The 121,896-nt window shown below is 42.1% G+C and overlaps 4 protein-coding genes across 21 annotated transcripts; 2 read left to right on the forward strand and 2 right to left on the reverse strand.

Annotated features, from left to right (window-relative positions):
* Positions 1-11,733: 11,733 nt before the first annotated feature.
* Positions 11,734-89,689, forward strand: CCDC88A (coiled-coil domain containing 88A). Of its 16 annotated transcripts, none has more exons than XM_061989321.1 (35): positions 11,734-11,825; positions 12,419-12,784; positions 12,903-13,003; positions 30,485-30,593; positions 34,649-34,718; positions 39,172-39,230; positions 40,735-40,818; positions 41,367-41,507; positions 42,636-42,805; positions 46,055-46,136; positions 46,595-46,753; positions 47,199-47,345; positions 48,263-48,407; positions 49,100-49,284; positions 51,398-51,535; positions 53,983-55,053; positions 55,911-56,038; positions 59,887-60,028; positions 60,623-60,799; positions 61,319-61,480; positions 64,277-64,554; positions 64,748-64,891; positions 65,815-66,001; positions 66,359-66,504; positions 67,110-67,202; positions 67,393-67,607; positions 73,160-73,243; positions 74,301-74,504; positions 74,793-74,864; positions 75,368-75,454; positions 75,806-75,886; positions 77,307-77,569; positions 80,189-80,675; positions 85,278-85,377; positions 85,936-89,689. In XM_061989321.1, the coding sequence occupies exons 2-34, from the start codon at positions 12,722-12,724 to the stop codon at positions 85,340-85,342; spliced, it is 5,739 nt and encodes a 1,912-aa protein (XP_061845305.1). In that variant the 5' UTR covers positions 11,734-11,825; positions 12,419-12,721; the 3' UTR covers positions 85,343-85,377; positions 85,936-89,689. The 16 variants fall into 16 exon arrangements, with proteins under 16 accessions (XP_061845305.1, XP_061845306.1, XP_061845308.1 ...); XM_061989322.1 differs by having other exon boundaries at positions 86,703-89,689; XM_061989324.1 differs by lacking the exon at positions 75,368-75,454 and having other exon boundaries at positions 59,890-60,028.
* A 1,602-nt stretch (positions 89,690-91,291) lies between these two features.
* Positions 91,292-93,264, reverse strand: LOC104563863 (prolyl-tRNA synthetase associated domain-containing protein 1-like). The gene is given in 4 exon segments (XM_061989659.1): positions 91,292-91,981; positions 91,984-92,063; positions 92,065-92,246; positions 92,887-93,264. Coding segments are annotated over 4 exon segments (789 nt in total). The 3' UTR covers positions 91,292-91,832.
* Positions 93,265-95,686: 2,422 nt separating this feature from the next.
* Positions 95,687-107,259, forward strand: MTIF2 (mitochondrial translational initiation factor 2). 3 transcript variants are annotated; one of them, XM_061989328.1, is made up of 14 exons: positions 95,687-95,712; positions 97,115-97,388; positions 97,853-97,958; positions 99,179-99,350; positions 99,812-99,972; positions 100,319-100,495; positions 101,000-101,139; positions 102,246-102,370; positions 103,128-103,332; positions 104,156-104,408; positions 105,066-105,206; positions 105,983-106,147; positions 106,333-106,473; positions 106,847-107,259. In XM_061989328.1, the coding sequence occupies exons 2-14, from the start codon at positions 97,179-97,181 to the stop codon at positions 107,014-107,016; spliced, it is 2,166 nt and encodes a 721-aa protein (XP_061845312.1). In that variant the 5' UTR covers positions 95,687-95,712; positions 97,115-97,178; the 3' UTR covers positions 107,017-107,259. The 3 variants fall into 3 exon arrangements, with proteins under 3 accessions (XP_061845312.1, XP_061845310.1, XP_061845311.1); XM_061989326.1 differs by lacking the exon at positions 95,687-95,712 and adding an exon at positions 95,734-95,753; XM_061989327.1 differs by lacking the exon at positions 95,687-95,712 and adding an exon at positions 95,749-95,797.
* Positions 107,260-107,699: 440 nt separating this feature from the next.
* Positions 107,700-109,634, reverse strand: RPS27A (ribosomal protein S27a). Its single transcript, XM_061990519.1, has 5 exons — positions 109,484-109,634; positions 109,076-109,130; positions 108,880-108,965; positions 108,138-108,269; positions 107,700-107,882 (listed from the first exon to the last, which is right to left on the reverse strand). Exons 1-5 carry the CDS (start codon positions 109,529-109,531, stop codon positions 107,733-107,735), a joined length of 471 nt encoding a protein of 156 aa, XP_061846503.1. The 5' UTR covers positions 109,532-109,634; the 3' UTR covers positions 107,700-107,732.
* Positions 109,635-121,896: the final 12,262 nt, after the last annotated feature.

Genomic DNA, 121,896 nt, shown 5'->3' on the forward strand with positions numbered 1-121,896 from the left:
GCATTTTTATGCCAGAATAATTTATATGAGAAAAATCTGTCTTGAAAGCTTTTGTACAGATGAAACACAATACTTTTTACTTGGAAAATGCCTCCAAAAGGCCTCATGTGGGTTTCTGTGCTGTATAATAATCTATAATATGATAGAATGATTGAAACTGACCTCCACAAAATGGTTAGCTCCTTGCTATATTCCCAGTGAACACTTTCTGTGGTAGGGTTTTTATTTGTGAATCCAGGATATCAGAGGGAATAATGGATGGGAAAGAGAAGTACTTCCAGAGTGGCAAACTGAAGCTGAACCAACGTGAAGAGATGGGATGGTGGCTCACTAAGTCATTGAGCAAAAGGTACTGTTTAATCCTGAAGACTGTAGTGATGATGTTTTGTGCCAGGCCTTCGGTGCATTCACCACTGGCTACATGAGTGAGTAGGTTTGGCACTAAGAAGTCAGGACGGGGAGCTCAAAAAAGATAAGGTGATAGTTTGTGACAGGCTGAATGGTATTTTCCTTGGTTGGGAGCAGATCACTTGAGATATACAGGGCAGGACTGGTTCTAAACAGAACCCTTTGTAGTCACCACTTTGATGTGCCTGATCAGAGGAGGAAACCCAATATGCTGGTAGCTGATATGATTGGGTCTTTTAAGGTGCATATTGAGTCTGTGTCACGAAGTGTAATGCTGATGGCATACAACAGTGGCAGTTGTAATGAGTCACAAGATAAATGCCTGAAGCCAAGGTCTCAATTGCAGGACTGAATCTTTGGGTGTGCATATGAATTGATAACTAGCAGATGAAAGGGCTGAGAGATTTGTCATCAGGGTCTACTTCAGCTTGGCTCCTTTTTCAGGGCTCAGCCAGCCTCTTGCATAAGACTCTTTGAATGTAATGTGAGTCCTGTAAGTACAAAGGAGGGTGGTGCTCTAATCAAGACATATCAGCAAACTGCATGGTTTTGTGAGAAGGCAAATTGTGTGGTAAAGCACCTGGAGGACTGCAAAACAATGTATAGCACCAAGGCATTGATGTGGAAGTTAGTACCAACTTATTATGCCATCAACTAACTATTTTCTAAGAGAAGCATATGTGTAGTATCTTGCCAGTTGCTGCAAACCAAGACTTGCATCATGTGCATGCAGATTATTTCAGTAAGTAGTAACTGAGCTCAGCACAATTAATTTGTTCCATTCCCCTATGTGGGCACACCCTGGAACAGCAGCTACTTTTGATTTTAAAATCGGCAGTTCTCCCACTACATTTTACACACAACCATTGTGGAATTTCTCATATGCTGTTGCTCTTCTGTTTTTTCAGGGACATGGGACTCCTGGTGTGCTTTCTCCTTCTAATAATCTGGTGTATTGTAATACATCTTGGCTGCTCACTTTAGAAATCCCTTCTTACCTACCCAAACACGATTTTTTCCCCATTCACATCTTCTAAAGCAAAGCATTTTTGTGTTGAGCTTTACTACAAACTAGCATCATTATTTTTGTTGGAGTTTTGTCAAGGTTTTTTGTCCTGTTTTAGAGAGAACATTGCTTATGAGAGGCTGGCATTTTAGGATGCTTTTTAGTGTTGAAATGTGTTTTCAAAGTGTTTTTTTTTCTATCATCTTTTAGGTCTCATTTCACAGCATGGCAAACATTCCAGGTGAGGGGGGAAAAAGGCATTGTTCTCAATGATTGTTTCCTGTGTTCCTCTAATGCTCTCTGTACATAGTAGTTGGCAATGTGACAATAGCTTGTGTAGATGTGCTGAGATTGGTTTAAATGAGTCTGCTCAGATACTAGTGGAAATTTAGCTGTAATAACAGAAGCTGTGCAAACCCACTAGTGGCTCTCAGTAAACATAGAGCAGATGAATCCAGAGTTACTGTAGCTATGCTGCTAATATTTGAACTGGTTTGTTGGTTTCCAGTTTGGATGGAACTCTGAGCTGCAAGCACAGTTGAGCTTTGTAGACATGTATCCCAAGTCAAATGAGTGCCTCATCAGCATTAGCAGGTCAAAGCAGAAGGCATGTAAGATCTGTGATGTTGTTTTCTTGAAGTTGGCAAGGGTTGAATCTGCAAACTCTGTCCATTTGAATGATTCCACAATTATCATCCTCTAAACAAAATTACAGAATTTGTTCTATAGTTGGATACAGGTTTTTACAGAGATGCTTGGAAGCAACAAGGCTTGTTTGCACCCATATTAGCATAATCACTGAATCTTCAGGGTTGCAAGGGACTTTGAAAGACCTAGTCCAACCTCCTTGCCAGACCAGGAACATCTATAGAAGTAACATAAATGTATGCAACCTTCTGGGGCCCTATTTGTAGATGTTAGTACAATGTTTAGTTTACCTTGGAGCTAGCTGCACAGTCATCCTCAAGCTGTCTGTTCCTATGCTTATATAAAAGTAGATCCCCTCAAGGGGGCACCATTGGTTTAAGCACAATATAGAGTAGGTGCAGCTTCAGCTTGGTTTCCCTTTGTAGTATGCTGACCAAAAAAAAAAAAAAGGCTTAAGAAGCTCCTGAAATGACTTTCAAGTCACAGTTAAAATGAGCTAAAATAAGTGTTACATAAGGTAAAGGATCTTTGATTCTATAATTATGGTGTAAAGTAAATCTAGTTATATAATGTCTACAACCAGAATTTTTACTTTCACTTAAAATTGGATCATCCTAGGAATGAAGGCTTATTACTTGGAAGTTTGGTACTTACTTGACTTACCTGTTTCACTGTTTTTCTTTCTGCAGCTACTATTTTTTGTGTGTAAAAGCAGGGGGAAAATCAACTGTCACTGTGTGACATTGTGCATTTCCAGCCATTTCAGACTAGGATACAGAAATTGAGCAGATCCACAGTGATAGTGACAAGTGTAATATATCTGAGAATAATTTATTTAGTACTTTAGAGCAAGCTTCCTCCTTGGTGTCCATTTCCCATATCCATGGCAATTGAACTGCAATTTATTTCTCAACTTCTATGCTGTTAAGCTTCTTTTACTACCTCTTAACAGTTGGATTTCTCTTTGTTATCATTGTTATTTAGCACAGGGGTAATTATTAGCTCATGTGACAGACCTATGATATCTATCATAACAATGCCATCAAAAAACAGTCCAAGAAAAACTGGCATTAAGGAAAGAAAATTACATTAACCCCCCATTTTTGAAATCATTGTCTTGCTGCAAGAGCATCTAGTAGATAAAACTGAGCTATGTCTTGGGCCTTTGAGTGAGAAATTCCTTCGAAGAAACAAGCTTTGTATTCTTCACAAGAAGGATTAGCAGTTCCTAAATGCCTGACTAATTTCTAAAATGAAGTCTATGTTGCTATGAAGGAACCTACAGTTCATCCACTACTTCACTGTTACATGCTTCCATTTAACTGCATCGAGACAGGAGGACTAAAAGAATGAACTAGACAGAGCAAAAGCTCTGAGCTCAGAGCAGAACGGTTCTGAAGTCAATCAAGCTGAATCATTTGCAGGAGTGTCTTGTCTGTTCTGTGGGGAAGGATCAGCTTTAAAACACGTAAAAAGCCTTACAAGCTGGAGGCATATCAGTCATCTTTTTAACAGAACTGTGGGTGAATTGGGTAAAGCATCAAGGGTTCAGATGCCAATAATTTGAGTCAGAGGTTACTCGTTGGCTATTTCCACTATTAGTGCCCGTGCCCTCTGCAACAGCTTCTGCCTTTCTGCCAGCTGCTTCTGTTCTGCTGAGCTCCCCATGCATCACCCCAGAATGAAAGCTTCAGCTCCAGCAGAGATCTCATCAGAGTCAGAAGACCTCTTGACACTTACAGATAATGATTATTATTAGTGCCAACACCCTTTTTGGATGACTGTCAGCCTAAACTATAGCATAAAATTGGCTGTCCTCGTTTGTTAATTAATTTTGTTTGTAAAATACTCCTCTGAGGGAGAGGGAATAAATGTTACCATTAAGGACTTAAATAGGCTTTCAGATGAAATACCATAACCAGCTGCAGGTCAGCAACAAACCTTTCTTTGTTAAGGTGTTTTCCTTTTACAGAGATACAGACTTAACCAGCTGAATAATCTCATCTTTTTAAGGTAGGCTGTTAAGGTGGACTACTTCTGTGATCAAAAACATCCTATAGGTCATAGTAGCAGAAAGGAACGGTAAGGAATAAATTTGGGATGGATTGTTAGTTCAGTGTACCATTTCTGACAAACCCTGTGAAAATCACTGCAGTGTTCTCCTATTTGTGATTAGTAGTTACACATTTTTTTTGACCTTTTAACCAATATTTAAAATAAGCAAAAATAAAACCTTTGTGGCCTAAAGAAAAATTATCAAGCTGGAATCAAGACTGATATCTGTACAAGTTGGAGCTCTAATTTTATCCAGGTTATTGAAAAAATAAATGAAATCATTTCAGTAGATTGTTAATGAATATGAGCATTAAAAAAATCAGTAGTGTGTCAAATTGCTTCCTAAAATAGATTTAAAAGTGGCATCTCAGTATAAGCCTGGAATTACAGGGAAAAATTACTTACTTGCTAAACCATCCTTTGACCTTTAAGACACCAGCACACTATGCTACACCCTGAACTTAGGAGATGTCAGAATATTTGTTACAGAGCAGTATGCAAAAATCCTAAAGAATGTCAGTATGATATTATCTGTCACCTTAGGAAAAAAGACAGCATTTCTTAGGTATATAAAGCTGTCAAGAAGAATCCACACAAAGGAGGTATTTAAACACTGGGAAGGAATATACAGGAAACAGCTGTTGATACCAGTGGTTCAGAAAAGCCTAAATAAAATGACCAAATGCATCACTATAGGCTTTAGCAGAAAAAAATATCTGTCACAGAAAAATACTTGAACATTTTTTTAAACGGGTTAGATTTGTGTAAAAATAGCAGGGTAAAATGTCAGAAAACAAAAGAAAGGGAAATATCTAATGGGTTCAGATTTTGTTGGTGCATGATAGTGGTGACTATTTTTATTGCTTCCACTTAACATTTTTCTCTTTAGTATAACAGTAGCTATTACACTGTGATTGTACATGTAACAGGAACCCTGGAGTTCCTTCTCAAGATGATTTCTAATAGACTATGGAAAATAACCTGGGTATTGTCAGTCTACACCATTAGCTCATTCAGTAGATGTAATAGAAGTGAAGATGACATGAATGTGCCAGTAACTGTGTGCTACAGAAAACTGCGCTCGAGAGCTTACTGCAATTCACAAAACCTGCTTTGAATCAATGCTTTGGAATTTTGAGGTGCCTTTAACAAACCCCTATGGCATATTTTTCAGAGATGAGCAGGAATAGGTAAGAATTCCAATTTTGTGTTCATCTCACATTAAGCTGAAGCCACAATTAAACTGGTATCATGGTGAATTGAACTACCAAAAGCAAACAAAGAGGTCTTACAGTTTCCAGTGGTCTCTGAAAGAGGTGTGAATGAGTAGGCTGATCCCAGTTTTAGGTGGCTGATGATACACACTCTTGTGTAATCAGGATTGCTGTCTACTAAGTGTAATTACCATTTTTTATCCGGCATTCATTATTTCTTGTCACATTTCTTTTTTTCTATCAATTAGTTCAAGAGTTTAAAAATCAGTCTTTTTAATGTCATGATGTTAAAAATTACTTTTGCTTTCCTGCTCTACAAGCTTGTCAAAGGATTTTTCCCAAAGGCAAAATAGTGAATTCTTAACAGCTTTGAATTATTTTAATTGTATTTCCAATGCTTACTAATATTTCAGATGTTTACTAGTATTTCAGCTGTTTTCAGATGTAAATAATTTGACCAACAAGCAGGTAAATTCAGACATGAAAATTAGTAGATAATGCTCAGAACAAGAGTGGTTTGCACATAAATTTTAGTGATGTATATTATTCCTTCTTTTTGTTGGGATAACTAAGTCCATGTACACAAACTGAAGCCTCAGATGCAGACGCACTCCATCCAGATCATCACTTACTGACCATGGGAAGATCCTAAACACCATCTCCAGCTGGTGAGGAATGCCTCTCTAATGAGATATGCTAACATGAAAGGTGATGCAGGGCTCTATGTGAAATGGAAGCTAATAACCTCCGCTGAGCTGATAAATATGGGTTTCATGCTAGCATTGCCCAAACTACTGAGGTCAAGTGACATCAAGTCTACAAAAACGTGGATGAAAGTAGGGAGGCACCAGCAAGTGTCTGTGGCAAAGGATAAGGAGGCAATTACTAGTAACATGGTGCTGTGTGAAGCAAAGCAAATTTAGTGTCATAATAAAATGAAACCAAGGCAACTGGAGTTTGAAGAGGGAACAAAATCTTTCAGAGGGGATACAAAACCTCTTCTGTTTTGTTAAGCTGAAAGGCAAGAGCGCTCTACATGAGAGGGAAATGCTAGAGAAGAAAACAAGCTCAACATTTCTGTACATTAGGGATGCAAGATGGCATAGAGCTGTTGATACAATTACAGTGTCTTCTTGCTTTTATAGCCACCAATCTGCATATACACAGCTAGTTGTAATTGCTAACAGTTAGCAGAGTGGGCTGCACTTTGTTCTTGTCAGAGGAAATGCACAGTGTGCTCTTATGAACTGGGTCAGAAAGATGAGTTATAAGAAACACTACTCATACTGGCAGGAACTTGTTTGACAGAAGGCATGTCAGCAAGAGCTTTTGCTCAGTCTCACTCCACTGGCCACAGCAGAAGTTAGTACCAAAGCTATTGTCCTAAGTAACTGCTGTTCTTGCTGTCATGTTTAATGATTGCTTTAAAAAAGAGTCAATTTTCTTTTTTTATGCAGCAAATAACAAAAGGAAGTTCATAGACAACATCATTAGAGCCATGTAGTTCACATGTGAAAGTCAGGAACACAGATGCTTCATTGGTTAAGCAGGAAAATGATCTGAATTGTAACACAAAGTTCAATTTATTTTTTTATTGGAAGGCAGAATTTATCTGACATTCTCTTGGAAATCTAAGCCTATGGAAATATTTAGCAATGGCTATGAAATTTAGAAATCAAGATAAACACTTCATTGTTTATTTTTGATCACATCAGCTGATTTGCCACAGTAACATCCGTCCTGCCAATCCAACTGATTGAAAAGGAACAAAAAGCTGTAAGCACCTCCCTCTTCAGATGAATGGCAGCATTAAATATAATACTTTCACCAACTGTTTCACAGTTTAAGGACCCACTTAGATACTCATTTTCTTGAAGAACCAATGTGCAATTCAATAATATGGTAGGAGTTAGACCTTTGGCTCTAATGTTGCAGTTCTCCCCCTGTCAATATATTGCGCTGACTTCTCTTTGAGTTTAAGATGTAGTGCATTTAAAAACCATATAGTTAAGTACTTCAAGTTAGAACAGATTATAATTGAGTCATTGTTTCTTTTTAACAAGTTATTTTTGAAAGCCACTGCTAGATTTGTGTGAGTGTGCTAGATTGTAGTTTTAATTGTTTTTCTCTTGAAAGTGATGGATTCAATATCCACATGACTAAAAGGGAATCAAATTGAGATGAATATATTAGCTAGGCATGGCTGGAAAAGGTAGATATCTGTTGTTGCAACTAGCATTCTGCCTGACAGAAGAGGCTGATACATTTGCATTGCTGATGCAGAGAAATGTCCTGGATTGCAGACATCCATGCAGGATATTCCATGCATGCTGTCTCTATACTTATTTCTTGCTACTTGGTATAATTGAACATAAACTGAAAAGGTGTCTAGTATCTGTAAAATACTTTACATGGACAACTGCCACTTTCTGCAAACCCCTAGTGTTCTTAATTTTCCACCCAAAATGCTCTTATTCTGAGGTTACTTACAGTTCTCGCTCAGGAAGTTCCCTTAAAGTTGTTGGGGAATTTCGGTTGCATGAGAGCAGATGCAGTAGCAGGGAAGAAACATTCAAGAATTGGTGTGGAATTTCCACTTCATTATTCAGGTTACGGAGGGATTTCCCCTTCTTCCCACTCCTGTGGAACAAGATGTAACTTTTAGTCTACTGTATTTGTGAGACCTTTGGGAATTTCTAGCCATACTTAAAAAAAGTCCAAACCTCTCAGTGCCCTTACTCTTCCCTTTATTGTCCCCTCTATTGCCATAGCCTTGGTTTGGTAGGTAAACAGGTTTCTCTGGGAGGAAACACAGAACAAGGCAGGCAATTGTCCTTGTCATTAACTTGTAATTTTCACTAGCCACTGTCCTGTCAAGTCAGCCTGTAGCAAAATAGTTAGTTACAGTTTTGGTTGCACTTTCATAACCCTGCTGTGGATCCAGAGCATCCATACTTGGATCTCTTTCTGCCCTCTCTGAAGTTTCATCAGACCCTAGCAAGTCAGCAGTGCAGATCAGAAGGCAAATCTGCAGCAAAACCGTTCTGACACCTCTTTCCTTTGCTTACGTAGCAGAGGAAGAGAAAACCACTGCATCTTGTACCAGCTAAAGGTGGGTAGATTGTTTACACTCTTCTCCCTAAACAGTCTCCTCCCTTGGCTCACTGTGGGCAGGGCTGACCAAAATCTTTTGATAAACCCTGATGAGCTAAATGGGGCTGTATGCAGTTGTGCTTTCCTGCTGTCTGCAGCCTGAAGGCATCACTTTGTCTTCTAAGTAATGACTTTTCACTTCTTATTTTGCAACAACAGGCATAGGAACCGATGCCAGGAGAAGAACAAGTTCAAGTGAGATCATGAAGTAATGCTGCAATGTGCAGATCTGTGAACAATCATGCAGATTGTTTATAATTTTCATGTCTTCTCTGTAGGATCTTTGGTACCAAAGGAGATGCAATAACAATGAGATGGGGATGCTTCACTTGTACAACAAACACTCTAAATAACCAGGTAAATCTCCAAATCTTTTTTCAGAAGTAGTAGGCCACATGCTGTATTAAATTCTGATAAGTTTGTTCTAGAGGATGGAGATGTGAAAGAACAAGACTTTTTTCTGTGCATTTCTCCCAATTATTAAAAAGATAGGTTTTTAGTTCCTAAATATTCCTAAATATGCATTCCTAGAATAGTTAAAACTTCAGTTTAATGTTTCTGCCCTTTATGGTTCCAGTAAACATTGGAACTTTACTGGACACCTGACTAGACTGAGAATTCAAATGCTCCACCTTGGGGGTGAAGGAATGGAGGAAGGATCTCAGCCACCTCACAGTGAGACATAAGCAATCACCTGCCACCAGCCTTCTCTCTTTCTGAGTCAGTTAACTCAAGTTGCCAACTTCCTCGACTCATACTTTATTTCCATGATTTACCAGAATTAAGTGTAGTCATCAAACTTGCATTTAGGAGTCTCTCCAGGTAAAAAAGTGCTAAAACAATACAGCCAAATATATCACAAGCTACAGGTTCTAGTGATGTACCACTTGAAGTAGAACTGAGACTTTCAAATATTTCCTAAACCAATAGTCCTGAAAACTCCTGATAGCTACACTAAAAATGGAAACCTTCTGTATTTAGTTTGAGATCAGAAAAACACCTCGAAATACAAACATTTATTTTCACCTTTGAATTCATTTCAAGGGTGCACGTCAAACCAAGGGCTCAGCAACCAAAAGCAGACAGCTTCCTCTCCTATGGCAAGTTGTCTCACCTCTTAGATGGCTGCATTTTAAATAACTAGTTTACATCATTCTGCAGAAGTGAGTCAAGGAGAGTCAAAACTGTTCAGGCCTGTCTACACCACTGTGTACCACAACATCCTTACCATGTACAGTTGTCCTGGTAGTGCCTACATGACAAATACCAAAGAACAAGCTCTAGCTGCTCCAGTTTCTTCTGTTACTACATTGTAACAGCTACACTTTCAGCAGTTTGTTCTGATGTCTGTGTACACCAGAAAATGAGGTAAATATTCTTATGCTTGGTTTGACAAAGTGTAAGCTACAGAAACTGTAGCTTCTTCACAGGTTTTGAGGGCTTTTAGCCTAAAATTCAAACAAACCAAAACCAACACTAAACCTCATATGACTGTTTCTGGATACCTTTTCTGCTACTTTATCTTTTGCTAATCTCCAGTTCTAGTAAGGAACTGTAAATCATTTAAGATAAAGCAGGTTACAAAGCATTTCTTTGTGCAGTATTTATTCAGTTACTATTTTCAGTGTGCAGTATTTACTTAAAATATACCAGCCCTTCTGCAGGAACAGTGCCCAACAGCAATACTGAAAATGCATGCAAATTGGATGGTGTGGATGGAAGTAACATCTAAAACTGTTTAACCAAAGTCTTATATCTCAGTGTTACAAAATCTCAGTATAAATGTTTTTCAGGAACTCATGAGCCAGCTGGTGTTACTAACATGTGACCACTACATGGGCTAGCAACTTCTTCTAGCCAGTCTCCAATTCCTAGAGACTGTTTTATGCCATAGTCATTACTTCCTAATATAAAGCCCACAAGAAACAAACTGATGAGCCAAGGAAGTTCCACAGTATTACATTATCTACTGTGGGCAGATACAGGGATCTTAGTGGCTGGTTAGACAGGCTTTTATGAAAAAGCTGCTGTAGTGGCCTTTAAGGGCTAGTAGTCTATTGGCAGTTATTTCACCCATGGATCACCAGATTCTTATTCAGATCCAAGACTGCATATTTTTTGCTCTTTATTTCTTTTGTTTCACAGGAGTTCATTCTAAAGACTTGGTTTGGGAGGGAAAGATGTGGTTTTTTGCTCAAAATTTATAGTTGTGAGAATTAAAGACATTTAACTATGGAACTTTGTTTAAAAAAATCCCTGTAATACAAGTTACAGACTAATATTTCAAGGTCTGTAATTTATTTTTCTAGTCTTTTACTTATATATTCTCATTGGTTTTACATATGGGTAAAAGATTATGATTGGAATTCTTCCTAATCTTGGACCATTAGGACAAATGTTACATCCAGTATTTGGGTTTCAAAACCCTTCATGTTTAGCTGTTACTGCGATGCAATTCAAAAGGACTTAATTTCAGTCACTTTTATTGAGTTATTTTGTGGTGTTGGGTTTTTTTCTCCTGTGTGTAAAACTAAAGGCATCTGGAGAAATGCTGCTGCAATTAAATTTGCGTGGATGAGAATTTGGATTTAGTTTAAGTTGCTGTAAAATGGTTTGTCAATAAACTACATATGATCTATAAAGCAGATATGGTCCTGTCTGTTAATGCAGTTACTGGAGATTTGAAGCCCAAGTGGCAAGAGACAGCTTAAGGACAAGGTCTCAGGCAAACAAATTGCCTGTCATCATTTGCTTTTCTCTAACCAGGTCGCCCCTCTTTCCCTGCAAAATCTCTCCAGAAAGCTGGATTTTGTATTAACGGTGGGTGTGTTCAGATTTCACCTCCTCAGGAGAAAATCTACCCTCCGTCCCCGTCTCCCGAAAGGCGGGAGTGTACGTTTAGGATTAATCTCCCTCAGGGCGCCAGCAACTCCCCCTACTCTCCATTTTTCCCCTCCTTTCTTCCCTCATGGGTACCTTTTTCCTAGAGAGGGGAATCTAAGAGCATCTTCCTCGCTCGCCCTGCGTGTGCCAGGCCCCCTCCTCTGCTGCGGGCCAGAGGCCGCCGGTGCTCCCGGCTCGAGCCGCCTGAGGCGCCCCCTCCCGCGGCCGCCGCCGCAGCGCCCGGGCACGAGTCCTGCCGCGGTTCCCGCCCCTTTCGAACTGCGCCGCCATCCCCGAGCGCCGGGGAGGGGGAACAGGAAGGGACCCGGGCTGGCGGAGGGATAACCGGCTTCCGCACACACAGAGCGGAGCGGAGGGATCCATACGCTGGAACCGCCCGTGGCGGGGCGGGGAGGAGGGGGCGAGTGATGCGGCGCGGCCGGGCTGGCTGAGGCGAGGTGGCCGTTATTTGAGAGAAGGGGGTGGGAAGAGGAGCTGGTGCCCTGTGGGAGCCTGCGGCGAAGGGGTGGCGGGAGAGCGGCAGGCGAGCAGCTGGACCCGGGGTTTAGGGCTGGGGAGGGGGTCGGGGAGCTCCCGGAGGCGGCAAGGCGCCGGGGGGCTGAGGGGAGGCGACGAGGGGAGCGGCCAGCGCGGGGGAAGGGCGAGGTTGTGAGGCGAGGCGGCGTGTGCCGCTCATGTCCCCGTCTTGCGTCTTAGTTTAGTGGAAAAGGGAAGGGGTTAGAAAAGGGAAGCGATTTAAAATAGCCTCGCATCCCTGCCGAGGGCTGCTTCCCTCTCCGTGGGCTGCGTGTGCCATTGCAGGGGGCGGGCTGAGGGATTCTCTTGTGTGCAGCACCAGCCTGGGGGGCTTAGCTGTGAGTGGGGGTGGGGGTCTCAATCCCTCTTTGCCTCCCCTCGTCTGGATTTATTTTTTTGTGTGTGGGGAAGGGGCAGGATGAGCTTGCAGAGTTTTACTGGAACCTCTTCCTTTCTGAAGAGCTGCCGCTGCTGAAGCAGATTTTTCCTTCCTTTCTCTTTTTGTCTGATGCAGAATCCCAGTAGCTAGGCAGCCTCCCTCTTTTCTTTCCTTCCTTCCATGTAGGAAGGGAGAGACATCAATGGAAAGGCTGAAATACGTATAGATGGACTTTCAAATGCATTTTTTCTTGAAAGAGGACGATAAATCCCAGTTGCCGGTGCACTGACTTTTTTATTGCTGTTGCATTGCTTGGTAAAAATGGGGTTCGCTTACTCCAGCTAAATCCTCGGAGCATTTCAGAGTTGCTACAGTGGAGGACTTCTCCTGTTTTTTGCATCAGAGGACCTGCATTGATGTTAACCATCTTTTTGTAAAATGGAGAACGAAGTATTCACACCCCTTTTGGAGCAGTTCATGTCTAGCCCTCTTGTCACCTGGGTAAGCATTCATTTTACCTCACACGTTACTGATGTATTTGCTCGTTGTTTGAAGATAAACGCTTTGCAGCAGAGGATAAGATGGAGTTAGTGTCACGATTGTGATGGTTATGTTTTAGGTTAAGACGTTTGGACCGTTAGCTGGAGGAAATGGGACCAATCTGGATGAATATGTGGCGCTGGTGGATGGCGTGTTTCTGAACGAAGTCATGCTGCAAATGTAAGTGTATGCAAGTTGTGCCTTGGGTTCATTATTTTTTGCTGGGATCTCTCTTATATGCTTTGCTCCCTTATGAAAACTTTTTTTCCTTCTCCATATTGGCCATATTATATCTCTTTTGTACTTCGAGTAGTCATGTGGTCAGTTAAGAGGAGTCTTTGAAGCACAGCAGATACTCTTTACTGTTTAATGTCTGAGTGATGTATTTTCAGGGTGTATAGTGTAATACAGGCTGAATCATGATATATAGAACTTACTGGAAAATTGGATGACTCTAAATAGTTTCCCAGATTTCCACTGAGAAGCATAACGGTTCATTCTACTGTAAGTCATGCTCATAAACAAAATACTGAATAAACTTGCTCATCTAGTAAGAGTCTAATACATATCTTAGTTGACTTGACATACAAGAATTGTATGAGAGTCACATAATGTTGTTTACTGGGCAAACAGACATTACTTTAACTCTTCCTGCTTTATTTTTCACAGTTCCAAATTAGAGTAGGCAGCACTTGTGCAGTAAAGCTGATATTTTAATGGAAAGTATAGAATGTTTTAACGACAGAAGAAACATTTTCACATTGTTTTATAAACTGTTTATTGAAAACTCTGTTTGTTAGAAAAATGTCTTTATAACTAGAGTGACTTTCTGTTAATCATAGCTTTGACTGGAATGTTGCTGGCTCCTGTAGTGCTAGAGAGTAACACTTTTGTCAAGTGTCTAGTGATAATGAAAACACTACTAGTGGAAAAAATTTCTCCATGCCTTTTTTTTTCCTCGATATTTTAAGTCTTTACAGAAAAATGCTCTTTTGTTTGTATAGGTATGAAAAAAGTACAGGTTATGATTGGCTGAATAGATAGCTAGAGCGTGAGCAGCTTGTGTTGACAGCTGTTCCTCAGGAACATTGCTCAATGATGGGCCCTCTTTTACTCTGTTATGGTTTTAACTCATATTGAGTATTTTTAACGTTTTTACCATTGCTATTCAGCTTGTATAACTAATCTATGTGTATAACTAATCTATATTCATTTAAGTTTGAATTTGCATCCTTTTGAAACCACTGTTTTCTTTATTACCTACATTTGTGCAAATAAAATTCCTAGTATTTGCTTCTATACTTCTAATAGTGAGAAACTTGGTGGAGTTAAACTTGAAAAAAATAGAGAGTATTTCTGGCATATTTTAGTAAGAATTTTAAGTTACAAATTCACAGAAGCAACTATTTTAATGTTACAGTTTGGTTTTGGTTTTTTTTTTTTTCTTGGACTATGTATACATTAAGTAGCTTGTCAATTATGACCATGCATTTAACATGTAGAGCTTCTGTTTGGTAAAAATGTTTCACATGCAGAAGGCAAATTTCATACTCCAACTGGAACAAGGTGATTTTCAATAACATAGTAATGGAATGAAACTTTATCAGTAATTTCTTTGAGTCCTGAGAGTAGAAATTGATATCTGATACATATGCGGGGTACATGTATGTAAAATGGAAAACTGAGGAGAGGGAGCATTCCCATACTTGAGGCACTGTGTTGTGTGTTGAGCTTGGCTTTTGACTTTGTGTGTCTTTGACTCCATACAATGGTTACTGTACTTTACTTAGGAGGAGGGGGGGGTGTGTGTGTGTATATATATATATATATATATATATATATAAATGCACACTGGAAATGGTACATTTAAAATAAAATAGTCTGTTATCCAGAACAATTAAAAGCTGCCTTATTATAGAGGTGTATGTAAAAGGACTGATGTACAAATACAATTAGTTTTATAAGTAGGTAACTACACTGGAAGGCATTTTTTATTTAAAATACATTTTTGGGGGACTGAAGTGTATTGTGATTGTGTTCTAAAGAGATTTGAACTTTCCAGAACTACATTCTTCTTTGGGGGAGTTTAGTTGTTTTGGGTTTTTTGCCAGGATTGAAAGGTGGGGGGAAAAAATGTTTCATGTTTTGCAGACAGATTCCACCTCTGGTGAAGTCACCACTGAAACCTGTGTTAACTTCTGGTCCTATTCACTTTGAATATCCCCGTTATACACGTCTTCTTTTGCAGAAACATGTAAAAGATGCAGCTCTAGCTACTCAGAAATAAAAGTTGGGTTTAATATTTTCGATTTTATTAATAGTTCTCCTTCTTTCCTTTGTATCACGTGACTTCAAAAGCAAAATATTTTCCTTCAGAATGTTGTTGGTTTTCTTTGAAAGCTTTCAGTGTCTTACTTCACTTAACAACCTGAGATTGTGATTAAGGGCTTTGACTTTCTTAGATACTGTGGAGAAATGTTGTTCTTGCAGAAGTCAACAGGAGTGCCATTTGTAGAAATATGTGGAAAGCACCACTAGAAGTTGTTTTGTTTTGTTTTTTTTACATGAAGTGTGTTCCATGGTGCTTACTGGTTAAACTGTTTTTGAGATGTTAAAGGCTGTTAACGTTTTGCTGTGTGAATAGACCTGATGCCTACCTGTCAGCTGAGGGCTTTGTCATGTGCTGGTGTAGGTTGGTTCCTATGCCTGGAAAGCCATTGCAAGATTAGATGCTTTAAAAGCATGAAGAAGTGGAGGCTGTTAGAGGTGCTATGGTCTTGCTTTATAAATAACATAATAGTTATTAATACCAACTGTTGAAAAATTCTGTGACCATAAAAATGAGTGCTAACGTTGGATTAGATGTGGTTTGTGAACAGTTACTCAATCCAAAAAAGTGGCTTTGTTACTTAGAGAAGTTTTTTTGTTCAGTTAAAAGAGAGTTAATCCTGCCTTCCATGAACATCTACAAGTGAGAGTTTGTTAGTATGGTATTTGTTTCTTCTTGTGCTTGTCTAGACCAAATTTATTTCCAACAATTGTAATGGTTTAGACAGAGAAAATAGGTGTCAGCGTTGGAATAGTTGCAGGATAATGGTACTGAGATGGTTGGGTTTTAGCAACGTTGAGTTTATTGGTGCCTCTTACATGAGAGAGAGTAATATGTTAATGTTCTTTGTATGTCTTTTGCTTCTGACTTTTTGGGTGTTTTAGTATAAATGAAAATGCCACACATACCATTCAGTGCCCAGTTGCATCTGAAGAGCTCTTCCTTTGCTGGAGATACTACAGACCAATTTATTATTTTTAAACTTTGATTTATTTTTAATTAAGGTGAATTCTAGTGTTACAGTATTAGCTCCTAATTTGAGAGAATGTCTCTGATTTCCTGTTTAAATTTAGGGCCAGTTCTTCAAAAGTATTTGGTTACCTACCTTCTGCTGGGATCAGTCAATATCTGATACCTCTGGATAGAAACCCATCTGTCTCTCTAAATCTGAGCCTTTATCTTTGTTTTCTTTGATACAAAAAGGAGTCATGCTGCTTGGAAATAAATCAGAATGCAAGAGATCACTGCAGCGGTGTTCTATCGTGGCAGGGAGATGGAGGAACATACCAAGAATACATCATACCTTTACTGTACCTCTGTATCATAATCCTTCTGACATTATGAAGTGCTCATACACTTGAGTAAAATAGGTTGTGTATACTGCTAAAATAAATGAAACATTATAATTCAACAGATTAGTCATCTGTTGCACATCTAGGTGCAATTGCAGTAAAAGAATAATTGTCCTAGAGAGATGTTTTTTCAGAACTTGACTAACAGCACCTCTTTCTCCTTTTTTTTTTTCAATTTGTTCTTAGTATTGTACTAGTTACCTACCCTTCTCATCCAGAAAGATCAAGGCACTCTTACAGAAACATGGATTTTCTGGGTTGGTTTCTTTTTATTTCTGATAGGTCTTGTTCTCTTGTATTTGCTAATTGAATTCCAATAGGACTGTGTGAGAAATGCTGAAAGTCTTGTAGTAGAAACAGTTCCCAAACTGACAAGAGTCTTAGGAGTTCCTTTGAATAAAAATAGGCAACTGCAAGTGATGATGAGATTTGGACTTTTCGTTACATTTAGCACCACCGTTAGTATTTGGTCAATTATAAAAAGACTTGAAACTGCATTTTAGTATACTGTGCTTGATGTTTGTGGACATGGATCTGCTTTAAAGGAACTATTGGGCAAGCACCATATGTAGAATTGGTAACGTACAGAACCAGACTCGAAACTGAGTGAACTCAATCCACTGTCTGGAGAACTTTTCCGCTTTCATCACGGTGTTCCGTTAATAGCTTTGAACTGAATGTGTTAAGTGGTACTGTCCATGTCAGTTATTGCATCCAGACATGCTGAAAACTACTTGAAAGGGTGAAATATTTTATTATTCTCCTGGTTTTGCCCCTTTTGCCGTTCTCCCACTGTTTTTCACTGACTGGATCCACATACAGGCCATTCGCACCCATAGAATTTTCCAGGCGGACGGGCTGACTGTTTCCTTCCATCACTCTGGTGATGTGTGCCTAGAATGTGTAGACTGCTTCATTGACTCCTTTTCTGAGCTTTTAGTCTTCAGTTGCATGCTTTTTTCCAAACAGTTGAGCTTGCCAGCCCATACTTCTGGCTTGCCTATATCTTTCCCTGAAAACTGGACTCCATCTCTAGTGCTTGAGCCAGATGACTGGCTCTGTGAAAGAGTGCAGGAACATAACACCCCAATCCAATTAACTCTTTCTTGGGAAGAAGACCAAGCAGCAGGATCCAGCTTCAGCCACGTTCTGTCTGGGTGGGGAAGTGGAAACAAAGTTTTGGGGAAAATGAAATACATGAGTTTGTCAGTAAAAATATGGGCATGTATTTTGGAAATAAGTCTGCATCTTTCTTGCTTTCTTGAAGTGCATGGATTTGATTCATACTTTCCAGATGTGCTCTGTTGGGCTTGCACAGATGCAAGGTAGTTGTCACTATTGTAGTTGGTTGGAGTTACTGCACTTAAGAGTGGTTCTGCAGCAGTAAGGCCTAGGTTTTTCTTAAGGGAAGCTATGCTTGTAATACACATTTATTTTATAGTTTAATAATGATTATATTTAGACTTGAACATCTGCCTGCAGTGAGCTCAGTCAGAGGTGGACGTTGGCTGATACCTGTAGTTCTGATGTGCTTGGGTTTTTGATAGCTGAAAGAAAGAAAACCATGGCTTGAATTTGGAATGCTTGAAGTGTTTGCTCTTTGCTTATTTCTCCATTTAATTAGGTTTTTTATGGCTTTGTACCCATTTTAACAGTTGATGTTCACTCTCCATCTTGTCTAATCTGATTTATTTCTGTGCAGTAAACGATTCTGTGATTTGCTGTTGTTTCTTGGAGTATTTTGAAGATTATGGAGTAAGTAATCTAATCTTCCTCTGCCTATATACATCTGCTTCTTTACCCTCTTTTTCATGTGTTCACCTAAGTATTAGCCTTTGACTCTGTCTCCTTTTTTCTGCTGGTAGTGTACCACTTATCCCATCCTTAGCCTAGGCTGGTAGCTGGGGCCAGGGAATAAAAGCCAAGTTAAAAAACCCCATTTCTCAGTACATACAAAGGTGCTCTATTCAGTCTATTTACCTGTTCCATAAATAACAATTGTAGTTGAAAGATCTAAAATCGAAATAGCTCATTTCAGCATTGAAAATATTCTGGCAATGAAACAAGCCCAAGTTTATTCTGAAAATAAAACTGTATCTTGAATTTCACTCACATTCTAGCTACTGTTTCAAAGCACTCTGTGAAAATAATGAAGTAAAATCTACTTATATAAAGGTATTAAGAAGTTCATATGTTTCATGGTTGGGAAAGCTGAGAGTGTACTGACAAACTGTCTCCTCCTGTGGTGTGGCTCAGTTCAGGCTGTTCTATATGTAGGGACACATGTATACTACAGTGAAGGCTGCAGGGTAGAGATGCTTGAGCGAGGTAACAGAGGAAATACAGCCACAGGATATGGTGCAGCACTACTAAATAGAGCTGCCCCTCCACAGGGCAGAGTTGGCATTAACTGGAGTCACAAGACCGTGTGGGGAATGCCATGAGTGTGACTTGGAGCCAGAGGCAGGCACCTCCCAGTTTAACATCAGTGGCTGGGCTGCATGCTTTAGCGGTTCAGGAGTGATGGCTGAGTGGTTCATCTGAGCATCATTTGCCCTTAGCAGCACCTAATGTTGAGCTTGGGTGAACTTTGCAGTTGTGGCTGGCAGTAATATTTCTGTATACAGGGCTGACTTTGCTCTTTACCTACCTGTGCTTCAGTGATGCCGCCTATGTTGTAAGGAAAGGCAATACACAACTTGTTATGCTCTAATTTCTACACCAGGAAAGGTAGTTTACCCAAGTGGATAAGCTGCCTTAAGCCACCCTGCAGTGTTGCCATGTTTCTGGGTAGTATAAGCAGCAGTAAATTGTAGAGATTTAGATTAGCTGCAAATACCTTACCTGGGCTGATGAGCTCACATCTTTTACTGGCAGGGCTGTATTTCTTCAGGTTTTGGGATCTCTACACTGCAAACCTTTGCAGAGTATTGCTGAACTCTCATCTTTCTTTTAAAAAGTAGTCTAGTTAACTGACAAATTGGTTACTAAATCAAGCACATCTTAATCCTATGCTAAATTCGAGAAGCTTACTTCTAGATTTTTCTCATTTGTTTCTTCTGTAAGAAAGGGCTTTTTAGCTTTGTGTTCTTTCATATGTTCCTCTTGTTTTTTGGTTCCTCCTTCTTTTTCTCTGAACTATATACCCATTTGTTGCCCTCCCTTTCTTTCATACTGTACCACTTTTCTCTATGTAGTAATTATTTAGGGATCAAGACATTTTTTCAAAATGCTGCTTTGTTAGAGCACATGACCTCAGTGGTCAGAGATTACTTTGTAATAACTATGTGGGAGTCTGTTTATTTACTGTCTTTTAAGAGAGTCCTGTATTTATGCCTTAAGATGTTCTGAAGAGGCATGGCCTCGTAGGCAGTTGTTATTTAACAGTGTTTACTCACCCCACCGTTTCATTGAACTAATTGATGTTAAGGCATTGAATCGAAGCAGTGCCACTGCTTGACCCGAGCTCGGTTGGTGTGCTTTCCCATTGATGTGCTCTAAGGAAAAAGCAAAAATTATCTTACATTGTATTCTTGGATTGGGAAGTAGTAAGGGATGAACTTCTTTGTGGATTCTATTGTATTGCTGGCTGTGAACTGAATCTTTGAATCTATGTTGCATATTCACATACACTCAAGAGCTTACTTTCTTTTCTATGATAAGAGATAGAGTTCACTTAGGTTTATTACAGAATTTTATCTTATTTTAAGCTGCAAGGAAACGTTTGCTCTAGTTTTTGTTTGTATGGCATCTTTGTTTTTCTTAAATAAGCCCCTGAGCAACAAATGTCTGGTGTAATTTCCTGGTAGCTTCAGAATATACTTGTTGTGTATTCAGGGTATTGTGTGTGCCAAACAAAAATACAATACAGGTACTAGCTGATGGATGATAGAATGCAGACAAATGTAGTACTTACAAAGTGCAGGTTTGCATTGTAGCAAGGATATTAATGTTTTAAGATTAAAAGAATGCACTTATTTTACAGGCCCTTGTATGTATGCTTATCCTGCAGCTTTGTGTAGTTCACAGGGATAAGGTCCTTCATGTACTGCTCTATTTATATCTAAGTCAGTAGGGGCTTGTGCGAGTATTGGTGTGCATGCAAAATTTGCAACACATTTCAGTTGCTGTGCTGAAGCAATGAAGTTGCTCACGTGGATAACATTTTTAGAAGAAATGTAACTTGTTTTCTTTGGCAGTTCCCTGATATCCAGGAGCCTTGCATTTGAATTTGTCTTATTCTCTGCGATGACAAAGGGCTCAGACCCACCACGCTGTAGTCTAAAAATTGATATGGAAAAAGATGAAGATGTATATTTTACTGGTCCTAATGTACTTATAGAAGGTTTATTGTACTTCATATGAAAGAGAACTCTAGAGTCATAGTGTTCTAACTAAAAGTGTTTAACAGAAGTCTATGTGGCACTATTTTTACAACTTAAGAACTTTTTAGTCACTAAAAGTGCAATATTCAGGTGGCTTTGGTGTCTTCTCACTAGGCTGATCTTGTATCGGTATTTCATGCTTTTTTTAGTACTCAGTGGTCTGAGACATTTATGGTCGGCAGTTTTGAATCTGAACTAGTATTTTTGAGAATTTATAGCACAATTCAAAGTAAAGATTAAGTGTAAATCTTCCAAAGGAGAACTTATTTTTATTAGTGCTATGATTATCATATAAAGCAAAGTGCTTTGGTGTTAGAAGTTGGTTAGAGTAGAAGAGAAAAACTTGTATATACAAACGTAATGGTATCTTAAGAGGTTTTTTTCTCTCTTACATAAAGAAGTCTGCATAAATGGGTATTGCTTTTAAATCCTACACAAGTTATTTTCCCTTAAATGAATGTTTTAAATGTTTTAGCATATTAGCTTCACAAATGTCATTTGCTAAGGCAGGAAGTGTTTGTTTGTTTCCCTTTGGTACTGCTTGGTGCTCCCTATCTGATGACAACTTTCTGTCCCTCTTCTTTTATATCTGTTTCTGATGTTTCTTCTGAACTACTACCTGTTTGTTTGCAGAATGTTCTTTCCAAGGTAGACTGTAAAAGCGTTTTCTCACTTTAATGCCTTCTGTTGTTTGGTATCAAGTTATGCTGCAACTTGTGATCCAGATATGTGAGTGCTTTCTCACACAAAGCTGATCTTATTGTTGTCTCAGGATTATTATGGGTGTAAATGTTTGTGGTGTTTTACTAGTCAGTTACATTGAGAGGTTAACAAAGTCAGATTCTTCTCAGGTACTCTGTTAATTAATGTTGGACTAAATAAATCTTAAAATTTGAACTCATTTTTGAAGTAAAATATGTCCCTGAGAAGGAAAATAGCATACAGTACTTAAAGTAGGAAGCAAAACTTCAGTGGTCATTATCCTTAGTACTTTTTCTGTGGTATCTCCTTTCTTGCTTGTCCTTTTTAAGCAGTGCTCTTGCAGCCAGTGCTGCCCTTTTATTTTAGGTTAGTTTGGAAAGCAGTATCGTGCAAGTACTACAGCAGTCTAATTCTACCTTTTCAAACAGTATTCACTAGGAGACCTTTTGCAATTAATAAAAAGCCTAAAACAAAAAACCTCAACAATCCCACCCTTGTAAGATATTTGGATTTGTTGAAGTAGTGAATTACATGTGTCAGATTTTCTGATTCTTAGCTATTTTCTAAAAAAATCCCTTTTGCTTGTTAAATTGTTACTTCTAGGAATTCTCATTTAATAAACAGTGTGTTTATTTTGTATGACAATATGAAGTGTGCTGTGATGCTCTCAATCCTATGGATTTTCCTTTCCATTGGTGAAACTTTTTAATTTGCTGGAAGCCAGCTCTGCTTTTGCTATCTATGAAGCAGCGGCCAGTCTGTGTTTTCATTGATTGTTGTGGGGCACTGACCCAGGTTACTTGGTGCAGTGAGTAATGATTCATTATTTTCAATCTTTGTCAGAAAGCTTTTTCCCCTTTTTTATTTTTACATAATACATTTAATGTGATAGGAAGAGAGCACATCTCATAGTCAGGTTGAAACAATAGTAGTAAAGTTGTGTCATGCTACGTGATCCTAAAGACAGCTGGTGCTCTGTAAGCTTGGGGGTGTTAATTCAGTGATACAAATGTGTGCTTAGTATATGACAAGTAAACCGTTTTTTTCTCTCATTTTCTCCTACATTTTGCTCACCTGCATGCATCTTCCTTATTACTGTTAAAGAAAAGGAGGACAACAATTAAATCTGCTTTTTAAAACCCTGGGAGGAAGAAATGAAAGTTAAGTCACCAGACCTCTTGAGTATACTGTGACTTTTGTCTGTTTGCACATTGACATGTAAACCTGGGAGTGTACACATGTGAGGGGATGCCTCTTCATGTCAATAATGCCACTAGCAGTGGTTCCACCCAGCAGAGCAGTTACTGGTCAGAGCAGCCCTGAGGTCGTGAGGCACAGCAGGTCTGAACTGATGGAGAAGGGAGAGACAGGGTTACTTGGCACAAAAGGCTGGTGGCACTGCTTCAGATATAGCTATGCTAAGCACACTTCAACCATGAGTAATTAGGCAGCTTCTCTGCTGTGAGTGCCAGCCGGAGCTTAGGCATTGTGCAGCTACCCTGTGAGTACTTCAGCCCAGTCAGGTGCTGGAGAGCTAAGGCAGGGACTAGGGAAGCTGTCTGCATATGCTCAATATCCACTCATATGTTCTGGCAGCGTTCCCTGTGATCCTCAGCAGCCAGTCGATTTGTTGTAGACCACTTGGTCATGTTTTTTTTAAAGTAGGCACAGGGCTTCAGCCTCCTTATATTTATGATGTTGAGCATAATCCTAGGAAATGGTGTTTTGTGCAAGGACCAAAAGGCTTTTGATGTTAGACCTACTTCTGAAAATTCGTATGAGGCAAAAAACCTTTGCTGAAACTGTTGAACTTTAGTAGATACAGGCAATCTTTGTAGAATTAGCAAAGCATCCTTAAATTGAAATCTTAATATGTACCTTATTTTGTGGTAAAGGGTATCTCAGCATTTGTAATGACATCTTTAGATGTTTGAGAGGATGTTTGCAGAGCACTTGACCATTTTAACTGTGCACTGATTGCTGCTCAAGCAGAGTTGTCTCCGGGGTAGAAATACAGGTGTTCTACACGTAATAGGTAGATTGTCATAAATGCTTACTGGAAGGGTGAAGAAGAGTGATTAGTATAAATCACAACATTTGCTTGCTTACTGCAAGTTAGGATCAGGTCATCTGTGATCCTGTGTAGGTGAGCAAAGATACAGTGACTAAGCAGGATACCAAACTGAACAGTTGAGTAACTCCAGAATCTACATCTCTTGTGTCTGCAGCAAGTCAGACTGTGGCTCTCCAGCTGTGAGCATTGTGTAATATCACCAGGCCTTCATCTCGTTCGATATGATCAATACATTGCAGCCTCAGGACTTACATGTCTTAAATGATGCTCTTCAAGGAGTGGAAGGATTTTGTTGCCATCTGTTTTTCTGTGAAGAGTGTGCTGAGTTATTTCTCTGCACGCTTTGACAGTAGATAGTCTGTATCATGAATTGTTCTTTAGAGAAGTCATCCACTTAAATCCATTTCTGTCAACACAGAAATCCTGATGAATGTGTGCCAGAGGTAGAGAAGGATTGTAGAGTTTTTCTTTGTTTTTTGTAAGTGTAGTATGGAAATTCTCTTCAGCAGCAGAAATTGATTGTACTCATAGATGCAGGAGGAGGTTGCAGTCTGCCATCTTGTGCTAGTGTTTCTAGAACGTGCATGATCACAAAGTTCAGATACTGGCAATATTGTGTGTCAGAATCTGCCCCATTCTTTGGTACTGTGACTTCTACAGACTGACCCATTGACTATGATGATTTCAAAACTGATCAAACAGTAAACTGGGGAAAGGCCAGTGGTCCTTTTCTCCCGTATGCAGAGCTGCTTCTGATGACTTCATTGCCTCAGTGTACTGCTTTGGCTAGTATTGCTTCAAATGTTTGACGCAAATTAGAGATTATCAGCTATTCTCCAGTGAAGGCCTGATGTCTTTATTTAACTTTTGCAGTAAAACACATTTTGTACGTTGATAATTTTCTTGTGAGTAGTAAATAATGTAAATGCTGCTTTATTATTTGAAATCCATCAACAAAATCTGATATCAGTAATTATTGAAATACTGGGCAGAGAGCAAGATAATATTTCTATTAAAGGGACTTTTTAAAAGAATAGAACTTTGTTAGGCAAGCAACATTGACATGTAAAAGGGCATGCTGTGCTACTGCAAGCTAAAAACCAGAGTAAGTCAATATTTATTATCCTTTAAGGTGTATACTTGTGTAGAATTTTTTTCCAAAGTGCTTGTTTCAATTTTACTACAACAAATACATTCAAACAATGATATATTTAAAATTAGGGTGCCTTCTAATACTAGATGTAATCAGTAAGTACCATCAAGGAACAGATGGCAAGAGAGGACACAACTGGTTTGCAGTCTGCATAGATTTAAGCATGAAGCCATTAAGCTATCGTATTCCCATTTCTGATAGATTTTGGTCAATGAAAAATTAAAGACACATAATCCCTGATTATATGAAGTCTCAACCTGTAATACGTGACACTGGTAGTATTTCAAAATCACTGAAGTTCTCTTTGTAATCAGTAGTTTTAAACTAATGCATTATTGGGATAGATGCTCTTGTCTGGTTTTATTGCTATTGAAATTAATGTATCTTGTCATAAGTAGGTTGCTTTTAAATGTAAAATTGCTTAAGGGTATCTTTTACTGCTCTGCTTGCTATTGACTTCTAGACAGATTTGCCCTATTTTGCTAGGCTATTTGCCACTGAAGCAGCTCGACATCTCCACCTAATAAAAGGAGCAATTCAGAGTTGAGAGCATGTGTTGCCTTAAAAATGTTTATCATGTAACTAGCCACTGGAATCTTATGGTTTTAAAAAGCATAAGGCTTTTAAAGCTATCTTTTACAGAGATCTATTTAAGAACTGATTTATTTTCAGAATTATTCCATTTACATCTTACTGTGTTCTCAACAGTATGTGCCAGTTGATTTCAGTGGTATTGGACCAAGTGGGTTCTAATAAGGAGAACTGGTTAGTATTAATAAAAAATGTAATTATCATAAAAATTTTCTTGGTTGTAAAAATTGAGCAATTCAGCATATGGGATGCAAGGAATGCATTAAAATCTGTAATAAGTTGGTTGCCCAAGAATGGAAAGTGATTTAAAGAATGCTGTTCTGTATTGCTCTTACAAGCAATACAGATTTTGGCAATCCATGTTTCGAATGTTATCTTTCTATATGACAAATATTTGAACATTATATTTCACTAGTTTTTCTCCTTAGTTACTTGAGATGCTTGATATGAAAACTAGTACATCTGTTCCTGGCATGGACCAGTCTGACAAAGTAAAATTGTACAAACAAGATCTAATGGCAAATGTGTAGCTAATGTCATGCCTCTGAGGGGAATGAGTTAACACATTAGTACTTAAGAAGATGGACTGTATTGACTAAACAAAAATTACTTCAGTGGTGTTTTCTACTCTAAGTGGTCCTGCTCTGGTAGGGGTTTGGACTAGGTGATCTTTCCAGATCCCTTCCAGCCCTTGAGATTTTGTGATTCTGGTTGAAGGAGAGTACTGACCTTTAAAGTTGGAGGCTGTGAGAGAATGAGGCCTGGTTATGAGTATTGGGAATGAGGATGGGTTTCTTTTTTAAAAGGCTACATCTCCTGCTGAAGGACTCAATTCTTTTGGTGACAGTGCATGGTGCAGGAAGTGATCTCTTAGGCCTGTCCTCGGCTGTTCAATACACTTTGCAGGTCAAACCTGACAGTTCAAACATAATCTGTAATCTAGAAGTGGGTCACTGATTTACATTGTTAAATACAAGCACTGAAGCATTCTTTCACCAAGTGGCCTCTATTTTAAATGTTTGTCTTTCATCATGTGGGTTATTTTAGTAGGTACCCTGTTGGTGTTCTGTGTTTATAAAGTGAAATCGTTTAATAACATAATGTGATTAGAGAGATTTTAATTGCCATAATACAGAAGTTCCATTTGCACTGAAAGGTGTTGAGAGCAGGATTTCACCCAAGGAAGAATTAGAAACAGTTTTTCATCAAGTAAAAGTCACCCTAGTCACCGCTAACATGTCTTGATTGAGAGTGTCAAAGAGAAATTAGCTCTCTTGTTCGAAGAGTAAGGAGCCAATTTGACAGTCTCTACCAGAAAGTCACAAAATCAAAGAAATAAAACTTCTACTAGCTATAATGAGTTATTGAGGTGACGTTTAATTACATTAAAAATTATTGGTAAATGTTAGTAGTGTTAGCACTGATATTTAAGTTAATTTTATTGATCCTTGAGGTTAAACCTCTTGTTCCCATAACCTGCTTTAAAGTTCTGCTGGAGAAAAAATGTTAAGGGGACTTTAAAAGTTTTGCTCTTCTGTTGGACTTGTCACCATAATCCTTTGGAAAAATTTAACATTGATTTTTTTCTGTGTACTATGTTGTACTGAGGCTGACATTGTGGTTTTAATTGTTGATCCTCTGCACTAGCAGGGAATCACGTAACTGGACTGTTGAGTTTTTTTCAAGTGGTAAAGATACAGTTCCAGAGCACATCTGTGGCCCAAGTTTTCCCAGCTAAATTCACTGTCTCAGTAAACTGTTCCCTGCAGTTCATGTCCCGCTTCCCCTCAAAGGAATGATTTCTAATTTCAGATACAAGAATGAATACTTCTGACCCAAAACAATGTGTAAAGATCTGTTAACATGTGAAGACATAATGCTATGCAACAGCTAAAGCTTTTGTTCTTACAAGATCTGTCTAAATGTTCTAGTACAGCTATTGAAATGAGGAAGTGTAGAGCAGGAGCTTGTATGACGTTTCTGTTTTGAATTCCTGTGGTTGCACACTAATTTTTGTGTTGATGCTGAAATAAGAGCTATTACAATATCCGGTAAACTCTGTTTTGAGTGCTCTAAAGGGAGAGTCATCTGAAATGTATGGCTATAGAAATACTGCTGAAGATGATGAAAAAGCCTGGAGATAATCCGATAGTCATTAAGATTAGACATGAAGATTAAAGGCCCAAATCGGCCTTTTGTAGCTATGAATGTAGAAACGGGAGACTTCAGCTGATCTCTGTATGCCATCAGGTCAGGAGGATTTATTCTGGATTTTCTTTTTTGATTTTAACAAATTGGAATGAATTCAGTTTGGACAGGAGTCCAGTTCTGCACATCTACAAAGCGTAATCATTTTTAGACCATTTAGATCATGTAGACCATTGGCAGAGTTAGTAAATCCAAGGTGACACCTTAGTCACATAGTTTTGGCTAATGTATTCTGAAATGTACTTTAATTGTTTATAGTATTTTTAGGAATGTGGTAAGCATTTAGGAATGAGGCAGTTACCTGCATGAGAGTCTGTGTCGTAATTTTCCTAGGGTTATATTCATATATATGAGAAAAAAGATGCTATACTTACTACATTTCTTTTAAACAGGGTGTTTTATGTATTTACATGCTTTCTTTTCCAGCAATGTTTTTTCTATGTTACTTCTATTCCTACTTACAATCCAGGAACTTCTGATATCAATAAATTAGAGAGATAAAAATTGTAACATGCTAAAACTTAAGGGAGCTGTAAAAGACAAAAGTTTGTTTAGATAAATGAAAAAATATGTAAATTTTGTCTATAGTAACACACAGGGCATGTGAAACAAAGTGATAAATTGCATGAAAACAAATCATGATACTGTTATGTTCAGTGGAGTAGAGAGGATAACTCATTTTGTGGTATTGACTGTTTACACTTCCACATTCCAGTTCAATTGAGCATCTGCATAGAAATGTATGAATCACATGTGTATCAGTGACCTTGCAGACTGCTTACATGTGGTTTCTTTTGATATTTATTTTGATATTTATTTTGATAGCTATTCTGTATGATGCATATTCTTTTTCCAGTGTCTTCTGTGCGGCTTTTAGTGGGTGTGCATCAGTAGCAGCTGGCTTTCAGGTTGCAGGTCCTAGGTGTCCTTGCTAAGACTCTCATGCTGACCTGTAACCTGCTCTGTTCAGTCTCCAGAAGAGCTCTGCAGCAATTTGCTGTGTTACTAGGTGTGCTTTTCAGTAGGCAGTTCTCCAGGGGCAGATGTACTTGTGTGCCACTTGGCACTACGGTACGCCCAAGTAATTGAGAAAAGACCCATGATGAGCCTTTGTGTGCTGGTCAGAACCCAGGTGATTCATCTGTGGGAAAAGTACAAATACAGACCTCCTCTGAAGTGTGACTCTCTAGTAACTGAAGCATCATCTCTACAATGCACAGAACAACTACCTCTCAGGCAACAGTTACGTTAAAAAATTGAAGAATGATGGGGCTTTTGGCAATGGCATTTGTTTCCGCTCAGTATTTGGCTGAATCTACCTACAGTATTCAATATTCAGGTCACTTCAGTATTATAGCAAGTCACTCCTCTTTCTGCATTTGATTCCTGACTGTAATCCTTTGCCTGTATGTGTTGTCATTGAATTCCATAATACTGCTGTCACACTGCTGTTGGACTTTACCAGGATCACTCTCCATTGTCACAGTGTTCTTTGAAGGTTTTTTTTCTATTCCTTCCAATTTTTGCCAATGGCAATTCTGGTAATTATATTCTGTATTGTATTGTCTAAATCATTAATGACAATGTTGAATAAAGCCAGACCGGGCAGGCACACACACCCTTGCAGGAACCTCCAGTCTGACAGTGAGAAATTGGTAGTTTCTTGTTTGAGTGCAGTATTGTAGCCAACTGCACATTTATCTGACAATATCATGAAACAATACAATTATATCATTAAATAGCAAACATTGTGTTGTGAAACTCTATCAAGAGTCTTTGTCAAAGTTAAGAAACTTCACACTGTCCATCTCAGGGATTCTCTTAAGAGTTTTACATGGTGTTGTGGGGGATTTGCTTTGGTTCTGCATTATTTTCCATGAAAAATCACAGTGAATGGTTGTCATGCTGTCTTGTATGTTGTTAATAACTTGGTATGTTATGAGCTATTGAAGAAGGAGGGCTCCTCTGCGTTTTCCCCCATCCTTTCTACTTTTTGAAGGAAAAAGGAATTGATTTCCTCTCTGAATGGAGCCAAGATAAACCAGAGAAAAATGTTGTATATGAGAGTACATGACAAAAATCCAATGAATAATCCCTGTGTTGACAGATTTCCATCACTGTAAATAAATCTCAGATAATTTATAGTGTGTTAGTGTGGCATCTTTCATACTCTTCATTGTTCTAAAAGTGAAAACTTACATTCTGTTTCTGTGCATAGTATAGTTTTTCAATGTATAGACAATGTTATTGTAGCGAGTCAGAATTCTGTTATTCATAATTGTTTGCATCAGCAAGAATGATTCCTGATGTCTGCAGCGTGTGCTGGAATATTTACGTTATAGCTGTGTTCTGCTTTCTGCGTTCCCTCATGGGGCTGCTTGTGGAGGAGTGCAGAGCCACAAAAACTTTCTTCTTGTATTCATTCTTCCATAATTGTGATGAGTGCTCCCAACTATATACTGCATTAACAGGCTGCCCAGAGGGGTTGTGGAGGCTCCTTCCTTGGAGGGCTTCAAGACCCACCTGGACACGTTCCTATGCGACCTGATCTAGGTGACCCTGCCTCTGCAGGGGGTTTGGATTGGATGATCTCTAAAGGTCCCTTCCAACCCTACCATTCTATGATTAATAGCTAAGAAGGGTGTTAATCTGACTAGCTGTTGTCACAGACAGATGTTTCAAGTTACTTTTTTCTGCCTTTGGCAGCCACTTCCACAACGCCTTATTTACTTGTGGAGGGGGGAAAAAGGCATGGTAACTGAGCCAAGACGTTGTTCTGTTGGTACATCAACTATATAATTTGTTATATAGAGAGCTTTAAAGATTAATGTTCAGTGTATTTAGTTTATTGTTTTCTTGTTTTTCAGTAACCCAAAGTCTGCTAATCAGAGGATAAACAAAAAAGTAAACAATGATGCATCATTAAGGATTCAAAATTTGTCTATTTTGGTGAAACAGATAAAAACTTACTATCAGGTTAGTAATTACTTCTTGTCTTATATTTTGCCTGTATTCTTTTGCAATTATGCCTTTAGGAGTAACAAAAATAAGATTACTATTTTGAGATATTGGATGGATGGTTGCTTATAAATCTGGTAGCATTTTTTAATCATGCTTAATTTACAGCTGTAGTAGTAGTCTGGAAACACTTGTATGTGAATGATGGTATGTTTATAAAACAGAGATTCTGCATCTTTGCTCATATAATACATTAAAGCAGCATTGAGAGAAGTTTTGCGCCTATGAGAGCAATTATTAAATGTTCATTTAGTCTTATCAGTGGAATCTTTGCCAGAAAATTGTGATAAAATCAGGAAAAAATCAGTGAGGTGTTAACCATCAGTTGGGATTTCATAGTCAATGCACTGAAGACCTAATTTAGACCTGTAAAATACCCACTGAGTCTTTGTGTGTTTTGGGTTATAAGAGCTGGTACTGTGCCTTCTAGATGCAAAGCATGGGTAGAGTGGTATAAACATGAACACCTTTAGTAGAACACTGGAGGTATCACCACTGTCCCTCACAGTGTGCCTTTTAGTGCCGTCCCACGCTTCCCTGCACCTTTCTGCCAGGAGAGTCCAGATCTGGGGGAAAGGTTTTTTTTCCCTCTCACAGTGTATCATGGCAGAGCCTGTACCAGTGTTTGTTTTTCCTCATCCAGACACACGTAGAGTGTGTTTTCAGAAACTCCACAGCACATTGAAAATGTCCAGCTGTCAGTCACTGCAGTGGCCAACCACTGCACATCTTTCTAGCTGGCACTTGACACTTATGCATGCTTAACATAATTCTTTTCTTGGCAGCAACTACATGTTGGATATAAGTGCTGCCTGCTAAGACCCATGTGCTTTTTGTTTTCCTGATGGTAGTAATTTTTGACCAGACATTAGTGTTTCACAACTGGTGCAACAGAAGGCACAAACACTTGTAGGACTGATGCCTGTAAGAATTCTCTGGGCTTCTTTGTCAGTGCACTGTCAGCCAATCCTAGTGCAACAGTGTCAGAAGAATCCTTTGCATTTGGGTAGCTTACCTTTGAATGGTTCAAGATTGTGCATGTTACCCCAAACCTTTGTGTTAGAAATAATTTATTGTGGCTTTTTAAAACTAAAAACATACTGACTAAATGTGTTCAAGTCAATCACCATGCCTTGAATGGTGCAAATCTGTGCTGTTTAAGTGTAAGCTACAGAGACTTGCGTTCGCTTTTTCACCCTTTCCCTCCCCAGCCACTCAGGCTTTGAGTCTTGAGATGTGCCAGCCTCCTCAGATAGTACAAGTGAAAGAACTTTCCAACAGTGCAGGTCTGGCATTTTAGTAGGAATGAGGGCATTTAGTAGCCAAACTGGAAGGCCTGTTGAAATTTCAAGTGGCTTTTTGCACGTTGATGTTCACTCAGATACGCACACGTATCCTGCAGGGAGGTTTACACGCTGCGGTAGTTTACTGGGTTTGGAGAGAAGTGTTAAAAGCATTGACTGTAGTCTTTGTTTCTTCTCAAACATAACGCAGGCTGGCAGCTGGTGTTTTCCCACAGCCTGTGCATGGGTTAGCAAGGCAGCAGAGCAAACTCGGTTTCAAGAAGGGGTCAGTTTAGTTCCTGTCACCTGTGAAATTACCCAAGGCAGAAAAGCTAGTGCTTGACGGATGCCTTGGAATCAATCCAAGAGGCCCCTCATAGCCCAAGGTATGCCTTGTCAGAGGCAAGAGCCTGCCCTCCAGAGTGCTTCAGCAAGCTGTCTGTGCAGGTATCATGCTTGATACAGGTTCTGAATGGGATATCTGAGACCTGAGAGTAAAGGAAAGTGTAAAGTATTCCCTGTATGGAGCTACAAGATTAACAGATGTCTGCAATATTACAGTAGGAATAAGACATTAATGGATGTGGGCAGTTTTAATTTTTTAGCATTACGTTATCCCGACTCTTAAAACGTTTTTCTTGTGAGCTTGTCTCTACTAGTTTATTCCATGGGTTTTTATAACATCTGTGGAAAACATTCTCTCAGTTTAGCAAGTAATTGCATCAGTGTTATATATATACTTGTCAAAAACCTGCACTCATAGACTGTAACATTCAAGATTGAAATGTTATGTTGGATTATACAAGTGTTTTGGTTCCTGTGTCATCTTTGTTCTTCTCTGTAATTGCGGCTGCTTCTTTTTCCAATGAAGCTGCTTTACTTACAGCATCATCCAACTCTTAATAGATCCAAACCCCATCTTTTGAGCCTCTACATTTCCGGGCAGTACAAGAGTTTGGAACTGATTCCCGTATCAGTTTTGATGGGCTTGGGAAATTCTCTGGCTCCTATGGGTGCCCTGTCAGTCTCATTAAACAGATGATGTGTGAGCCTTCAGTAAAATAAATGCTTGTGAACTCTGAAAGTTTGTACAAGCAAGGCAGAATTTTGTGCATAGGCTTAGTTTGTTTTTGCAGGTTAAACAACAGTTAAACGTGTGATTTTTGGGACACACTGGTTCTAATTTCAGGTTTTTTAATAAAGCAGTCAATTCAAAAGTAAACGCAAATTGAGAGCAGTTGTGCTGGGCTTACTGATAAAATTAACAGTGTGACAGAAAAGGTGGTTGACATCTTTGAAGCAAGGCAGGGGTGTTGTAAGCAAAGAGCTGATACTGTCCTTAGTCCATGGAGGACACGTTTCTTGGTTGCTGCTGCTTCAACTCCACTTGGCAGCAAGAAAAGCTTTATAATAGCATCATGGAATTATTTGAGCTATTACATAAAAACAAACAACAAAAAAGCCACCAAGCCCCCACTTTCTTAAGTATCTGATTTGTCCTTAGTAGTAGCTATAAATATTCATTGAATTCCTTGTATTTTATCTATTGTTTATTGATATAAAACTTCCTGTGGTGCACTTAATATCTTCTTTTTATTTAAACATTGTCTTTATCAAGATCTGAGAAGCACAAGAGTCATGGTTGATTGAAATCCATGACATTTCAGTAGGTCAAAACTATTTTCTCCTGCTTGCTAATTTGTCATGTGCAATGAGAGTACATATTTTTCAGTCTAGTGTTAATTCAGATACTATTTTTGTGAAAGCTTTCAAGTATAGCAATAGCTAATAATTTCTGCAGGTGTTTTCCAAGGAATAAAGTAATTTTTCAAATGACATAAAATGAATTGACTTCTGTTAGGTTTTTAGGTTACAATATGATACGTAATATATGTCTTTTGGATGTTCTGGAATATGTTGCTCTTGAGTATAAACATTTTCTGTATTAATGAATCTATCACTGTGGAAAAACAAAAAGCATGATTCCAGAGCTGCCAATGGGATGGCATCTGCTGTGAATAAACATCTGGGAACAGGAGGAAGACTATTCTGCTTCAGGAGAATAAGGCTCTGTCTAGACTGGGGATTTGACCTGATTACAGCCATTACTGGCTGGCAGAAACTATCCATTGATACAATCTATAGAATAAATAGGCAAAGCTGCTGCCTGATTGTGTGAGACTTACCAAACTAAAACTCTGCCTGATCATGCAAATGGGGTTTTCTATCTTTATATTGAGGATTTTCCCAGCATAACTGCAGCAAAAAAAATCTCTAGTTGTCCTATCCATGTTTTGGTGAGGCCACTAAGACTATGGACATTGAATAGAGGAAATCCATCTTTTGTAGTATAAATGCAACTTAGAGCAAGTGAAGTAAGCATCTCTCAGTAAGCTAGTGAGAGAAACATGAACACTAGTAACTTAAAGTTTTGCTATGTTCTGACACACAGAATCTAGCTGGCCTAAGATCCATAAGCCAGCTCCTAGCCACAGGAGGAGTTTACTGTGTTGAGATGATATGCAAACCAATAGAACGAGGCTTTTGTAGACGTGATTCATAGTTCTAAGTTGTTTTAAAATTAGAATCCAAATAATTAAGTATTGAACATGGGTAGTTTTAAGACCTATTTTAAACTTCTGGTGTAATACTAACTTCTCTTTAGTGGTGGTTATGTTTGCTTTCATTCAATACACACCATTTAAATAACGTTTCAATTAACTTTTCTAGGAGACTTTGCAGCAGCTGATCATGATGTCTTTGCCAAATGTATTGATAATTGGCAAAAATCCTTTTTCTGGTAAGTTTCTTTTTAAGTGAGATGAAAATGTGTAGCAGTGTAATAATCTGTATTATTTCACTAGACATAAAAGTCATGTAGGATTGAGCCTTTCACCAAAAGATTGTGTCGATCTTTTTAGCAAATAAGTGGTTTAATAATGATGAGTAACTTTTGGTTTTGTTCTCACCAAAGGTCCACACTTAACAAAAATGTGTTCTGTCCAAAGCACATCACTAGCTGCCAGATTTATACTGAAACAAAGGGCATTTCCCAGCAACCAGTGAGCCACTGATCTGACAAAGTATAAGTTTCATGTATTCCCGACTTTCTTTACCTGTGCCACCTTGAGAAAATTGTCAGTTCAATGCATCTCACTTGATCCAACTTCTAATCCTTGTTTTTCCTTCCCCAAAACTCTCCCGCTCCTCTTGCATCATTACCTGAAAAATGTTGCGGTTACCTTCTTGCTTTCTCCCCTGAACTGACGCTGTCTTCTCCATACTCCCACCTTCTCTGCTTCCAGCTCTGAGAGTTGCAATTTTCAGACCAAGAAAATTAGCCTGTGTGGACCCAGCTGACTATCCACAGCCACTTGGGAATCTCTGCACCATGCTCTCAATTCCAGAAGCACGGAGCAGACACACCTGGCCTGCATGGAGCCACTATGGATTGGGCAGGATTTATTTACTTGGGTCTAATGTGTCCCAGGTGTTCCACTTCTGATGTTCTAGCATCTCAGCAGAGAGGTTAGGAACTGCTCTACCAGGCTGTGTAGCTTCCCCTGGCTTGTTTTCTTTATTTAAGATGTCTTATATGCCATGCTTCCGTGTACGTGAGACAAGGTTTTTCTCATGAGCAATAAGACCCATGTGTGTTACCTCGCTTTTCAATTGCAGGGTTCATAATGTTGATACTTTCCATATCCCATCTGCATATATCCCATTTATGTAGGTACCTTGATTTATTTATTTTTACTTTCTGCTTTTGAATATTGCTGCTTTTGCTTCTGAGGTCACAGCCTTTTAAGTTTTTATGTGTGTAGATGCTGTAAGCGCTGATATGCATCAAGAAGTGTGAACGTGGTCTCTTTTTGCCAAAGCAATAGAATGCATCATGCTTTTTATCTTTAGATTCCAAATTTTCTTAAGGTTTCCAAGACTCCATGGATTTGCCTAGAGAGCAGATGTAGTGGAAAAACAGGTTAAAAAAAAGCCCCAAGTTGTTTTTGTAGTGACATCTTTTATTCTCTTTAAGACATTGAGACAAAATATGTCTTAACAACATTGATATTATTTTAAAATGCACTACAAAACCCCACAAAGATAACTCAGTATCCAATTGTGTGTGTAAAAATCTGTGCTTTAGTCATGAGTAAGAAGGCTTCTTCCTGCTTTTGTGGTTTGGCAACTGGAACCTCTGGTGGTGGATGCGTTGCTCTCCTGTGGGGATGTTGCTGGATTTGTGAGGAAGTGCAGACTTTGCTATAGCATAGCCCACTTATTTAAACCAAAATTGTTTTGTACAGCCAATATTCTTGATGATGTTTCAGATTCCTGCCCAAGTTCATCGTGGAGTCTGATCTGGATCAGAAGATAGGCCTGTTCTTTTGGGTTCCAACCAGAACCTTTTCCCTTTGACAGTTAGGACTTCTTCTGCTGTTAACTTGGAAGATGACTTCATCCCTACAGGGATTTTTAAGCTGGCTTTTCTTTGGTGGGCAAGTGTAGCAACATCAAACCTCAGTGACCTTTTGAGACGCTGTGTAGATATGATTGCATCAAGACAAGCCCCCATAGTAAAAGTCTGTTCTGATAACAATTCAGAGTTGGTTCAGATCAGCTAAAGGCTTTAGCTGTGATTTTTCTCAGGACTGTCTCCCAGTTTTTTCCCTTTGGTGCTATTTTACACTTAAGAAATGATTAGTAGAGAAATACCAGTGGATGGTGAATTGCAGAAGGCAAGGGCAGGTGAGATTTCAGGGAGAGAAACGTGTTTGACTATCAGAGGCGTTTGGCTAATCAAGGAAATGCAGACAGAATGCTGAATTTGAGCTTTGGTAAAAAAGAGGTCATCAGAGAATCAGAAACATTTCAGTTGAGCTAATTGGCAGGAAGCCAGTTTGAGGAGAAAACTGGAGTAGAAGAGCTACAGCCTGTGACTGTAAATGTTAAGTTAAATTACAGAGGAAAAGGAGAAAGGAGATGATAATGCAAGGAATGTTCTTTAATGGCGAAGAGGAAAGTTAAACAAGTTCATATTTCTGAGGGAGCAAGCTAAGGGAAGATAGCAGGCTACAGAGGGTGTGAAAGTCAGAGATAAGAGTGAATGCAGGGAGTATCAAAGGATAGGGTAGGGACAAAGTCGAAACAGCAAGTTAAAGGAAGTAGCAGAATGATCTATTTCTGTATCTGTGATTGAGAAAAAGGAAACAAACATACAAGATAGCTGGTAGCAGCGAGGAGCTGAGGTTTTTCAATGTTTTGCCATGTTCCTTCAGGAAATGGTGGGGAGAGACTTGGCTTTTAAAAGCCAGTCAAGAGATACTGAAGCAGTGTGAAAACGGGCATCCAAAGAGGAGGTCAGGGATTGCTTGTTTTTTCAAGTGTGATGAGTTTTGTGGGATAAATGAATGTAGGATGGAGGGTGTTGGGATTGATTCCTTTTACTACAAGATTCTGGTTAACCTTTATGGATTAAGGTAGACAGCCAGGTGGAATTCCCCTTCTTTAGCTGAAGTAGTGTATTTCAGATGGAACATGTTCACTGATGTTTTCTAATTCTATGTAAAAGACTTCACAACTTGAGTGTTTGGGATACAAGAAGTCTATATAAATTATTAAAGCTCTCCCATTTGATTTCATGTTCTTTTTAATGTATCTTTACAGTAACTTCGTACTTGACAAACTTCTTTTGAAAAATTTAAGTATTGCATTTGGATTATACATATCTCCCTCTAAAAGAAGCAGACTGAGTTAATGTTGAGAAAAGACTTTCTACTTAATATTGTAATGCACAGAGAGCTGAAGCCATGAAGAAGGTGACTTTTGTCTCTGCTTTATGGCAGTAGGCTTGACTCTCTCCTGAAAGCTAACCAAAGTCATTAAGAGTTACATATCCTTTTAGGGTTTTTTTCTTGATTTCTATTTAATTTCGTTTTTTTGATCAAGATTCCTTCATGTCTTTAAGTTTTTGATAAGGCTTGTGCGTTCACTACAAGATACTGTAGTGAATCAAATCAAACAACAACTTTTCAGGTGTTTAGAAATGAATGGTTGCATCTTTCTTGTGAGGAAGATGATCCAAATTAAACTCAGTTGCCCAGTGTAGAAGTTTGCAAACTGCCATTTCAGAAAGAAGGTTCTGGTTGTGTTTTCTTTTAGATGCTTGTAATTGCCTTGCGATCGTTGGAGACAATCTTCCATTTCCAACCGAGTCCTTTACAGACAGGGGCTTGAGTAGCTTAGGTCAGGGTCAAGAGTGACTGTGCATACCTTAGTCCGTGCTAGACATTGTCTGTTTGCTGTTTGGACTGAGAATGAATCTCTTGGTATCGGTAATAGTTCTGCCAGCTGTGTCTCAGAGCACAGTTTTGCAGAAGAAAAGTCCGTTTTCTACCCAGACCCAGCATTATTCCGTTTGGCAGCATAGCTTTTGTCTGCTTGGCTAACAATGCAATGAACTGTTGGCAGAAATCCAGAGTATACTGTAGAAAGGGTGCTATTAGGACCCTTTTATTCCTAGGTAGCCCAAAGGATAGTGTTTTCTGTTTCAATAAAGCAAAATGATATGTAACTACATAAAGTTTAATTCCAACTGGCCTTAATTTTCTTGCCATCCTTTATTTTCTTTAAGACATATCTATTCTAGATACAGTGTGTATTTAGTAGCAGGGCAAGGACACTTGGAGTATAAAAAGTGAGATATGTCCTTACTAATTTGTAAACAGAGTTCTTTAAGCTTCTCTAGGACATTAATATGCTTAGGGACAGATTTGGAAGTACATTTTGATTTTCAGATGTGCAAATGAGTATCTGCTATAGCTTTATGTAAAATAATTTAAAGGAACTTGTCACCTCCCTCTTACAGCTTGGGGGTGGCAAATAATGTAAGCACTTGTGTAAGTACCTTGAGACACCTGAGGTTAGCATTGGAAGTGTGATTGTAGATGTCCAAAGGGCTTTTGCAAATGTCAAGTTTTGCTTTAGAAAGGGCTGAAGTTCTGTATTTTCCATTTGTTACCACTGTGGATGTTAAGCTCTGTGTTAATACTGAAAGTTGGCAGTTAAATGGCAAAAAAGGACTAAGTTGAAAGCTGGAAAGACGGGGTTTTCTTCATATTTTTGTTCTCTAAACCAGATTAATGTGAATTACATGAAAATAATGAGAAAACCAGATGTTTTCTGTGGACTGGGGAAAGAAACTCAAATTCCTATTTTACACATGTCATTTTTTTTGTTCTTACTTTCCTTAGAGCCAGGTACTGAAGAAATAAAAAAACTCCTCCTCCTTTTACTTGGCTGTGCAGTTCAGGTAAGTTTAACTACATTTATATTTGTATGGAATGGTTTAAGTGTTAACAGTCTCTTCCCTTAATGTTTTATTACTGGAGGTTGTAGATAACTTTAACTTTCCTTCCTCTAGTGGTACTGTTGCATTCAATGAAAATCTAGGTGTTCTTCAAGTTAAAAAGCCTACAGCTCTGCACCTCTAATGATTTATTGTATCAGTATAGCACACAGTGTATGTAGGCTTTCAAATAGTTTATTAATGATCATAGTGTTAATTGCCTTGGCATGGTAAAGAAAGGAAGGAAATGGTGAAGTATTGAAGAATTCTCTTTACTCATATCTTACTGCAACAGTTTCATTTTTTTTACACTCCTTTGATGGACTGCTGTTGTTAGTCTGTACAATTCAGCTAATTAAGCTGAAAATGTTGGTCAGTCATGTTCTTAAATAGGTAACTTGGGCACCAGCTTGGCACTGAAAAATATACTGTCATCAAATTTGAATAAGTAGATACTAAGTCTTGAAAGCTGTAACTGTCATAAACCAAGTGCTTATTGGTCAACAAAATTACTGGTTGATAACTGGCCAGGATCTCAACTGGCTTGAGAGTTGGGCAGGAAGGAACCTGCTGAGGTTCAACAAGGACAAGTGCAGAGTCCTGCAGCTGGGAAGGAACAACCCCCTGCACCAGCACAGGCTGGGGGTGACCTGCTGAAGAGCAGCTCTGCAGAGAGAGACCTGGGAGTGCTGATTGATAATAAACTAAATATGAGCCAGCAATGAGCTCTCATGGCCAAGAAGGCCAATGGCAGCCTGGGGGCATCAAGAAGAGTGTGGGCAGCAGGTCAAAGGAGGTTCTTCTCCCCCTCTACTCTGCCCTGCTGAGCCTCATCTGGAGTCCTGTGGCCAGTTCTGGGCTCCTCAGCTCAAGAGGGACAGGGAACTGCTGGAGAGAGGCCAGTGCAGGGCCACCAAGATGATCAGGGCACTGGAACATCTTTCATACGAGGAAAGGCTGTGGGACCTGGGGCTGTTTAGTCTGGAGAAGAGGAGACTGAGGGGAGATCTTACTAACATTTATAACTATCTAAAGGGTGGGTATCAGGAGGTTGGGACATCCCTCTTTTCTGTAGTAGCCAGCAACAGGACAAGGGGTGATGGGATGAAGCTGGAACACAAAAAGTTCCACTTAAACATCAGAAAAAGCTCTTTCCCTGTTTCAGTGAGGGAGCCCTGGCACAGGCTGCCCAGAGGGGTGTGGAGGCTCCTTCCTTGGAGGGCTTCAAGCCCCACCTGGACACGTTCCTGTGTGACCTGATCTAGGTGACCCTGCTTCTGCAGGGGGGTTGCACTGGATGATCTCTAAAGGTCCCTTCCAACCCTACCATTCTGTGATTCTATGATAACATGATCATTCTAATTTTAGCTTTATCATTTGTGACTTAGAAATGCAAAGAAAGAATGAAGATACATGTGGAGGTTTATAAATCTATCTGTGTATATCAAAGAGCTTTATTTCTTTTTAGTGTCAGAAAAAAGAAGAATTTATTGAAAGAATCCAAGGTCTGGATTTTGACACACGAGCAGCTGTTGCAGCCCATATCCAAGAGGTATATTGTCATTTGGGGGGGCTTTTAATTTTTTTGGAGGTAGAATATTGTGTTGTAAGAAGATTAATTTCATCTGTGCAAAACCAAGGAAATCAAATATGTGATTTGGGTTTCCAGTGGTTGTAGTAAGCAAAAAATGTTTCTTTTTCAGTTGATTAACAAAATGATTTTGTGCTGAAGCTCTTTGGGGTTACACTTTTCAAGCAAGTGGGTTGCTTCAAGAATGTCTCTGAGTTACAGCACGTTTAGTTTAGTGATGATTTCATGTGCAAACTTCTTTATAAAATAATTCCAATCCCATGGATCTTGTGTGTAATATATATTATGGAATAGTCACCTCTTGCTGTTTATTTTGCCAGAACTACGAGGTGCTTCCAGGTAGATAATAATCTGTTCCATTACATGAATTCAATCCATTTTGAATAGTTTTTTCATACCTCAGCCGGAGAATTTAACACATAGAATTTCAACTTTATTTACTCTGTGCTTCCTTTCTGCTCTTACAGTTTAAAAGGGATGTTTTTTCTCTTCCATTCCATTCCATGTAGGTAACTCATAATCAGGAAAACGTGTTTGATCTGCAGTGGATGGATGTCATTGTACTGACACAAGAGTATGTTGAACCTCTGTTGAAAAATATGGCGTTGCATTTAAAAAGACTTATAGATGAAAGAGATGAGCACTCAGAGGTATGGACGTGGTTTGTTGGGTACAAGAACTATCAAGAAACATTTTTTTTAAACTTACACAGCTTATTATTTTTATAACTACTAGTTTAATGTGTGTTCTGTTAGCATAGTTCAACAAGGGGTCCTTGCTGCCAAAAGATTGTTTCAGGTAGTTACGGTGTGTATTCTAGCTGTTGAATACTGTGATGAAGTAAAAAAGATGATAGAGGATCTTTTTTGTCTAACTGGAGTCTGAAACAACTTTAAATAACATTTAAAGTTTGTAGTTGGAAACAGAAAATCCAAAGCTGTATCATCTGAAGTTTCTAGGACGCAGTATCCCATCCGTTGGCAAGCCAAACACTGAACGGTGACTGTTACACGTTACTGTATGCTCTTGTACAGATTTGAGTGAACTGGAGCAGAATCCATGCTAGGAGAGGAGGTTTTACAAGCTTATCGTGAGGCACAATCCTTGTCCTGTGTGAGAATCAAGAAACAGAAAGGCATTTCATAAAAGGTGCAAGTTATGAATCATCTTGATGTTCTCAGATTTACCCTTCAGTGGAGTGTGGTGGATATGTTGATGTTGCAGGTATTCCTTTGCCAGTCAGCAACTGTCTTTCCAGGGCACAGCTTTGATTAAGAGTGAAGCAGAAACTTAGGTGTGAGAGGAGAGGATGTGTGGTAGTGCTTTTTAGCAGTGCAAGGGAAAAGTAACTTTAAAATACAAGAGATCTTTGTATCAGAACATCACCTTTATTTATATGACCAAATAGGAATATTCCTGTAGGTCTGATGGTTTATTTAGCTGACAAGCACACTGCTGTCTGCTGAAGAGCCCCAGATTCTGTAGAGGTTTATATTTATCCTCATGTTCAAGGAATTGATGCCCATTCCTTATGCAGTCCATTCTGAGCACAGTAATTGTGTGGCCTTAGAAGTCTAAAGTGGAGTAGCTGAGGAATAGCCAAATGGTAGCGTTAGATAGGTGTGACAGTTTGCTTTAGGTGTAGAGGAGTACGTGGGGCTTCTCACTTACCAAGTGTCAAAACTTCCATTATTCTTTGTTTCTGTCTTGGCTTTATTAAGGCTGTGAATGATTAGTTTCTGACAAAAATCACTCTGAATGCAATTCTTCTCTCTCAGACTATCATCGAGCTCTCAGAAGAGCGGGACTGTCTCCGTTTCCTACCTCACGCATCAGCAGCACAATCACCTTGTGGATCTCCTGGCATGAAGCGCACTGAGAGCAGACAGCACCTGTCAGTGGAGCTCGCAGATGCCAAAGCAAAGATAAGAAGGCTTAGGCAAGAGCTGTGAGTACATGCAGACTGTGGAAGTATGGTAGAGCTTTAATATGTTGATTTTGCACAATTATTTCCAATGTTAAGTGATATTTTTGAATGCTTGTTTTTGTTACTGCACCCCAGGAAGCATATTTTTGGCATACAGGCGTATTTATAGACCAGTGTGATAAATACAGCTTTTCATCTGTGTTTGTCTTAATCTGTATTATGAACTATATTGGTGTTTTGAGCATAAACATACAGAAATCAGTGAACTACTGCTGTGGTAGTTTCGTATCTTTTTGTACTCTGAACTGTCTGGAAAACTAACCATGTTTGAGCTGCCTCTTGGGCATGTTACAATACAGTGATGGGCTGTTTGCATAAATTACATGTCTTTTAGAAATACTCACAGCTAATGAAATGCAGCCTTGCCTTTCTCTTTTACGTACTGTTGTTTCATCAGCAAGTTCTTCGTGCTTCCTCTATTGTTTGTTATCATTAATGAATGTCTGACTGTGGTTTTAATAGATCTGTAGTTGTGTATGTTTCTAAGAGAATATCTTGTCAGTTTTGGGGTGACACACTCAAGAAGGATTACGTGGGACAGGCAGGTAGGGACTGGAAACAAGAGCTGTGTCCTGACTATTCCAGGGTTAGTGGCAAAAATGGCCTTTTTAAAAGGAGATGGTTCTGTAGTGATTCCTTCTGGACGGCACAATTAAACTGCCTGTCTGATTCATGTTGGAAACAGAGTAATAAATAGTCTGAGGAATAATGCAATTTGTAAAATGAGTAAATTTTATAGCTTGGGTCAGTTACAATTTCTTAGTTTCCAGCTTATATATTCATCCAACTCCTTTATTCATCCAGGTAAGGGAGTGTAGTCTTCTCCCCGCTGTGCTGACCTCTTAGCTAAGGGGTGTGTTCTGCTTCTTCACCTCATCCAAGTACTGTGAAAAATCAGTCCCATTATAACAAAGATCTTTGTTTTTCATATTCTAATTAAAACCTTTTTTATCCCTTCTGTTTCATGAAGAGAATTGATTCAGTATCAGTGGATACTTTGTCTTCATAGTCTAGGAACAAATCTGAGCAGCAGTGAAGAGTTATTTGAAGAACAACAATAGGCCAGTGGAGCGTTTCTTTCTCCCTGAGTGCAGTGTTTTAGCAGTGAGGTGTATGCAATCTGAACTTGACATACAAATGCTAAATCTGAAGAGATTCAGTATGTATGATAACTGGCCTAGAGTTTAGAAACAGCATAAATAAGGATTTTTTAATCCAGTATATCTCATGAAGGGAGGAGACATGAAAATACATTCCAAGTTAAAGGTAGTATGAGTCACAGTTATTAGCTCACTGGCCTGTTCTTATCAGTCTGTTGATCAGATCATCTTTAGCTGGTGGGATTAAGTATCTGGTTGATTTACTCAGAGAATCCCCTTCCCCCATTACATCTTGGTCTTCATGAAGAATAGAGGACAAAAAAAGATGGCTTTCTTTTTCCCTGATGTCTGTATTATCATGTGTCTACTGAAACGAGCCCGCCCAGGATATTCTATAAACAGCTGCACCAAGAAAATTAGTGAAAAAATTGCTGTTATTAGTTTGATTGGCAGTTAATAGATAGCCTAAACAGTGAACACTGCTATGTTCTGTATAATTTAGTACAATCCCCTCTAGTCTGTAGCTGAAGCATGCAATTAGGGCAACAGTGATGGCTCAGAACATCTCACATTTTGCACTCCATTTGAATTCAGTTCGTAAATAAATTTCCTTGATGCGTAGCAGCATATCTAAAATCCTAGTCTTGGATAAATTAGCCTCTGTCTGTAGTATTTGGTATTAAATGCTACATTTATCTGATAAAAATTAAATCAGGTTCATTCCAGAGTTGGAAATACTCAGCTTAAAAATTATTTACATTCTGGTTTTGGCGATGAACCTTCGTTATCTTGTTTAGTATGCACTGCAGCTAGTAGGACTCCATACAAAAGATTGCAGTGCCATATACCAACAGCTGGATGCCAAACAGCTCTTTGAGGCTTATAATATAGAAACCAGAATTGGAAGTGGCACACCTCATTTTCTATATTAAATGCTGTCTGTTTCTAAATGGAAGAATAATAGAGGAATATGAACAGAAAAGTTGTAGTGGTCTAACAGAACACATTTGTATTGCAGTGTGGTTTCTGAATACTCAGGGTATAGTTGTAGAGTCAGTGACCTTTTAGAAACAATGTATGGTTGCAAAAGATCAGTAATTGTGAGACTGGCTTATTTTTAAAGTACTTGTTCTAGTTTTGTTTAAAATAAATATATTCTTTTTAGTATGATTTCTTTTGGGTTGTATTCTACACTTTAGCCCATTAAATTCTCTTAGTCTTCCCTTTTCTCCTGCTTTGTTTCACACTTGTACTGCAAAATATGCAATAATATGCTAACAGGTTTGACTATGCAGGGTGTCTTTCAAGGGCATACAGTTTTGCACAGGGCAGGTTTTTTCTGCTGTGAATATTGTTGGTTCTGAAACGCAGGTTTAGTTTGAACATTAGGTGTTCTGTGTCTTTGTGAGAACTGAGATGGAAGTGTTAACTGCCAGTTAAGAATGAGTCCTGTAAGAATTGTACTACTCTGTTAAATTTGTTTTCATTACAGATTTCTGAATAGACTAAAGCAGGAACTGTGGTGTTTCCATAAATTTAAAATTCATTATGCAATTCATAGAATTAATAAGATTATTAAGCATTATCTTCTTTTAATGGATAAAGGCACCTGAAAACCTCAATTCTCCTCTAAGAAGAATTACATAAGTATAAAAGTGCTTTTAAGGTTGGCTGTACCTGATCAGTGAGAGAGGATGCATCAGTGGTCGTTGTCTTGTGCTCATGGAAAATATCTGGACCTTTTGAACATGTATTTTAAAGTTACTCTGAGTTTACTTTTGTATGTGCATCTCCTGGTACACATCCATGTGTATTGTCTGGGTGGTTTTTTACCAAAAAAATTCCTTATCACACCAAAAAAAACCTCATTACACCCAAATGTTTTGTGTCCTGCACAAGTAGGAAATCTCAGTGAAGTTTAAAAGAGATGTAGACTAAAACCTAAGGAATAGCTAAAGCATAAAGACAGACCTCAGTTTTACACTCTGACATCCATGAAATTCTGAATTAAAAGGGAAGTCTCAGGAATCTCAGTATTTTGCTCTCAAATGAGATGAAGGTTATCAAGTTTTGTAGTCATCCTGAACTATTTTGTGTTCTCTGTTTTCAGTGAGGAAAAGACTGAGCAGTTGCTTGACTGTAAACAAGAACTTGAGCAGATGGAAACTGAACTGAAGAGACTTCAGCAAGAGGTATTGGTTTTGTAAATCTATTGTTTAAAAACATGTAGGCAAAAAGAAGTTGCCACCACTAGAAACAATTTCTTTTGTATTAGAAAGTATATTTTCCTGCTTTTTTGTTTTAATTTGCACAAAAACAATGGCCTGAAATTTTGTCTGGTCTTTGTGTCTTTGACGATGAGGGGAAATACCTGATTTGTTTATTACTGTGTTGAGTGTATAAAAGGATTGGGGTCATTTGAGAACATCTGTAAAGGAAACCTGCTGTTCTAAAATTCACAGCTGCATACATACTTCTTCTTAAAGAATGCCAATGTGGCATTAGCCTCTAACATTTTTGTTTCTTTACCTTTGTGAGAATTGCCTTGGCTCCCTCTGCATTACCCCAGTTTCAGTAATGAAGCAGTTATCCCTGAGCATATACCATCCAGTATTCTTACTCTGAATTTCTGTGTTTTCCTGTTCTCTAGAATATGAATTTACTGTCAGATGCCCGTTCTGCCAGGGTGTATAGAGATGAGTTGGATGCTCTTCGTGAGAAGGCAATACGAGTCGACAAGCTTGAAAGTGAAGTCAGCCGGTATAAAGAGCGGCTGCATGATATTGAATTCTACAAAGCTAGAGTGGAGGTATGTTAAGGAAAAACAATACCAAATAACAGTCTTTTTTTTTTTTGTTTGCTGTGGCTGTTCCAAAGTTGTTTTAATGACTTAAACCCTGAGGCCTGAAAGCAGTGTTATAGCTTCTTGCTCTAGGTTATATGACAGTATTTTGTGATAAGTTACAGGTTTTAGGTAAGAGACCCGGTGTCTAACGGCATTCAGTTCCATTTGAAGTCAAGTATTCACCATAGCTGCAAACCAGCAAGATCAGTAGGAGCATCTGTTTAGGATATATACTAAGTGTTAAGAAACCCAAGGAGGAATTAATTAAGACTTTCTTTCACCTCTTCTGAGTCGCAAAAGAGTACATGGTGCAGTTTGAAACATTGTTAAAAGGACTTTAGACATGAGGTTTTGTATTAATAAGGAAATACATCTTTGTGAGGTTTTTTTTGTTGCTTAATTCTTGCAGGAGTTAAAGGAAGACAATCAAGTGCTGCTAGAAACAAAGACAATGTTGGAAGATCAGTTAGAGGGGACACGAGCCCGTTCCGATAAATTACATGAGTTAGAAAAAGAGAATCTACAACTAAAAGCTAAATTACATGATATGGAGATGGTAAGTACAAATGGAGGATGCTAAAGACAACTGATACACATGGAATTTCACTTCCATTTTTGATAAAAGAACTTCAGTGAGAATGGTGTAGGAGGTGAAGAAGGTGTGGCTTGATTCACTAACACTTTTCAGATACCATTTCCTACAGTAGCTTTGATTTTGCCTAGGGAAGGGAAAATTGCAAAAGCAATACTTTTTCTTAGAAGCAATACAATCAGATAGCTGATTGTACCTTAGATACTTAGCTAAAAGAGGTTATTCAGCTTTCAAATTCTTGCAATGTAGTGACATGTTCTTCAGAAGATTATTCCCAAAATAATTTCTGATTTTAACCAGTTCTCCTTCAAAAAGCAAATGTTCTAAACTATAAAGACATAGTTTGCATGATTGGTTTAGGTGTTTTTTTGTTTTCTTTAAGGTGTGACAGATTATTACCCATTTTCTGCTAAATGTTGAGAGTTGTAGCTGTAACTTAGTCCTGTTAAAGTAGCATGGACAGGGAGAAGGGTCTGTAAAGAGCCAGGTGGGACACTCTCATCATGGACCTCGTCCTGTAACAGCTCTTTTACATCAAAGCAGTCTTGTGAAATTTTGCTTCTTTGTCTGTTTGGCTTTCATATGTGCTACTAAGCAGTTCTTGTCACTTATGCTCTGTTTCCTGATACTGTTTTTCAGAGTTCACTTATCACAACAAGTAGGCATTGCCATAGGTTATAAGAGATTCTTTCCTGCAGCTTTTTCTTCATTGGATTTTACACTGCTCTTCTAAATTCTCTATAAAGTTTCTCCTCCCTGTCTGACTAGCAGCAAATCAGAAAATGCCTTTTGCATTTCTCTGTGGCATACTGGATACTAAACTTACTTTGTGCATGTTGAGACATATTTTTTTTAAAGTTACATGTGAAATGATTTTTAAGGAGCGTGACATGGACAGAAAGAAGATTGAGGAACTCATGGAGGAAAATATGACTCTAGAAATGGCTCAGAAACAAAGTATGGATGAATCATTGCATCTGGGCTGGGAACTTGAACAGATAAATAGGACTACTGAGCTTTCTGAAGGTAAACATAGTAATGCTTACACTGATAAAACAGAAAATGAATACTTGGAGGCTAGACAGTATTAGGAAAGGACAGGACTTTCTAAAGTACAGAGTCTTTTGTCCTCTGGACATGTGACAGTTTGGGGTTTGGGATTGTTTATGTTGTGGTTTGGTCTTGGTTAATTTTTAGTTTACTCATTCCCACGTGTCCTCAGAAGTACAACCTATGTGATCCTGTGATTCTTGTTCAGTTGCACAGAGGTGTAAAACCTGTCAGTACCTTAGAGTTAAATTGTGTTGCCATCCAAACTTCTAATTCTGTGTTGCATGGTCTTCTTGCTTTACTGTTGTCAAAGTTAAGAAAGATTTGTTAAGGCTACTCAGAGTAACTGTTTGCAGAGACAGCTGTGGTAAAACTTTTGATTCTTCCAGTGTAGCATGCTTGGTCGTACACTGGATCCCACACAAAGGCTTTGGGGAGATTGAGAGATACATCCTCAGTTGCAGTAAACAAATCTCTTCTGTGATCAAAAACTGTAGTATCAGTAGGACATTTCCTCTTATGCATCTGCCAAGTGTTATCTGGCTAAGGCTAAAGTTTTTGGGGGAAGTGTCAAAGGTTTCTAAATCCCCTAGGTCAAAAAATGTAGAGTCCAAGAACTCCAGGTCATGGGTATCTTCTTTTTTAATGGTATTTTTTTTCTCTTACAGTGCCACAGAAGTCACTTGGTCATGAGGTGAATGAACTGACATCAAGCAGATTATTGAAGCTGGAAATGGAAAACCAAAGTTTGCTGAAGACAGTGGAAGAATTACAAAGTGCAGTGGGTTCTGTGGAAGGCAGTACTTCAAAGATTCTGAAAATGGAGAAAGAAAACCAAAGACTTAGCAAAAAGGTAATCATCAGTGTGTGCCTGAGTTGTGTGTCAGTTGCCTAATGTTGCTGGCCATTCTCTTTTTGAAGAGTAATTTCATGAATTGCCTTTATTTTGGGTAAAGTGTTACTAGAGTCTAAGTGGTGTGATGTTGTTTGTTAGTTTATGGTAAAAAAGAAAACCTCTGAGAGTTTTTTCTCTAATGATGCTGTTTTATTAGTGATGTAAGAATGAGACCATTTTACTCAGAAAGGTCTTAAACCAGTGAGGGGAAAAAAACAGTGTGTTAATATTGGGGACATAATAAGGAATGAAAAGGTTTTATGAAACTTGAGAACATTGTGTTTGTAGTTATTAAGCAGGGGAAAGTATGTGGACATGGACACATGAGCCAGGCTTCATCTAAGCACAAAATATGGTCATGTGTCCTCATTCATAATTGAGAGAAGATAGGCCAAGGAATTGATGAGCAAGTAAATGGGAGGAGTCTGTCAGATACATCTGTGCTCATCCAGAGTATTTTTCTCTCCAGATTACATATCTCTAATAGGTTCATTTATTCTAGTGCTATTTATAAAGACTGAAATGGGGAATAATTACAGTGGGGGGAAACATGTAAAGTTTCTGAAGTAGCTTTTACTTCAGCAGATCTTTCAGATGTTAGATTATTCATTGAGTGAGAGGTGATTTTTTTAACAGTAAATTGAAAGCAATCCCTCTTGTATTCCATACTTCCATACTTCTGATTTGTTAAGCAGCCTGTGTGCTGCTTTTGAGTTTCTTTACAGTACCACAAAGACAGCGAAGAGGGTACAAAAGAAAGGGAGGGGTATAAGAAGCAAGCAATAGTAGGTCCTTGTGGTTGTCTGATACTGTTCTTTGGATGTCTGTTTGTCCTTTTTCTCACTTGCCCATAAAAACAACGTTCTGAACAGTGATCACTTCAGCAGAAAGCTTGAAGTTGAACAAAATGGTTGTTCCAAATCCTGTGTGCAGAGTCTACTTCCATCTGGATGTGCTCTCTCTCAAAATGACCTGCTAATCCAGAGCTTTGTAAATAGGAGATACAGTGACCCCAGGAACTGCACTCCTCATGCACAGTTGGGCAGGTGATGGATAAATTTGATTCCCAGACACAGGCTGCATCCATGCTGGGCTGATTAAGCCAGTTACATCTCCTTTGCAAAAACAAATGCCTGGACCCACGTAAAACATGCTTTGGTCTGCCAAGCAAGGGACCAGGAACATCAGAATTTGAGTGGGAGGCAAAACACTGGTCAAAAATTGGTATTCTCATCCTAATTGGTTCTAGCCTAATTGATGCCATGTTTTTTGTGTGCTTCAGAGCAACAATTTGCTTCACAGAGGAACAAATTCCATACTTCTACCTTTATGTACTTTTATTTCTCTGTATTATTTCAGCAGCATTTTAATGTGTAAATTAGATAATTTGTTCCTAAAAGTATTCTCCCTGCCTGGGCTCCACGTTAGGGCTGAACTCCTCTGGGACTGAGTAATGTGGATGATGGACTTGACATACAATATAAACCTTCCAGCAGAGCACTGTTTAAAAATACAATGTGTATGTTGCTTCTAAGAAACTAAAACACATGTGACAGGAATAAAATCACACTTGATTGTTTTTGCTTGTGAAGAGTTTTTCTGTCTGGCCACATTGGGAGTTGGAACCATTTGACAAAACAAACCTGTATGCTTCCTTCCCAAGGAATCACCACAAGTACTTCTTGAAACAGTTAAGTAAGATCAAACAGCATTCAGGCTTTGTGAGTTAAAAGGGACTTGAAGGAGCAATATAAATCTCACTGAAAAGGAATTTCATGAGGAAAAAGAGATATTTGGGGAAAATATCCAGAGCCTAGTGAAATGTGACCATTTTGTTATTGCAAAAGTACTTTATAGATGCAGTCTTCTGAGCCAGGGAGAAAATTCTGTCAGAATTGAATTTACTCCTACAGGAGATAAATTGTTTCAGATAAAGAACAGAAAATTCCTCTTTTTTTACTTTCCTTTAACTCCCTTTATGCATTGCTATAAGAGTGCCTTCAACCCAGCTAAGAGTAATACTGTTGTCATTTTTAACTACAGTTTTTGAACTGTTTTTCTTTCTCCCTAGCTTGAAGAGCTCGAGAATGAAATTAGCCAAGAGAAACAAAGTCTTCAGAACAGCCAAAATTTGAGTAAAGATTTGATGAAAGAAAAAGCACAGTTTGAAAAGACACTGGAAGCACTTCGAGAAAACTCAGAGCGACAAGTGAGTAGCAGACTCAAAAGCCTTAATGCTGCTGTACCATTCTCCTTTTGTATTTTTGCAGGCATGAAGGGATTGTAAATGTAGCAGATTTGCCAAAAGGACATATTTGCAGTGAAATAGCTTGTCTAAGACCTGCAGCCAGTGAGAGGCATGACTCATTTGTAGCTGAGGCTTTACTGGTAGTTTTAGAACTTTTGAGTGTTTTGTAATGCTGCTGTGGCTTTCGTGGGCTGTGCATTTGCTGTAGTTGCTCAGAGGGTGTAGCTCAGCCAAAACAGAGAATTGGGATCTTTGGAGGTAAGCCAGACACCTCTCAGTGGAGGAAAACAGGTTCCAGACAGCTGGTCAGTGTTTGAAGTAATGTCGGAGTATTAATGAGAATTACAGCAGCCAGTCCCTCGAAGGGACCCTGACGAGAGCAGTGCAGCAGAGCTGGCCTGCTGCTCTGCTGCTGACTCTGTTCCTCCTGTGCTGCTCACTCTTGTTCATCTGACCTGGGAACTACCATATCCAGCTTCGTAATACTTCCCTATACTAGATTGTTTTCTAGCTGTGACTTGTCAGTGGGTAGCAGTTTGGTTTTGATTGCGAGAAACTGGCACAAGGGTCTTTGTAAAAGGTTTGGGTTGTGTTTGAGAGAGTATTTAATATCATTGATGTATCTGTAATGGGCACTGACAACTTGTTGCAGAGTGTTTCAGAGGACCTGTGGAAGGCAGCCCCTAGGAAACAGGAGTTACGGAAACTTGTGGGAGTCTCATCTTTAGTAGCCAAGTCCTTCAGAATGAGAACTGTAGTTACCTTCCTATAAATTCCACTGGTACTTGTTGATGAAGTTGACTTTTTTTTTTAGTTTCAGTATTTTGGAACACAGAATACTGTATTTTAAAGTTTAAGGCCCCAGTGTAATCAGTAGATCAAATTCCAGGCTTAGAAAAGAGGGAAAAAAAACCCCAACACTTGGCATTGAAGCTTTATTTTCAATTCAGAAGAACAATGGGGATAACTTTAAAGACAAAATGCCAGCTTGTCGTGTTTAGAAGTGTTCATTGTTACAATCATTTGATTTATATATTAAAAATGTACTCTAGGGGGAAAAAAGGGCTAAAACTTTCTGGAGTAAGTCATAAGTCTCAATTCATCCATTAAGAATATGTGTGTTGGTTTAAATGTGTTGGAGTAGCACTATTTCTGCTTAGGAATATTATTCTGACTTAGATGTCTTTTAGAAACCTGTGCTGAAAGTTACTGGAGGGGGCTGTACAAGGTTCATTTCATGTCCTCAAAAACTATGGAGGCATTGATCTTGATTTTTGTTGGTGTTAAATTTAGATGATAGAAGCAGAATTTAGGGAAAGTGATGACAACATGTTGTTCAGCAACAACCCAGCTTCTGCAAACAAATGTTACCAAGTTGTGGTTTTAGACACCTGTTAATTAGTTTCTCATTAATGGTGTCAGAACAGTTTGCAATGGCCAGAAACAAAGCTGTGGATTCTGTAATTAATAGTTACATTCAGACTTCAATATGAAAGAACAGTCTGTAATTTTCTCACTCTGTTTTTCATCACAACTAGCACTTTTGCTTTGCTCCAAAACAGTTTATTGTTGAAACATCCCTTATGCTGTGTTATTAGTGTATTCTTCAACATGGATTGAAAGTGTTTCCTGCATTTTGCTGCCTGTTGTTACATACCCAAATAATTTCAGATTATTTGGAGTAACTGAGAAAGTCAGGAAATCCAAAAATGAAGATGTAAATGCTGCCTTTGTCTTTTGAAGTAGATGTGGGAATATATTGCCTGTGAAAATAATTCAGTTTGCATGTGCTTTACTGCCTCTGGAATCTGTTTTAGAACAGCATGTTCAAGGGTTCTTCTTAACTCAAGAATTCATATAACTTGGTGTTTCTTCCCAAAATGTTATTGTCTGTGGCCTCCTCCAAATAAACCACCTCTATTCTTCCCAAGTGAAATAAAGACATTTCTGCAGCTCCCACACCTCCCTCCATCTAGAGTTTGGTTTAGAACTTGTGTGCAGATTTGTTCTCTGTGGATACATTTCTCTGGAAATTACAGTATTGAAGAAAAAGAGTCTAAATCTATGTAAATGCAAATGATGCCAAGAAACAGATAGAGCTTTGTTTTGGCTTGTGCTTTGTCACTGTTGTTTTTCTGTTACCTACTAATATCCAAGAGGAAGATATTTGAAGATTCACTTGGACTGACTTTGTGGTCGGTCTCCAGCTTCTGTACATACACAATGTTTGAATGGCTTCAAATAAATACCAGTAGAGTAAGAGATTGTTTTTAAGCTTAAAAAGGAAATACAGTGTAATGTGATTATCTTTCTGTCATTCTATAATAGTGGCTTTTACTTTATATAGGGAAGTAATTACTTGTTGGTGTGTTGTTCACCAAAGTTTACCATTTTTCTACCCAAATTAGATTAAACTATTAGAACAGGAAAATGAACACTTGAATCAAACAGTAGCTTCTCTGAGACAACGCTCACAAATCAGTGCTGAAGCAAGAATGAAAGAAATTGAAAAAGAGAATAAGATCCTTCACGAGTCTATTAAAGAGACCAGCAGTAAGTTAAATAAGATTGAATTTGAGAAAAAACAAATCAGGAAAGAACTGGAACACTACAAAGAGAAAGGGGAGAGGGCAGAAGAACTTGAGAATGAGCTGCATCACCTCGAGAAAGAAAACGAGTTGTTACAGAAAAAAATAACTAACTTAAAAATTACTTGTGAGAAGATCGAGGCCTTAGAACAAGAGAACTCAGACCTGGAAATGGAGAACAGAAAGCTGAAAAAAGCTTTGGATAGCCTAAAAAATCTCACTTTTCAATTAGAATCCTTAGAAAAGGAGAATTCACAACTCGATGAAGAAAACTTAGAGTTAAGGAGAACGATTGAATCCTTGAAGTGTACCAGCATTAAAGTGGCGCAGTTACAGTTAGAAAACAAGGAGCTAGAGAGTGAAAAGGAGCAGCTTAAAAAAAGCCTTGAACTCATGAAAGCCTCATTTAAGAAAACTGAACGCTTGGAAGTCAGCTACCAAGGGCTAGACACAGAAAACCAAAGGCTACAGAAAGCCCTCGAAAACAGCAATAAGAAGATTCAGCAACTCGAAAGCGAATTACAGGATTTAGAGTCTGAAAATCAGACTCTGCAAAAGAACTTGGAAGAGTTAAAAATCTCTAGTAAGCGCCTAGAGCAATTGGAGAAGGAGAATAAGTTGTTAGAACAAGAGACTTCTCAGCTGGAAAAAGATAAGAAACAGCTAGAAAAAGAAAACAAAAGGCTTCGGCAACAAGCAGAGATTAAAGACAGTACTTTAGAAGAAAACAATGTAAAAATTAGTAACCTGGAAAAGGAAAACAAATCTCTATTCAAAGAAATAGTTGTGTATAAAGAGTCGTGTGGACGCCTGAAAGAGCTGGAAAAAGAAAACAAGGAGCTGGTGAAAAGGGCCACCATTGATAAGAAAACCCTGGTCACTCTAAGAGAGGTAAATAGAAATCCCTTTGTGATGCAGAGAAATGGTGGCTTTGAGAAGTTTACAGTTTGTTTTTGTTTGAATCTGTGTAGTGTTAACACCTGTAATGGTCCCAGCTAGGAAAGTGTGAGAGAGTCAGGATTGATACAGTAAATCTAGTGAAGTCTGGGTAAGGGGAGACTGCAGGGAGATCTTAGTATTTACAAATAGCTAAATGGTGAGTGGCAGGAGGTTGGGGCAGCACTTTTTTTCTGTTGTATCCAGTGACAGGACCAAGAGGTGATGGAAAAAAGCTGGAACACAAAAAATTCCATTTAAACTTAAGGAAAAACTATTTCAGGGTGAGGGAGCCCTGGCCCAGGCTGCCCAGGGAAGGTGTGGAGGCTCCTTCCTTGGAGGGCTTCAAAACCAGCCTGGATGAGTTCCTGTGTGATCTGATCTAGGTGGGATCTGCTTTAGCAGGGTGGTTGGACTGGATGATCTGTAAAGGTCCCTTCCAACCCCCACCATTTTGGGATTCTGTGAACAGTATAACCAGCTTGCACTAAATTGTGTCAGGTGCCCTTCGGGCTCTCATGGAGCCTTTGTTAAATAAACATCGTTAAGCTGCTTCATGTTAGTGTTTGTTCTGGCTGAAACCTTCAAATTGGAAGGGGAAGTTGTACAGAAAGGAAGGGAATAAACAGCTACAGTGAATCACATGATAGTTAAAACCATCATACTTGATAAAGCTGAAAGTTAACAATTGGGAGGAGACAACACTTGAGTTGTGTAGTGATGGAAAAGACTCTTGCCTTGGCACTTCTAGGATTAAGACTGCATCATTTTATTGATATGATAACACTGACTGTAATTTTTATCTGTGTGAGGACTTGGTGAGTGAAAAATTGAAGACCCAACAAATGAACAATGATCTAGAAAAACTTGCCCATGAGCTTGAAAAAATAGGCTTGAACAAGGAACGTCTCCTGCACGATGAACAGAGCAGTGACGACAGGTGAGAAGGGCCAGGTCTACCTGGAACGGTGTAGAAATGAGGGACACTTTTATTCATAAAGATGAAATGGTTTCACAGGCTGGTTTTGTACATGCTCTGAGATTCTTGGAACACACTAACAGACCCACAATTGAACTTGCTTTTCTTTGAAGTTAATGTAGTTGATGTGATTTGACTTTCATGTGTCTGTGACAGTGAGTTGCTGCTTTTTGTTACTACAAAGTTTCATGAAGGATGGCAGTAGGTACAGTTAATGTATAATTAAAATGGTTTATGTTCTAGTTAGGAACAGGAGCAGTAAAAGGTAATAGGCCCGAAGTGGGGTTTTTTCCATCTTGACTGCTAGAAACGTGGTTTTTACTCTTTTTTCACATAATGGTTACCTGAAACTGTCTCATTCTTTCCTTAAAACTGTTTCCTTCCAATTCTTCCTGCCTGAAGGAGCTGCATTCCCAGTGACAATGGCTGGGAAATATCCAATACTCGAGCCTCTCCAGAACTTTATACTGGCTCTATCGCTCTGCCACACCTGCCATTATAAAGCAGCTGCTGTCCTGACATCTGTTTCCTCTGCTGTGTGTTGTGTTCTGTCTTATCCTGCAGGGATTTAGGGAAAATTTGGGACAGGACAAAAGCAGACTAGTGTGGGCTTCTAGCCAGTCTTTACTTCAAGATGCTATTCAGTTGTGCTCTCTAAAAAAAAAAGGGTGCTGTTATAATCTGTTATTACCAATGTCATGAACATGTAGATTGATTTCAGGCCTTCTTTATAAAAAGCAAACCAAACCACTGCTTTTTTAATTCAGTTTCTCTTTATTGCTGCCAGAATCCTGCAGGGAGAATCTGTGGCCTCCTCTTGTTCTCTGTTGGTCACTTTCATCTACCTTTCTCAGCTCACAGATGAGTTTTTCTATTAAGAAAAGTCCTCAGAACATGAACTGGTGTGATTTCTTCCAGTTTAAGCATTAATGCATAGCATGCAGTGCATAGTACATGTTTGGTTTGTCCTTAGGTGAATGCATCATACAAAGAAGAACCAATCCTTGAGCTGAGTAGAAGCTTAAACTGCTTAGATGAGGTAGTCCAGACTGAGCAACACTTTCCTAAATCATGTTCTAGATTTGAAATGGTGGAGTGAGTGTTCTCACTAAGGGAGAGAATATTGTTCTGTAAAGATGCTTCTCCAAATTATACTATATCAAGAGGTTTATGAATCTTCATCTGCTTTCCAGGCAGTGGCACTTTTACTTACAAATGATTGTAACTGTAAAGATCAGACATTGTTACACTGGATCTGTAAATTATCATTTGGAAGAAATTTGGAGTTTCATGTCTCTGTGAAATGGGGAGCTTCATCCATCTTGTGTTTAATTATAATCTGTAGTTGAACTTTTAGCATACTTCTGGCACCTGTCATGACCTGTTTCATTTCTTCCTTTGCTTCCAGGTTAGCTGTTTGTGGGAATCACACAGTTTTGTTTTCATTCACTGTCCCTTAGTGCTCTCCTAAGGTGTGGCCTTTTTCCAAGAAGTCAGTGCACTTTGTGTGTGGTGTATGTGCTGTGCATTAAGAGCACAGCCCAGAGCACAGGCTCAACCTGCACTTGGCAAATGTCTGTTGGTGACATTACATCTCTTATAATTGGGTGCTGCTCAGCTGCACCATCGTTAAGAACAGCCTATGTCTAATTCTTTGCAGCAGGAGATAATGCCTGTCTAGAAAGGTGTTCATGGCAAGCTTGTTGTCCAGAAGTGACCACAAAAGCAGATGGAGTATTTGATGGTACAAGATATTTGGATATCAAGCTGGGTATGATGTGCCTATTCAGACTGATCTGTGGGGAGGTGTCCAGTAAGCTTTATAGCTTGCAGGTTACCCAGAACATTATCTAAAGCCTACCTCTGAGCTCTTGCTTGTTACCAAATAGTTTTAGATGTGAAGGTGTTTGGACTCCTACTGTTGTGAGCTTTTTCTCAAACCAGAATGTAGACCTGTCTTTACCAACTTGATGTAGAGCTGGATGATTGTGAATGGGGAATAGTTGTTTTAAACGTGGTTGGTTTGAAATTGTGCTCTGCCACTGCCCTGCCTTTCCATTAGTCTCAACTGTTTAATTCATCCAAAAGGTACTTGGATTGCTTTGTTTAGATTATTAACCAGGAGGAGCATTAGTATTGCTTCAGCAGGCCTGTAGAAAGCTAGGTTTGTGGTGGCCAAAATTACTTCCCAACATGTTTTGAGCCTGTCTCTCTCAATTTGATGGCAGAAATAAAAATGCATGTTTTTTCTCTCCCAAATTGGAGAGAGCTGCTTGTGGGGGTTTTGAGTGCTTTTGATAGTACATCTGAGTGTATTGAGGCCTAAGATGACCATATTTGGTGAGCCAACTTTGAAATGTGTTCCATTTTCTCTTGCTTTTCCAATGTCACAGGCTGCCCAGAGGGGGTGTGGAGGCTCCTTCCCTGGAGGTCTTCAAGACCCGCCTGGACATGTTCCTATGTGACCTGATCTAGGTGACCCTGCTTCTGCAGGGGGGTTGGAGTGGATCATCTCTAAAGGTCCCTTCCAACCCCACCATTCTATGATTCTGTGATTCTATGTCTGTTGTCTTTAGACAAAGGATTTGTGGATTGTGACTCTGAAATATCCACGTCTCAATGACGGTCAGAACATTTGTACTGCTTTTCATTATTTAGGTGTCCAAAGGCAACTGGAGTTTTGGTCTCTGCTGTTAGTCTTTTTCCTTCTTTGTTTTCTGCATAATGGCATGACTCTTCAGTAGCAGAAATTCTTATTTGTAGCTGAATATGTGCTACAGACCAGGATCTTTTCTACCAGCCATAGACAGCCATAGTCCCAGAGAATTACTCATCATACATTAAAATCTGAGATTCTCATCCTTCTGTATGATGCTACTGGACAGCTTTCTACTTATTAATTCTCTTGCCATTGGTCTTCTGCTCCAGTTCCTGGCTAGATGTAATGCCTTTGTCTATTCAGGAGTCTCTTGCAGTCTATTCCGTTCACTAAACTGATACTTCAGCAGTCAAGATGAAAAGGGGGATATTTATGGTTTGATTTATTTTATCCTGATGTGTGGACAAGTGGGATCTTTTTCAGATTCTCAGCATATGTGCAGGGACTTCACTGCTTAAAAGTGATCAATGAGTGTGCTTTTCAGGATTTTCTGAAAAGAAGATGCCGTTCTAAACCAACACATTCTGAATCTGACCACTTCTGAATATGTGGTTTGGGTTTTTTAGGTGCTCTACAATGTTGTAAAATGGTAAAAAATGGAGTCTTCACACATCAGGAGTGCTAACAGTCTGAATCAGCAGCTGGGCTGAGTGAGCAATTTGCACATTCATACATCAAATCAGCACGCAAAGGGCTGTGTTCTGTCTCCTTCCCTAGTGCCTCCTCTTTGTGAGCTGGCAGGAAATAGGAATTGATGAAAATCTTGCTCTCCAAATACTTCACATTCTAATTTAGTTCAGGTCCCCACTGGATTCCCTGGAGTGGAGCCAGAGGAAGAGTGCTGTCATCACACACACACTGATGATGCAAATAAAGCCAGCACCCTCCTGGCGTGGCTGAACTTGGCTTGTTGTATATCCAGCTTGTTTTAAAAGAAAGAAGGATTAAAAAATGGTTTTGACTGTAGACTTCTGTTTGTTTTAGACCCAAGACTTGATATTAATACTGAGATACCTTCATGCTTTTGAATAGATTCAAGTGTTTCTGAGTGTAGCTCTGAGGTTACTGTTTGAGGACCTTTTAGAATTGAAATGCCTCAAATCAGTTGTTGAAATGCTGGCTTTTTTGTGTGTGTGGTGTCATTGATCAGCAGGTACAAGCTTTTGGAGTCTAAATTAGAATCCACACTGAAGAAGTCTCTGGAGATCAAAGAGGAAAAAATTGCAGCTTTGGAGGCTCGTTTAGAAGAATCAACAAATTTAAACCAGCAGCTCCGTCAGGAACTTAAAACAGTAAGAGTGGCTTTTTTTTCCTCTAAGATTAAATTACTCTTCCACCAGCTATTGTTATTTCTACACTTGACCTTTTGTGTAAGACAGCAAAAAATGGGCATTCTTTGAGTAATGTAAAGCAGGGCAAAGCTGTGACAGCTTTTTGAGACTGCAGTGCTGCAGGCCCAGGGTTGAAATTGCACGAGCTGTTGACTTTATTCACTGGTCATTAAATATATTAGGTGAATCACTAATGTGAAGCTGGTTTCATTTGGGATGCCAAAATTAGTCCTTTTCAGTGACACTTTCAGGTCTTCCTTGAACAGCCTGAGTGGACAGATGAAAAGACATCCTTAGACTTTGTTACAGAAATTGGGGGATACAGTTGAAAGCACTGAAGTAAAACAGCAAATAGATGTCTGTTGGACAAGTGTTTGTTAGAATTAAGTTTATCCATATATAATTTGTACATCATCCCCCCGAACATACACAGAAACCAAATGTACAGGTGAAGTAACATAGCACTTTCTGTTCTCTGGGGAGTGATGTGGTCACACAACCATTCACCACCTCTAAAAGGGGAAATTCTAAATGAGTCGTCCTAAATCGTTCCAGGTGAAGAAGAACTATGAAGCTCTCAAGCAAAGACAAGAAGAGGAAAGGATGGTTCAGAATTCTCCTCCAAGAAGTGGAGAAGACAATCAACCTGTCAATAAGTGGGAGAAAGAAAATCAGGAAACTACTAGAGAGTTATTGAAAGTTAAAGATAGATTAATCGAAGTGGAAAGGAATGTAAGCTCTATTTCCAATACTATACTGACTTTAATTCTTTCTTGTGAGCTGTTCCAGTAATAGAAATGAGAGTATTAATACAAAGTGTGCAATTTATCACCTGGCTTACATACCAAGCAGAATCTGAACTAAAGATAGTTAATGAAGCAGCTGGATTCTGCCCCGAGGGATGCTGTGTCTGGCGTTTAAATGGAAATGTGGAAACCTGAATTTGCCCTTTTGAATCCACAGATACCTCTTAAATCCCTCTTACATAATCTTTATTTACATGAGCCATAGAGATTTCTCCAGTGTTTCTCCAGAAGTGCACTATTAGTTGCCCATTTTCTCCATCTTAACCTGAAGTGATGATACCACTGTGTGTTACTTTGTTACATAAGGTGGCTTACAGTTTTATTCCACTCTATAAATCTGTGCAAAGTCATACTGCTTTGTTTGTTTGGGAGAAAACAGGATTTTTTCTTGAAGTTCAGTGAACAGCTGTGAGCTAAAATTTTCTGTTGTCTTTCATGTTGAAAGAATGCTACGCTGCAGGCAGAGAAGCAAGCACTGAAGACACAGTTAAAGCAACTTGAGACACAGAACAGCAATCTGCAGGCTCAGATTCTTGCACTTCAGAGACAGACTGTTTCTCTACAGGAGCAAAACACAACTCTACAAACTCAAAATGCCAAGCTACAGGTGATTTCCCCTTCTCTCAACAATAAAATTGAAAGGTTTTTCACAGGAAAGCTTTAAAGCCAATGCAAATAATGTATTTTAAGTCATGTTTTGCTTCAGGTGCAGATGTGGAAAAGAGCAATGTGTGAATAATCTGCACTGAGAGCTGTCACCATTTTGTTTGCTGATCCATAATAATGTTTCTAGAAGTTTTCATCCTTCCTGTTTGGTCAATGTAAACTCTTGTGGCTTTATACATAGGAGTAGATTGTTTTATCCAGTCTTCTAAAGTCATTTTGTTAAACTTCTTTTTTCCCTGTAAATTAGGTCAGGGAAATAGTGTGTCCAAAGAGACTTGAGGAAATTTAGTGTTTTATCTATTTTTATAGAGCTTAAAAATAAAGGTAAAATACAGACTTGAAAAACAAACCCCACCTAACTCTTTGAAAACCACATAAAGGTGTGAAAATTGAATTCAGGTAATCCAGAGGCAAAAATAGGTAATATGTGGCCATGGCAATTATAAAAATGGTTGCCCACAGTCTTGCAGCTCTTACAGCCAAAATTCAGATGTTGTTCTTCACATTTTAATTGGGTTATTCAATAGATCTTTTTTTCCTCTGATAAATGAGATGTTAATGGAGCTAATGCTTTTTGGAGCTCTAGGGATCATACCTACTTAAGGGGGAATACAAAGTCCACATATTAACCGAAGTGGTAAACAGTGTCAGAAATGGTGGAGAGTGGATGGATAGCAGAGCGAAGGAGTCTTTAAATGAGTAAACAAATAATGCATTTTGTCATGTTGGGAATGCCTCAAGTTAGCATCCCATCTCTTTCTGGAAAGCAGCACACAGTTGTAGCACAGATGCACGTTCTGTCTACCACACTGAAATCTAATTAGTGCACAGTAGTCCCCTTTGTGGCTGGCAAGTCTCTGAACAAAACAGAGTGTGTGTGCACACACTGTGTCATGTCTAGTCATTAAAAAGTAGTGGATGTGGGCACTGAAATATACCATTTGAAACAAGTGAGGATTTCTCTCTGGGATTCTGAGGATGGTGTAACACCATTTGTCAGGAATATCTCTGTGGTTCCTTTTTTGCTGTGTAAATTGCTGAGTGGTGCAGGCCGTTCCTATCTGAGAAATGTGGAAAAGGGGTTAACTGTAGAGGTTCTAAAGTATTGAGGCAGTGAATTATGAGGAAGAAGTGTTTCCTGCCTTCAGTATTTCCTTGTGGTGGGGTTTTTTTGGAGCGTGGGAGTGAGTGGGTATCATTTTGGGTAGTTGGTTGATTATTGAGGTTTTTGTGCTGAAGCTTACCAAGCAATGTAACTTTTGTTGCCAGGGGTGACCGAATGATGTTGTACCCAACAGACTAAGAAAGGGAGTAGTTCTTCATCCTTTGAGCCATTTGCTCATAGCTTCAGGCAAGTTAGAAGACAACTGTACACCAACTATAAATTGTAATGGAAGGTGGAATATGTTTGTGAAAATAAGAGTGATTAGCTATTAGCTAAATCTGAAGTGCAAACTACGCTGGTCTAGATGGACCAGTCAAAACTGTTGTTAGGCACTTCTAATTCTACTACTCCTTCTGACACCCATAAGGAGCATACAAGAGAAAGGATATCTTGAAGGGTAACTGGGAATTCTGAACTAAATCAAACTTGGAATTCAGTCTGGGGACGTTCACAGCATGCACTTGTAATCAGACATTACTTCATTTCCAGTGAAAGGTTCAGCTTTCTCATCTGTAACAAAGAATGCTGCAGTTCCAACAGGAAGGGATTTGTTCCTTAGTAACAGTGCACTGGAGTGATAGCTGTGCTTGCTTTTTCTTTCCTTAATAGATACCCTGAGGGTATTAGAAGCCTCAGTAGCTAGTGTTCTTCATCTCTTGAATAGGAAGAAGGAAACTAGCCTAGGTCAGATGACAAGCATGCTAGGTACCGCTGATTCTTTGAGCTACCCAAGGACTGAATTAGGCTACTCTTTCCAGAGGCACAGAAAATAAAGTTGTTGTTGCTGGGCCTGTTCAGTGTTGAAGACTTTAGTGTATTAGTAGGCATTAATACTGCTCTGACATAATTGTGTACTCCTCTACAAGAGGAGTGTTTTCCACTAGTGATCGCTACCTATACATGAAGTGATCAGCTGACATGACTGCTGCTGGGAGAGAACTGGGAATGGCAGTTCCTCACTAAAACACAACATGGGTGCTGTTATTTTGTTACCCTTTCTCTCTGTTAAATGGATGGTACTGTTTGAAGTCTGATTGTAAAGGATGTGTGAGTATACAGTCAGGATTTTACAGTGACAGTAGAGATTGTGTACAATGAAGATTTCAAAAGCCCCATAAAACTATGCCAATATGAAAGTTCCTTTCATCTTAGTCACAGGTTTGACTTATGTGATATGAGGATCACTAGTGGCTCCTTGCTCTGAGATATTTTGATATTAGAGGTGTCAAGACTGAATGGAAATTATTCCTCTCATCTAGATAGCACTTGAACAGATATTTGAAGGTAAACAATAACGTGATTCCTCCCCCTGCCATGTCAGTTGAAGGATAAGCTTAAGTGTGTTCTTGCAACACTGCCATAAAAGTATTCTTGAATATTTTGCATTGGAATTGTCTCCTGGGTTATAAGGAAAAGGTATTTCCATTAAAGGTTGTCAGGTAACGAAGCAGCTAGAAGGTTGCTAAGGTGCTATGGGTTAAACTCAAGAAACCTTTCAAGAGGAGGAGAAAGACACAATTGTCCAGACTATGAAATTAATTTGCAACTCCTGTCAAATGTTTATGACTGCAGGTTGAAAATTCCACCCTTAATTCTCAAAGCACATCTCTCATGAATCAGAATGCACAGCTATTGATCCAGCAGTCTGCTTTAGAAAATGAAAACGAAGGTGTGCTCAAGGAGCGTGAAGATCTGAAATCACTCTACGAATCCCTTCTCAAAGATCACGAGAAGCTGGAACACCTGCATGAACGCCAAGCTTCTGAGTATGAATCTCTGATTGCTAAACATGGAAGTCTGAAATCTGCACACAAAAACCTGGAGGTGGAGCATAAGGACTTAGAAGATAGGTAAATACTGATAGGCGTGTGTACCAGGAGGGTCTGCGATTCCCAAGCTAAAAGGAAAACACTGCATCATGACTAAGATCAGTGGTATTTAAATATGACATTAGGATCTTAAAACTCTGAATGATCACCTTTTTAAACAACATCCCTGTTTTCTTGTAATTCCAAAAGAAACTTCAGTTGCTTTTGTTTGCAGGTACAATCAGTTGCTGAAACAGAAGGTGCAGCTGGAAGAACTGGAGAAGGTACTGAAGATAGAACAGGAGAAGATGCTGCAGCAGAATGAAAAACATGAAAGTGTGGCAGCAGACTATAAAAAACTTTGTGATGAAAATGGAAGGTAAAGCAAGAATCTGATATGGTTAAGAGGAGAGCTCTGAGTGTTTGCCAGTACAGTCTAAACAAGCGTCGTGTCCTTCCACATCTCCTGGTACCTGGTGCTGCTATTCAGGGAGTTGAAGAGCTGTACCTTACAGCAACTCCACCCCCTTGGTCTACAGTGCTGTCATTTTAGACAAACTGAACAGAGAAAGGGGAAAAACAACTCAAAACAACCCACAAAAAGTAATTATTATGTCCTGAGGATCCTGATTGAGGAATGCCAGGCCAAGCACTGTGCAGCGTAGTAGTGAGCTGCAGAGGGAGCAAGCCACTCTTCCTGCTTAAGCAATTCATAACAGGTTAATGCCAGCAGGAGTGCAGATGCATTGGTGACTCCTGCAACTGAGGTACAGCTTGCTGTAAATAGTTGGGTTTAATAGTATTTACATAGCCTGATATTTCTCTGCTTAAGAAGAGACTTTAGGATTGTTAGGCAAAGAGGCTCACAATTAAATGCCTCCAAGCTTTGGTGTTTTCTGAGGACAGTTGGTAGGAATTGGAGGATGTTTTTTGCAAGGGACATGGCAGAGCCCAGGAATGAATATATACAACTTCCATGCTAGCCAAAGTGTGGGCCATTCCTGTTCACCTTCTGTTTTGTGTTGGTGAGAAGTTCTAGCTGGTAAGATTCTTGCATTTTGAAAAGTGGCATTTGAAATTGGTTGTGATGTCTGCATTTAGAACTCCTTCTTTATTAGAACTCAGAGTGTTTGGTGTAGTAGCAGAATGCATGCTTAGGAGAATTAGTGTGTGACAGCAGGAAGTTGTTATATGTATTCTGTGCATAGAGCCTTAGAAATGTCATGTCTTAGAGGGACTGTTGGTAATGAATACACTTCCTTCTTTCTGCATGTGTTCTTTTATGGTGTCTTTTCATTTCAGGCTTACTAATACATACAGCCAGCTCTTGAGAGAGAATGAAGTTCTCCAAACTGATCATAAGAATTTGAAGACGTTACTGAACAATTCCAAACTCGAACAAACACGATTGGAAGCTGAGTTTTCTAAACTCAAAGAGCAGTACCAACAGCTGGATATTACATCGACAAAACTAAATAATCAGTGTGAGGTATGTGAGAATTGTGCCATTTTTCATCACTGGTATCTTTATACAAGTGTATTTGTAGGTTCACAGCATCACATGAAGTGCTTGAGAACTAGTCATTGGGTTTATAGACAACGAAGAGGGTCTGACAACTGATGTGCCTGTTGTACAGGCAGTACAAAAATCTGGGCTCATGTTAGCTAAACTAAGTTATTTAAAGCACCAAAGAGGCTTTTATCAGTTGAGTCATGATTTAGTTAAGCTTTCTGTTTGATTTGACTATCAGAACCCTTTGTAGAGCTAAATTTTCTTGATGATCTCATGATCAGTGTATAAAATCTGCTCACATCTCTGCGTGTATCGTTTCGTGTATTTTAACAGCTGCTTAGCCAGCTTAAAGGCAACCTGGAGGAGGAAAACAGACATCTGCTAGATCAAATTCAGACATTAATGCTACAGAATAGAACGTTACTTGAACAGAATATGGAAAGCAAGGATCTCTTCCATGTAGAGCAAAGGCAGTACATGTGAGTTTTCAAAACAATATTACTGTGATTAGGGCAGTTACACTATTACCTTTCCTTAATGCTTATTTTTAATATCAAAATTAACACATTACTTCTGAAATGGTTCTCTTTTAAAAGTACCAATTATTCATGAAAAGCAGGTAAAGTACAGCCATGACATTTTCAGTTCTGAAGGATCAGTGCAACTGTGCTCGTTGCTCAGGACACAAATGAGGAATAAATATGTTACTGATTCCTCATTGCACTAAAGCAAAGTTCCTGGGCTTGTTGGTAACCTGTAAGCTTTTTTAGTGAATTTGAGGGATGAGAAAATGTGCCTGTGTGTGTGATTCTGTCAGAGCCAACATGCACCTTGTTATTTTTTAAAAAGGGGGGAAATTCCATTGTATGTTAAAGGCAAATGGAAATGTTTCCAGTTTTATAACATGAACATAAGCCTGCTTGTTTGCTGTATCTCTTTCTTGATTTTTTCATTAAGAAACAAGTGTTATCTAAGAGTTCCTCATGAAAAGTGACAGCTTTCAGCTAAGATATCCCAAGGAACATGCTACTCACGTTACATATGTGTTTTTGAAGCATGCCTTGTCATTAATTTCTGTTTACAGTGACAAGTTGAATGAACTAAGGCGACAAAAGGAGAAGCTGGAGGAGAAGATAATGGATCAGTATAAATTTTATGAACCATCTCCACCAAGAAGGTACTGAGGAACATGATAGAAACACAGACCTGAACCACGACATACGTATTCTGTTCCAGCTGAAAATCCAGGTCTTGTTAACCTTCAGGGGAGCAGAATCATGTCTGTGTTCTTGCATACAAATTAGGAAGTCTGAAAGTATAAGCAATGTATTAGAAATGCAATAAATATGCTGTGTTGTTGCTAACAGAAGGGGCAACTGGATTACACTCAAAATGAGGAAGCTGATAAAATCTAAGAAGGATGTTAATCGAGAACGTTTGAAGTCTGTGACCCTTACGCCTACCCGCTCGGAATCCAGCGAAGGATTTCTGCAGCTGCCCCACCAGGACAGTCAGGATAGTTCCTCTGTGGGCTCAAACTCTCTTGAAGATGGCCAGACCTTGGGGACCAAAAAGAGTAGTAGTGAGTACTGCAAAATGTTGTGGGTTGTTCTTTCCTTCTAGTAATCCTTGGCTAAGTGTTTTGATGTGGAATGTTCTGGAAAAGGTTCTGTTCTCCAGGATTTTGAGAGATTTGAGTCTTAAGGAAGGAAGCCTGAATTCATTTATGAATGACAGATCTATACAGACCCTTTGTAAACTCCTTTGAGTTTTTGGGCAGGAACCAGTGTTTGGCATTTGTGTAGCTCTAAATGTAAATGCTAAAATCCATGTACAGCACTTGGGTAAGATGAAGCAGGTATGATCTCTAAAGGTCCCTTCCAACCCCTACCATGCTGTGATTCTATGATTGTTACTGAGTCAGGAGAGCTGAACTTAGGATAAAATGTCAGATGCCTCCACTAGCACCCTTTTTTGATTCTCCCCTCTTGTCCCAGCATGAATCCTTCCCCTTGTCTTGGAAAGCACTTCCAAGCTGTGGCTGTGCTAACATCCTGTAGTTGCTAATAAGATCTCCTGTCTGAAGGTGTTCCTCCAGCATCTCATGAAAGCAGCAGTGAAGGATTTTGATAATATTTGGACATGCAATAGGGAGAGTTGATGTAGAGACATGATGTGAATTGTTACTTCTCCCAAACACAGAAGTTGCAGAGAGGGGGACTGAGGAGGACTACAGAGGTGTGCATGGATGAAATATTCCAGACACTGTTTGCTAACCTTGAGACATCCTGACAGCCATCACTTTAGGATGCCCACAGTATAAAAGGCCAGATTTTGTGCAGCAGGCACATTTATTATCTGTATTTTTAGTTACCACTCAGTGTGAATCATAAACTGCCCAATTTCTCACCACTGGAGAGGTGATGTTACAGACAAATTACCGGGTTGTAGTGATTCTGTTTAATAACGATGCACAGAAGCATTTTGGCTGTGCATGTAAAGGCATCAGAATACATCAGTGTTAAAATTCACTGGAAATCTTTGAAGTGCTTTTGAAAAATTCAATGTCTTGGGTTTCAGAAGCCAGTAGATCAATATTCTGGTTTCCATGCCAGCTTTGAATTTGCTGTGTTGTATTTTTTCTGTGCTTTTTGCAGAAACTTGGCCAAGAACATCTCAAAGCACCATTTCAGGGAAAACTGAAGGGGTTTTTTAATAAGTGGATAAAACCAGTGTCAGGGTACATTTTTATTCCCTCCCATTTTGAACCTGCCAGCCTGGGGAGCTTAGTGTTTTTCACTGTAAGGGTCTGTTAAGGTTCCAAACAGGTACTTTTGAAGTTTCAAAGAAAGCAACTTGTTGCTTTTACATAAAAGCAGAAGTCTTGTGGTATTGGGGAGTGACTGAAGCTGCAGTGGATGTGTCTGCAAGTGTCAGTTTGGGAGTGTGCATGCCGTGTTTCAGCCCATCTGCATCTCTGTCAGCAATTTCATGTTCTGCAAGGGCTCTTTGATGTGACAGTTTTCTTTGCATGATACTTGGGACCTTGTAGTGTGCAGTTACCCTTCTGGCAGAGCCACAGCTGAAGTTACGGTGGCCGATCCTCAAAAGAGGTTTCAAGTGGTTCAGACCTCATTAATTTTCTACTTCATGGGCTTAGTTCATGTTCCCTTAATCCCAGTGTATTTATTCACAAACTGGAAGGGCTGATCTAATTCTGGATCATAACTTTCCTCTGTTACACGTGTTGCTATGGAAACCAGTTTCTGATAGGATCTGGATGACTTTTATGGCAGTTCAATGCTGACAGTCCTACTGAGACAGTTTGCATCTCCAGTTGAAAAGATATCTCAGGGTGAAAAGTGCCTGTAATGGTGCACATTTTGCAGACTATTTCTTCTGCTGTAAATCCTAAACATCAAGATACTGTGGCTTCTATATTTGCTGTAAGAAAGGGCTTGGCAGTAGTGGCTTCCACTGAAAGAGGCTACAAGAAAGGGAAAACCTGTGTCGCTGCCTGTCTATGCAAATGCTCAGGTATTGTAGCTTTCCACACTGGTAAAAGCAGTTTAGGGTACAGGAGGAGACAGGCTCTCTACCCTGAACTCCTGCAACTGGGAATGGAGATGATTCCAGAGGAAGCTGCTGAGGTGACGTGTCCTGCATGTCCTTCAGAAGGAAGAGAGGACAGATTCCAGTCACTGGAACAAATGAATTGTGTTCTCAAAAGCTAGAGGGCAGAGGATCTGACATAAAGGTATCTTTGACATGTGTAGGTTTCCTACCCCATTTTCCCTGTCAGAGCAAGCGAGGGGAGATCCTGGTTCCAAAATGAGTTACCCTGCTGCTACTGAGAAAGAGATTCACTACATGAGATGTATAGGTTTTCTTCTTTTGAAGGTGGTGATGGAGACTCTTTTCCTAGCACAGGATACTTATGGCATGTTTTCAAGAGACATGCCCTCTTAGAAAGGTAGGGGATCTTGGTGCACAAATCAGGCTGCCCTGCTGCAGAGGAAGCAGCACCTGAGGTCTCACAGAGCACTTGATGCCCTTGTTTGATTCCACAAGCCTCCTCTGGAAAGGAGGAGGTGCCTGTGTGACTCTTCTGTATGCAGCACAAGTTACATCCTGCAGGCAGTGTGGATGCTGTGTGCTCCTCTGCAGAGTTTCACCTTTGCTGTTCACATCTGTATTCAGTGGTTGAATCAGGTGAGTACCACAGAGCTGACATCTGCTTTGTGCAGAGCCTTTTTTCCTCAGGGGGGATGGGATACCATTCTGAGCTCTTGCAGAGTAAATCCAAGGCAAGCAAGTGGATTTTTTTTTCTTTCTGTGGAGAGAACCACAGTATTTTGTTAGCTTTCACTTGAGCCATTTCAGATGATTAACAACATCCCAAGGAATTAAGGCCATTAGTAAGCATGTCATCTTTAAATAGTAACACCAGTAGCAGACACATCGTGTCATAGTGGAGGTAAAAGAAGTATTTTGGGCTCCATTTTCTATTACCAAAACATCTAGAAAAAAACTGCCTAACATTTGCTTGTGTGCCTGAACAAAATGCTCTGAGGATTTTAATACTGGCCCTAACAATTCCCCAGCTTATCTGGCAAACAGTAGGAAGCTTACAAAAGGGGAGATTTCCTGGTCAGTGCAGGAATGCTGCAATACTCATCGGTCATGATCAGCTCAGAACACAAGAACATGTGCACAGAACACTGAAAAGAGAAGACACGTTGGCGAATTATAACTCAAGTTCTTTGAGTAGGTGATTCCTAAGGCCCTAAGTCCTCCTGCCATCCTGGTTTTGAGGTCTGTTGGAGGAAGGAAGTAAAGAGCTGAAGCTGCCTCAGCTCAGCTTTGCAGTGTCCTGTTTGTTTCTCCGGCAGCTTTGCCATTCCAGCACTTTTTGCAGGACATTTCTGTAGTCATGTTGTATCCAAAAGTTACTTAAGTAATTCCTCCTCTCAGGGAGAGTGCATTTTAGCAAAGGACAGGCTTTGATGTATATTTTCAGTAGTTGCAGAGGAGTTTTCTGTTTGGTGCTGTTGTTGAGCACCATAAATCAGTCCTTCTGGATATCATCAACAGGAATCACAGATGACTCAAATGGTTCTTGAACATCCTCTGGTTGCTTTTTAATAAGATGGACATTTTTAATGGAGAGGGATCACCTGTCTAAAAAGGATTACTGAAGTTAGGAAAGAATCATGTTTCACCATGATGGCAAAAAGTAGAAACAGAACAGAATTACCTCTTGGGTTTCACAGTGTTAGTGCTGAACTGATCACTTATTTACCTGTAAGGAGACTGGTCTGATGCTGAGCCTCACGTTCCTTTGGGAGGGAGCTGTTCAAAACTACACACTTTCATCTACAATTAGACAGACAACATGCCCATCTCCTTTGTGGGAGGCTTAGCAGCCTCTCTGCTTTTCTGAGCCAGTCAGCAGCTGTATTTATGTAGAGTTTGGCTTATTTCCTCAGGATCTGCAGGAGGAAGAGTGCTGTATTGACCTGAAAAAAACCCCAAACCAGACACTTGGTTGTTTGGAAGTATCTACATGCATATAATCAAAAATAATGACACCCTTGTAGCAAGTGGACTTTTATCTCACATAGGTAGCATATATGTCTTGCTCTTCTCCACCCCACATCATGAGGACCTGGCACAGGAGGGTGTTTGCTCTCCCTCTCTGCTCAAGGTAGAATTATGTTCTGCAACAATGAAAACTCTTGTGTTTGTTTTGAGCACTTGGAGCTGTGCCACTCACACATTGCTTGGAAGCTGCAAACTGTATTGCACTGCAAACTTCTTACTCAAAGTGCAAACACAGACTAATAGGATGCAGAGGGAGATTTCTGTCAAGGTAGTTGGTGTGCACTTGTAAACGCATGTGTATATATGTGCTGCTATATCAAATAGAACCTGCTGTACAACAAGCTGCTGGTTGAGCAGAAACCCAGGCAAATAACAAAGCAGGTGTTCCAAAAGTGACTTGAGTGAGATAAAGTAAGCAGGTCTCAGGCTGACAGACTGGACTGCACTGTCTCATATCTGCATAAATAACAACTTTTTTGTGATTTCATTATGTGTTTCTTCCTGGATCTTTACATGCCACTTGTTTGCATGTGGCTCCTGTATGCTTGGCAGTCAGCTGACACATTTATCTGATGCTTCCACATGCAGGTGCCTGCCAGTAATCAGTTACTAATGCAGAAAAGCTGAATCTAAGCAGAAGATTAACTTGAGATTTCCTCTCCTCATTTTAATACTGTTTGTAATTTTAACTCTATCTCCTGATATGACATATCTTAATTTTCTCTCATCCCTCCCAAAATGTTCCAGCAACGCTCACATTCGGATTTGTTTTTGCTGTTGGTTTTTTTTCATCTCTGGTATTTCTTCAATTCAAAAAATTGCTGCCTAGAATTCCAGCAAGTAAACCTTGATTTTGTTTTTCTTACTACAGAGTTGGATGACTTCAGTGAAGTATTAAAGTCACTGCACACAAACAGTAGATTGAACGTAATGCCCGTGTCATTCATCTACAAGACCGTAAAGGACCAAATGAATGAGCACAAAATCTAACAAAGAAAGACTGGTGATAGGATGTGTCCTACTAGAGATGCAAGGCAAAACATTACCAAAGATATTAATCTCAGATAATAAGGTTGTGAACATCCTTTAAAGCAGAAGTTGTACTTAGTTGCTTTCATTTTAAGCTTTTTTTCCTTCCCGTTTTTCTTTATGTTCAAGAAATGTGATTTTTGCCAGTAAAAGCTATCTAATTGTCAGTTTCCACCATCATCTGCAAAGAAGTTGTGTTTGTTTTTTTCAAGAGCTGGGCAGTTGGGACTTTCAGACCGTTACTACACTCTCCACCATTATTTTCAGTGCATTTCTGAGTATATTAAAGTTTTCATAGTGTAGTTTTCATGTTTCAGTGTAGTTTTCATGTGTCATTATCCCACAGAAGCATGAGAATGATAGTTTGTAGCATAGCATACAGAGCTTAAGCTCAGACATTCATTTCTGTCCTTAGTTTCAACATTTAACTTCCATCTGTTCTTCTCCCTTTTTTTCTTCCATTTCCCTGTTTCCGTTTTTCCTCATGCTCTGACATAAAAGTGGTTGCACTGAAAAGACTGCCCTTTTTGAGGAACAGACCGAAGGAAAAAGACAAAATGAAGGCCTTCTACCGTCGCTCCATGTGTAAGACTTTATGACAGTTCAGCTTCTTCTCAATGGCTACACTGGCTTCCATTACTAATTTTTCACTAACCTCTCCCTGGACTGCGCTGTATTTTTTTCCTCCTATTTTGCAATGTGCAAGTCCTGCTGCAATACAAGGAGCTGGAGCTTTTTCTTTTTCCCTTTTTTCTTTTCCCCCCAAAACCTTGGCACTGAATACTTTATCTATGTGCACGTGTGCACAAACCTCCCCACGTGTCTACATGCACCAGCACACTCACATCCATGTATCTATTCAGTGCACTGGGGCTGCATATCTTTGTACACATAGTTGTCTATATACACGTGTCTCTGTGTATATAAGTTTACAGTGCACTGTGGTCACCAAGTAGATCCAAATGAAACATCTCATAAGCTTTGTGTTAAGAAATCACTGTGACTTCTTTTTGTTTAAAGAAAGTATAGCAGCAGCTAGTGCAAGGCTGTATGGTGGTCTGTCACTCTTCAAGTATTCATCACTTCTTGTTGCCAAAATGTGATAACTGAGCTCTTTTCCCTTTTTTTTTTTTAATGAGGGGTGGAGAATTTTCTCTAGTTTTGTGAAGTAAAGGTGAATCTCATCAGATGTCATCTTTTTCAGATCCTTTGCTTTGTTGTTATGCACAATAGAGTATCCCTGCAGTAACCTGCACTGTACAAGGATCCCGTATCATTGTTGACGTTCTCTTGTGTGACACCTCAGCCCATTTTATCCTCCTTCATTCCATTTTATCATTGCAAACAGTATATCAAAGCTTCTAACGTGATATATGACATACCATTGCAGCCCAAGCATGGCGTTTATACCCAATACAATCAGTTTTAAGAACCATCCTGAGCCGAGAGAAGTCTCTGACTTATAACACTTCTCATTCATTGAGCTGATTGCATGACATAACCCGGATGATCTTGTGTTTATATCTTCCAGTGTTCAGTATGCTTTAATGCTTAAAAACCTGTCAAACATATTGCAATGCAAAATAAGAACAGAAGCGAATACATTGACCATGCTGATCATTTGCTTTCATTTGCATCCCAGCCATGAATGACCTGGTGCAGTCCATGGTCCTAGCAGGAGGACAATGGACAGGTAGTACTGAGCATCTGGAGGGTCCTGATGATATATCTACGGGTAAAAGGAGGAAAGAATTGGGAGCTATGGCCTTCTCTACTACAGCTATCAACTTTGCAACTGTCAACTCTTCTACAGGCTTCAGATCCAAGCAGTTGCTAAATAACAAAGGTATAGGTGGAAGCTTTTTGCACCGTGACTATGTCTAACAGCTGTTCCATAGAAATGTTGGTTTTACTTTGTTTTTCAGCAAAGAAAGCAACCTTGATAATTGAGTTGCAGTGCTAAGATGCTGCATAGGTGTAATAACTGCACTTATGAAATATGTCAGGGTTTTTCCTACAGAACGTTACATAAGTAAAAATGGATTGGTTTGAAAGATGTGTGTGTCACAGATGATGAACCTTTCAGCAATGCTTGCATTTTATTTCACATCTTCCTTTATGTCTCTCTGTATAGATACTACATCCTTTGAAGATGTAAGTCCACAAGGTATTAGTGATGATTCTAGTACGGGATCAAGAGTTCACGGTAAGATGTGAATGAAATGAATTGAGGATCTGTGGTGTGAATGCTAACCAGGGTTGTAAAAAACAAGTGAATGGCATTATTACAAGTGAGCATGCTTTCTGTGAAATGCATATCTCTTGGATGTATGGTATCATTTCTTTAGATTACTCTTTTCTCTCTGAACTGCTACATCAAATAGATGTTCTAGATCTCTGGTAGAAAGTGAAGTGCATCTGAACAGGATCCAAACATTTTTCCCTTGTAAGAAATTATTTGGAGTGAGTAGCAAAAGTATGATTTCAGTCCTAAAATAACCCCACATCCAAATCTGGCCTGATTTGTTTCAGTGAAACCTAAATTTGCCTAAATGTGCCTTACGTGTTCCTTCAAGCGAAGCTATGAAGTGAAAGCTACAATAGGTTAGTGAGAAGTGAAGTTTTAACTCCAGTGTAAACACTTAAAATGAGCTTAAGCAGCAAACATTTTTGAGGGTAGTAACAGAGCATTTCCCTTGTATTGGATAGGAGTACAGGACATTATCTGTGCAGATGCTCTTGCTCCTCCTGTTCGTGGCATTTCAACAATGTGCAAGGTTCCTTGTCAAATCTGTTGTAAGTGACCTAATCACAAGCAGCTTTCTGCATGCCCATCCTTTCATCTGTAAAGCCCTGGTTTCCCACTAACCAGTCAATTTCAATTCTAAATGTGCACTCTATTTCTCTCTTCCTCTCCTTTGTACCTTACTATTCCTGTAGTGCCCTTTTCTAAAGTGTCCTCTTGGACTGCCTGGAAATCCCTTCGCTTTCTGATCTGTAAGAAACAACTTTGTTGACAATGGGCATGCTCAGCCTGTGAAATAGTGCATGATACCTGCCTGTGAGCATTCTGTGATCAGAATGTAAAGGTACTGGGTCATCTGCTACAATTTTGTTCATCATGATGTCTCCTAATTCTCCATTTAGCTTCCAGACCAGCCAGCCTTGATAGTGGCAGAACATCCACTAGCAATAGCAATAACAATGCTTCACTCCATGAAGTCAAAGGTATGCTGTAGGTGAATTTACATCCATGCTTCATTTCTATCATTTTCTCTGTAAGAACAGCTGTACAAGTTGGAAAAAACCCATCAAATTCCCACAACACACCACAGCGAGTTTTTTTTCCTTTAAGCCTTTTTATGGCCTTCACTCCCCAAATTAGGAAAGGAGCCAGTATTAACAGAACTGATGTTTTTAATACATTTCAAAAGGAGTGATAACTAGTATATAAGCTTCAAACTCTTTTAAACCAAGCCTAACCCAAGTAACAATGTTACAAAATAGGAAAATCCCCCCAAATTCCCTTAAAATGGCTTGGTTTCAAGCAGAGAAAATGCTCCATTATTTTCTTCTGCTGCAGAGCTGGATAGTGTACAACACCAACCAGACAGAATGGCAGGTATCATGCCATCCTGTAAGCTGGTCTGTTTTGAGAAGATGAATACCATTCCTGGATTTAAGGATATTCTCTACATTTCATGTATTACGAGCCTTGATGTGTTTTTGTTTCTAATGGCCATTCTAGCTGGAGGTTGTTGTACATGCCAGACTAGAACATTGCCAGCTCAAGACTTTGTTTAATATTCATAGCTTGCATTTATGAAACAGCATCTTTTTGTTTGGAAAATAGAGATGAATTCTAGCTAAGATTTTTAGTAGTTTCTTTTCTGTCTGATTACTCCTTACTGTAAAAGATTCTTTGAGGTAGCCCTTGCCCCACTTTCTAGACAATATTAGACATTTCTGCCATAAACAATTTGTCTTCCTTCAAACCTAAGCTCATTTCTTAGGAGCAACATGAAGTAGGAAATACTTGGCTCTACTCATCAGTATTTTTGAAGCAATTCACATTTCCCAAGAGATTAAAAGACTTGGTGTCATGGGACTGACTTTGCATTTAGTGCCACGTGCCTCCTTCAGGTCACAGTTGTAATAAACTGGAAGGAATGGCAGAAACTGTTGGAGAAGCACCATTCCCAAGTAGCTCTTGGTGAAGAACTGCGTTGGAGAAAATATTTCCTTTCCATTCCATCCTTTGCATTTCATTTGATTTAAACTCATTGGTAGTATCTTAGAGTCTGTGCCTCACAGTGAGGCTGAGCAAGAGTGGGGGCTAAAGTATCTTTAGCCTCTTGGAATATAGTATTAGGTAGGTGAAGGCCCAGATTGTAGGTGAAAGGTAGTTTTTAATGAACAAAAAGGGTCGTGTCACGTTGAAAGACCTGCAGGAGGTAAGTCAGGGGAGTGCAGCTGTGTTCATGGTGTGCTGGGTTTGAGCAGAAAAAGGACAACTGGATTTTTTTGTATTTTAAATAGAAATACTGCTAACTGAATGTGATGATGCTGCACATGGCAGTAGGGTTGTACAGTTAACAGCTTTCCTCTGGTTTCCTTACGCAACACTTAATGGCATTTACCCCCAAAGCAGGTGCAGTTAATCAAAGCAGGCCACAGAGTCACAGCAGCGGAGAGTTCAGCCTGCTCCACGACCACGAGGCTTGGTCTAGCAGCAGCAGCAGTCCCATTCAGTATCTGAAAGGTCACACAAGGTCCAGTCCTGTGCTCCAGCAAAGAACATCAGAAACACTGGATAGCCGTGGGAAACAGATGAAAACCGGTTCTCCTGGGAGTGAAGTCGTTACCCTGCAGCAGTTCTTAGAGGAAAGCAACAAGAGTACCTCGGGAGAGGTTAGTTCAGACAATACCTCAGTTACCCGTTATCCCATGTATGAGCACAGAATTCGTGGAGGACTTGGAGTGAGCAGAATTGCTTTAAAACTGTGGAGATACAGGTTGTGCCTGCATTAACAAGTAGTGTGGGCTGTGGCCTGGTAAACTTGCTGTATATGTACAGAATTTGCTGTATTACACGCAAAATCAGTTGGAATTTCTCAGCTTGACCCTGTCTGGGTGACTGAATTAGGTAAGAAAGTTGATCTCTGCTGCACAAAATGTTGAGTGTACTTATGCTGGGTACGCTCACTGGAGCTCAGATGGAAGGCCATCGACACCAACTAGGTTTGCTTTGCTGCTTTCCAGTTCAGCACTTGTCTTCAGTAAGAACTGGTGTCAGGTCTGTCTTACATCAATAGGAAGATGCTTTACTTCATTCCCTGAGGAGAGACCCTTCTCTGCTTCAGTTTCTTCGTTTTAACTTTACTGTCAAAAAAAAAGAGACATTGGAGCTGATGGAAATCTGAGAGGGATCAGCTAAAGAGAATGTTTAATTAAGTGGCAATTTATTAGCTGCTCAGAATCACCTAGGATGCTCATTTCTTCCTTGGTAGTTGAGTAGGTCTGTCCAAAACCTACTTTTAGTCTAAAGCAAGAGTTACTGTGACTGGGGCCTGTCAGGACTAAAGATCAGACTCCACCAGTTTTTACTGGCACAGCTGAAACTGAAAAATCCACATTCCCAGTTGAATCCATTGGGATAATCTGAGACTTCAGCCTGGACTAGGTGTGTGGATCTTTTGTTGGGTGCTTCAAATGACCTCTCATGTATGATCTCTGACAATGATTTTGGGTGTTTAGGCATTAGGCAATATTCTTCTGGCAATACAAATAGAAGAAACCACCTGAGTCATCACATGTAGTCCACTGCTGTCCATGAGTCTCTCAGATAGCGTCACAGAGTTGTCCCGGTTGGAAGGGTGCTGAGAGCTCCCTTTCCAGCCTGCTGCCAGAGCTTTTCTTCTTTTCTTTATGGTTCCTTTTCTCATGGAGACATTCACACATATGATTCTATGATATGGTTTCATAAACCTGTTCTGCCTGAATCCTGGAACAATACTTATCCCACTCCTCTGACTGGAGGTCATTAATTGTCCTGAGCTTTGTTGACTTTTCCATCACCTCAGTAGGCCTCTGGACTTTGCCCTGTGTTGCTAGATCATCATCAGTTTATCTAACACAGATTGTAGCTGATCTTCGTGGCACAAGGGTCTTTCATTTGCTTTCCTACATGTTTTCTAAACGAAGAGCTTTTTGGCATTTCTCTCAAGCTCCTTTCATCTGTTTCAACTTTATTCATAGACTCACAGAATGGTGGGGTTGGAAGGGACCTTTAGAGATCATCCACTCCAACCCCCCTGCAGAAGCAGGGTCACCTAGATCAGGTCACATAAGAACATGTCCAGGTGGGGCTTGAAGCCCTCCAAGGAAGGAGCCTCCACACCCCTCTGGGCAGCCTGTGCCAGGGCTCCCTCACTGAAACAGGGAAAGAGCTTCTTCTTATGTTTAAGTGGAACTTTTTGTGTTCCAGCTTCATCCCATCACCCCTTGTCCTGTTGCTGGCTACTATAGAAAAAAGGGATGTCCCAACCTTCTGACACCCACCCTTTAGATATTGATAAATGTTAATAAGATCTCCCCTCAGTCTCCTCTCCTCCAGACTAAACAGCCCCAGGTCCCGCAGCCTTTCCTCGTATGAAAGATGTTCCAGTGCCCTGATCATCTTGGTGTCCCTGCACTGGCCTCTCTCCAGCACTTCCCTGTCCCTCTTGAGCTGAGGAGCCCAGAACTGGACACAGGACTCCAGATGAGGCCTCATCAGGGCAGAGCAGAGGGGGAGAAGAACCTCCCTTGACCTGCTGCCCACACTCTTCTTGCTGCATCCCAGGCTGCCATCGGCTTCTTGGCCACGAGGGCACAGTGCTGGCTCATGTTTCCGTAGCTCTGAGCCCGATTCTTTGCAAGTTGTCTCTTACCATTGTGAAAAAGATTGCAGCCTTTCTCCACTGGGTCTGTGAGCAGTATTCACCTCAGCTTCTTTTTTTCCTTAGCTCTGAAGTCTTTTCTCCAGAAATAAAAAGCTGGGAGCAGGCCAGTCCCAAGTCAGGCACCAAGGGTCCATCCCTAACGATTCAGTGCTTTGTATTGCTTTCTGAGGTTTTTATCGTTATTATTGGAGTGCATACAGAGTTTAAGCTCATAGCTCTGGATGATCAGTATCAATTAAAATCATAGTCCATATGAAATTGCTTAGGGGAGGTATTGATGAGTGATGGCAGAGGGCAAGTGGGTGAGAGGAGCAACTTGAAGATTTTGATCATCTAATTTGCTGCATCAATCAGTGTTACAAGCAGTAATTCCAGATAGTTATGAGCCGACACCTGCATGTACTTGCTTTTAAGCTGTACAGAGAGCTCATGAGTAATTGTTTAAGGCTGACTTTAGAGCTGAGGAGATTTTAACCCCCCCCCCCCCCTTTTTAGAACTGCTGTTTGTTTATGTCCACAAAGGTTGCTCAAGAAAAGGTCAGACTTGCAATTCATTAATTTATAAGGTGTTTCGTATTTTCAACAGCTGAAATCTGCAAGCGAAGAGAATCTTTTAGATGAAGTAATGAAAAGCTTATCAGAGTCTGCAGAGCTGACAGGGAAGGACAAGCTGAGAAGACAGCCAGGTGCCGGCTGTGGTATCGTCAGATCGTTCAGTGTGAAAAACACAATTGAGTTCTCAGATGGACGGTCCCTTAAACCAGAGCAACTCGTAAGGCCCAGCCTTCGTAGAAGTGATGATACCTATTTCACTAGCTCTCCAATAAAATTCACATCAGGTGCTCAAGGGAAGGCCAGATCGGTTAAAGACAAGATGCAAAGCGTGTCCCAGCGACAATCGAGAGATTGCAACCCTTACGCCACCTTACCTCGCGCCAGCAGCGTGATTTCCACGGCAGAGGGAACCACTCGAAGGACAAGCATTCATGATTTTTTGTCTAAGGACAGTAGGCAACCTGTCTCAGTCGATCCAGCACCCTCCACCGCTGACAGAAGTGTTCCAGCAACTTCTAGTGAGTACTCAGCACACCAGCTCTCCCCTAATTTGTTTCACTGTGTGGCTTACAGAGTAGATTGTGTTCCAGAGAGCGATGCAGCTAACCCAGTTAACCCACCTTATGTAGGATGTAACTCTGATGGGCCTAAGACTTCAAAGGTGGGAAGGTCACATTTTCATCAGAGAACTTCGCTGAGCACGAGTGTGTTTCATGATACACTCAGTCCCTCTGGTAACGACAGCACAGGATTGTTCACTGTGCATAAGCCATTTTTATCCCTTAACACTGAATTAGTTAGTAATATCAGTGGATTGCCTCACAGATCTCCATCAAAACCAGCTGATCAGGCAAGCCTGTCAGCGTTCAGACCACTGCCTAAAAATGCAGAGGAGCCTCCTGCTCATCAGAAACCTGCCCATAGTGAGCAGAGGTCAGTTCCAGCTGCTGAGTCGGTTCCCACCACCTCTGTGAGCGCTAGTGAGGCTCAGTCCCCGCTCCTGGTTTCTGAAGACAATAAAACAGTGTGGTATGAGTATGGCTGTGTATGATAAGGAAGCTGTATTATTAAATCTCTCTCTATATATAGCCTAACATGACATATAAGTGGTGTTCTCAGTGTCCACTGGATCTAGAGAAAAGCTCTCCAATGCAAAAAGAATCTTGTGTTAGCTGTGTGGGTCCTTGTTGTCTGAGAACATTGGCAGAGGGCTCCCTTGTGTACTCCAGCATGTTTGAATGTAAAGTTGTAACCTCACCAAAGTTTGCATGAAACATTAATTGCACTGTATATATTTTGCATGCCTTTAAAAGTCTTTATAATACAAGCTCTATTTTTATTTGTGGTGCATTACAAGGATTTGGGGGTTTATGTTCCTGTCCATGACTGTGAATGCATGTTAAACCAGCTGCATGCTGCACTGCCAACAGCAGCCTTCCCGCCACAGAGACAGTCCTTTTCAGCTGTGCTTTCAGGTGTATCAGTGACATACTGATTCTGTGTTTGGAGTAAAACCACTTTTTCTCCCCTTTGTTCAGAAATGAGATCCTAATGAAAAGAAGCATTTAGAGAGATTTCAGTGTGGTCCCGTTTGAGTTCCACCACGTCCTGGCATAAGCGCACTTTGCAGAAGGGAACAAGTTATAACCCAATAAATCAGTGCCTCCAGCTTGCACAGTAAATATGCATTACTGCTCATACCTGCTGAAGTAGTAATAAACACAAAGACCATTGGGGATCTTAGAAATGATCATTCTTATGAAGGGATAATAAATGGTCACGTGATACAGAGCACTTGTAACGAAAAAATGACCCTTTCCACCTTTTCCCTTTCGGATGCTTTGTCTTTCCACATCTGGTGTACAAATGTGGTGAAGTGTGTGGTTTTACTGGGAGTCAGAGAACAGAGTTACAAGAGACTCCTTGTGGGGTGTGGTAATAAAAACCTGTATTGATTATGGTGGAAATTCATTTTTTCTCAGTAGGAGAACCACTAGTATCGTAGAAAACAAGAAAATAAAACAGAACACTGGCTAAATTAACACAGTGAAATCAAAGGAAAAAATACCACCAAGTTTACTTGCAAAATTCTAGGAGTGTAAGAGTATCATGTAAGCCAGTAAGTCCTTAAATCCCAGCTGCCCAGCTCAAGGGAAATGATGAAAAGTGATAACTTAATGTGCCACTTGCTCAGCAATTTCTTGAAACTTCTTAATCACAAACAGCTCAAAATTGTGTTGTACTTCCAGCACAGTTACCTGAGGCTTTAGCACTTTTTTGCAAGAGGAAACATTTACTGACAGTTATTGGAAGGCAGAATTACATCTGCTAGTAAAGAAACAAAACATCCCTCCAGGAAAACGATTTCAGATTGAACATAAGTATTACAAATCAGGAATGTCACGATCTTACAACTGAATTTAGTTAGCCAGTGGTGTTGTGGCAGTTGTGGCACTGTGGTGTGTGCTGAACTTTCATTCCTTAGGGTGTAAGTAGGGAGGGGAAGAAGTGCTGCAAGTAAGTACACAGTTGCTCAAGGAAAGGCAGCAGGCATCCCACATGTTAGGTCTGTAAGGTCTCCATTTCATACCTTGGGGATAAAATGTGGAGACAGCCCTTTCCAGAGCTGTAGCTGTATTTCAGAGTGGGGGGGAAAGAGCGAGGGAGGAAAATTGGATGTTTCAAAGACATTCCGTGGAGGGTGAAATTACCACTTTGGGATGGAAAGCAGCCATCCTTGAGCATGGCTGGAGGCATCCTTTGTTACTCTTGTGATGATAAATTTGGCACTTCTCTTCAAGGTTGTTCCCAGTGTGCTGTTAGTTATTGCTGCACTCTCTCTAGAATCATTTCACCACTAAAAAAGTCCAGATCTGCAATGTAATCTCAATTTCACAGGCGTTGCCTCCCACGCAGCAGGACTGGTGGTCGTGTCATTTGACTTCACGGCCGTTCAGCTGCAGATGTGCTTGAATTAGCTCTGAGATGAATAATGCCGTTATCTGAAGCGGCCTGTGCATAATACATGTTGCAAGTCATTTCAGGAATTATGCAGAAAATCTCCTTAGCTCTGACAGTACTTATTATAAACTCACACTGTGCCAGCAGTGCCTGTATTTTTAACTGGTTGCAAGCCTGCTGGCTTGCAGAGAGGCTGCTTGTTCTGATCACAAGGAGGTTTGTAGCTAGAGGTAGTATCGTCTGCTCAGATCAGCTGCTATTGTTGGAGCAAGCAGATAAGCTTCCAGGCATGCCATTATCTCCTTTGCCAGCCTTGTCCTGCCTAGGCCCTTAGACTGTCACAGCTACAGCAACCACCAGTATTGTTGCCAGATCTGTTTACTGTGAACTCTCAGCGTGACCACGGAACCCTGACTGTAATCATCAGCAAGGCCAAGGTCTGAAGAGACATTACCCCTGGAGAGTGAAGTTAAAGCTTGCTGTCAAGGCAGCAAACTACTTTTGGGTTCTTTTCCAGCTATTGCCCATGAGCCACTTCAGTTTGCCTTGTTTCCTTTCTCTTCAGAGCACTAAGCTGTCACAAACCAATCTGATAGTGAAAATGCTGATCTTTAATGCTGGTTTAGCTTGTGTTTTACCTTACTCTGTTGAGGGGAGAGGGACAATGTTAAAACAGCTTCTCTGAAAAACAAAGGGCTTCAGAATAACCAAGTGTTAGTGTCTTTGAACATTGGTGTCTTGGCTCCTCTACAGGAGTTCTAGACTAACCTTGTCCAGCTCAAGGTACTATTTTACATTGGAAAGCTGCCAGAAAAGGCCCTGAGGGTGTTGCTCCACACTGGCTGAACATGAGCCAGCAGCGTGCCCAGGTGGCCAAGAAGGCCAAGGGCATCTTGGCTTGTATCAGCACTGGTGCAGCAGCAGGGCAGCCCTGTGCTGGGCCCTGGGGAGGCTGTAGCTCCAGGGCTGTGTTCAGTGCAGGGTCCCTCACTCACTGCCAGAGGGACACTGAGGGGCTGCAGCGTGGCCAGAGCTGCGCACAGAGCTGGGGAAGGGGCTGGAGCACAAGGGGCTGGGGAGGGGCTGAGGGAATGGGGGTGTTGAGCCTGGAGAAGAGGAGCCTGAGGGGACACAGCAGCACTCTCTGACACTCCCTGACAGGAGGCTGCAGGGAGCTGGGGGTCAGGCTCTGCTCCAAGTAACAAGTGATAGGACGAGGAAACAGCCTCAAGTTGTGCCAGGGGAGGTCTAATTAGACTGGAGAGGAGGAAGAACTTCTTCTCTGAGAGGACTGTTAGACACTGGCAGAGGCTGCCCAGGGAAAAGAAATGTCAACACTTGTATATTATCTATGAAAGAAAACAAATGTCTTCAGGTACAGGATTATTTTTTCCACCAAGTTTTGGTCTCTTTGCTTTGACAATACACCATGAATATCTCTTTGGGGCTGTGCTCACACAGTGGAAGGATCTCTGCAATTCCTTTCAGACCCAAAGGCTGCTGCTCCTTGGCCATTCAGATGGCTGATCATAAAACTCACAGTGCTCTTGCTCATTCCCTACCACCTTCAAAGATGATAAGTCAGGGCTTTGCATGGTAACGATAAACACTAAATACGGGACTGCTGGCCAAAAAACGTGGTGTTGTTCAATCTGCTTGCACTTGCAGGTTTGCTTGATGCTTTGCTGCTTTAAGTGAGTAGTAAGTTGAGATCCTGCATTTGGCACGTGCAAGCTGTTGCATGCAAAGGTGATTTTCTGTTCTGCAGAACTGAATGTGAACGTTTCTGTCCGTGTGTGGCAGGTGCAAGTGACTCAGGGTCTCCGCTGGCTTCGCTCAGCCTTGGGTACACGTGATTACAGCATCACACAGGCACGGCTTTAGGGTTAGTGTATCTAAAAGTTGAGTGTGTCTGATTGTGGTTTTGACAACAACAGCTGGTTATTGTAAATGCTAAGCTGCATTTGAATGAGGGTAGTTGAACAGGCACTTCCAGTGAGTTTCTTCTATCCCTCTCCTCTGTCCTTTCCTCTGAAGAAATAAAGTGTTTATATATCCTTTTGCTCTACTAATATGTAGAATGTATTGTAATGCATGAGAGGTTTTTTTTTCATGTCCTGACAAACACAATGAATAACATGAAATGCTTTTCTCTGCAGATGTGGAAGCTATGCCAGAAAGCAGAAATTCAAAAAGCAGGTCTAGGGAGCAACAAAGCTCCTAATTCTATTACCCACTACATGAGATGTGGGCCAAGTGGTGAGTTTCCTGCCCCAAACGTAAATGAGATTAATTTCATTTACAACAAACTAACAGCATTACATATAAGAACAAGTGCACATTGCATTAACCAGATGTAAATACTGCTTGCTTAACTGGCTTCTACCTTGCTTATTAATTAAGCCAGAACAGGTTGTTTTACAGCAGTTGTTTTGCCTGTGTAGGCAGGGAACTTGGTCCCATTTAGCCTTCTGCCTGTAAAAAGTACATTCCTTTTTCAGATCTCCTAAAGGAGAAAGCTCAAAGAAACCACATTGAGAAGTAACATTGAAGTCAGTTCTTAGAAAGGGACAGAAAAATCTAAAAGAGGAGTTTAATGGGACATGTGAAGTAAACTGTGCTCCAAGGAAACTGCCTTTTTGTACAGCTTGTCTTTGGCGTTCTGTCCTCTTCTTGACTTCATTTGACATCTTGACATCTTTGATGCATGCTGTTAGTGCTGTTAGTTCTGTTAGTGACTTAACTCTGTGTTTTATACTTCTACACCTTAAGCTTTTCTTATGTTCTTTTCTCTTTCTACCTTCCAACTGAACGCAGAGAGAAAAGTGTCCTTCAGTATCTCAGTGTGAAGCCTTTGTATCTGAAGTAACAAGACAGCGACTGTAGGAACCATTAATAAAAAATAAGGGAATTTTTTACACTCCTCGTGACTAGAGCAGGCAAGAAATAAAAACCTACCTACCTTCCTTCCTTCCTTCCTTGAATCAAGGAGCTCTACTGGAGTCTACTGCTGGAAACGTGTAGATGGTCTTAGGAATTATTGCACATTGCACTGTTAAGATCTACTCAATAAAGGACAGTTCTCATCTCCCTAAGGACCAAGAGTTTTAAGGTCTCAAGAATTACTCCAGGAAAAACAAAACAAACTTCTTTCATCTCCTGTTTATGAAATTAGCCACTGATTTGCTTAAGCTTCTGCTAATAATCAGCCAAAAAAAACCCCACACCCCCATAACTAGCAGTTCCTAATCTGTAAATGCTGTAGCATTTTGTTGAAATTGACTGTATATACAGGTACCAAAACCTCCCAGCTTACTGGCACTTGACTGCCTTGTTTGGTTAGCATAACGTGCATGAAACTGCTCTTCACCAAGTTTACGCTGACTTTTGTTGCGTTCTGCAAGAGAAGAATTTGTTTCCATCCCCAGAAGTCGGATAACTAACAGAAGTGGGAGTCATGGGATAATGGTGTTATGTAGGAATCGTTTGTCATTCGTGTTTGCCACGTTCCCAAGTCACTCAGCATCTCTGTGTTCAGATGTTGCTGACAGGAACTCGTCAGCTAGGATTTTTCGTTTCAATAGGAGGCTGTTTCCAGCAGACGGCGTTTCCAGGAGGAGCCTCGTCTGATGATGTTTGTGTAGCGACTGATCTCTTTGTTTGTCTTTTGACATGAGCTGATTGTGGCTTAGGAGGTTTCCTGATGGCAAGAAGAAATGTAAATATAATATCATATGCATTTTACAATCAGCTCCACCTCAGGCTGCCTTTTATTAGGTGCATTTTGTTCACTGTCCATTTACATCGGAGTCAACAAATGGTATCGGCACATTCGGTGAGTGCACACATTTGTTGTCTGGGAAGCATTTGCAGAGAGCTCAGAGGAAGGGTACCTGAACTTAACAACCAGATCCCACAATGAGCTATCACCAGTATATTTTATTACAAGCCAGGAAGCACGTGGATATTCCTATCCTAAAGGGTTAACTGTGTAACCTCCCAGTCTTCCAACAGGCACCTAGGTACCTGCAGCCCCAGGTTTTATCCTTTAGAAAGTTGCAAGCTGTCAGAGGCAGTTGGAACAGGAGCGTTTCTCATCTGAGAGAGAGTGCAATTCACCAGCTTCAGAAGCTCACTGGCAAGTCATTTCCTTTCTTTTCCTGATATTTTGTCCAAAAGGAGGAAAGTTCAATAAGCTTTAGGAGGGGAAATTTTCTTGTGGGTCTTTTTTTTTTTTCCCTTGAAGTGATTTCCTTCTGAAGGACTTTTTATGATAAAGTGTGCTAAAAGGTCTGGATCTAAACAGGGTATCTTGGGTTTACAACAGAAATACTTGGCTCAGACTGGGATTGTTTTCACACAGAATTGAAACACTTCTGGGGTTTTTTTCTGAAGTGAAAATAAGACCCATTTGGCTGCTCCCTGGTTTTGGTATTTCACTAAACCCATTGGATTGTTCTGATGACCATTTCTGGTCCCTTATCCTCAGCATCAGGATGTTGGCTGATTCAGTGGAAGCACAGTGAGTTTTGAGCGCATTGACACAGATGAGCAGTCCCAGGAGTGATCTGCAGCCCGGATCACTCCTGAAACCCAGCCCCACAGCGGTTTTGTACGGTCAGCCTGAGTTCAGCTGTGTTTGGAATCAGTTTTCCCACGTGGTAACTGACAGGGTGATGTCTCTGAGAAGGATTTGGGGCACTCCAGGCCGTGCAGTGATGGCTGGGAGGTGTCACCAGAGGGGTGGGTGGCTGTGGCAAGGAGAGGTGACAGGTAGCTGATGTGTTCCTGTGTGCACTCAGAGCTCAGTTTCTCCCCCAGTGAGACAGAGCAGTGAGCAGCAGGATCTGGTGCCAAGCTGGTGTCTGTGCCAGTCCCGACCACAGCGGAGACCAAGCTGCAGAGACTGAAGGGAAAGCTTCCTTTGCAGAACTCTGCAGACAGAGGTACCACATCTGGGGTGCTGGGAGCCCTCACTAAAGGCACTGCTGATGTGACAGAGAATTGAAGTTCCAGTAAACCTCCATTTCTGCATGACAGTGTTTTTCAGGCCCGTTGCAGGGTCTGGTTGTGACTGGCTTCTCCTCGCCCTCATACACCAGATGCCTGTCATACTCTGAAGCCCCAACCATTGAGTAGCGTTACTGTTGTTACAAGGTGTGTGTCTTGAATGACCAGATTGAAACTGTAGTGCCAAATGCTGTTTCTCTTGGCAGAGTCCCAGCAGCTGTGTGTGTTGAGGTAGGTTCCCCAGGCAGGAGTGGTGTATCACCATGACTGCATGGCACAGCGTTGCTGGGCACCCCTCACCCGCCTGCACCACGCTTGGCTGTGTCCCTGTCCTCACACAGCCGTCTCCTGAGTGGTATTTATTAGCTCAGCTCTTTCCTGTATTCATTAGGTTGTCCAAAATTAGCTGTCACAACTTCTAGGCTTGCTTTTTGCATAGTACAATGCCTTCCGAAAGCATCTGTGTGGCCACAGCCAGGGTCTGTCACATGTGACTGGGAAGGTGTGTTAGAAGTGAGCCCCCCTCACCCAAAACCTAAGCAAAGGTTTCTTGTTTGGGAGAGAATAGGCAGGAGTTTGGGGGCAGAACTCATCCAGAGTCCCATGGAGGTCCCAGCCAGTGCCTGCCTGTGCCACTGCAGGCAGGTTTCAACCCACTCGGTCTGCACCAAGTGCAGAGGCCAGAGCAGGGTCTGGGGTTGTATTTGCTGCATTAGCCAAAAGCAGCACCAGGGACACATTTGCATGGGAGAGATCAGGATTTACTTCTGATCATTTGCAGAGTTTCAGAGCAGAACAGTCAGGAGGTTCTCTGTGCTCTCATGATTTTTGAATGATTTTCCTTCCATCCTCTTTCCTTTCTCTGCCCTTAAAATGGAATAAAACCCCCTTTTCTGACCCCCAAACTCCCAGGGGAAGAGCACGGTGTGTGACACAGCGTGCAAGAGCACACAGCTTTTTACTGCAAGAGGTGCCAAACCTGACACTGCTGGTCCAAGACATAGTTGTGCATCATGTGTCGTTTCCCTTCCCTCCTCTGATAGTCTGCTGAGGATTTAGCTACATTCCCAACACCTATTATTTTCCCAAGACATGATGCAGCCTCACCAAGGGAGCTCATGGATGATTTTGAGAGGTAGAGGATAATGTATATGTAAATAATGCTTTGATATTAATAAAACTGCCTTAAAGGAATGTACCTAGGTGTGAAACAAAAAGCTCTTATTTAAAACTGTAATTTCCTTGACATATGGATTTTTTTAATGTTTGCCATTGTATACATTTATTAATGATGTTATTAAAATGCCAAACCAAATAGTTTTTTCACTCTTCTTTTGTGTGTACCTCTCCACACACCTTTCCTGGGAGCTGGTGTAACTGGAAGGGGTCAGGGCTCCGTGCTGGTGACGTGCTCGATGTTTCTGGACAGGATGTAGTTTGTTCCACGTTGTTGATTTGTGTTTGGGCTCTTGTAGCTTTTAACTAGACACTATTTTGATATCTTTTTTCCTGTTGACACTAATTTCATAAGCAAATACAAAAGGGAAATGATTCCAGGTTTGCCAAACGTGGCATGTGGAGCTTGGGCTCTGCTTGGATGGCGGTTTTGCCGAGACCAGTCTCGGGATCCCTCCTGAGGACGGAGGCAGTACGACTGTAGGTAGTAGAGATGTGTGTGAAGCACAGCAAGCCTCTGTTGTGCTCATGTCTTTAACAGGATTCTTCACTCTTAAAGCTTTCTGCATTGAAAAACCTTGGCAGGTCAAATTTAATTTGCAAGTCTGAAAGGATTTTGGGGTGCCCTAAAGAAGAAGCTTTAAAGGGGAAGGAGAGGGAGTGTCAGGCAGAGGCTGAGATAAAATTCACCTTCAAAGACACAAAAGAGTGTTTCCTAATACCTAGCTATTTTAGCAATGCATTTGTCAGTTTGTTCACGAGTCTACCCAATATTCCCAAACACCAGCCATTCCTTCCAGTCTTTTCTTTACCAGCTCTAAACCCACATGTCTCTGGACGTCTTTTTAGTGACTCTTCCTATAGCTCCAACGTTTCTGGGTCACGCCTTTCCCATCTGAGATGACTGCCATGACACATGGGGTTGGTTTGTGTCTTGCTGAGGCAGAGGGGAGAATTCCAGCTGCTGTATCATGAGGCGTTCAGTGTTCAGATCACATCAGAAATGAAACCACGGTAAGGATGTGGTGAAGTAACCTGCCTTCCCCTAGAAGAGCCACTCTGTGAATTGTTCTTTCTGTAGCATTCAAGGTTTCACTTCTGTACAGGAGAAAACCCCACCACAGCAGCATGTGTGATGTTGTCAGCTGAGAGGACTGTCCTGGCTGCGTAGAATGAAGCTGAGTATCTTGCCTTGTGTTTCTCTTGAAGCGTTTCCCTCTGTCGCCCTTAGTGTGTGCAGGAGCAAACAGGCAGCCCAGACTGCAAGACCTTTCTGTCATTTCCTTCTTCACTCTAATTCCCACCCTGTCTCTGCTGCCACTCGAGCTTGTCTTCACAGCCCACTACTCTCTGGCTCTGTTCAAAAGCCCTTTTCCCATCAGGGTATGGTGTTGTCCCTCAGGCACTGCTGCCCTGCCTCTGGGGTTTGTGTGAGCACTCCTTGCACTTGGAGCACTCGACTTCATGCTTCCTGCTGCTTCTGCCTTCCACACACAATCTCTTCGAAGAGAGTTTTATTCATTTAGGCAGGAGAGGAGAAAGAATTAGATTAGGAAATTAAGAGTGTTTCAGTCTTGTGATAGTAGGCACTTTGTTTTTTAGACTAAACATAGATCATCTACTGAAAGCCAAATCAGCCCCACCTCAGCCTCTTAAAGACAGGGATGTTTGTCTGTGCAGTGCCCTCCTCCCAGAGGGAGAAGCTCAAGTGTGGGCACGTACCATTCCACTCTTGCCACTGGTCTAGGTGCTGGGCATGGGGACAGTGGAGCAGAGAAGACACACGTCCTCCTTCATGGATCTGGAGGAGCTGTGCACAAAAGCTCATGGCAGGTGTCCCAGGTGCCACCAGGATGGCCTGCAACAGGGCAGGAACCCCCAGGAACCAGAGTCCTTGGAGCCACGTTTGGAGAGGCTCTGGGAAGAGGGGAGGCACGCAGCTGGCTTCACAGGGCCATCACCTGAAGGTGCAGGAGGTTGTGGATACTGTGAAAGTGAAAATCCAACTAAAAACCGAGACAATCAGATGTGTTTTCTGTAGTGTGGGGAAGCTGGGTTTTCTAGGTTGAAGTAATAAAAAGCAAGCAATGTGTATGCAGCAGGGGACAAAAGGGGTACAGCTCCACAGGCTGGACTCTTCTGTCTGTGTGTGCTGACAGATGCTTTAAAACTGCTGTTGTTTCCTCATGATGTTTTAAGTTTAATCTTCCAAGGCCAGTACCACACAGAGAAAGTTCCAGTTTTATCCATTTTATTAACAAACAGTGTAAAATTACTCAATAACACCTTCTCTACTCCCTGGTTACTGGGGGTAGGTTGCACATGTCTTTTTGAGACTATTCTGTTAACCCTTTCAGTAACTCCAGGACAGGCGGGGCTTGCTTTTCCCACCAGATTACACAACATCAAGTTCCACAACTGGTAACATTAAACAAGGGGTGAACCTGCTTTTTCAGACTGTATTTGTAATGAGACTTTTCGCCAGTTGTGCTCTACACAATCCTCGTTGACAGAAACATCAGCTTCATCTACTTCGTGCAATCATCGAAGCGTACAAGGACGGGATCGTGGCCCCTTGATCTCACAAACTTCAAGAAGCCTTCGGGGCTTAAGCCCACGGTTGCAGAATTTGTCATTGGGTGAAAATACACCTTTTCGTGGCCACCTTCCACAAGTCAGCATCCAGCACAAACCTCACGTCTCCCTGGTCGCAGAAGAGGGCCACGGGTGTCACGCAGCCCTGGCACACTTTCAGTTTCATCAGCAAACCTCAGGTTTCCAACACCCAGTTTTTTAGCAAGGTCATTTAAATGGATTTGCCTGTTGTGCAGAACAGTCACCAGCCAGAACCCTTTCTTCTTCTTGTCTTTAAGGAAAAGGTTTTTACTGTGAGCTCCTTTCATGTGTTGGACGTGGGGCATCATTTCTCCACCCGTGAACACCTGGAAAACACCATCAGTGTAGCGTGAGACTGTTATCCCACTAAGACTTTTAGTTGTGTACTGGCAGGTGTCTTGTTAACTACTTAGAAACCACCGAATGTTAAAACTTGGCCTAAAAACTGTACCCTTTTATGAAGAAATTGTTAAAGAACACAAATAAAAAGTGACATACTGCTCCTGCACGCTGTCGTCACCATTTCTGCCTGCTGTGGACAGCCAGAATACCACACTTCACCAAGGGCAGCCCTGGCTGCACTCCTGTGTGTGAGTCCACCACAGGCCCTCTGCAGTGTGGTGTGAGCACTTTTAACGGGGAGTGAGGAAAAGCATCCTAAAACCTGCCGACTTGGTGCTGAAGAAAGAAGCGGATGGGCTGGGAAATGGCTGGGAAAGGGAGATGTGCAATGGCTCAACAGCCCAAAAAGCCCCCGGCACGCTTAGCAGCCGTAGGTCTGTTCAGCAAGGAATGCCAAGTCTGTGATTTCCCCGCTGATGCTGTAGAAACCACGCCTGGAGCCGTCCCGGAGCCGTCCCGGAGCCGCCTGCGTCCCGCCGGTAGCAGAACTTTACTCCCGGGTGCCAAAGCGCTCCGGAGGCTGCCGAGCGGCGCGGGGGCGGGCGCCCTGGCCTCGGGCCGTACCTCAGCGTGCTCGGTCACCGTGGCGATGCCCGAACCCCGCGGCCGCTGCTGCAGCGCTTCCCGCAGCTCCGGCGCCGCCGCCGTCCCGGGGCCGCCGACACGGAGCCGGGGCCGCTGCCGCCCGCCCCTTCCGCCGGCCGCGGCCGCGCTAAGATGGCGCCCGGCCGCTGAGGGGAGTGGCCGCCATGCCGGCAGCCTGCGCGCTCTGACCGTGTGAGCAAGGGGCTGCGGCCTTGTGAGCCGCTCACACACCGCAGGCCAGTGCTCGCTGTCTCCTTGGGGCAGGGAAAAGCCGCCTGTCCCCCATCTTACAGCTCCGCGGGCCTCCCACGCTCCTGCTTCAGCCTCGCCGAGCTGAGAGCTAAGTCCGTAACGCATCTCCCTGTACCCCCACACACACCCTGCAGCCCCCTGCACACCCTGCACAGCTCAGTGCCTTCAGTATTTCCTTAAACAACCTCGTTCCTTCTCTGATGTGGCTTAAACCCAAATCCGGGACGTTCTCAAGTAGCAGGATTGGAACAACACACTGACATACCCCAGGCTTCCTCATCCCATGTGAAACGCATTTGTTTCACTCAAAGCAGGTTATTTCTGCCTGCCATATAGCTCTTAAAATCTCTTGTGCTTACTGGAGTTTCAGGTGCTGGTTTATTGCCTGCCTGCGGGTCCCTTGAAAAGTGCTGCTGCTAATTAAGGAAGAAAAGAAAAATTCAAAGGTGGAAAAGTCAAAACAAGGTAAAGTATTTGGGTAATAAAACTCACTTAAAATGAGGACTCCATAATCAAATGTTTGTTTATAAAGGCAGGCGGTTGTAATCAAGAATTGCAGCTAAAGGACAAAGCCAAGCGTTAACAGCCTCATAGTTAAGTGGAAAATACTTCTACAACCCAAAGCACTGTCCTGACCTGTGACATCAGAAATCATTTGTTTTCAGCTTGTACTTCAGAGAAACAGACAACCTGTGTAATAAAGCTTTAAACAGGCAGCCTATGTAAGAAAGCTTTAAACAGGCAACCTATGTAATAAAGCTTTAAACAGGCAACCTATGTAATAAAGCTTTCAACCAAACCAGTATGGATCCATGGTTGAGACGTGTGGATATAACATGATCCCACACTAACTCCCAGCGCCAGGCAGCAGCACACAGAAAGGTTCCCAGGCAGCCTCCAGCGGAAGGGAACTCAAAAAGCACATTTGCAGTAAGCTCAGGTGACTTTTACCTTTCAAATAAAGCGTTTTTCAGGTCAATCCCAGACTCTGGTCCCAGAGTGCCTAGAGGGTGCATTGCCAGCAGCGTGTGGGCTGGCAGCTCTGTGGCATCCGTGTGCTTGCAACGTCTTTCTGCCCAATTTCTCTCCCTGTGCAGGAACACAGACTGTATTTAGTGCCATTTATGCAACATTTGATATTTAAAGGTGGTGAGTTTTTTGCTGTGGTGGGTTTTTGAGATTCATTTCCCCCATTTTACCTTTGGAGAAACCCTCGAGGGCCCTGTGTGTGCTGAAATATCAGCACCCAGCACATTCATCAGCAGATGGTGCTTTTGAAATAAGGCACACTTTTTTTGGCAATACTCAGCATCATAAACGAGCAAATACTTGCAGTGGAGAGATCTTGAGGGCAGCAAAACACAGGGCTACTGCCTGTTGCAAGTGTGCAGAAGCCTGCTGGTGTCAGCTACCACAAGTGCCAGGTTATGGGCAAAGCGTGTCAAAAATGCAGCTCAAATGTAGAGGAAATTCTAGTTGTGTCTCTTAACACACCATTTCCAGCTGCCACATGGGGATGGCTGTAGAGGCAACATTGTCCCAGACAGACAGAAGGCTAAAGAGTGTCATAGCTTGGCATTATCTCTAAGTTTTACAAATGGCAATAAGGTGCCAGTAAACTAAAGCCCCAAAGGCTGGGGCCAAGCCCTAAGCACGTGAGTCAGGGGAGCTCTTGCTCTTCATTTCACGGTGTGGTGATGGTTGTGTGGTACGTGTTGTGTTTTGTATTGTAGCATATTGTACCTGCAGGATGTGTCTTGTTCAGTGTGTTTCCTTGTCAGGTATGGTGTGCTATGGTATTTCTTGTATTGCTTTCATTGTGTTTTTATTCCATGTACTGCATTCCAAGTATTGCGTTGTTTGTTTTGTATCCTGTGCTGCGCTTTGGTTGTATTGTGTGCTGTATTTTGTACTCTGGTGTGTGCTGTATGGAATGGTATGTATAGAATGGCATGAACTGGTTTGTATTTACCCTGCTGTGTGGTAGGTATCGTGCTGTACTATGTGTGTTTGGTTTTGCATTGCATTGTATGTGATGTGTTTATCATCTTGTATATATTTGTGTGTCTTCTGATACTCTGCATTCTGAGGTGTACGAGGACGGGCTGAGGCACCTGGGGGGGGTGTTTAGAAAAGAACCCTTAGGTGAGATCTCATGAGGTTGTGGTGAGCTGGGTGTTGGCCACTTCTCCCAGGACACCAGCGAAAGGGTGAAAGGAAATGGCCTCAGGTGGCACTAGGGGAGAAGGAGGCTGGAGCTGAGGCAGAACCGTTTCCCTCAGGGGGGTGTCAGCCCCTGTGCCAGGCTGCCCAGGGAGCTGGAGGAGTCCCCAGCCCTGGAGGGACCCCAGAGCCGTGGGGCTGAGGTGCTGAGGCCCGTGGGTCAGTGCTGGGCTGGGCAGGGGGAGGGCATGGGGTGAACTCCACCAGCTTCAAGAGCTTCTCCATGACGCTCCCCCGGCGCGGCGCCGTGAGGGACGTTCCCGCCCCGCCCTGTGCGCCTGCGCGGTGCCATCGCGCGCGTGCGCAGCGGAGCGGCTCGCGCGGCGCCAGGCACGGAGCGCGCGGCGTGGGGCGGGGGCGGCCCTCAGGGGGTCAGCGATGGCGGGGGCACGGCACGGCACGGCACGGGCACAGGGTAACCGGGTGGGCTGCGCGCGAGGGGACGGCAGGACGCCAGAGGTCGGCGGCCTCGCGGCGCGCCGTGCCGTCCCGCTCCTGAGGCAGCGGTGTGGGTGTCCGTGGCGGCCCCCGCCCCGCGGGTGGAGGCGGTTGCTTGGACCAAAGGCTGGTGTAGGCTGCTGGCTTCTCTGCTCTAGTGGCCCAAAGGGTGAGCGTGGAGGCGGGAGGAGCGCCCGGCGCGGCCTCGGGTGACCTCTGTGGGCACACAGCGGCCGGCGCTGCGGCGCCTCGGGGTTCCCGGGCTTCAGCGGCCCTGCCCCTTCAGAGCTCGTCAGGGAAAGGATTAAACACCGGTTGCTTTTGGTTGGTGTCGCTGTCGTTTGCTCACTTCCTGCAGCTGTCCTAAAAACGAGCGCTTTTAAAGGGGCCGCGGGTGTTCTGAGAGGAACTGGCAGCGTTTCACCCTTGGCAGGTGGTACAAAGCCACCTTTGAGCATGGGGAGTACAGAGAAGTGGCATATAAACCTGGCATAAAGGTCATTTCATCGGTGCCAGAGCATGAGCCACGGCATCGTTTACTTAGCTCCACCTGCTTCAGCTCCTCAGAGGATGGGACTAGGAACGGCTGTAACTGCAGTGTTCCTGTGCCTGGTGTTGCCTTAGGAAGCTGCCTTTCTGCAGATACTTATTCCAAGGCATCTTTGATGCTGAACAACTAAATACGGACAGCCAGGGTGTTGTGCAAACCAACAGCAGTGGCATCACTGAGCAGAAGGACAAAACAGGCAACAGAGCAATAGGAGAAGCTCTAATAGACTGTTGTACAGGATAATTAGCGAAATGACTCGAAGTTAAGATGGTTAAAACAAGATGTGGGACGATCTGACAGAAGTGTCTTGGAAAGCTTAATTGCTGAGGCAGGGCTTAGCCTGAAAGGCTGTCTCTGTCCATGTGGCAAGGCTGGTGTTACTGCAGTGCTGCAGTCCTTTAGCAGTGCTAATATGGAAGCAGCAAATGTGCTTTACTGGCTTAGAGAGGGAGGTTGTGCCTGGATAACTGTCAGTGTAGCACGAGGAGTGCAAATGTCCCTTAGTGTCAGAGAACCTGAAAGGAGGGTTTTTAGTAGTTTGCATTAAAGGTCAGTGGAGATGGGTAGAAGATGAGTGAGCTGTGGCAATGTTAGATGTGTGTGTCTGTAATGGGATAGTGGAGAACGGTGAAGCACTTCAGGGAGCTAAAACTGGGACACTTACTGAATAGTTGGACTTTTTTCATCATTAAAAAGCCTGTTTTGAAGCATTTGTGCCTTGTGTTCCTGTCTCTGTTATCACAGGAAAGAGTGATCTTTCAGCTTTGAGGCCGATTTCAATGTGTCCTTTGTACTTGGCAGCGAGGAGATGAATCGAGGGTTGGTGCTGAAGTTTGAGAATCTGGTGCAGTTCCGTGGTGCCTGCCAGCAGCTGCGAGCTCTCTCCTCCAGAAAAGTTCACAGAGCACAATGGAAGCCTGTGCAGTCATCTGCACATCCCCTGTGTCCACAGCCCTGGCAAAGAGACAAAGTAATCAGTACGGCCTTATCTCAGCACAGACATCTAGCTACAAAGGAGGTAATTACCAAGACACAGTCATCTCCTCTGTTTTCTGTGAAACTTCAAAGTACAAGAGCTCACTTTGAGTGTTTTGATTACAAAAACAAGGGCTATATCAATGAATGGAGAGAAGTTGTTATAAATTGATAAACCCAAAGGTGCTTATGTACCACTCTGTTGTGGCCCCTTCTCACATAGTGACTTAGAAGCGCTTACACTGGCAGCATCATGGATCTTGCAGAGACAGGAGACAAACAGGAAGCAAAAATAGCTTGCTGGGGTCTTATAAGTTATTATATCCTATACACTTGCCTTCAGTATGATGTATTAAGTCATTAATTTACTGCAGTTCCTTACAGTTGTAGTAAAAAATATGTGTTTGCATCGTATGGCTTGAGACACTTGGCTTTTTAATACTGTTTTCATTATTTCTTAGTTTATGCCAGCTGTGTGTTCCTATATACGTGTCTAATCCCATGTAGGAGACAAAGAAGAGGAAAAAGAAGATCCCACTGACACAAGGTGAAGTGGAGATAAGGCGTCAGATGACCATCGAGGAACTTGCACGAGCCATGGGCAAAGACGTAGGTGAGAGCCTGCTCCTGCTTGAATGAAACACAACAGTTAAAACATTCAGGAGTGGTGAGGTCCAAGATGTCTACAATGGTGTTACTTAGTGGTGGCTGATCCCTCCCTTGGCAAGGCAGGTTGTACCCACACCAAAGGAGGTGTTGGTAGACACAATGGCAGATGAAAACAAGTGTGGCTGTCCAAATTACCAGGCAAAACACTTTAATGTGAAGAAGCCAGGGTTCCCCTTAATCTCAAGCAGAACTGGTTCAGATCCACATAGGTCCCTCTTTGTTGTTGCATTTCCTAAGTGCTAAATTGTTCTGGAAGGAAAGACACTGCACCGTGATTTGTTGAAGCTGGACCCCTGTGAGTAAAGAATTCATGGCTAAAGACAGAAGGCACAAAAGAGCTTCAGCCTGTAGTCCAACCAGGAGGAGGCTTCTTGGATTCAGGAGCAATATGTATCATTTGATTAACTGTGAGTGGGCAGGACCTGTGTGGAAATTGTCCCTTTTTCAGATGACTGCCCTAACAACAGCGATACAGAAGCAGGGTTGTTCTTTTAGCCCCATAAACCGTTCCTGGATGGATAGTGGCTCAGCTTGCCCTGTTGTCAGTGATGTTTTAGGAGAGTTATTGGCATATGTTAACTATTGCCGTTTGAAATAATTCTGTACCTGTATAAGACCAATGTCCAGTGTCTCTTTATCCAGCTGGGTACTTTTTCTGGCAAACTTGCCTCTCAGCAACGAGTTGAGGAGCAGAAAAGTCTGTCATATCTTCTTGTACCATTCAGAGATAGGTTTGCAATGGTACTTAGGTCGTCATCTGTCAGGTTTTGACTACTGCAGCATGTTGTGTGTTTCTGCTACCAAAGAAAGTGGCACATAACAGACCAAATTTCCATCCTTCTTGAACCACTGCTTTGCTCTTTGGTTTAGACGAGTTTCAGTTGTTTTCTTAGGGGTCAATGGAAAAGTAAGCCACGAAAATAAGGTTGCAGCAGAGAATGAGGCAGTCACTTTCAGTGAATCTGAGTCAAGCTCTTCTCTGCAAGCATATGGTGTAGTAGGATCTTGTAGATCAATCCAACCAAAGGGCAGAAAGCTTTGTGAATGAAACTTATTGGCACAACGACAGCTACTAATGAAAAAGTCTTAAACTGCATAAAGCAGAGTCTTTTTCTCACACATGTGCGTGGATGCACTTGTTAAATGCCATTATCTTCTCTTCAGATCATATTTATGAAGCTCTGCTGTACACAGACGTTGACCTTGACTCACTAGAACCAGATTCTGTCTTACATGAAGACCATATCAAGCTCATTGTTAAAAAATCAGGGATGAAGTACAAATCAGCAAAACTGAAAGAGGAAAAAGAAAGGGAAAACAAAGATGCTGTGAAAAGGTGAGCTGGGAACTGTGCTTTTTTTGGCTCTTTCTGTCCTGTTTGTTTCTGCAGGTGTTTCTCCTAATGCTGTGTTTTCTTCCTGTTTGTTTCTGCAAGTGTTTCTCCTAATGCTGTGTTTTCTTTGTTCTGATGTTTTATGGTGATAATGCCTCGTACAGCCACAACCTGGTAACATGTAAAAGGTAGAGTTTCCTGGTTTGATTGCTTTGGCTGTAGGTGTGGTTTGGTTTAGGTGAGCTTTTTCTATGCCATGTCCTGCAGAAAAGCCAGTTCTTCGATGTACTGAGTTGCTGTGTTCATTGGTGCAGCAGTCAGACTGTGCTGAGGGGTAGCTGGAGGTTGGGATCCTCACCAGTGCATCAGTGAGCTCTGGTGACCTTCCTTAGCCATAAGGGGCACGAATGTCTGTGAGTGAAGTGTGTTGGTGTTTACAAACCCTGCTTTTGTTCCCACTGCAGGCCTCCTGCAGAGCCAGCAGCACTAACCCCACGGCCCCCTGTTGTTACCATCTTGGGCCACGTTGATCATGGGAAAACCACCTTACTTGACAGCCTAAGGAAGACGCAGGTGGCAGCAATGGAGGCAGGAGGCATCACGCAGCACATCGGGGCGTTCCTCGGTACGCTGCGGGCACGGGAAGCGGTTTGTTCTCTGCCTCGCATCGGGGGCTGACTGGCTGCCAGTTCACTGGGCAGGGAATGCTGCAACAGTGGAAAGGGAAATCATAACTTGTGATAACTGTCCTAACTGCATGGGTGGAGCTGTGAAGTGGATTGTCTGTGTGGCTGAAGCTATACTGAGACTGATTTGTATTATGAAAAATCCCAGGACACTTTCTTTCCTGAGGAGTTAAAAGCACCTGTGACCTCTGAGCCAACAATCATCTGCCTAAAATATGAGCACTAACAAAAGGTGATGCCCTTTCAATTTGTAAATGTCCTACATGTGTGTGTGTGTGTTCACAGTGCATTTGCCTTCTGGGGAGAAGATAACTTTTCTGGATACCCCTGGACATGCAGCTTTTTCAGCCATGAGAGCAAGAGGCACCCACGTCACTGACATCGTGGTGCTCGTCGTGGCGGCGGAAGACGGAGTAATGCAGCAAACCATAGAATCCATCCAGCATGCCAAGAATGCAGGAGGTGGGGTGTTGGACTTGCTCAGCTTACATTTGGGAGTGAGTGGTGAGCCCAGCTTGCAAAGTTGATTTATGAAGTGGATGCAGTTGAGGTAATGAGTGCTTGGTAAACGTTTATTCACCTCCAAAGAAACTCCTGGAGCTGGAATCCACGGCACATAGGAACTGATTGTCGTACTCCCTGTGCTTCTCCCCTGGGGAGGTGTTGGGTAACCTACTCATTGTTGCAGTAGTACATAAAGATACTCAAATAGTAATATTTTTGCAGGCCTTGCAAGAAAAGCACTCACAGGGGGTGTGTGCATGGAGTTGTTGTGGGTTTTTTCCCTTCCCTACTAGGATAACTCCTCCAGCTTGCTCATTGCAGCTCTCAGTGGCTCCTCAGGGAATAGCCACTAAGGAAGAAGAGTTGTTCTAAGTGGTTGTAACCTGCTCTAACCTTTTACTGCAGTTTTGCTAGCAGCAGCAAGTTTTGGTGAGGTTGGTAAGGAGTTTGTTCTCTTTTTAGTTCCTCTTGTCCTCGCCATTAATAAATGTGACAAACCTGAGGCTGATCCTGAGAGAGTCAAGAAGGAACTGCTGGCTCACGACGTGGTCTGTGAAGAGTTTGGAGGTGATGTTCAAGCTGTGAATATTTCTGCACTCAAGGTAAAGTTTTTGGTGCTGTTTCATGGGCATCTAGTGTGTGCATACAGCTGCATTTGTGTTTGGCAGCTGGAAAACAAAATGCTTATCTTCCTGGTATTTGACACCTTACTAAGTGCTGCTGGCTCTCACCAGAGTGATTTCAAACATACTCTTGTTGTGCTTCGAGGCTCATGCTTTGAGTAAGCAATAATGTCTTTCATCTGGAAGCTGAGTGAGTATTTTTCAGGTCGGTCTTAGTTGCTGTTTCCTCATACATTTGCTTGCTGTGTGCAATGAGTGCAAAATCAAGGCTGGTGGTAATGCCATGCATGAAGAGAAAAATTCAAACAGGGATGAATCCATGTCTTCTTACCCTTGCAAACAACTGGCAGCTAAAAACTCACCTATAGTCGTTTTCTGGTGGGGCTCTGTCCAAACTGCTGCAGCAGTGTCTTAACCTTACTGCCTGGGTGCATCCCAAGTGATTTTGTAAGATTTCAGGCAAATTCCAGAGCTATTGAGGACATGCCCTTGCACTTCAAAACAGCACACACAAGAATGGCTTCTTGGTTGACCTCTAGCACACGTTCTTGCCCTCAGTCCTGTAGGTCTGCACCTGCTGGTGGAGAGGTAGCTCCTTGCATCTGGTCTCAAAAAGATGTAATTAGAATAAGATGCTAAAAAGAACCCCAAAAGCCAAACAAATCAAAGCAACAGTTGTGTCTCTTTGTGCCTCAGTCGTGACTGGGTAGTAGATGTCCTCAGGTTTCAATTTGGCTGTTTAGGCGGTTTTAATTTGCATTCCTAATACACCTGTAGCAGCATATTGCAGGGTGTTTTTCTGTATCCTTACCCTTGGTGCTGTGAACAGAGAAGCAGGGGAACTGCTCTCCCTAAGGTTTCATGTCTTCTGGACCACTGTGCAGCAGTCTTACTAGCTCAGTCCTTCAGTGCCATCTTCCCTCGAAGGCAGAGGCGTGTGTGCTGGTGGGCTGTAGTGCACTGCTGGAACTCCTGAATTCAGTGGGGAAATGTGGCACCAAGGTTTCAGCTTCTGACCTTACTTTAATGGAGTGCTGCTTCTACTCTCTGTATCCTTTATAACGTGTGTTTCTGGTTTTATACAGGGTGAAAACCTGATGGTTTTAGCAGAAGCAACAGTTGCTTTAGCAGAGATGTTGGAACTAAAGGCAGATGCCACGGGGCTGGTAGAGGGGACCGTCATTGAGTCTCGCAAAGACAGAGGCAAAGGGTAAGCCAGCTGCCACCTTCACAGCTTGGATGAAGCAACTTGTAACCCTTGTAACACTAGTTCTGTACTGTGCTGCTTTGTACCTCAATTGTTAGGCTTGACATCGGGCTTTTGGTGGTTGTTACTAGATGTTACGTAGCAGTTTCCCTGCAGCACTTGCAACTGAAGCATTGAAATGTTACTCTGCACCTGAGAGTCAGAAGTTCCAAACTGACGGGTGAAGTTTGGCTGAAACCAAATCCTGTGAGCACCAGAAATACTTTAAATGGCTACAGCAGGTGTGGCTTTAAGAAATGCCATTAAAAAGTAGGAATGGAGAAGTCAATAGTCATCGTATAATGCACCATTTTGGCAAGTTGTGTGCAGCATGATGTCTTGCTCTTCAGTTCTGTAAACAAGCTGTGCTCTGCCTCCCTTAAAAATTAACTGAATACCAGGAAGTCACTGGGACTTGGGCTTTTAGAGGGGAAGGTTGTCACCTAACTTGTTACATCAGTGTGCTGCTGCTTTCACAAATGCCAAGCATTGCACTGATCTGCAGAAGTGGAGAGAGAACAGCCCAGGCTTGGGCATGGTTTGCAAGTCACTTCAGAAGTTTCTCAGCAGCCTCCCAAAATGTGTCAGGGGAACATGCTGCCCCTGGACACATCACAGGGACGTCTGCTTTGTGTTTGTTTGTCTACATACACTGCCTGTGTAAGAAGGGTCACTTCAATTTTGTCTGTTACTTTTTTTTCTCCTCTGTTCTTCACTATAGTCCAGTTACCACAGCCATCATCCAAAGGGGAACTCTGAGGAAAGGCTGTGTTCTGGTTGCAGGGAAGACCTGGGCAAAAGTGCGTTTCATGTTTGATGAGAACGGGAAAGCCGTAGAAGCTGCCTCTCCAGGCATCCCGGTGGAAATCATGGGCTGGAAGGAAGTCCCTTCAGCAGGAGATGAAATCCTTGAAGTAGAGTCTGAGGTACAGAAGGAACTGTTTAATGGAAAGCAGTTGAAGTAAGGTGGAGGGGAAGGAGCTGAGTGGAAAGGAAGGGGGATGACTTTCATCCCAGATAACCTCAATAGTCTGAGGAAAGCCAAAGGCCAAGCGTTGGAGAGGTATTAAGAGACCTGAGCTCAGTGTTTTGTAAGAGGGATGAGGATTTGCATGTTGCCTCTTTGTTTTCTGCTGCCTCCACCTCTCCCCTCCCTCACCTCCATGCACCCAGAGTAACCTGCTTTACAGTCACATGAAGAAAGGAGCCTGCCTCTGGAATTAAAGATGAGTCACCTTTGGCTCATGCCTTTCTTCTCGTGCTCATCCTGCCTTCCTCCATGCTTCCTTTGCAGTGGCTGCAGTCCTGAATGGCTTCTGCTGGGGTAACCTGGGATGTGTTCTAACGTGTGCCCCTTCTAAAAGCACAGAAGACATTTATATGGTCACACTGTCACCTTGGAGAACAACCCCAACACTGAATGGTATCAGTGTTTTAGTCTGAGAATGATAGAAGTAGTTTCTAGCAAAAGAATATGCATAAAAGGTAGCTTGAAGTAGGTATTGGGAGAGCTGGACAAACACCAGCTGAAGGTGAACAATGATTTAATCTCTCTGCAATGCAGAGACACCATAAAAATAGGCCTCGAGTCCTCTCGTGGTAGCCCAGGGAGGAAGCTGTTGTGCTCATTCTCTGCCATCCTTGCAGCAAAATCAGTTGTTGAATGTGGAAGAAAATGAGTGAGCCTGTAGGGAAGATGCAGGAGGATGAAATGTGCATTAAAGGTGATGCTTCTGCCTTCCTACCCAGCAAAGGGCACACGAGGTCGTGGCTTGGAGAACCTATGCTGAACAGCAGGAGAAGCTGAAGAAGGATGTGGAGGTTATTGAAGCCAAGCAGAAGGCGCACAGGATGGAATACAAGGAGAAGCAGCAGAAGCTAGCCCATCTGACCTGGAGACAGAGGAAGGCAGTGCTGTACAAGGCCAATAAGCATCAAATGTTCTCAAGGTCTAAGGAGAGAACAGAGATGGACAAAAACGTGCTGTCGGTAATTGTTAAAGGTGCTGTCCCATTCTCCTTACTGCCCCTTGGGTTTTGTGCTGCTCCCATGCTCAGTCTGAAGGGTAGCTCTGAACTGCTAACAAAATGTCTGTCACCAGAGGTTTGATCAGTTTAAAACAGAACAAGTGACTGAACTCCTCTCAGTAAGAGGAGGAGCATCAGAAAACATCCAGTGGTCTGAAAGAAGCGCTTCCAGCAGGGCCAGAACAGGAACATTTGAGCCCAACCCCCTTACCCAGGGAGGGTAAAACACATGCCTGTGCCTGTGTAGAGGGAGAAAATGTGTATTAGTTTAAAAAACCCCCAAGCTACATGAGCAGCACTGCTGCATCATCAGTGGAGAACAAGAACAGTGAGTGTTTGTTGCAGTGGGACAGGAGGGGCTCGGTTTGACCTCCCGTTCAGTGATACACAGGCAGCGACAACAGTAGCTGAAAAATGATGCAAAGCTGACCTGGAAATGGCAGCTCCTGGTCCTATTGTGGTCATTTGGGGTGTGGAAGTAATACTTGTTGGATGTGTTTTGACATACTGCTGAACACGTAGCAAGAATGATGGATGCCCAGAGACTTTAACAGTGTGGAGCTGTGATGCCCTCAGTTCTACCTCAGTGTTTTGATGTGTGGAGTCAGCAGCACTTCCCTTTACCCACACAGGTGACGTGGATGGATCTGTGGAAGCTATTCTGAACATTCTGGACAGTTATGATGCTGATGATGAGTGTAAGCTGGAGATCATCCATTTTGGAATGGGAGATATCAGCGAGACAGACATCAGTCTTGCTGAAGCATTTAATGGTGAGTGTGTGTTTAAAAACCCAGTACAAGCTCTCTGTTGGGAGTGGGCAGGTCCTGCTCTGGTTTTGCTTCTGCAGTGATAATTAGCAGCATCAATGAAGGTAAACATCTCCTTTAACATTCAGCAGTGGTGCTGGGAGGAGGAAGGGCCCTGACAAGCTGTGGTCAGTAGTTGAATTGTGACACTGACTGTTCACTCAAGTTGCTTCATGATGCTCAAAGAGGGCAAAGCAAGGAAAGCAGGTTACAAAAGCAATTGCTTTTGCTCAGAGGGACGATTGGAGAGGCTGTGGCAATAGTTGTTCCTGTTTCTGGCCCAGAATTCTCACCTGCTGCAGAGTGTGGGCTCCTTGGACCTGCCATAGTCCACAGGTGGATGAGGATGACTTAGGGGTCGCTTCCAGCTTAACTTGGACAATTGAGCTGTTCTTCCAGCCCAGAAATGGGAAGTCTTTGTCCATTTAGGTGAACTCTGGTGAGCTGTGTGTAAGCATTAGTTTCTGCTCTGATACCTCCACGGTTCTGTGATCAGGGAGCTTCCTCTGAGGGCTTTTTTGGAGTCATCTGTTTGATACAAGATTAGTAGGAGTCGACGTGCAATGGGAGAGCAGTGAGCTGTCCCCCTCTAAAAGGGAGGCAGTGGTAAAATGCTGTTTTGCTGAACACTGGTTCTCCCCTGTGCTGGGAGGTCAGTGTTCCAGAACACACAGCAGACGCTTTCACTTCTGCTCAGAGTCATCTGAGAGTCACCACTCACCAACCATTTTATTTCTCAGGTGTTGTATTTGGATTCAGTGTGAAAGCCACTGAAGGCACGAAACAGCTGGCTGCTAAAAAGGGAGTCAAAATCAAACTGCACAATGTCATCTACAAACTTATTGAAGACCTGAAAGATGAGCTGAACAGCAGACTCCCCTCAGCCACGCTGGAGGAGACGAGAGGTGAGTTTCCACTGACAGTTTGGCTTTGCAGTGTGGCCTGAAGTTTATTCTCCCATGTATCAGCTATTTTATATCCCTCTGGAGCTCCTTTGTCTGGTTACAAAGCTGGGTCAGTGGGAGAGTTGCTCCCACTCATTGCCAGTTTGTTTTTCTTCTCTACTTCACACAAGTTCCTTTTGTTTTAGGAGAAGCTTCAGTTCTCAACGTCTTCTCTGTGACTGTGGGAAAGAACAAAGTCCCAGTAGCTGGGTGCAGAGTACAGAAGGGGCTGCTGGACAGAAGAATGAAGTTTAAGCTGCTCCGGAGTGGGGATGTTATCTGGAAAGGTAATGACCACAAAACATCTCCTGGACACTGCTCCTTCCCTGGGGAGGGAGTGCAAAGGCTATGTCTGATCCCAGGGCCCTCCCTCAGCCTGTGCAGGATGGAGTTGCTCCAACTAGAGTAAAACTGCAAACTGCCTCTGTTGTCTCACCCAGAGCTTTTGCTCAGCACCCCCCTGGCAGGGAAGCAGCAGCAGCAGCACAGGCTTTGCCTGCTGCCAAGGACTGATGCCTGACTTTCATGAGCTCACAATCTCTACCCTGGCTTGCTTTCATTTTCTAACTGCAAGGTGAAACCTGAATTCTACAGGAAGGGCAAAGCACCACTTGCAGCTCTGCAGGTACTGGGCTCTCTGATGCGTTTTTCTCTCTGCAGGGTCTCTGTCATCACTGAGGCATCATAAGGAGGACGTGCAGGTAATCAAGTCAGGTATGGATTGTGGATTGAGTTTGGACAATTATGCAGAATGCAAGATTGGGGATGAAATTATCTGTTATGAAGAAAAGGAAGTTAAACAGACAACTTCCTGGGACCCAGGATTTTAAGATACACGTGAATACATGAACACTAAAGGACATGTTACTCCTGGCTGGCCTTTAACTCAGCATGAACTGTCAAAGCTGCACATGAGCTGCTTCATATCTGGTGTTTCCATAATGATGTCCTCGTTCTAAGTCTTGGCAAGTAACCACCTTACCTCATTGGAGCAGGAGATAACTACATCAGTTAATTGCTATCACTTCAAGTGTGTAAGACCACGGTATAAAGGTTTCTGATGACTACTGAAATGGTATCTATTGATCCCAAAAATTGCTCTTTTCTCCCTCTGTGCTGCTGCAGTTTCTCACTATGTAGTCTGCATTTTGTCAGCAGGCCTCTCCCACCCTTTCCTCTAGCACTGACCCCCCTGCAGACATGACTTCAGCCCTCTCCATTGCCTCTCTTCCCAGGTTAGAGCTACAGTGCTCTGATGCTATAACACATCACTACCCATCACAGCTAGTGGTGGGCTGGTTGGTGGTTTCTTTTTCTCTGACATTGCTACTCATTTTCTCCTTTGAAAGGAGACTTAAACAAAAACCCCTTCCTTTTAATGCAAGAGTCACTGCTTCAGTTCCAAAGGCAAAGGATTTCACCCTGGTTAGCAGTCAGCATCCCAAGCTTCTCTCACTAAGCAGCAGAGAGGAAACAGAGGGCCCCAGGAAGCAGAAACAAACCCTTCAAAGCATACAGAACTTCAGATTTTTATTGGCTAGTACATTTACTTGTCTTCTGGTTTATTGAAGCAGTATGTCAGACAGCACTTGCCACAGTAGTGTCTGTCGAAGTGGCTCGCCATGAAGACTCCAGCCCCGCACTCCTCGGACGGGCACTCGCGGCGCAGGCGGCTGATCTTGCCGTTCTCATCCACCTGGGAAGGGCAGACAGGCAACATCTCACATCTACTTGCCACCTTTTAGCACCAGTGGTCGTTCTGATCCTTTGACAGAACGCTTTTTGTGGTCAGTTACTCCACCAAACCTCGTGAAGCCGAGTGCAGAAGTGCCCAGTCACAAGTCAATTTGCTGTAAGTAAGCCAGGCCCCACACACACTCATCACAGGCTCCGTGTCCCCCCTGCTGAGAGCTGTTGGCATCAAGGTTCTCCCAGAGTCGGTTCTACATACCTTGTAGTACTTCAGCACTGCAAGCTTCACCTTCTTTCTCTTATGCTTGTTCTTCTTGGGAGTGGTGTAAGACTTCTTCTTCCTCTTCTTGGCCCCACCACGAAGTCTCAGCACAAGGTGAAGGGTTGATTCCTATTTGTAAAGCACATGAAGCACTGTAAATGCTGGAGTGTGCAAGAGCAGCACGTAAGCAGGCTTCTGCTTTTAGCTACAGGAGTAGATCTCAAACACCAGCTAATTAGGAAAGCTTTAACATGCTTATTTGCTGTTAAGTCTGCAAAGGAACAGGTCCCAGAGACGAGTGGGCTGCTGCATCCCGAACCCCAGAAGGCTCAATTATGGCAAAATCTGTTGTGAAGCCCTTAGTTCTAACTGCACTTGAAGAGTTTCCTGAGGTAGCTAAGCCAAACTGAGAGCTGCCTCTTGCTGCTCCTTTCTAGTGATACTCACTGTCGGGTTAATCTTGCAGAAGCAAGCAGCATTTTTCCCCTTGGCCCCCTAAAGCAGCTCACCACAGTGTGGGGCTGGCAGGAAGGAAATGTTCTCTCCTGCCCTGAAAACACCAACTGGGCTACAACTGCCAGGTCTAGACCCAGCCCTAAACCCACCGCTCTGGTTCACGCCATCTGAACCCTGTCTTGGGGCTCAGCAGCAGTGCTCAGGCTGCTCCAGCCCTGCCAGCTCCTTGGTGCTACACCTCTCCCTGCAGCTTACACCTCTCCCTGCAGCTTTTCCTACTCACTTTTTGGATATTGTAGTCAGACAGCGTGCGTCCATCCTCCAGCTGCTTCCCAGCAAAGATGAGCCGCTGCTGATCCGGAGGGATGCCTAATGGCGACAGAAAGCAAGATGAAGGGAGGAATCCGAACTATGCCATTCTCTAACAAAATACCCACATCGGTCCCACGAAGAGACTCACGCCGGCATCTCGGACTTACCCTCCTTATCCTGGATCTTGGCTTTCACATTCTCTATCGTATCAGAAGGCTCGACCTGTGATGACACAAAGCGGAATGAACCTGCACTTTGGTTTTACATCAGCCCTGACAAGCAGAGGAGCCCCGAGCGGCTTCAGCCACACGGCCTCTGCCGTCACGGCCACGCTTCCCCCGCCGCGGGCAGCCCAGGGCCGGCGCTTCCCGCGGTATCCCGGCGCCTTGGTGCAAAGGAACGCACGGGCCGGGCCGCGGAGCAGCGCAGAAAGCCCGAGGGCGGCCGCAGCCCTGCTGCCGGGGGGCCGCGGCCCTGCTGCCGGGGGGATGCGGCGAGGCCGGGCCGGGCGCCGCGGCCCCGCGCCACGGACGCTCCCCGCTCTGAGCCCCACACGCGCCGGCGCCGCGGCTCACCTCGAGGGTGATGGTTTTCCCCGTGAGGGTCTTGACGAAGATCTGCATGGCGAGGCCGGCAGCTGCGGGACGACAGGCGGCGAGGGCCGGCGGAGCGCGCTCTCACCCGCGCCCTGCTCGCACAATGGCGGCGCCCAGAGAGAGCCACGGGCCGCCTCGCACGGGGTTTCCAGCCGCGGCCGGCGAGGGGCGGGCGGCGCGCCTGGACTACGGCTCCCGGCATGCCCCGGCGGCGCGGGCCGCGCTGAGGCAGCCTGGGACGTGTGGTCCCGCCCGCCGCCGGGGACGGGCAACTGCAGCTCCCGCCCTGCCCCGCGCCTCGGCTCCGCTCGGGGGTGCTCGGCTCCGCTCGGGAGCGCTCGTCTCGGCTCCGCTCGGGGGTGCTCGGCTCCGCTCGGGAGCGCTCGGCTCGGCTCCGCTCGGCTGGGCTCGGCTGGGCTCGGGAGCGCTCGGCTCGGCTCCGTTCGGGAGCACTCGGCTGGGCTCGGCTCGGCTCGTGAGGGCGGCGGCTGAGGGCGGCTGCGCGGCGCCGTTGGCGCGTCAGGGCCGCGCTGTCTCGGCAGGGAGCGTGGTTGGCCCTGGAGCTGCCTTTGGTAGCGGCTCGTGGGTTGGAGGCTGCGGCTTCTTAAGGTACTGTGGCCCGCACAGTACACAGAATCGCCTCGGTTGGAAAAGGCCTTGAGGGTCCTGCAGTCCCAGCCCAGCCCTCACCCTGACCCACGGCCCTCAGCCCCTCAGCCCCGCGGCTATGGGATCCCTCCAGAGATCACTCCCCCACCTCCCCTGGCAGCTCGTTGCAATGCTTAATAACCCTCTCAGGGGAAAAGTTGTTCCTCAGCTCCAATCTCAACCTCCCCTGGTGCCACCTGAGGCCGTTTCATGGGACCAGAGAGTGGTGGGGGTTGGAAGGGACCTTTTAGAGCTCATGCAGTCCAACCCCTGCTCCAGCAGGTCCCACCTAGATCAGGTCACACAGGAACACGTCCAGGGGCGTCACAAAATCTGCAGGTTTGAGCTGTTGGAGGGCAATGAGCAAGGAATGTGAGCACAGCAACGTCCTGGTAACAAACTTTCGTGGAATCATAGGGTTGGAAGGGACCTTTAGAGATGATCCAGTCCAACCCCCTGCAGAAGCAGGGTCACCTAGATCAGGTCACACAGGAACATGTCCAGGCAGGGCTTGAAGCCCTCCAAGGAAGGAGCCTCCACACCCCTCTGGGCAGCCTGTGCCAGGGCTCCCTCACTGAAACAGGGAAAGAGCTTTTCCTTATGTTTAAGTGGAACTTTTTGTGTTCCAGCTTCATCCCATCACCCCTTGTCCTGTTGCTGGCTACAAACTTGAGATTTTTAATTCCACTCCCATTTCAGCCTATAAGTTACTTTGGATTCAGTGCTCCTGGTTTATAACCTGATTTGAATAACAGCTCTCGCACTCGGGGCCTCTCTGCCACTGAAGTAACTTCCTTGCTTCTAGCAGAGCCTCTGTAGACTGGCAGCCTGCCACTTAAGCACTTGCTGCTTGGGACACACACATAAAATAAGCAAAGTCCTGCTTTGTTGTAAGGTTTCAGAGTTTTCAGAGGGACTTTTTTTTCTGCTGTCAGACAGGGCAGCATGAGCTCAAGCTAAGGGCAGACAGCTGCAGCAAACCACGAAGGCAGCAAGTGCCAGACCCTGAAACTACTCTGCAGACAAACTAATACTTGTCTGCCTGGGCTGGGCTGGGAGAAGTGCTTAAATTGAAAGATAATGTTTCTGAAAATCGGGGTTTATGCATCCAGGGATGGTTGTTTGCAGCTTTTGTGCTAACTGTGTCTTGCTTTAACAAACCGCTCTTCAGTGTCTCCAACTCTGTCATTCTATTGCTCTTGTGGGTTTCAGGATTGATTTTCAATGCAGTTGGGGATTTTGGCCTTTAAGCTTTCTCTGTTAAAACAACCACCATTTTTCTTATGGGTGTTTAATTTCATCAGCTTTTTTGAAAGAAACCTCAGTCTTAGGATTTATAACTCATGTGTAAAAGCAGTGATTAATTTGTCAAGCAGGACCTGGAAATGCAGTCAGTTTTCTTAGAGGCATAGGACCAGGTTATTCTAAGTGGCACTGTCTGAGCTTTCCAAGACTGCAATAACCTAGTTGCTTGTGCAGGAAATCAGCACGAAATTTACCTCAGCAATTCGTGTCGATTCTCATCTCACTGGATGGAGCGTTTGAAAGTTTGCCGCTTGGCAGATGACAGAGCTGTGAGGATAATGCAACGCGTTTTCTGGTAGCTTTTCTTTGTGACAGCAGAGGGAGCTCATGCAGCAGCCAGGCGAAGAATCCTTTGAGCTCTTTGTATGAACCCCACTAAACACCGAACGGCAGGAGCCGCAGTGAGGGTTATTTTACTATCAAATAGCGCTTATTTGTCCCTTTTAATATGCCGGTTGGTGAGAATGTGTGCATGTTTGTGTTTTGTTTAACGGGAACTGTGCCCCATGTAGAAGGCAGTTGGTGAGTTGTGCTCTGGAGTGGTACGGTGAGGGCAAAGTGATCCATCCTGTTCTCAGCTTCAGTACATCGTGTCTGTCCTTCGGGAGCTCCTGCACAGGGTTTAGAATCAGTGTCGGGTAAGGGAAACTGCTAGAGTGAACAGTCCATCTGGAGGGAGCTGGACAAAGGCAGAGCAGTGTAGACACACCCTGAACCCTTGGTCTTTGTGAGTCATAGCACAAGTTAGATTGGCAAGACGATCTCACAAATCCTACCAAGATACAACAAATGTCTGCCTAAGCCAAACTTAGGCTTCAGTTGCTCCTTGGGTTGCTGTGGGAGTTGGGGGATTGGAGGACCATGTTATACTGTCAGAGCCAGTATGGGAACTTAGCTTAGGCTGCTTATTAAGAGATGGGTAATTCAGCCATGGGGGAAGGGAGATGCCCAACCGCAGTCCTATGCCAGCACATTCACCGGGTGTGTGTTGGAAGAGCCTCTTTTGGTGCTCTGCCCACAACCAGGATAAACAGGAAGACTACTGAATGTCATTTGCTGCTGTCACTGTGCTGCATGTTCCCAAAACAACAGATATCTCTGTAATTAAGCAGGTTACAGCTACTGCTGTCTTGTTTCAGTTTTAATACATTGTGGCACTTATAAAAAGCTGCTGGGCCATATTCATCACACACATAAACCTGTAGAGCTGGGATTTGCAGGAGAACTGTCTTTAAAAGTGAAGACTCACAAGTCTACAGATATTTTAAGTACTGTATGGATGAGGAAGCAGGGCAAGGTACACAGGTTCAGCTTTCAACGTGTACAATAGTGTGTCCTGTCAATATAAACCTGAAGTGAAAGATACAAATGTAGAAGTGTTTTCTGAAATGAATTAGTGGGAGTTTTCTTTCCCTAGTAATGCCTTCCACTCAGTGTAGTGTCTTTCCAAATGCTTGTGAATGATTACTGCTCTGGGAAGTAGGGCCTTGCCAGGAGGGGTTTGTAGTTGTCTTAGCTGATCCTGTCTTTTCCTAGATCAAGAGTTTAAAGGCTCTGTAGGGTTTTCTGTGCTCCATCTGCTCTGCTGAGAAGGTGTCTCTAGCATTGTTTAAAAGGCAGTTGTTATCACCCTATTTGCAGGAAAAAAAGGAGCAGAAAGAGGTGATACTGACAAAAGAATGTGAGAACAGAGATTTAAAGTGTTTATGAAAGCCTCAGTTAAAAGGACATGTTCAACAATAAATGACTTAGGTAGTGTCTACTCTACATGTCATTGCAGATCAATTTTGACTAATGTTCATTTTTCCCAGAATCACTGAGGATGAACTACAAATTAAGCATGTTTTTTTCCCCTTTAAGTGCTTTTTGCTGTTCATGTGGTTGAAATTCATGTAATCCTGCCATTATTAACACATATGCTGATGCTCCAGGAGCAATCAGTAAAAAGATCGATGCTGGTGGCTGCTGTGGGATTTCTGAACACAGCACATCTACAGAATAGAGCCCCAAGCTCTATGGTTGGGAAAAACTGTTGCCTGATGATTGCAAACACATGCTGGTATGCTTTGGAGACTGCTTGGTTTTATGCAGGGACCAAGAGATGTTTATTTGCCAGGCTGAGATTCTTTTAGCTGTCCAGCCTGTTATTTCTGTAGCAGAGCATTTGTTCCTGACAGCTGAAAACTGATTTATTATTATACCTATTGCTATTATGCCTCCTGCAACTTCAGGTTCAGTTTTCTCATGTCATTTTCTCTTGGGGGCTAGATAGTAATTGAAATGGTGTCATTTCTTATCCATACAACGAGTAATGGTTATCTGATCAGCTGTCACACTGATCATGAGATGGGTTAAGTGTTTAACCTCAGACACACTGGATATATTGTACCTGCATTTATACAGTGTAACATACATGGGATTTTGGCCAAAAGCATGAAAACAGTGAATGAAAAGATCACTGACACCAGCACAGAAGCTGACATCATACAAGAAAGCAGCGCAGATAGAACCGTGACATTCCCCAGAGTGATTTCATGGTTTTTACTTGCAGCAGCCAAAAAACTGAGAGTGCTTTTTGAACCAAACAGGATGGCAATGGGTTAAACCACAAAGCTTTATTCTTTTTCTTTACAGCCATTTCTACTGTGCAGAAAAGGTTCCTAGCAGGGATAAGTGATCAAACGGCAGGCCTGAGCTATGTTCTTCTTTATTTGTCTTATTTACCAGCTGTTTTGTGCTCTGCAAGTTTTAGGCATCGTGCTACATAAGATTTGCAGCTGCAACTGCAGTGTCCGTGTGTACTCTAGAGCGTTCCCTGCTGTTGCTGGGGAGAACTGCACTGCTGTTGCCTTACATGCCTTAGTTTCTGCAGAACTTGGTGTCTCACAATCCTAGAATCTGTTGGGAATTGAAGCAATTTAGACCCGTGTGTTTTATTCAGCATCCTCGGGAGTTTTTTAGTCACTTCATCTTCAAGAACAAATAAGAACTGTTTTTAAAAGTTCTATTTAGCAAGGTGACAATGTACTTTCACATAAAGTAGCAGTTTGGTAACACTCAGACACACACAGAGTTATAGGTAAAGAAAAGGTGGGATTTCCAAAAGCTAGAGACATCTGTAAATGCCTCAGCAGGTTGTAAGATCCATTCCTTACAAACCTGGGGGTCACCAAGCTCAGGCATCATAGTGAAAAAACCACCCAGCTTCACAGATGGAGGAGTAGGAGAGCCACCCAGTCACCTTGCTATAAGAGAGATTCAGGGTATTCAAATGCAAGCTTCACAATGGCCAGCCACAGATTTATACCGTGATTTAATCAAGACATTAGGCTCTTACAGTATGGGTGCTAAATGGGAGGTTCAAGAGACTGGAATGAGAAGAAATGTGAGGTTAGTTACACAGCCTAGAGCCCAGGCCATTTAGCTGAGGGAGGAAACTATAAGGTGTGCTTCATGGAATGCTTCTGTCTTAAAAATAATTCATAATTCATCTTCTGTCTTGAAGTTAACATGTTATTCCCTGGAAGCAGTACCAAGCCCATCCCAAGATCCACTTTCCCAGGGAGTGTCCTTAGGTTTTGTTTCACCCCTGCTAAGAAATTTCATTAGAGCTTCAAGAAGTGATAATACAGTTTTTATTGCGTTTTTGTCTCTGTGAGATGAGGTTTTTTATATTGCTCTGCGAGAGAAGGAGGTGGCTGTAACATAAATAGCTTTTTGCATCCTTTAGTCTCAGAACTCTGACGTGAAATTCAGGTTTTCTCAGGTTATCAAAAGCAAAATGGGTTTTTGTGATACAGCTTTCAGCAGATGCAAGTGACAGAGGGTTATCAGTGTGGAAGAGTCTGTATGGATGAACAGATACATGAATAAGATATTGATAAAGGTTTATGTTTATAAGTTGTATTAATTGGTGATTTTCACTAGGAGCTTTTAAGACAATCAATTTAAAATCTGGTTTACTGTTGCCTCTTCAGGCTCTTCCCATTATTTCCCTTTTCTAGCTTCCCTGTATCACCATCAGCCATCCTCTTCATACTTTAGATCACAGAGTGGTAGGAAGCAATCCTTCACTGGCAGAAAATCAGTGATATTAGCAGCGTGACCTCATAGGGTAAATGTAGTCCATCCTTCTCTAATCCCTTTGATGTCCATGAGTCACACTAAGGGTTCCTCCACTGAATGTTGTGACTCTGTGAGCCTCTCTGGTGTTTTGGGAAGCTGGTTTGCACCATTGCTGAAGCCACTGGTCAGAAAGAGCTGTTGAAGAGGCAGCACAGGCTGCACCTGACCGATTATCTGGGCTCTCCCAAGCGTGGTTACTTTTCTCCTGCATTAACATTGTTTTGACAGATGGTTTTGGAACTTTCAGATACACTGAGAAATCCTGAGAGTTTTATTCCAGATGAGTCTGCCATGTAGTCACAGCACTCCAGGCTTCATTCATTAAAGCTTCTCACTGAATTTCATAAGCCATACATTCTGCACTGTGATATTCACTCTGATGATTCCGCTGGATAGTTGAAGGTGGGAGTAGGTTCTCTCTGGAGATGACAGCAAAAAATGACATCTTAGTTCCTGAGCTTTTGTGGTTGGCTTCTGTCAAGCTTAAACTCCAGTTGTTCTCTGGTTTGTGCTCAACAAAAATAAACATCATCCAAAAAGTAAAATGAAAAGTACTGTAAATACAGTGCAGGGGATGGAGTTAGCAAGCAGGCAGCTGCTGAAGGCAGGCTGGATAGGCTGGAGTGGATGGATTTTCAGTGAAGCTCACGTTGATATGAAGTTTCAAAGGTCACATCATTTCCTAGGAACTCACCATTAACCCTGAGGTAACTGGAACCTTTAACTATGTTTCTATTTCAGAAGTAAAAACTGAATGATAAATGAGAGTGAAATGGCACGAGCTACACTCATTCAGGTCTGCAGTCACTGATGGTTTTTTGGTTTGTTTTTCCAAGACTGGTCCTAACATCAGTGAAGAATTATCAACACAGGCAGTTCAGTTCCATGCTTTATGTTCAAAGTGATACTTGGCTCAAATCCAGGAAGAGCTGCACAGCCTTCCCTCCCTCCTGCAATCAGCAGAGCAGCAAGCAGTCAATTACAATCATTTTGATGATAAACTGTGGTGGGAGGGGGGGAGGCAGCCTGTAGTGCTTCACAGACTGTGGGAACAGAAAACCTTTAGAGCAGAACGCTGTTTGAAGTAAAAGTAGTCTCTTTTTTTCAATAAAGCAATATTGGAAAAGAAATCTCTGCTGGGTATCTTGCAGAGATTATTGTTTCTTGTACAGAGATAGCACCAAGAGCACATTCTCATTTTAGCAGATATTGTTCAAATACCAAGGGACAGGCAGCAAAGATGAAAAGCAAGCAAAGTACAAGCCCTGCAGTGGATCTGGAAAGGTCACTGGTGGATGCTTTTCTGCTCCTTCCTTCTCTGAATTCTAAAACACACAATGAAAAGAGCAAAGGGAGAGACAGACATAGCATCACCATCTGAAAGTTCTGGAGTGGATTATTCTCTTTCTAGAGATGAATTACCAGTTGATTTGTACTTCTGAGTTCTGTTAGGACTGACGTTAGTGTGACAAATGGTGCTGCTTTGTGAATATAATTGGCATGTGTGAATAAGCTAAGCTACTACTTGTTTGACAGTCTTGAGTGTTTGGGGAGGGGGGGTATTCATACTTGACCAAAGATACAAGATGGCTGCAAAATCCCCAGCCCTCAGTAAAGAGGTTACACCCAGCTGAAGGCACCTAACTCAGCCAACAGTTAATGTCCTGATGCTGTTGCTATCGCTCGTGGCAGGGTCACAGCGCAGTGCTGTTGCCAATAGCAAGCAACTGAGGCAGAACCCTTTCCCTGCTCCCCTCCTCAGACACAGTTGCTCAGGCAACAGAGAGGCACAGAAGGAAACTGTAAGGAGTGGGAGGAGAGAGATTTCCCAGGGGCTGTAGAAAGAGTGGAGGAGAAGCAGAGAGAATATTGGTAATACGTCTCCGGGAAGATATTTGCCCTTGTTGTTGCATGGACAGTGATCCCAGAGACTGCTTCAGGGAGCTTTAATTAGGCTTCTTGCCCTCTCTTGTCTTTCAAAAGAGAGAAGCAGATCAAATGAGGTGACAGGTATTGGATAGTGTTAGTACCTGAAACAGTCCCAAGGAGACATTTATGTGCATTCACCTGTAAACTTGGTGTGTGGCATCTGATCTAGTCGAATGCAAGCCAAAGGTTGTGGCAGGCCAACAGCAAAGCTGCTCTGGCACACACCTGCATCCTTCAGGGAAGGGATATGGCCTCTAGGAGCCATCTGCAGCACTCGGGGCATCATCTCCCCTTGGCTCTCAGAAGATGGTCGTATGGATTTTAGGGCTCTTGCTGGATGAAGGCTTTTGGTAAGTGGCTTACTGAGTAGGGGGAGATGGCAGCTATGATCATCCTCCTTTAGGAGCAAAGAACAGGCAACCCAACAACCACCTACCACACTTTCTACACATGCATTTGCAGTATTAAGACTGTTACCAAAGCTGTTAAAGGTGAGGACTTGTATGGGAATGTCTTTAAGCTGATCACTGATGGAAAAGCAATGTTTCTGAGTTCTAAACGTTACCTCTTCATTATAATTTGGTTTAGTAGCTATGGCTGTTTATTTCATCAGGAACAGCACATGAACACTCTGCAGGGTTTGTGCATTCTGTCTCTGCAATTCTCATTTCCAATGAATTAGCATTGATTGGCCAAAGCAGCATTTCTTTTGATCACATCTTAGGAAAGATCCAGGTTCTTCACATACATTTTATTGCTGTTCTCTGATAGCTGTTTTGTACATTAAAAAAAGCCCCTTACATTCTGTCTGACCCAGTCCATATGAAAAAGAAGCATTCTACTCCTCAAGAGTTGCATTGCAGTCATCATTCTATCAACAGGTTTTCCTTCTGAGTTGCAGTGATCTGGTTTGGATCAGCCTGGTTTCTTGCGTAGTCATCTTTAGAAAGCTCTGATATGGATTCTTACAGTGATGTCTACATTAGTACAGTGTTACTATGATCTGCTGTAGGAAATTACAGGTGCTGTCTCTCATCTTAGACAGTAGATTCTTTGGAGAACTGATTGGGTTGTCTTCTATATATAGTACCCTGCAAATGAAGCCTTGTTTATGACCAGGGCTCTTGTGTGGTGTGGTAATAGAGATCATAACCTCCTCCTGTATATCTTTCCTCTGAAATAGGTAGGGATGGCAGCAGCAGAATGATCATGTCAACAGAGTTGTTAATACTGCTTGGGCTGGGCTGTGTCGAGCTCCCAAAAGTGGATGGAAGTGGTTTTGTCACTGCCTCAAAACAAATATTCATTCAGGTTTGTACACTTGCCTCCTTATTTGCAGCTCATCCCTTGAAAAGAACAGTTGGCTGAATTGGTGTGAGTCCCAGTAGAGGGAATACTTTGGAATGTGATGCAGAACTTAGAATCTGTGATTAGATCAGGGTACAAAGTGGTAGGATGAGGGGGAGAAAAGTTAGTTAAGAGTCAACTAGAAGGTGAACTCCATGATAAATGCTGTGGAAAGAACAGGAGATGAGAGCTGGCAAAAGGGCTGGTGGTTCAGTGATAGGAATCCAAGGCATTTAATTGATCTTTAATGTATTAGAGTGGAACATCCAGATCTCACTTTGATAGAAAGCTGTAACCTTCATCCATGAATGTGTGATTTTAGTCCATAGAAATGGAAGCTGCTTGTCATCAAGTACATTAATGGTTGCTTAATTTATTACCCTTTTCATCAGTGAAAAGGCCAGGCAGAGCAGAGAGGGGAGAGTGTCTTGTATATAGGGAGGAAAAAGCTGCGCAGAAAGGAAAACTGAAAGAGGAGACCTGTATAGATGTGAGGAAAGACACGTGGAGAGTTGAGTGTTGTTTCCAAACTTTCAGATGAGAGGAAGAAGAAACAGAAGATACAGAAATTTAAGGAAGCATAGGCAATCTTTGGGCTTGGAAAAACAAAGAATGCAGATGGTTCTGGGGAAAGAGCAGGGAATGCTCGAGGAAGCAACCACAAATTCGTTAAAAAACAGATCTAAGGAATGTCAGGAGACAAGCATGGCTTTATTTTTCAGGTAGGAAAGACTGTCATCCAGTGGCTCTTCAGCCTTTATGCCCTTCAATTGTAACTCCTGTAAGGGAGTCTGTCCCTTTGTTTCTGTGTGTGTGTCCTTTTCACTGAGCTTTTCAGTAGAAGCCCAAAGAAAGAATGGGATTGTTTACAGTCAGGTCAGTATTGAAAGCCACTGGAATCTCAGAAAGATTAAATCATTCTGAGGATGAGGAGGGATTTCCTGACAGTGTGAATATTATGGAGGTGTTGTTCCAGGGAGATTATAGTCATGTCCTTTGGGATAACTGAAAGTGGATTGGACAGAAGACCAGAAAGGTGGCTGGTGATTTACTGCATGTGTTGTTTGTGAACGTGAGCGATAGAGGTTCAGTGCAGCTGAAGCAGCATCGCTTCCCTCACATTCGCAGCAGGTCTGTGTCTTTAATTAGACTCACAGACCAAGTAATGCTGCATGAATTTGAATCCCAACAGTTGGATTCCAGGCTGGGATTTCAAGTGTAATCAGGAACTGGCAGCTGCTCATGGAATATTTGAAGAGGGAGGTTATATTCAGAATTTTCCTTCAGCACCAAGTATAGGCATAAATATTCTCATGTGTAAGGATTTATACACCCCTCATTAGCTGCACATGCCTAAATCCTCTTTACATTGAGCTACTGACAGTGGTGGGCTTAGTTATTCTTAGGGTTGATCCTTTGGCAAAAAAAAATGTGTGGCAGGGTTTAATAGTTGTACACTTGCTTCTGCTACACCCAGCTATTAAAACCACTTCTAATTGCCATTCAGTGAGTATACTCAATTTGTCTCCATAGCTGTGGTTGCAGGAACAGGTTTGTATTTTTCCAAACTGAGTTTTGTGTCACTGGCAGAGAATTTTAGAGCTGAATTTCTTCCTCATTCCAGAGCCCACGTGTGGCAGAAGGTTTGTTTGAAGAGGGACAGCTAAATGGTCTTGTCATTCTAAAGTGCTTCTGGCAATCGCCTTCCTGATTAGTACACTTAGATTTTATTTGTCACACGTGAATAATGGCCAGTTCTCCTGAGCCTGATGGGAATATGGCTCTTACAGATATTTATTGTGGTGAGTGACCTGTACAAACATCAGTTGTTTGCTCTAGAACAGTGTGTGCAAAGGAACACTCTCTCTTTGTCTGCAAAGAGGGAATATGGCTAGACTAGGAGTGGGCATGAACCGGAATCTTGCATCCATGCATTTCTGAGTTGCAAGGCAAGGAGGATTCCTAGCTATGAGTCCAGACCTTGGCAGAACACCCACTTTTAGCTCTTATTAATCATGTGAATCACAGTCTTTGCTGCTGCTTAGAATGACCACGCACTTAGTCATATTTATAGTCAAGACCAAAATTTTGTGGCTTAGTGTCAACTGTTGTCTAAATGTGTTAGGCATATGGTGGGTTAACAACAGCAGTATAAATAGAATATACTGTAGTTTTTAGTAGCTTGGACAAAGAGTCACATTCAGCTGCTGTGATGAATTGCTGCTGGTGGCTGGAAACTTCTGAGTGTGGAGATTGGCGTTGCTGACTTTTGTCCCCTAGGGCACGGGTGTATGAGAAAGGGCAGCTGGCTGCAGATCACAGGCTTCTAATGAAAGGCCACAGGGGTACCTGGAGTTTCTGCACCCATAAGAGGAGTCCCATGCTGGGGGGGCTTTTATGGCCCCTATAAAATCATAGAACTGTTTTTGTTGGAAAAGCCCTTGAAGCTGGTGGAGTTCAGCCCTGCCCTAACCCTGCCCAGCCCAGCACTGACCCACGGCCCTCAGCACCTCAGCCCCACAGCTTTGGGGTTCCTGCAGGGCTGGGCACTGCCCCAGCTCCCTGGGCAGCCTGGCACAGGGGCTGACACCCCTCTCAGGGAAACAGTTCCAGCCTCAACCTCCCCTGGCACAACCTGAGGCTGTTTCCTCTTGTCCTGTCACTTGTTACTTGGGAGAAGAGACCGACATCCTCCCTTCAGGGAGTGTCAGAGAGTGCTGCTGTCTCCCCTCAGGCTCCTCTTCTCCAGGCTCAACACCCCCATTCCCGCAGCCCCTCCCCAGCCCCTTGTGCTCCAGCCCCTTCCCCAGCTCTGTGTGCAGCTCTGGCCACGCTGCAGCCCCTCAGTGTCCCTGTGGCAGGGAGTGAGGGGCCCAGCACTGACACAGCCCTGGAGCTGCAGCCCCTCAGTGTCCCTGTGGCAGTGAGTGAGGGACCCAGCCCTGAGCACATGCAGCCTCCCCAGAGCCCAGCACAGGGGCACAATCGCAGCCCCGTGCGTGAGGGTCCGGCTGGAAACATCTCTGTCCCAGACTTTA

This window comes from Colius striatus, chromosome 2 (assembly GCF_028858725.1).
Source record: "Colius striatus isolate bColStr4 chromosome 2, bColStr4.1.hap1, whole genome shotgun sequence".
Classification (NCBI taxonomy): Eukaryota; Metazoa; Chordata; class Aves; order Coliiformes; family Coliidae; genus Colius; species Colius striatus.

Coding starts and splice junctions, on each gene's coding strand:
- CCDC88A (XM_061989307.1), top strand. CDS start 12,722: ATGGAGAACGAAGTATTCACACCCCTTTTGGAGCAGTTCATGTCTAGC. Junction 46,137..46,594: donor TGAAGAGACTTCAGCAAGAG/GTATTGGTTTTG, acceptor CCTGTTCTCTAG/AATATGAATTTACTGTCAGA. Junction 55,054..55,910: donor CCCTGGTCACTCTAAGAGAG/GTAAATAGAAAT, acceptor TATCTGTGTGAG/GACTTGGTGAGTGAAAAATT.
- MTIF2 (XM_061989328.1), top strand. CDS start 97,179: ATGAATCGAGGGTTGGTGCTGAAGTTTGAGAATCTGGTGCAGTTCCGT. Junction 97,959..99,178: donor AGCCATGGGCAAAGACGTAG/GTGAGAGCCTGC, acceptor TCTTCTCTTCAG/ATCATATTTATGAAGCTCTG. Junction 99,351..99,811: donor AACAAAGATGCTGTGAAAAG/GTGAGCTGGGAA, acceptor TTCCCACTGCAG/GCCTCCTGCAGAGCCAGCAG.
- RPS27A (XM_061990519.1), bottom strand. CDS start 109,531: ATGCAGATCTTCGTCAAGACCCTCACGGGGAAAACCATCACCCTCGAG. Junction 108,966..109,075: donor CAAGATCCAGGATAAGGAGG/GTAAGTCCGAGA, acceptor TGTCGCCATTAG/GCATCCCTCCGGATCAGCAG. Junction 107,883..108,137: donor CAGTGCTGAAGTACTACAAG/GTATGTAGAACC, acceptor TGCCCTTCCCAG/GTGGATGAGAACGGCAAGAT.